This window comes from Oncorhynchus keta, chromosome 2, assembly GCF_023373465.1.
Source record: "Oncorhynchus keta strain PuntledgeMale-10-30-2019 chromosome 2, Oket_V2, whole genome shotgun sequence".
Classification (NCBI taxonomy): domain Eukaryota; kingdom Metazoa; phylum Chordata; class Actinopteri; order Salmoniformes; family Salmonidae; genus Oncorhynchus; species Oncorhynchus keta.
The window spans coordinates 7846067-7990245 of NC_068422.1; the positions used below are offsets into that span (position 1 = coordinate 7846067).

The 144179-nt window shown below is 45.1% G+C and overlaps 2 protein-coding genes, 1 long non-coding RNA gene and 1 other non-coding gene across 5 annotated transcripts; 3 read left to right on the top strand and 1 right to left on the bottom strand.

The window, feature by feature from the left end:
- The first annotated feature begins 12432 nt into the window (after positions 1–12432).
- LOC127909499 (uncharacterized) lies at positions 12433–28471 on the top strand. The gene is made up of 4 exons (XR_008071551.1): positions 12433–12832; positions 15643–15770; positions 22815–22942; positions 24351–28471. It is a non-coding gene; the product is annotated as an uncharacterized LOC127909499 (long non-coding RNA).
- A 43-nt stretch (positions 28472–28514) lies between these two features.
- Positions 28515–98534, top strand: LOC118374452 (neurabin-2-like). 2 transcript variants are annotated; one of them, XM_052471366.1, is made up of 11 exons: positions 28515–29456; positions 29567–31211; positions 85287–85419; positions 87544–87664; positions 90335–90439; positions 92099–92222; positions 94341–94493; positions 94794–94847; positions 94986–95215; positions 95444–95537; positions 95855–98534. In XM_052471366.1, exons 2-11 carry the CDS (start codon positions 29775–29777, stop codon positions 95903–95905), a joined length of 2502 nt encoding a protein of 833 aa, XP_052327326.1. In that variant the 5' UTR covers positions 28515–29456; positions 29567–29774; the 3' UTR covers positions 95906–98534. The 2 variants fall into 2 exon arrangements, with proteins under 2 accessions (XP_052327326.1, XP_052327325.1); XM_052471365.1 differs by having other exon boundaries at positions 28515–31211.
- Positions 98102–105349, bottom strand: LOC118374451 (histone-lysine N-methyltransferase PRDM9). The gene is made up of 7 exons (XM_035760874.2): positions 105170–105349; positions 104711–104815; positions 104489–104587; positions 103974–104245; positions 101421–101488; positions 101139–101329; positions 98102–100966 (listed from the first exon to the last, which is right to left on the bottom strand). The coding sequence occupies exons 2-7, from the start codon at positions 104802–104804 to the stop codon at positions 99354–99356; spliced, it is 2337 nt and encodes a 778-aa protein (XP_035616767.1). The 5' UTR covers positions 104805–104815; positions 105170–105349; the 3' UTR covers positions 98102–99353.
- Positions 105350–105531: 182 nt separating this feature from the next.
- Positions 105532–105602, top strand: trnag-ccc (transfer RNA glycine (anticodon CCC)). The gene has a single exon. It is a non-coding gene; the product is annotated as a tRNA-Gly (tRNA).
- The last annotated feature ends 38577 nt before the right edge of the window (positions 105603–144179 follow it).

The following is a 144179-nucleotide window of genomic DNA, read 5'->3' on the forward strand; positions in this document are numbered from 1 at the left end:
ATCTACTGTATTGAGTCTCTACTAGTAGTAACAGTAGACTACTCCCTGCTGGGTCACCAGGTTGATCTACTGTATTGAGTCTCTACTAGTAGTAACAGTAGACTACTCCCTGCTGGGCCACCAGGTTGATCTACTGTAGTGAATCTCTACTAGTAGTTACAGTACACTACTCCCTGCTGGGTCACCAGGTTGATCTACTGTATTGAGTCTCTACTAGTAGTAACAGTAGACTACTCCCTGCTGGGCCACCAGGTTGATCTACTGTAGTGAATCTCTACTAGTAGTAACAGTAGGCTACTCCCTGCTGGGCCACCAGGTTGATCTACTGTATTAGGTCTCTACTAGTAGTAACAGTAGACTACTCCCTGCTGGGCCACCAGGTTGATCTACTGTAGTGAATCTCTACTAGTAGTAACAGTAGACTACTCCCTGCTGGGCCACCAGGTTGATCTACTGTAGTGAATCTCTACTAGTAGTTACAGTACACTACTCCCTGCTGGGTCACCAGGTTGATCTACTGTATTGAGTCTCTACTAGTAGTAACAGTAGACTACTCCCTGCTGGGCCACCAGGTTGATCTACTGTAGTGAATCTCTACTAGTAGTAACAGTAGGCTACTCCCTGCTGGGCCACCAGGTTGATCTACTGTAGTGAGTCTCTACTAGTAGTAACAGTAGACTACTCCCTGCTGGGCCACCAGGTTGATCTACTGTATTAGGTCTCTACTAGTAGTAACAGTAGACTACTCCCTTCTGGGCCACCAGGTTGATCTACTGTATTAGGTCTCTACTAGTAGTAACAGTAGACTACTCCCTGCTGGGCCACCAGGTTGATCTACTGTATTAGGTCTCTACTAGTAGTAACAGTAGACTACTCCCTGCTGGGCCACCAGGTTGATCTACTGTATTAGGTCTCTACTAGTAGTAACAGTAGACTACTCCCTGCTGGGCCACCAGGTTGATCTACTGTATTAGGTCTCTACTAGTAGTAACAGTAGACTACTCCCTGCTGGGCCACCAGGTTGATCTACTGTAGTGAGTCTCTACTAGTAGTAACAGTAGACTACTCCCTGCTGGGCCACCAGGTTGATCTACTGTAGTGAGTCTCTACTAGTAGTAACAGTAGACTACTCCCTGCTGGGCCACCAGGTTGATCTACTGTATTAGGTCTCTACTAGTAGTAACAGTAGACTACTCCCTGCTGGGCCACCAGGTTGATCTACTGTATTGAGTCTCTACTAGTAGTAACAGTAGACTACTCCCTGCTGGGTCACCAGGTTGATCTACAGTAGTGAATCTCTACTAGTAGTAACAGTAGACTACTCCTGCTGGGTCACCAGGTTGATCTACTGTATTAGGTCTCTACTAGTAGTAACAGTAGACTACTCCCTGCTGGGTCACCAGGTTGATCTACTGTATTAGGTCTCTACTAGTAGTAACAGTAGACTACTCCCTGCTGGGTCACCAGGTTGATCTACTGTATTAGGTCTCTACTAGTAGTAACAGTACACTACTCCCTGCTGGGCCACCAGGTTGATCTACTGTAGTGAATCTCTACTAGTAGTAACAGTACATTACTCCCTGCTGGGCCACCAGGTTGATCTACTGTAGTGAGTCTCTACTAGTAGTAACAGTAGACTACTCCCTGCTGGGCCACCAGGTTGATCTACTGTAGTGAGTCTCTACTAGTAGTAACAGTAGACTACTCCCTTCTGGGCCACCAGGTTGATCTACTGTAGTGAGTCTCTACTAGTAGTAACAGTAGACTACTCCCTGCTGGGCCACCAGGTTGATCTACTGTAGTGAGTCTCTACTAGTAGTAACAGTAGACTACTCCCTGCTGGGCCACCAGGTTGATCTACTGTAGTGAGTCTCTACTAGTAGTAACAGTAGACTACTCCCTGCTGGGCCACCAGGTTGATCTACTGTAGTGAGTCTCTACTAGTAGTAACAGTAGACTACTCCCTGCTGGGCCACCAGGTTGATCTACTGTAGTGAGTCTCTACTAGTAGTAACAGTAGACTACTCCCTGCTGGGCCACCAGGTTGATCTACTGTAGTGAGTCTCTACTAGTAGTAACAGTAGGCTACTCCCTGCTGGGTCACCAGGTTGATCTACTGTATTAGGTCTCTACTAGTAGTAACAGAAGACTACTCCCTGCTGGGCCACCAGGTTGATCTACTGTATTAGGTCTCTACTAGTAGTAACAGTAGACTACTCCCTGCTGGGCCACCAGGTTGATCTACTGTATTAGGTCTCTACTAGTAGTAACAGTAGACTACTCCCTGCTGGGCCACCAGGTTGAGCTACTGTATTGAGTCTCTACCAGTAGTAACAGTAGACTACTCCCTGCTGGGCCACCAGGTTGATCTACTGTATTGAGTCTCTACTAGTAGTAACAGTAGACTACTCCCTGCTGGGCCACCAGGTTGATCTACTGTAGTGAGTCTCTACTAGTAGTAACAGTCGACTACTCCCTGCTGGGTCACCAGGTTGATCTACTGTATTGAGTCTCTACTAGTAGTAACAGTAGACTACTCCTGCTGGGCCACCAGGTTGATCTACTGTATTGAGTCTCTACTAGTAGTAACAGTAGACTACTCCCTGCTGGGCCACCAGGTTGATCTACTGTATTGAGTCTCTACTAGTAGTAACAGTAGACTACTCCTGCTGGGCCACCAGGTTGATCTACTGTAGTGAATCTCTACTAGTAGTTACAGTACACTACTCCCTGCTGGGTCACCAGGTTGATCTACTGTATTGAGTCTCTACTAGTAGTAACAGTAGACTACTCCCTGCTGGGCCACCAGGTTGATCTACTGTAGTGAATCTCTACTAGTAGTAACAGTAGGCTACTCCCTGCTGGGCCACCAGGTTGATCTACTGTATTAGGTCTCTACTAGTAGTAACAGTAGACTACTCCCTGCTGGGCCACCAGGTTGATCTACTGTAGTGAATCTCTACTAGTAGTAACAGTAGACTACTCCCTGCTGGGCCACCAGGTTGATCTACTGTAGTGAATCTCTACTAGTAGTTACAGTACACTACTCCCTGCTGGGTCACCAGGTTGATCTACTGTAGTGAGTCTCTACTAGTAGTAACAGTAGACTACTCCCTGCTGGGCCACCAGGTTGATCTACTGTAGTGAGTCTCTACTAGTAGTAACAGTAGACTACTCCCTGCTGGGCCACCAGGTTGATCTACTGTAGTGAATCTCTACTAGTAGTAACAGTAGGCTACTCCCTGCTGGGCCACCAGGTTGATCTACTGTAGTGAGTCTCTACTAGTAGTAACAGTAGACTACTCCCTGCTGGGCCACCAGGTTGATCTACTGTATTAGGTCTCTACTAGTAGTAACAGTAGACTACTCCCTTCTGGGCCACCAGGTTGATCTACTGTATTAGGTCTCTACTAGTAGTAACAGTAGACTACTCCCTGCTGGGCCACCAGGTTGATCTACTGTATTAGGTCTCTACTAGTAGTAACAGTAGACTACTCCCTGCTGGGCCACCAGGTTGATCTACTGTATTAGGTCTCTACTAGTAGTAACAGTAGACTACTCCCTGCTGGGTCACCAGGTTGATCTACTGTATTAGGTCTCTACTAGTAGTAACAGTAGACTACTCCCTGCTGGGCCACCAGGTTGATCTACTGTAGTGAGTCTCTACTAGTAGTAACAGTAGACTACTCCCTACTGGGCCACCAGGTTGATCTACTGTAGTAGTGAGTCTCTACTAGTAGTAACAGTAGACTACACCCTGCTGGGCCACCAGGTTGATCTACTGTATTAGGTCTCTACTAGTAGTAACAGTAGACTACTCCCTGCTGGGCCACCAGGTTGATCTACTGTAGTGAGTCTCTACTAGTAGTAACAGTAGACTACTCCCTGCTGGGTCACCAGGTTGATCTACAGTAGTGAATCTCTACTAGTAGTAACAGTAGACTACTCCCTGCTGGGTCACCAGGTTGATCTACTGTATTAGGTCTCTACTAGTAGTAACAGTAGACTACTCCCTGCTGGGTCACCAGGTTGATCTACTGTATTAGGTCTCTACTAGTAGTAACAGTAGACTACTCCCTGCTGGGTCACCAGGTTGATCTACTGTATTAGGTCTCTACTAGTAGTAACAGTACACTACTCCCTGCTGGGCCACCAGGTTGATCTACTGTAGTGAATCTCTACTAGTAGTAACAGTACATTACTCCCTGCTGGGTCACCAGGTTGATCTACTGTAGTGAGTCTCTACTAGTAGTAACAGTAGACTACTCCCTGCTGGGCCACCAGGTTGATCTACTGTAGTGAGTCTCTACTAGTAGTAACAGTAGACTACTCCCTGCTGGGCCACCAGGTTGATCTACTGTAGTGAGTCTCTACTAGTAGTAACAGTAGACTACTCCCTGCTGGGCCACCAGGTTGATCTACTGTAGTGAGTCTCTACTAGTAGTAACAGTAGACTACTCCCTGCTGGGCCACCAGGTTGATCTACTGTAGTGAGTCTCTACTAGTAGTAACAGTAGACTACTCCCTGCTGGGCCACCAGGTTGATCTACTGTAGTGAGTCTCTACTAGTAGTAACAGTAGACTACTCCCTGCTGGGCCACCAGGTTGATCTACTGTAGTGAGTCTCTACTAGTAGTAACAGTAGACTACTCCCTGCTGGGCCACCAGGTTGATCTACTGTAGTGAGTCTCTACTAGTAGTAACAGTAGGCTACTCCCTGCTGGGTCACCAGGTTGATCTACTGTATTAGGTCTCTACTAGTAGTAACAGAAGACTACTCCCTGCTGGGCCACCAGGTTGATCTACTGTATTAGGTCTCTACTAGTAGTAACAGTAGACTACTCCCTGCTGGGCCACCAGGTTGATCTACTGTATTAGGTCTCTACTAGTAGTAACAGTAGACTACTCCCTGCTGGGTCACCAGGTTGAGCTACTGTATTGAGTCTCTACCAGTAGTAACAGTACATTACTCCCTGCTGGGCCACCAGGTTGATCTACTGTATTGAGTCTCTACCAGTAGTAACAGTCGACTACTCCCTGCTGGGTCACCAGGTTGAGCTACTGTATTGAGTCTCTACCAGTAGTAACAGTAGACTACTCCCTGCTGGGTCACCAGGTTGATCTACTGTATTGAGTCTCTACCAGTAGTAACAGTAGACTACTCCCTGCTGGGCCACCAGGTTGATCTACTGTATTGAGTCTCTACTAGTAGTAACAGTAGACTACTCCCTGCTGGGCCACCAGGTTGATCTACTGTATTGAGTCTCTACTAGTAGTAACAGTAGACTACTCCCTGCTGGGCCACCAGGTTGATCTACTGTAGTGAATCTCTACTAGTAGTTACAGTACACTACTCCCTGCTGGGTCACCAGGTTGATCTACTGTATTGAGTCTCTACTAGTAGTAACAGTAGACTACTCCTGCTGGGCCACCAGGTTGATCTACTGTAGTGAATCTCTACTAGTAGTAACAGTAGGCTACTCCTGCTGGGCCACCAGGTTGATCTACTGTATTAGGTCTCTACTAGTAGTAACAGTAGACTACTCCTGCTGGGCCACCAGGTTGATCTACTGTAGTGAATCTCTACTAGTAGTAACAGTAGACTACTCCCTGCTGGGCCACCAGGTTGATCTACTGTAGTGAATCTCTACTAGTAGTTACAGTACACTACTCCCTGCTGGGTCACCAGGTTGATCTACTGTAGTGAGTCTCTACTAGTAGTAACAGTAGACTACTCCCTTCTGGGCCACCAGGTTGATCTACTGTAGTGAGTCTCTACTAGTAGTAACAGTAGACTACTCCCTGCTGGGCCACCAGGTTGATCTACTGTAGTGAGTCTCTACTAGTAGTAACAGTAGACTACTCCTTCTGGGCCACCAGGTTGATCTACTGTAGTGAGTCTCTACTAGTAGTAACAGTAGACTACTCCCTGCTGGGCCACCAGGTTGATCTACTGTAGTGAGTCTCTACTAGTAGTAACAGTAGACTACTCCCTGCTGGGCCACCAGGTTGATCTACTGTAGTGAGTCTCTACTAGTAGTAACAGTAGACTACTCCTGCTGGGCCACCAGGTTGATCTACTGTAGTGAGTCTCTACTAGTAGTAACAGTAGGCTACTCCCTGCTGGGTCACCAGGTTGATCTACTGTATTAGGTCTCTACTAGTAGTAACAGTAGACTACTCCCTGCTGGGCCACCAGGTTGATCTACTGTATTAGGTCTCTACTAGTAGTAACAGTAGACTACTCCCTGCTGGGCCACCAGGTTGATCTACTGTATTAGGTCTCTACTAGTAGTAACAGTAGACTACTCCCTGCTGGGCCACCAGGTTGAGCTACTGTATTGAGTCTCTACCAGTAGTAACAGTAGACTACTCCCTGCTGGGCCACCAGGTTGATCTACTGTATTGAGTCTCTACTAGTAGTAACAGTAGACTACTCCCTGCTGGGCCACCAGGTTGATCTACTGTAGTGAGTCTCTACTAGTAGTAACAGTCGACTACTCCCTGCTGGGTCACCAGGTTGATCTACTGTATTGAGTCTCTACTAGTAGTAACAGTAGACTACTCCCTGCTGGGCCACCAGGTTGATCTACTGTATTGAGTCTCTACTAGTAGTAACAGTAGACTACTCCCTGCTGGGCCACCAGGTTGATCTACTGTATTGAGTCTCTACTAGTAGTAACAGTAGACTACTCCCTGCTGGGCCACCAGGTTGATCTACTGTAGTGAATCTCTACTAGTAGTTACAGTACACTACTCCCTGCTGGGTCACCAGGTTGATCTACTGTATTGAGTCTCTACTAGTAGTAACAGTAGACTACTCCCTGCTGGGCCACCAGGTTGATCTACTGTAGTGAATCTCTACTAGTAGTAACAGTAGGCTACTCCTGCTGGGCCACCAGGTTGATCTACTGTATTAGGTCTCTACTAGTAGTAACAGTAGACTACTCCCTGCTGGGCCACCAGGTTGATCTACTGTAGTGAATCTCTACTAGTAGTAACAGTAGACTACTCCCTGCTGGGCCACCAGGTTGATCTACTGTAGTGAATCTCTACTAGTAGTTACAGTACACTACTCCCTGCTGGGTCACCAGGTTGATCTACTGTATTGAGTCTCTACTAGTAGTAACAGTAGACTACTCCTGCTGGGCCACCAGGTTGATCTACTGTATTGAGTCTCTACTAGTAGTAACAGTAGACTACTCCCTGCTGGGCCACCAGGTTGATCTACTGTAGTGAGTCTCTACTAGTAGTAACAGTCGACTACTCCCTGCTGGGTCACCAGGTTGATCTACTGTATTGAGTCTCTACTAGTAGTAACAGTAGACTACTCCCTGCTGGGCCACCAGGTTGATCTACTGTATTGAGTCTCTACTAGTAGTAACAGTAGACTACTCCCTGCTGGGCCACCAGGTTGATCTACTGTATTGAGTCTCTACTAGTAGTAACAGTAGACTACTCCTGCTGGGCCACCAGGTTGATCTACTGTAGTGAATCTCTACTAGTAGTTACAGTACACTACTCCCTGCTGGGTCACCAGGTTGATCTACTGTATTGAGTCTCTACTAGTAGTAACAGTAGACTACTCCCTGCTGGGCCACCAGGTTGATCTACTGTAGTGAATCTCTACTAGTAGTAACAGTAGGCTACTCCCTGCTGGGCCACCAGGTTGATCTACTGTATTAGGTCTCTACTAGTAGTAACAGTAGACTACTCCTGCTGGGCCACCAGGTTGATCTACTGTAGTGAATCTCTACTAGTAGTAACAGTAGACTACTCCTGCTGGGCCACCAGGTTGATCTACTGTAGTGAATCTCTACTAGTAGTTACAGTACACTACTCCCTGCTGGGTCACCAGGTTGATCTACTGTATTGAGTCTCTACTAGTAGTAACAGTAGACTACTCCCTGCTGGGCCACCAGGTTGATCTACTGTAGTGAATCTCTACTAGTAGTAACAGTAGGCTACTCCCTGCTGGGCCACCAGGTTGATCTACTGTAGTGAGTCTCTACTAGTAGTAACAGTAGACTACCCTGCTGGGCCACCAGGTTGATCTACTGTATTAGGTCTCTACTAGTAGTAACAGTAGACTACTCCCTGCTGGGCCACCAGGTTGATCTACTGTAGTAAGTCTCTACTAGTAGTAACAGTAGACTACTCCCTGCTGGGTCACCAGGTTGATCTACTGTATTAGGTCTCTACTAGTAGTAACAGTAGAATACTCCCTGCTGGGCCACCAGGTTGATCTACTGTATTAGGTCTCTACTAGTAGTAACAGTAGACTACTCCCTGCTGGGTCACCAGGTTGATCTACTGTATTAGGTCTCTACTAGTAGTAACAGTAGAATACTCCCTGCTGGGCCACCAGGTTGATCTACTGTAGTGAGTCTCTACTAGTAGTAACAGTAGACTACTCCCTGCTGGGTCACCAGGTTGATCTACTGTAGTGAGTCTCTACTAGTAGTAACAGTAGACTACTCCTGCTGGGCCACCAGGTTGATCTACTGTATTAGGTCTCTACTAGTAGTAACAGTAGACTACTCCCTGCTGGGCCACCAGGTTGATCTACTGTATTGAGTCTCTACTAGTAGTAACAGTAGACTACTCCCTGCTGGGTCACCAGGTTGATCTACAGTAGTGAATCTCTACTAGTAGTAACAGTAGACTACTCCCTGCTGGGTCACCAGGTTGATCTACTGTATTAGGTCTCTACTAGTAGTAACAGTAGACTACTCCCTGCTGGGTCACCAGGTTGATCTACTGTATTAGGTCTCTACTAGTAGTAACAGTAGACTACTCCTGCTGGGTCACCAGGTTGATCTACTGTATTAGGTCTCTACTAGTAGTAACAGTACACTACTCCCTGCTGGGCCACCAGGTTGATCTACTGTAGTGAATCTCTACTAGTAGTAACAGTACATTACCCTGCTGGGCCACCAGGTTGATCTACTGTAGTGAGTCTCTACTAGTAGTAACAGTAGACTACTCCCTGCTGGGCCACCAGGTTGATCTACTGTAGTGAGTCTCTACTAGTAGTAACAGTAGACTACTCCTTCTGGGCCACCAGGTTGATCTACTGTAGTGAGTCTCTACTAGTAGTAACAGTAGACTACTCCCTGCTGGGCCACCAGGTTGATCTACTGTAGTGAGTCTCTACTAGTAGTAACAGTAGACTACTCCCTTCTGGGCCACCAGGTTGATCTACTGTAGTGAGTCTCTACTAGTAGTAACAGTAGACTACTCCCTGCTGGGCCACCAGGTTGATCTACTGTAGTGAGTCTCTACTAGTAGTAACAGTAGACTACTCCCTGCTGGGCCACCAGGTTGATCTACTGTAGTGAGTCTCTACTAGTAGTAACAGTAGACTACTGCTGGGCCACCAGGTTGATCTACTGTAGTGAGTCTCTACTAGTAGTAACAGTAGGCTACTCCCTGCTGGGTCACCAGGTTGATCTACTGTATTAGGTCTCTACTAGTAGTAACAGTAGACTACTCCTGCTGGGCCACCAGGTTGATCTACTGTATTAGGTCTCTACTAGTAGTAACAGTAGACTACTCCCTGCTGGGCCACCAGGTTGATCTACTGTATTAGGTCTCTACTAGTAGTAACAGTAGACTACTCCCTGCTGGGCCACCAGGTTGAGCTACTGTATTGAGTCTCTACCAGTAGTAACAGTAGACTACTCCTGCTGGGCCACCAGGTTGATCTACTGTATTGAGTCTCTACTAGTAGTAACAGTAGACTACTCCCTGCTGGGCCACCAGGTTGATCTACTGTAGTGAGTCTCTACTAGTAGTAACAGTCGACTACTCCTGCTGGGTCACCAGGTTGATCTACTGTATTGAGTCTCTACTAGTAGTAACAGTAGACTACTCCCTGCTGGGCCACCAGGTTGATCTACTGTATTGAGTCTCTACTAGTAGTAACAGTAGACTACTCCCTGCTGGGCCACCAGGTTGATCTACTGTATTGAGTCTCTACTAGTAGTAACAGTAGACTACTCCTGCTGGGCCACCAGGTTGATCTACTGTAGTGAATCTCTACTAGTAGTTACAGTACACTACTCCCTGCTGGGTCACCAGGTTGATCTACTGTATTGAGTCTCTACTAGTAGTAACAGTAGACTACTCCCTGCTGGGCCACCAGGTTGATCTACTGTAGTGAATCTCTACTAGTAGTAACAGTAGGCTACTCCCTGCTGGGCCACCAGGTTGATCTACTGTATTAGGTCTCTACTAGTAGTAACAGTAGACTACTCCTGCTGGGCCACCAGGTTGATCTACTGTAGTGAATCTCTACTAGTAGTAACAGTAGACTACTCCCTGCTGGGCCACCAGGTTGATCTACTGTAGTGAATCTCTACTAGTAGTTACAGTACACTACTCCCTGCTGGGTCACCAGGTTGATCTACTGTATTGAGTCTCTACTAGTAGTAACAGTAGACTACTCCCCTGCTGGGCCACCAGGTTGATCTACTGTAGTGAATCTCTACTAGTAGTAACAGTAGGCTACTCCCTGCTGGGCCACCAGGTTGATCTACTGTAGTGAGTCTCTACTAGTAGTAACAGTAGACTACTCCCTGCTGGGCCACCAGGTTGATCTACTGTATTAGGTCTCTACTAGTAGTAACAGTAGACTACTCCCCTTCTGGGCCACCAGGTTGATCTACTGTATTAGGTCTCTACTAGTAGTAACAGTAGACTACTCCCTGCTGGGCCACCAGGTTGATCTACTGTATTAGGTCTCTACTAGTAGTAACAGTAGACTACTCCCTGCTGGGCCACCAGGTTGATCTACTGTATTAGGTCTCTACTAGTAGTAACAGTAGACTACTCCCTGCTGGGTCACCAGGTTGATCTGCTGTATTAGGTCTCTACTAGTAGTAACAGTAGACTACTCCCTGCTGGGCCACCAGGTTGATCTACTGTAGTGAGTCTCTACTAGTAGTAACAGTAGACTACTCCTGCTGGGCCACCAGGTTGATCTACTGTAGTGAGTCTCTACTAGTAGTAACAGTAGACTACTCCCTGCTGGGCCACCAGGTTGATCTACTGTATTAGGTCTCTACTAGTAGTAACAGTAGACTACTCCCTGCTGGGCCACCAGGTTGATCTACTGTATTGAGTCTCTACTAGTAGTAACAGTAGACTACTCCCTGCTGGGTCACCAGGTTGATCTACAGTAGTGAATCTCTACTAGTAGTAACAGTAGACTACTCCCTGCTGGGTCACCAGGTTGATCTACTGTATTAGGTCTCTACTAGTAGTAACAGTAGACTACTCCCTGCTGGGTCACCAGGTTGATCTACTGTATTAGGTCTCTACTAGTAGTAACAGTAGACTACTCCCTGCTGGGTCACCAGGTTGATCTACTGTATTAGGTCTCTACTAGTAGTAACAGTACACTACTCCCTGCTGGGCCACCAGGTTGATCTACTGTAGTGAATCTCTACTAGTAGTAACAGTACATTACTCCCTGCTGGGCCACCAGGTTGATCTACTGTAGTGAGTCTCTACTAGTAGTAACAGTAGACTACTCCCTGCTGGGCCACCAGGTTGATCTACTGTAGTGAGTCTCTACTAGTAGTAACAGTAGACTACTCCCTTCTGGGCCACCAGGTTGATCTACTGTAGTGAGTCTCTACTAGTAGTAACAGTAGACTACTCCTGCTGGGCCACCAGGTTGATCTACTGTAGTGAGTCTCTACTAGTAGTAACAGTAGACTACTCCCTGCTGGGCCACCAGGTTGATCTACTGTAGTGAGTCTCTACTAGTAGTAACAGTAGACTACTCCCTGCTGGGCCACCAGGTTGATCTACTGTAGTGAGTCTCTACTAGTAGTAACAGTAGACTACTCCCTGCTGGGCCACCAGGTTGATCTACTGTAGTGAGTCTCTACTAGTAGTAACAGTAGACTACTCCCTGCTGGGCCACCAGGTTGATCTACTGTAGTGAGTCTCTACTAGTAGTAACAGTAGGCTACTCCCTGCTGGGTCACCAGGTTGATCTACTGTATTAGGTCTCTACTAGTAGTAACAGTAGACTACTCCCTGCTGGGCCACCAGGTTGATCTACTGTATTAGGTCTCTACTAGTAGTAACAGTAGACTACTCCCTGCTGGGCCACCAGGTTGATCTACTGTATTAGGTCTCTACTAGTAGTAACAGTAGACTACTCCTGCTGGGCCACCAGGTTGATCTACTGTATTAGGTCTCTACTAGTAGTAACAGTAGACTACTCCCTGCTGGGCCACCAGGTTGATCTACTGTATTAGGTCTCTAGTAGTAGTAACAGTAGACTACTCCTGCTGGGCCACCAGGTTGATCTACTGTATTAGGTCTCTACTAGTAGTAACAGTACACTACTCCCTGCTGGGCCACCAGGTTGATCTACTGTATTAGGTCTCTACTAGTAGTAACAGTAGACTACTCCCTGCTGGGCCACCAGGTTGATCTACTGTATTAGGTCTCTACTAGTAGTAACAGTAGACTACTCCCTGCTGGGCCACCAGGTTGATCTACTGTATTAGGTCTCTACTAGTAGTAACAGTAGACTACTCCCTGCTGGGCCACCAGGTTGATCTACTGTAGTGAGTCTCTACTAGTAGTAACAGTAGACTACTCCCTGCTGGGCCACCAGGTTGATCTACTGTAGTGAGTCTCTACTAGTAGTAACAGTAGACTACTCCCTGCTGGGCCACCAGGTTGATCTACTGTAGTGAGTCTCTACTAGTAGTAACAGTACATTACTCCCTGCTGGGCCACCAGGTTGATCTACTGTAGTGAGTCTCTACTAGTAGTAACAGTACATTACTCCCTGCTGGGCCACCAGGTTGATCTACTGTAGTGAGTCTCTACTAGTAGTAACAGTAGACTACTCCCTGCTGGGTCACCAGGTTGATCTACTGTAGTGAGTCTCTACTAGTAGTAACAGTAGACTACTCCCTGCTGGGCCACCAGGTTGATCTACTGTAGTGAGTCTCTACTAGTAGTAACAGTAGACTACTCCCTGCTGGGTCACCAGGTTGATCTACTGTAGTGAGTCTCTACTAGTAGTAACAGTAGACTACTCCCTGCTGGGCCACCAGGTTGATCTACTGTAGTGAGTCTCTACTAGTAGTAACAGTAGACTACTCCCTGCTGGGTCACCAGGTTGATCTACTGTATTAGGTCTCTACTAGTAGTAACAGTAGAATACTCCCTGCTGGGCCACCAGGTTGATCTACTGTAGTGAATCTCTACTAGTAGTAACAGTAGAATACTCCTGCTGGGCCACCATGTTGATCTACTGTAGTGAGTCTCTACTAGTAGTAACAGTAGACTACTCCCTGCTGGGCCACCAGGTTGATCTACTGTAGAGAGTCTCTACTAGTAGTAACAGTAGACTACTCCCTGCTGGGTCACCAGGTTGATCTACTGTAGTGAGTCTCTACTAGTAGTAACAGTACATTACTCCCTGCTGGGTCACCAGGTTGATCTACTGTAGTGAGTCTCTACTAGTAGTAACAGTAGACTACTCCCTGCTGGGCCACCAGGTTGATCTACTGTAGTGAGTCTCTACTAGTAGTAACAGTACACTACTCCCTGCTGGGCCACCAGGTTGATCTACTGTAGTGAATCTCTACTAGTAGTTACAGTACACTACTCCCTGCTGGGCCACCAGGTTGATCTACTGTATTGAGTCTCTACTAGTAGTAACAGTAGACTACTCCCTGCTGGGCCACCAGGTTGATCTACTGTAGTGAGTCTCTACTAGTAGTAACAGTAGACTACTCCCTGCTGGGCCACCAGGTTGATCTACTGTATTAGGTCTCTACTAGTAGTAACAGTAGACTACTCCCTGCTGGGCCACCAGGTTGATCTACTGTAGTGAATCTCTACTAGTAGTAACAGTAGGCTACTCCCTGCTGGGCCACCAGGTTGATCTACTGTATTAGGTCTCTACTAGTAGTAACAGTAGACTACTCCCTGCTGGGCCACCAGGTTGATCTACTGTAGTGAGTCTCTACTAGTAGTAACAGTAGACTACTCCCTGCTGGGCCACCAGGTTGATCTACTGTATTGAGTCTCTACTAGTAGTAACAGTAGACTACTCCCTGCTGGGCCACCAGGTTGATCTACTGTAGTGAATCTCTACTAGTAGTTACAGTACACTACTCCCTGCTGGGCCACCAGGTTGATCTACTGTATTGAGTCTCTACTAGTAGTAACAGTAGACTACTCCCTGCTGGGCCACCAGGTTGATCTACTGTAGTGAATCTCTACTAGTAGTAACAGTAGACTACTCCCTGCTGGGCCACCAGGTTGATCTACTGTATTAGGTCTCTACTAGTAGTAACAGTACACTACTCCCTGCTGGGCCACCAGGTTGATCTACTGTAGTGAATCTCTACTAGTAGTAACAGTACATTACTCCCTGCTGGGCCACCAGGTTGATCTACTGTAGTGAGTCTCTACTAGTAGTAACAGTAGACTACTCCCTGCTGGGCCACCAGGTTGATCTACTGTAGTGAGTCTCTACTAGTAGTAACAGTAGACTACTCCTTCTGGGCCACCAGGTTGATCTACTGTAGTGAGTCTCTACTAGTAGTAACAGTAGACTACTCCTGCTGGGCCACCAGGTTGATCTACTGTAGTGAGTCTCTACTAGTAGTAACAGTAGACTACTCCCTTCTGGGCCACCAGGTTGATCTACTGTAGTGAGTCTCTACTAGTAGTAACAGTAGACTACTCCCTGCTGGGCCACCAGGTTGATCTACTGTAGTGAGTCTCTACTAGTAGTAACAGTAGACTACTCCCTGCTGGGCCACCAGGTTGATCTACTGTAGTGAGTCTCTACTAGTAGTAACAGTAGACTACTCCCTGCTGGGCCACCAGGTTGATCTACTGTAGTGAGTCTCTACTAGTAGTAACAGTAGGCTACTCCCTGCTGGGTCACCAGCTTGATCTACTGTATTAGGTCTCTACTAGTAGTAACAGTAGACTACTCCCTGCTGGGCCACCAGGTTGATCTACTGTATTAGGTCTCTACTAGTAGTAACAGTAGACTACTCCCTGCTGGGCCACCAGGTTGATCTACTGTATTAGGTCTCTACTAGTAGTAACAGTAGACTACTCCCTGCTGGGCCACCAGGTTGATCTACTGTATTAGGTCTCTACTAGTAGTAACAGTAGACTACTCCTGCTGGGCCACCAGGTTGATCTACTGTATTAGGTCTCTAGTAGTAGTAACAGTAGACTACTCCTGCTGGGCCACCAGGTTGATCTACTGTATTAGGTCTCTACTAGTAGTAACAGTACACTACTCCTGCTGGGCCACCAGGTTGATCTACTGTATTAGGTCTCTACTAGTAGTAACAGTAGACTACTCCCTGCTGGGCCACCAGGTTGATCTACTGTATTAGGTCTCTACTAGTAGTAACAGTAGACTACTCCCTGCTGGGCCACCAGGTTGATCTACTGTATTAGGTCTCTACTAGTAGTAACAGTAGACTACTCCCTGCTGGGCCACCAGGTTGATCTACTGTATTGAGTCTCTACTAGTAGTAACAGTAGACTACTCCCTGCTGGGCCACCAGGTTGATCTACTGTAGTGAGTCTCTACTAGTAGTAACAGTAGACTACTCCCTGCTGGGCCACCAGGTTGATCTACTGTAGTGAGTCTCTACTAGTAGTAACAGTACATTACTCCCTGCTGGGCCACCAGGTTGATCTACTGTAGTGAGTCTCTACTAGTAGTAACAGTACATTACTCCCTGCTGGGCCACCAGGTTGATCTACTGTAGTGAGTCTCTACTAGTAGTAACAGTAGACTACTCCCTTCTGGGCCACCAGGTTGATCTACTGTAGTGAGTCTCTACTAGTAGTAACAGTAGACTACTCCCTGCTGGGCCAGCAGGTTGATCTACTGTAGTGAGTCTCTACTAGTAGTAACAGTACACTACTCCCTGCTGGGTCACCAGGTTGATCTACTGTAGTGAGTCTCTACTAGTAGTAACAGTAGACTACTCCCTGCTGGGCCACCAGGTTGATCTACTGTAGTGAGTCTCTACTAGTCGTAACAGTAGACTACTCCCTGCTGGGTCACCAGGTTGATCTACTGTAGTGAGTCTCTACTAGTAGTAACAGTAGACTACTCCTGCTGGGCCACCAGGTTGATCTACTGTAGTGAGTCTCTACTAGTAGTAACAGTAGACTACTCCCTGCTGGGTCACCAGGTTGATCTACTGTATTAGGTCTCTACTAGTAGTAACAGTAGACTACTCCCTGCTGGGCCACCAGGTTGATCTACTGTAGTGAATCTCTACTAGTAGTAACAGTAGAATACTCCCTGCTGGGCCACCATGTTGATCTACTGTAGTGAGTCTCTACTAGTAGTAACAGTAGACTACTCCCTGCTGGGCCACCAGGTTGATCTACTGTAGAGAGTCTCTACTAGTAGTAACAGTAGACTACTCCTGCTGGGTCACCAGGTTGATCTACTGTAGTGAGTCTCTACTAGTAGTAACAGTACATTACTCCCTGCTGGGTCACCAGGTTGATCTACTGTAGTGAGTCTCTCTACTAGTAGTAACAGTAGACTACTCCCTGCTGGGCCACCAGGTTGATCTACTGTAGTGAGTCTCTACTAGTAGTAACAGTACACTACTCCCTGCTGGGCCACCAGGTTGATCTACTGTAGTGAATCTCTACTAGTAGTTACAGTACACTACTCCCTGCTGGGCCACCAGGTTGATCTACTGTATTGAGTCTCTACTAGTAGTAACAGTAGACTACTCCCTGCTGGGCCACCAGGTTGATCTACTGTAGTGAGTCTCTACTAGTAGTAACAGTAGACTACTCCCTGCTGGGCCACCAGGTTGATCTACTGTATTAGGTCTCTACTAGTAGTAACAGTAGACTACTCCCTGCTGGGCCACCAGGTTGATCTACTGTAGTGAATCTCTACTAGTAGTAACAGTAGGCTACTCCCTGCTGGGCCACCAGGTTGATCTACTGTATTAGGTCTCTACTAGTAGTAACAGTAGACTACTCCCTGCTGGGCCACCAGGTTGATCTACTGTAGTGAGTCTCTACTAGTAGTAACAGTAGACTACTCCCTGCTGGGCCACCAGGTTGATCTACTGTATTGAGTCTCTACTAGTAGTAACAGTAGACTACTCCCTGCTGGGCCACCAGGTTGATCTACTGTAGTGAATCTCTACTAGTAGTTACAGTACACTACTCCCTGCTGGGCCACCAGGTTGATCTACTGTATTGAGTCTCTACTAGTAGTAACAGTAGACTACTCCCTGCTGGGCCACCAGGTTGATCTACTGTAGTGAATCTCTACTAGTAGTAACAGTAGACTACTCCCTGCTGGGCCACCAGGTTGATCTACTGTATTAGGTCTCTACTAGTAGTAACAGTAGACTACTCCCCTGCTGGGCCACCAGGTTGATCTACTGTATTAGGTCTCTACTAGTAGTAACAGTACACTACTCCTGCTGGGCCACCAGGTTGATCTACTGTATTAGGTCTCTACTAGTAGTAACAGTACACTACTCCCTGCTGGGCCACCAGGTTGATCTACTGTATTAGGTCTCTACTAGTAGTAACAGTAGACTACTCCCTGCTGGGCCACCAGGTTGATCTACTGTATTAGGTCTCTACTAGTAGTAACAGTAGACTACTCCCTGCTGGGCCACCAGGTTGATCTACTGTATTGAGTCTCTACTAGTAGTAACAGTAGACTACTCCCTGCTGGGTCACCAGGTTGATCTACTGTATTGAGTCTCTACTAGTAGTAACAGTAGACTACTCCCTGCTGGGCCACCAGGTTGATCTACTGTAGTGAGTCTCTACTAGTAGTAACAGTAGACTACTCCCTGCTGGGCCACCAGGTTGATCTACTGTAGTGAGTCTCTACTAGTAGTAACAGTAGACTACTCCCTGCTGGGCCACCAGGTTGATCTACTGTAGTGAGTCTCTACTAGTAGTAACAGTAGACTACTCCCTGCTGGGTCACCAGGTTGATCTACTGTAGTGAGTCTCTACTAGTAGTAACAGTAGACTACTCCCTGCTGGGCCACCAGGTTGATCTACTGTAGTGAGTCTCTACTAGTCGTAACAGTAGACTACTCCCTGCTGGGTCACCAGGTTGATCTACTGTAGTGAGTCTCTACTAGTAGTAACAGTAGACTACTCCCTGCTGGGCCACCAGGTTGATCTACTGTAGTGAGTCTCTACTAGTAGTAACAGTAGACTACTCCCTGCTGGGTCACCAGGTTGATCTACTGTATTAGGTCTCTACTAGTAGTAACAGTAGACTACTTCCCTGCTGGGCCACCAGGTTGATCTACTGTAGTGAATCTCTACTAGTAGTAACAGTAGAATACTCCTGCTGGGCCACCATGTTGATCTACTGTAGTGAGTCTCTACTAGTAGTAACAGTAGACTACTCCCTGCTGGGCCACCAGGTTGATCTACTGTAGAGAGTCTCTACTAGTAGTAACAGTAGACTACTCCCTGCTGGGTCACCAGGTTGATCTACTGTAGTGAGTCTCTACTAGTAGTAACAGTACATTACTCCCTGCTGGGTCACCAGGTTGATCTACTGTAGTGAGTCTCTACTAGTAGTAACAGTAGACTACTCCCTGCTGGGCCACCAGGTTGATCTACTGTAGTGAGTCTCTACTAGTAGTAACAGTAGACTACTCCCTGCTGGGCCACCAGGTTGATCTACTGTAGTGAGTCTCTACTAGTAGTAACAGTACACTACTCCCTGCTGGGCCACCAGGTTGATCTACTGTATTGAGTCTCTACTAGTAGTAACAGTAGACTACTCCTGCTGGGCCACCAGGTTGATCTACTGTAGTGAGTCTCTACTAGTAGTAACAGTAGACTACTCCCTGCTGGGCCACCAGGTTGATCTACTGTATTAGGTCTCTACTAGTAGTAACAGTAGACTACTCCCTGCTGGGCCACCAGGTTGATCTACTGTAGTGAATCTCTACTAGTAGTAACAGTAGGCTACTCCTGCTGGGCCACCAGGTTGATCTACTGTATTAGGTCTCTACTAGTAGTAACAGTAGACTACTCCTGCTGGGCCACCAGGTTGATCTACTGTAGTGAGTCTCTACTAGTAGTAACAGTAGACTACTCCCTGCTGGGCCACCAGGTTGATCTACTGTATTGAGTCTCTACTAGTAGTAACAGTAGACTACTCCCTGCTGGGCCACCAGGTTGATCTACTGTAGTGAATCTCTACTAGTAGTTACAGTACACTACTCCCTGCTGGGCCACCAGGTTGATCTACTGTATTGAGTCTCTACTAGTAGTAACAGTAGACTACTCCCTGCTGGGCCACCAGGTTGATCTACTGTAGTGAATCTCTACTAGTAGTAACAGTAGACTACTCCCTGCTGGGCCACCAGGTTGATCTACTGTATTAGGTCTCTACTAGTAGTAACAGTAGACTACTCCCTGCTGGGCCACCAGGTTGATCTACTGTATTAGGTCTCTACTAGTAGTAACAGTACACTACTCCCTGCTGGGCCACCAGGTTGATCTACTGTATTAGGTCTCTACTAGTAGTAACAGTACACTACTCCCTGCTGGGCCACCAGGTTGATCTACTGTATTAGGTCTCTACTAGTAGTAACAGTAGACTACTCCCTGCTGGGCCACCAGGTTGATCTACTGTATTAGGTCTCTACTAGTAGTAACAGTAGACTACTCCCTGCTGGGCCACCAGGTTGATCTACTGTATTGAGTCTCTACTAGTAGTAACAGTAGACTACTCCCTGCTGGGTCACCAGGTTGATCTACTGTATTGAGTCTCTACTAGTAGTAACAGTAGACTACTCCTGCTGGGCCACCAGGTTGATCTACTGTAGTGAATCTCTACTAGTAGTAACAGTAGACTACTCCCTGCTGGGCCACCAGGTTGATCTACTGTAGTGAGTCTCTACTAGTAGTAACAGTAGACTACTCCCTGCTGGGCCACCAGGTTGATCTACTGTATTAGGTCTCTACTAGTAGTAACAGTAGACTACTCCCTGCTGGGCCACCAGGTTGATCTACTGTATTAGGTCTCTACTAGTAGTAACAGTACACTACTCCCTGCTGGGCCACCAGGTTGATCTACTGTATTAGGTCTCTACTAGTAGTAACAGTACACTACTCCCTGCTGGGCCACCAGGTTGATCTACTGTATTAGGTCTCTACTAGTAGTAACAGTACACTACTCCCTGCTGGGCCACCAGGTTGATCTACTGTATTAGGTCTCTACTAGTAGTAACAGTAGACTACTCCCTGCTGGGCCACCAGGTTGATCTACTGTATTAGGTCTCTACTAGTAGTAACAGTAGACTACTCCCTGCTGGGCCACCAGGTTGATCTACTGTATTGAGTCTCTACTAGTAGTAACAGTAGACTACTCCCTGCTGGGTCACCAGGTTGATCTACTGTATTGAGTCTCTACTAGTAGTAACAGTAGACTACTCCCTGCTGGGCCACCAGGTTGATCTACTGTAGTGAATCTCTACTAGTAGTAACAGTAGACTACTCCCTGCTGGGCCACCAGGTTGATCTACTGTAGTGAGTCTCTACTAGTAGTAACAGTAGACTACTCCCTGCTGGGTCACCAGGTTGATCTACTGTAGTGAGTCTCTACTAGTAGTAACAGTAGGCTACTCCCTGCTGGGCCACCAGGTTGATCTACTGTATTAGGTCTCTACTAGTAGTAACAGTAGACTACTCCCTGCTGGGCCACCAGGTTGATCTACTGTAGTGAATCTCTACTAGTAGTTACAGTACACTACTCCCTGCTGGGTCACCAGGTTGATCTAATGTATTGAGTCTCTACTAGTAGTAACAGTAGACTACTCCCTGCTGGGCCACCAGGTTGATCTACTGTAGTGAGTCTCTCTACTAGTAGTAACAGTAGACTACTCCCTGCTGGGCCACCAGGTTGATCTACTGTAGTGAATCTCTACTAGTAGTAACAGTAGGCTACTCCCTGCTGGGTCACCAGGTTGATCTACTGTATTAGGTCTCTACTAGTAGTAACAGTACACTACTCCCTGCTGGGTCACCAGGTTGATCTACTGTATTGAGTCTCTACTAGTAGTAACAGTAGACTACTCCCTGCTGGGCCACCAGGTTGATCTACTGTAGTGAGTCTCTACTAGTAGTAACAGTAGACTACTCCCTGCTGGGCCACCAGGTTGATCTACTGTAGTGAATCTCTACTAGTAGTAACAGTAGGCTACTCCCTGCTGGGCCACCAGGTTGATCTACTGTAGTGAATCTCTACTAGTAGTAACAGTAGGCTACTCCCTGCTGGGCCACCAGGTTGATCTACTGTATTAGGTCTCTACTAGTAGTAACAGTACACTACTCCCTGCTGGGCCACCAGGTTGATCTACTGTATTAGGTCTCTACTAGTAGTAACAGTAGACTACTCCCTGCTGGGTCACCAGGTTGATCTACTGTATTAGGTCTCTACTAGTAGTAACAGTAGACTACTCCCTGCTGGGCCACCAGGTTGATCTACTGTATTAGGTCTCTACTAGTAGTAACAGTAGACTACTCCCTGCTGGGCCACCAGGTTGATCTACTGTAGTGAGTCTCTACTAGTAGTAACAGTAGACTACTCCCTGCTGGGCCACCAGGTTGATCTACTGTATTAGGTCTCTACTAGTAGTAACAGTAGACTACTCCTGCTGGGCCACCAGGTTGATCTACTGTAGTAGTGAGTCTCTACTAGTAGTAACATTAGACTACACCCTGCTGGGCCACCAGGTTGATCTACTGTATTAGGTCTCTACTAGTAGTAACAGTAGACTACTCCCTGCTGGGCCACCAGGTTGATCTACTGTAGTGAGTCTCTACTAGTCGTAACAGTAGACTACTCCCTGCTGGGCCACCAGGTTGATCTACTGTAGTGAGTCTCTACTAGTAGTAACAGTAGACTACTCCCTGCTGGGCCACCAGGTTGATCTACTGTAGTGAGTCTCTACTAGTAGTAACAGTAGACTACTCCCTGCTGGGTCACCAGGTTGATCTACTGTATTAGGTCTCTACTAGTAGTAACAGTAGAATACTCCCTGCTGGGCCACCAGGTTGATCTACTGTATTAGGTCTCTACTAGTAGTAACAGTAGACTACTCCCTGCTGGGCCACCAGGTTGATCTACTGTATTAGGTCTCTACTAGTAGTAACAGTAGAATACTCCCTGCTGGGCCACCAGGTTGATCTACTGTATTAGGTCTCTACTAGTAGTAACAGTAGACTACTCCCCTGCTGGGCCACCAGGTTGATCTACTGTATTGAGTCTCTACCAGTAGTAACAGTCGACTACTCCCTGCTGGGTCACCAGGTTGATCTACTGTATTGAGTCTCTACTAGTAGTAACAGTAGACTACTCCCTGCTGGGCCACCAGGTTGATCTACTGTATTAGGTCTCTACTAGTAGTAACAGTAGACTACTCCCTGCTGGGCCACCAGGTTGATCTACTGTATTAGGTCTCTACTAGTAGTAACAGTAGACTACTCCCTGCTGGGCCACCAGGTTGATCTACTGTATTAGGTCTCTACTAGTAGTAACAGTAGACTACTCCCTGCTGGGCCACCAGGTTGATCTACTGTATTAGGTCTCTACTAGTAGTAACAGTAGAATACTCCCTGCTGGGCCACCAGGTTGATCTACTGTAGTGAATCTCTACTAGTAGTAACAGTAGACTACTCCCTGCTGGGCCACCAGGTTGATCTACTGTAGTGAATCTCTACTAGTAGTAACAGTAGACTACTACTCCCTGCTGGGCCACCAGGTTGATCTACTGTAGTGAGTCTCTACTAGTAGTAACAGTACATTACTCCCTGCTGGGCCACCAGGTTGATCTACTGTAGTGAGTCTCTACTAGTAGTAACAGTACATTACTCCCTGCTGGGCCACCAGGTTGATCTACTGTAGTGAGTCTCTACTAGTAGTAACAGTAGACTACTCCCTTCTGGGCCACCAGGTTGATCTACTGTAGTGAGTCTCTACTAGTAGTAACAGTAGACTACTCCCTGCTGGGCCAGCAGGTTGATCTACTGTAGTGAGTCTCTACTAGTAGTAACAGTACACTACTCCCTGCTGGGTCACCAGGTTGATCTACTGTATTAGGTCTCTACTAGTAGTAACAGTAGACTACTCCCTGCTGGGCCACCAGGTTGATCTACTGTAGTGAGTCTCTACTAGTAGTAACAGTAGACTACTCCCTGCTGGGTCACCAGGTTGATCTACTGTAGTGAGTCTCTACTAGTAGTAACAGTAGACTACTCCCTGCTGGGCCACCAGGTTGATCTACTGTAGAGAGTCTCTACTAGTAGTAACAGTAGACTACTCCCTGCTGGGTCACCAGGTTGATCTACTGTAGTGAGTCTCTACTAGTAGTAACAGTACATTACTCCCTGCTGGGTCACCAGGTTGATCTACTGTAGTGAGTCTCTACTAGTAGTAACAGTAGACTACTCCCTGCTGGGTCACCAGGTTGATCTACTGTAGTGAGTCTCTACTAGTAGTAACAGTAGACTACTCCCTGCTGGGCCACCAGGTTGATCTACTGTAGTGAGTCTCTACTAGTAGTAACAGTAGACTACTCCCTGCTGGGCCACCAGGTTGATCTACTGTAGTGAGTCTCTACTAGTAGTAACAGTACACTACTCCCTGCTGGGCCACCAGGTTGATCTACTGTAGAGAGTCTCTACTAGTAGTAACAGTAGACTACTCCCTGCTGGGTCACCAGGTTGATCTACTGTAGTGAGTCTCTACTAGTAGTAACAGTACACTACTCCCTGCTGGGTCACCAGGTTGATCTACTGTAGTGAGTCTCTACTAGTAGTAACAGTACACTACTCCCTGCTGGGCCACCAGGTTGATCTACTGTAGAGAGTCTCTACTAGTAGTAACAGTACATTACTCCCTGCTGGGTCACCAGGTTGATCTACTGTAGTGAGTCTCTACTAGTAGTAACAGTAGACTACTCCCTGCTGGGTCACCAGGTTGATCTACTGTATTAGGTCTCTACTAGTAGTAACAGTAGACTACTCCCTGCTGGGTCACCAGGTTGATCTACTGTAGTGAGTCTCTACTAGTAGTAACAGTAGACTACTCCCTGCTGGGTCACCAGGTTGATCTACTGTAGTGAGTCTCTACTAGTAGTAACAGTAGACTACTCCCTGCTGGGCCACCAGGTTGATCTACTGTAGTGAGTCTCTACTAGTAGTAACAGTAGACTACTCCCTGCTGGGCCACCAGGTTGAGCTACTGTAGTGAGTCTCTACTAGTAGTAACAGTACATTACTCCCTGCTGGGCCACCAGGTTGATCTACTGTAGTGAGTCTCTACTAGTAGTAACAGTACATTACTCCCTGCTGGGCCACCAGGTTGATCTACTGTAGTGAGTCTCTACTAGTAGTAACAGTACATTACTCCCTGCTGGGCCACCAGGTTGAGCTATTGAGTCTCAGGCTGGTAGGGCTTTCTTTTTTCTGAAATCAAGCGCAGTAGGCGGAATAAATAAACAAATATTCAATACTGTCACTGAGTGAGTCTGAAATGTCACTACTATAATGCCTTACTTTTGACTCGAGCCCATAGGGCTCTGATCAAAAGCAGTGCACTATAAAGGGAATAGGGTGCCATTTGGCACCTTGGTCAAAGGTAGTGCCAATTTCGATGCAGCCACTATTTACATGGTTTAGACGCAATACTCTCCCATTACCGAATTCATACCGCTACCTAAATAGTAAAGACCCCCTTTATTGGGTCATAGCCAACAAATCAGCCTGTTACCAACCCTTAGTAGTTTTAGAAAAAATGGTTTGACCAGTTACAATGCTATTTTACAGTAAACAAATTGACAACTGACTTTCAGCACGCTTCTAGGGAAGGACATTCAACAAGCACAACACTTACACAAATGACTGATTGGCTGAGCGAAATTGATAAAAAGATGTTGGTCTGTTTTGTTAGACTTCAGTGCGGCTTTTGACATTATCGGTCATAGTCTGCTGCTGGAAAATTGTGTTATGGCTGCTATGTTGTGGATAAAGAGTTACCTGTCTAACAGAACAGAGGTTATTTAATGGAAGCCTCTCCAACATAATCCAGGTAGAATCAGGAATTCCCCTAGCCAATTGTGTTGGCCTCTTTCAATATTTACTAACAACATGCCACTGGCTTTATTCAAAGCTAAATATGTCTGCATGCGGATGACTCCACTATACACATCAGCAACTACAGTGATTGAAATGGTGGCAACACTCAAGGAGCTGCAGTTTCAGAATGGGTGGCAAGGAATACGTTGGTCCTACATTTTACAAACTAAAAGCATTGTATTTGGGAGAATTCATTCACAAAACCCTAAACCTCAACTAAATATTGTAATAAATACTGTGCAAGTCGAGGTGACTAAACTGCTTGGAGTAACCCTGGATTGTAAACTGTCATGGTCAAAACATACTGATGCAGTAGTAGCTAAGATGGGCAGAAGTCTGTCCATAAAGCACTGCTCTACCTTAACAGCACTATCAACAAGGCAGGTCCTACAGGCCCTAGTTTAGTCGCACCTGGACTACTGTTCAGTCGTGTGGTCAGGTGCCACAAAGTGACTTAGGAAAATTGCAACTGGCTCAGAACAGGGCAGAACGGTTGGCCCTTGGATGTACACAGCAACCATTAACAATATGCATGTCAATCTCTCCTTGATCAAAGTGGAGGAGAGGATGACTTCATCACTACTTGTGTTTGTAAGAGGTATTGACATGTTGAATGCACCGAGCTGTCTGTTTAAACGACTAGCACACAGCTCAGACACCGATGCATACCCCACAAGACATACCACCAGAGGCCTCTTCACTGTCCCCAAGTCTAGAACTGACTATGGGAGGCTCACAGTACTACATAGAGTCATCACTACATGGAACTCTATTCCACATCAAGACAACTAATGCAAGCAGTAGAATCAGATATATATTTTTTAAACATAAAACTACACCTTATGGAACAGCGGAAACTGTGAAGCAACACAAACATACGCACTATACACACACGATAACATACGCACTATACACACACGATAACATACGCACTATACACACACGATAACATACGCACTATACACACACGATAACATACGCACTATACACACACGATAACATACGCACTATACACACACGATAACATACGCACTATACACACACGATAACATACGCACTATACACACACGATAACATACGCACTATACACACACGATAACATACGCACTATACACACACGATAACATACGCACTATACACACACGATAACATACGCACTATACACACACGATAACATACGCACTATACACACACGATAACATACGCACTATACACACACGTACACATGGATTTTGTGATGGAGCTATGTGGTACTGCTGTAGGGGCCTGGGGGCACACACTTAGTGTATTGTGAAATCTGTTATGAATATATTGTAATGTTTTAAAAATTGTATAACTGCCTTCATTTTGCTGGACCCCAGGAAGAGTAGCTGCAGGAAGAGGAGCTGCTGCCCTGGCCGGAACTAAAAGGGGATCCATAATAAATACAAATACCTGGAAGGTCAATCATTATGAACCGTCTGCCTCTGAATGTGTCATAGCTCTGTTTGTTAGTCACTGTGATCTGAAATGGAGAGATGTTTTACCCTTATCCTTACACCGTTACAGGCTCTGTTTGTTAGTCACTGTGATCTGAAATGGAGAGATGTTTTACCCTTATCCTTACACCGTTACAGGCTCTGTTTGTTAGTCACTGTGATCTGAAATGGAGAGATGTTTTACCCTTATCCTTACACCGTTACATGCTCTGTTTGTTAGTCACTGTGATCTGAAATGGAGAGATGTTTTACCCTTATCCTTACACCGTTACAGGCTCTGTTTGTTAGTCACTGTGATCTGAAATGGAGAGATGTTTTACCCTTATCCTTACACCGTTACAGGCTCTGTTTGTTAGTCACTGTGATCTGAAATGGAGAGATGTTTTACCCTTATCCTTACACCGTTACAGGCTCCAAACTGTTCCCAGAAATATCCTTTATGCAATTCATGCTTCATATGTTTCAGTGCAGAATCATATTTCAACTGAGTTAAGTTTTAAACTAAATCCTCATGACAGTTACTGTGTCCCAAATGGCACCCTATTCCTCAGCTTGGCTACGGTCAAAAGTAGTGCACTATGTAGGGAATAAGGTGCTAAATGGGGCCCCTAGTTGATGAGTCGGTACTGTGTACTGCTATCATACTCTCTCCCTGGGCTAGTAGAGGAAGCCGTTATCATGGGTAAAACGAAGCCAGCTGGGAAGGACTACATGTTGCACATAAACAGCATGGGATCATTGTAGACCCACCCTGCTTTTCAGAATGAGAGAGTGAGAGAGTTTAGACACCTACCAATGTGCTGTAAGTTGTTCTAGATGCAAGTGTCTGCTAAATGATTCAAATGTTATGTAAATGATGATCACTGCAGACTGCTGCATGAATGTCATTTGTGACACACCTATGCATGTAATGATGCTTTAAATGAAAAAAAAATGTGAAGAAATTACAATGAACATTTATCTGTTCATTTGGAATGCATTACGTTGTTGCTACTGGTCAATCATTAAAGGTATAATCCCAAACTTCAGGTTCTGCTGTTTTTAAAGAGGTGACTTAATCTTCGCCTTACCATAGTGTTTCAGGAAGGGTTGAAATTCATTCTGGACTGTCTTTCTCTGCAACTGGAACACAGACCGCTGCCACATGGGCATAATACTGTGTACAAGTAGATAGGAACACAAGCACCAAAGGACATCACTATTTGATAGGTTACATTTACATGAGGTTACAAATAACATGGAACTTGGGCAGTGAACTGATTTGCACTTGAACACCGTGTCCACGCCACTACTCAGCCTCATGGCATACAACAATACACTTGACATGGCTGCTGAAATTATTCTTAAAGTCAATTCACAAACTGCTGTCATCCGACATCAGCATATATATTAGCATTTTTGCAGGGGTATGACATTTGTGCATCTAACCTTCTCACTCATCATTATTCACGATTCATTCAGGACTATCCCTAATCATGGTAGCATCCACATGAATGTATTAGTGTTTAGAAACATATATTCTTATTTACAATAAAAGTCACTTCAAAATGTCTCAAATTATTTACCATGTCATTATCTAATGGGAACAAAATAATCTGAAACACAAGCAAAGCAAAAACCAAGAAAGGTTCAAATCTCACCTTGTAAAAAACTGTTTTAAACAAGCGGAGGTGTGGTCATATTTTAGGACCCAAACTCAGGTACTCATGTCTTTCCTATTCAACTAAACGGCATGAATAAGGCTTGTAATGACTTCTAATTTTTGTAAATATATTATATTCAATTTATAGAACGACTAACTAAGATTTCACCTTCCTTTATAACTGTAAAATACATATGTGTATGTTTAGTGTTAGAAAAAGTGCATATTTTCTAAAGGTTTCTCTTGATCAAAATGTCTGCCCCATCACTGTGATTTTATTGTTATATTTTTTCCGATCGTTATGTTAAACCTTATCTGCCTACATATTCTGAGATATAGCTAATTTAGTCTTTATTCGTAGCTAGAGAACGAATTGGACGGACACTGTATGGAGCGCATGAGATGCAGAACCAGACTAGGCGACAGCCTACAATTGAGGAGCCTACAAACCAACATGGTAGGGTTTTATAGTGAAGCTGAGGAAATATTCTACCCTACGCCCTCACAAGAATGTCACAATGTCTCTCACTGCTAACACATTGTATAACATTGTATTATCAAACTTGTAGGCCAGACAGGTAGTGGGTGCAGGATGCGACGATATTAAACGGACACCGTAATCTGACGCACTCGGGTTTTGATTTCTTCAGAGTCCTAAAGTGCCCTACTTTTTAGAATAAAGTAGATTTGTTTATTTGGCTCGTCTACTTGATATCACAATTGTAATGATATAAAACGTGTGTATGAAGTAGGCCTCACAAATATGTTTATCTCTAGGTTTATATTCCAGGTGTAGGAATGAATACGTAGAGGACCTGCGAAAACGACCGGCGCTATGACCCCGTTGCGCCCGATCCCCAGCAGCGTTAACGTGGGTAAGTGATATACGGGATCCTTGAGACGTCCATACCCTAAACCATAATTTAACCATAACCCTTACCTAACCATTTAAAATGTCAACGAGGTAATTCCAGAGGTGGGACGTCCCAAGGAACCCGGATAGCACGGACCGTTTTACGCGAGCGAAGAGGACACTGTGGCATAAATCAGCAGTTCAGAAAATCAAGAGATCAAAATGATGCTGCTGCTGGTGAAAAGGGATTAAACGGAATAAATCTTTCGTCAGTGGAATATCCAGCGTTCATGAGGTTACTGTTCCAGTTTTCTGCAGTGATGTTTTTGTAACCAGTGCATTTTATCCGGGGTTTTGGTCAGGTTGGCGTTTTAATGACGAATGTATCGTTTTCAATTTCCATAGGAAAACACTGGATGCACGCAGCCTAAAACAATACCGTCGTTTTTTAAATTCTCTTCTGCTATTCAATTCTAGTCGGCACGGGACATAGGCTCATCGTCTCCCCAACATAATTGACTGTCAGTGAGAACGGACCAATTTGTGCTGACAACCGAGGAAAGGAAAGGCAAATATGTCGTTGCTGAGCAGCGGTTGTGATGCTTGACTGATCATGATGAAGACCGATTCCTCATCTTCCAAAAGCACCGGCTCCGGTTCGACGTTGAGGAGCCCATCCCCGCACCGGAACGCATACGAGGCGGGGATGCAGGCGCTGAGGCCTGCCAAGGACAATGCTGCAAAAGGCGATCATATGCAGGAAGGCCCCCGCGGCCGCAGGAGTTATGGCTCCAATGTGCACCGTATCAAGAACATGTTTCAGCAGATGCAAGGCCCAGGGAGCACATCTCCCTGCCTGGAAGGAGGGGAGGACCCAGAGAAGACTACTGAGAGAGTGCGTCTCTCCCTCCCCAGAGCCGGTAGCCTGAATGAGAATGTGGACCACAGCGCCTTGCTGAAGCTGGGATCCACTGTTTCAGAGCGGGTTAACCGGTTTGACCCTAATGCCAAAGCGGAGAATGGGCAGGCTCTCCAAGCTTCTTCACCGAGCTACTCCAAGTTGCAGGGGACACGGAAGATTTTGGAACAACAGAAGGCGGCCCAGCAGCTGGAGCGGGAGAAGCAGGCTGCTGCCACCAACCGGGTCCTGCTGAAGACAGAGCAGAGCTCGGGCCTGGGCATCCAGGATGGCAGGCTGGACATGGTGGTGCGGTTCAATGGCAGCACAGAGTCCCTGGACAGCCTGGACACTATCGAGGCCGTGTCCCCCACCGTCTCCCAGCTCAGCGCTGTCTTCGAACGGGCCTCAGAGCTCCGCAACAACCTGCATCGCCTCTCCTCCACACCTCCACTGCCCTCCCGGGGGGTCAGCACCAAGGTGGGGGTGCAGCTCAGCTCTAAAATCATCTCTAAGAGGGCGAACCGGGCTTCTGCCCTCCCACCAACCAGCCAGGAGGAGAAAGGGGGTTGGGGCCGCAGCCAGGATGGACCTCCCAGAAGCCTCAGGGCGTCATCCTCCATCGGAGGGCAGACTGGAGGCCACAGTGGCCCCACACCCCCTGAGCCCAGAGAAGGCCGGGATAAGACTGGGCCAGACTCTGGGTCCCAGGCCAAAATTGAGGGCCAGTCTGAGGATCGTTCTGGCGACCTGGAGCCCAGCAGCACCATAGTTAAATCTGACATCCACCACTCCTCTCTGGAGAATGGCGAGAACAATACACAGAGAGAGGCCCAGGTAAGGGAGACCTCTCCCAAGGGCACTAGCAGTGAGAGGGGGAGGCAGGGTGGAGATGGAGAAATTGGCCAGGGGGTTACAGCAGAGGAGGGGGAAGAGAGGACTGTAAAGGAGGACCAGTCAGGGGGTGAACAGGTGGCTACCAGAATGTACAGCGCAGTGGGGGAGGACTCTGGAGGGAGCCAGCAGGAAGAGGAGGAGGATGAAGATGAGCCATACGAGCCCGAGTCCAGCTGTCATGAGAAACCTGGGCTGCCTGAAGAGGAGGACCCTCCTCCCAGCCGGAAGATCTGCTTCAGCACGGGGCCTATCAAGGTGAGTTCACACTCACCTTATTGTAGAATAAACACCCACTCACACACACACACATGCATACATACATACATACATACATACATACATACATACATACATACATACATACATACATACATACATACATACATACATACATACATACATACATACATACATACATACATACATACACACAACCACTCACTCCCACACACATGCACACACTCACACACACACACCTATGCATTTACACACACAAACACACAGTACACAGCTTTGCGCTGTATTCAATTATATTTAGTACTTCATATGTCTCCATCTTTACAACCAGTCCTTATGTAGTGTGGCCCTACCACAGATTTCATATGTCTCCATCTTTACAACCAGTCCTTATGTAGTGTGGCCCTACCACAGATTTCATATGTCTCCATCTTTACAACCAGTCCTTATGTAGTGTGGCCCTACCACAGATTTCATATGTCTTCATCTTTACAACCAGTCCTTATGTAGTGTGGCCCTACCACAGATTTCATATGTCTCCATCTTTACAACCAGTCCTTATGTAGTGTGGCCCTACCACAGATTTCATATGTCTTCATCTTTACAACCAGTCCTTATGTAGTGTGGCCCTACCACAGATTTCATATGTCTTCATCTTTACAACCAGTCCTTATGTAGTGTGGCCCTACCACAGATTTCATATGTCTCCATCTTTACAACCAGTCCTTATGTAGTGTGGCCCTACCACAGATTTCATATGTCTCCATCTTTACAACCAGTCCTTATGTAGTGTGGCCCTACCACAGATTTCATATGTCTCCATCTTTACAACCAGTCCTTATGTAGTGTGGCCCTACCACAGATGTCATATGTCTCCATCTTTACAACCAGTCCTTATGTAGTGTGGCCCTACCACAGATTTCATGTCTTCATCTTTACAACCAGTCCTTATGTAGTGTGGCCCTACCACAGATTTCATGTCTTCATCTTTACAACCAGTCCTTATGTAGTGTGGCCCTACCACAGATTTCATGTCTTCATCTTTACAACCAGTCCTTATGTAGTGTGGCCCTACCACAGATGTCATATGTCTCCATCTTTACAACCAGTCCTTATGTAGTGTGGCCCTACCACAGATTTCATATGTCTCCATCTTTACAACCAGTCCTTATGTAGTGTGGCCCTACCACAGATTTCATATGTCTCCATCTTTACAACCAGTCCTTATGTAGTGTGGCCCTACCACAGATTTCATATGTCTTCATCTTTACAACCAGTCCTTATGTAGTGTGGCCCTACCACAGATTTCATATGTCTCCATCTTTACAACCAGTCCTTATGTAGTGTGGCCCTACCACAGATTTCATATGTCTCCATCTTTACAACCAGTCCTTATGTAGTGTGGCCCTACCACAGATTTCATATGTCTCCATCTTTACAACCAGTCCTTATGTAGTGTGGCCCTACCACAGATTTCATATGTCTCCATCTTTACAACCAGTCCTTATGTAGTGTGGCCCTACCACAGATTTCATATGTCTCCATCTTTACAACCAGTCCTTATGTAGTGTGGCCCTACCACAGATTTCATATGTCTCCATCTTTACAACCAGTCCTTATGTAGTGTGGCCCTACCACAGATTTCCTTCAAGCCATAGATTATTATATGCCTGGTCATTTCCCCACTCCCCTCCCTCTGCCAGTAAACATTACACTCAAAAGTTCCAAAAGAATAATAATAATACAATAATTATGTCTATATACAGTGTTGTAACGATGTGCAAGTAGTTCAAGTACAAAAGGCAAAATAAATAAACATAAATATGGGTTGTTTTTACAATGGTGTTTGTTATTTACTGGTTGCCCTTTTCTCATGGCAACAGGTCACACAACTTGCTGCTGTGATGGCACACTGTGGTATTTCATCCAGTAGATATGAGAGTTTATCATTATTGGATTTGATTTTGAAATCTTTGTGGTTCCAAGTAATCTGAGGGAAAAATGTGTCTCTAATATGGTCATACATTTAGTGGTTTGAACGTTGGGCCAGTAACCGAAAGGTTGCTGGATCGAATCCCCGAGTTAACAAGGTAAAAATCTGTCGTTCTGCCTGAGCAAAGTAGTTAACCCACTGTTCCCCGGGCGCCGAAGACGTGGATGTCGATTAAGGCAGCCCCCCACACCTCTCTGATTCAGGGTTAAATGCAGAAGACACATTTCAGTTGAAGGCATTCAGTTGTACAACTGACTAGTTATCCCCTATTTCCCTATTGGGCAGGAGGTTAGGAAGTGCAGCTCAGTTTCCACCTCATTTTGTGAGCAGTGTGCACATAGTCTGTCTTCTCTTGAGAGCCAGGTCTGCCTACGGCAGCCTCTCTTAATAGAAATTCTCACGTGAGTCTGTACATAGTCAAAGCTTTCCTTAAGTTTGGGTCAGTCACAGTGGTCAGGTATTCTGCCACTGTGTTCTCTCTGTTAAGGGCCAAATATCATTCTAGTTTTTTTGTTAATTCTTTCCAAAGTGTCAAATAATTATTTTTGTTTTCTCATAATTTTGTTGGGTCTAATTGTGTTGCTGTTCTGGGGCTCTGTGGGGTCTGTTTGTTTTTGTGAACAGACCCCCCCAGGACCAGCTTGCTTAGGGGGCTCTTCTCCAAGTTCATCTCTCTGGAAGTGAGACTTTGATATGGATGGTTTGTGATTGGCTTCCTTTTAGGTGGTTGTAGAATTGAACGGCTCTTCTGGATTTTGATAATTAGCGGGTATCATCCCAATTCTACTCTGCATGCATCATTTAGTGTTTTATGTTGTACACAGAGGATATTTTTGAAGAATTGTTCATGCAGAGATTCATTTGAATGTTTTTCCCATTTAGTGAATTCTTGGTTGGTGAGCGGACCCCAGACTAAGTCATTCAAGTATTTTTAGCCAGATCCTAATCGGTATGTCAAATTTTATGTTCCTTTTTATTTATTTTATTTATTTCACCTTTATTTAACCAGGTAGGCTAGTTAGACAAGTTCTCATTTGCAACTGCGACCTGGCCAAGATAAAGCATAGCAGTGTGAACAGACAACACAGAGTTACACATGGAGTAAACAATTAACAAGTCAATAACACAGTAGAAAAAAAGGGGAGTCTATATACAATGTGTGCAAAAGGCATGAGGTAGGCGAATAATTACAATATTGCAGATTAACACTGTAGTGATAAATGATCAGATGATCATGTACAGGTAGAGATATTGGTGTGCAAAAGAGCAGAAAAATAAATAAATAAAAACTGTGGGGATGAGGTAGGTGAAAATGGGTGGGCTATTTAACAATAGATTCTGTACAGCTGCAGCGATCGGTTAGCTGCTCAGATAGCTGATGTTTGAAGTTGGTGAGGGAGATAAAAGTCTCCAACTTCAGCGATTTTTGCAATTCGTTCCAGTCACAGGCAGCAGAGTACTGGAACGAAAGGCGGCCGAATGAGGTGTTGGCTTTAGGGATGATCAGTGAGATGCGCGTGCTACGGATGGGTGTTGCCATCGTGACCAGTGAACTGAGATAAGGCCGAACTTTACCTAGCATGTCCTTGTAGATGACCTGGAGCCAGTGGGTCTGGCGACGAATATGTAGCGAGGGCCAGCCGACTAGAGCATACAAGTCGCAGTGGTGGTGCTTTAGTGACAAAACGGATGGCACTGTGATAGACTGCATCCAGTTTGCTGAGTAGAGTGTTGGAAGCGATTTTGTAGATGACATCGCCGAAGTCGAGGATCGGTAGGATAGTCAGTTTTACTAGGGTAAGCTTGGCAGCGTGAGTGAAGGAGGCTTTGTTGCGGAATAGAAAGCCGACTCTTGATTTGATTTTCGATTGGAGATGTTTGATATGGGTCTGGAAGGAGAGTTTGCAGTCTAGCCAGACACCTAGGTACTTATAGGTGTCCACATATTCAAGGTCGGAACCATCCAGTGTGGTGATGCTAGTCGGGCATGCGGGTGCAGCCAGCGATCGGTTGAAAAGCATGCATTTGGTTTTACTAGCGTTTAAGAGCAGTTGGAGGCCACGGAAGGAGTGTTGTATGGCATTGAAGCTCGTTTGGAGGTTAGATAGCACAGTGTCCAATGACGGGCCGAAAGTATATAGAATGGTGTCGTCTGCGTAGAGGTGGATCAGAGAATCGCCCGCAGCAAGACCAACATCATTGATATATACAGAGAAAAGAGTCGGCCCGAGAATTGAACCCTGTGGCACCCCCATAGACTGCCAGAGGACCGGACAGCATGCCCTCCGATTTGACACACTGAACTCTGTCTGCAAAGTAATTGGTGAACCAGGCAAGGCAGTCATCCGAAAAACCGAGGCTACTGAGTCTGCCTATAAGAATCTGGTGATTGACAGAGTCGAAAGCCTTGGCAAGGTCGATGAAGACGGCTGCACAGTACTGTCTTTTATCGATGGCGGTTATGATGTCGTTTAGTACCTTGAGTGTGGCTGAGGTGCACCCGTGACCGGCTCGGAAACCAGATTGCATAGCGGAGAAGGTACGGTGGGATTCGAGATGGTCAGTGACCTGTTTGTTGACTTGGCTTTCGAAGACCTTAGATAGGCAGGGCAGAATGGATATAGGTCTGTAACAGTTTGGGTCCAGGGTGTCTCCCCCTTTTGAAGAGGGGGATGACTGCAGCAGCTTTCCAATCCTTGGGGATCTCAGACGATATGAAAGAGAGGTTGAACAGGCTGGTAATAGGGGTTGCGACAATGGCGGCGGATAGTTTCAGGAATAGAGGGTCCAGATTGTCAAGCCCAGTTGATTTATACGGGTCCAGGTTTTGCAGCTCTTTCAGAACATCTGTCTATCCCTGTTCTCTCCTCTCTGCACAGAGAGAGGCTTGGGCGAGGAGCTGCGGGGGGCGGAGGTAGGAGTAACCAGGCAGAAGGCATGGCCAGCCGTTGAGAAATGCTTGTTGAAGTTTTCGATAATCATGGATTTGTCGGTGGTGACCGTGTTCCCTAGCCTCAGTGCAGTGGGCAGCTGGGAGGAGGTGCTCTTGTTCTCCATGGACTTCACAGTGTCCCAGAACTTTTTGGAGTTGGAGCTACAGGATGCAAACTTCTGCCTGAAGAAGCTGGCCTTAGCTTTCCTGACTGACTGCGTGTATTGGTTCCTGACTTCCCTGAACAGTTGCATATCGCGGGGACTGTTCGATGCTATTGCAGTCCTCCACAGGATGTTTTTGTGCTGGTCGAGGGCAGTCAGGTCTGGAGTGAACCAAGGGCTGTATCTGTTCTTAGTTCTGCATTTTTTGAACGGAGCATGCTTATCTAAAATGGTGAGGAAGTTACTCTTAAAGAATGACCTGGCATCCTCAACTGACGGGATGAGGTCAATGTCCTTCCAGGATACCCGGGCCAGGTCGATTAGAAAGGCCTGCTCACAGAAGTGTTTTAGGGAGCGTTTGACAGTGATGAGGGGTGGTCGTTTGACTGCGGTACCGTAGCGGATACAGGCAATGAGGCAGTGGTCGCTGAGATCCTGGTTAAAGACAGCAGAGGTGTATTTGGAGGGCCAGTTGGTCAGGATGACGTCTATGAGGGTGCCCTTGCTTACAGAGTTAGGGTTGTACCTGGTGGGTTCTTTGATGATTTGTGTGAGATTGAGGGCATCTATCTTAGATTGTAGGACTGCCGGGGTGTTAAGCATATCCCAGTTTAGGTCACCTAACAGAACAAACTCTGAAGCTAGATGGGGGGCAATCAATTCACAAATGGTGTCCAGGGCACAGCTGGGAGCTGAGGGGGGGGTCGGTAGCAGGCGGCAACAGTGAGAGACTTATTTCTGGAGAGAGTAATTTTCAGAATTAGTAGTTCGAACTGTTTGGGTATGGACCTGGAAAGTATGACATTACTTTGCAGGCTATCTCTGCAGTAGACTGCAACTCCTCCCCCTTTGGCAGTTCTATCTTGACGGAAGATGTTATAGTTTGGTATGGAAATCTCTGAATTTTTGGTGGCCTTCCTGAGCCAGGATTCAGACACGGCAAGGACATCAGGGTTAGCAGAGTGTGCTAAAGCAGTGAGTAAAACAAACTTAGGGAGGAGGCTTCTGATGTTGACATGCATGAAACCAAGGCTTTTTCGATCACAGAAGTCAACAAATGAGGGTGCCTGGGGACATGCAGGGCCTGGGTTTAACTCCACATCACCCGCGGAACAGAGAAGGAGTAGTATGAGGGTGCGGCTAAAGGCTATCAAAACTGGTCGCCTAGAGCGTTGGGGACAGAGAATAAGAGGAGCAGGTTTCTGGGCATGGTAGAATATATTCAGGGCATAATGCGCAGACAGGGGTATGGTGGGGTGCGGGTACGGCGGAGGTAAGCCCAGGCACTGGGTGATGATGAGAGAGGTTTTATCTCTGGACATGCTGGTTGTAATGGGTGAGGTCACCGCATATGTGGGAGGTGGGACAAAGGAGGTATCAGGGGTATGAGGAGTGGGACTAGGGGCTCCATTGTGAACTAAAACAATGATAACTAACCTGAGCAACAGTATACAAGGCATATTGACATTTGAGAGAGACATACAGCGAGGCATACAGTAAACACAGGTGTTGAATTGGGAAAGCTAGATAAAACAGTGGGTGAGACAACAGCTAATCAGCTAGCATAACAACAGCAGGTAAAATGGCATTGACTAGGCAACGGGGCCGACAGATAAAACAAACAGAATGGAGTACCATGATTAATGGACAGTCCAGCGTGCATCAGCTATGTAGCCAAGTGATCAGAGTCCAGGGGCAGTGGTGGATGGGGCAGGGGGGCTGGACTGGCGAGTGTTATCCAGGTTAAAAAAAACTAACAATGACTAAATAGCTTGTAGCTAGTTAGCTGGTTAGCTTCTGGAGGTTCTTGAATGTGTTCTAAAAATGTAAAATAATAGCGATTCCGTATCACATTGGGTGAGGCAGGTTTCCGGAAGGTATAAACAAATGTTAAAAAATCGGGAAGAGATAGAAAGTACATATGGGCCACTGCGATGCAGACGGTTAGCAGGCCTGTGCTAACAAGCTAACAGATTAGCAGGCCGGGGTAAACAAGGTAGTAGTTAGCGGACCTGGGCTAAACAAGCTAGCAGTTAGCATGCCGAATTAGCAAGCAAGGAGATAGCGAGGGCTAGAGAGTTAGCCTTTGGAGGACGTCGCGATGGGGTGAGTCTGTTTATTCCTCTTCATGCAGTGACATCGATAGACCGGTCGTGGATCCGGGTATAGAAGCCCAGGAGTATGCTAGGAACACAGGAGCTCTGGCCGGGCTAGCTTCAAGCTACGTGGGTGGAAACGCTAGCCATGAGTAATCAACCAGGGTTGCGGTTTAGCTCGATAGCTAGTTGTGAAGATTCAGCTGAAAAAAATGTTCAGTTTGCGGAGGGAATCCGGGGATAAAAAATAAATAGGTCCGTTATGCTCTGGTTAGCGTTGCGTTGTTCGAACTGGCGAAAGCTTTCCGAGCTAAAGGTTAGCTGATGACCGGTTAGCTGAAGACCGCTAGCATAGCTGGTGGTTAGCTGGCTAGCTTCAGTTGAGGGGTTCCGTTTCCGAAGTAAATATAAATACTTTAGGAAAAGTAGCTACATTGGGTGAGGCGGATTGCCGGAGAGTATTTGGAAGCTTAGGTTTAGCAAAATGTTTTTAAAGATATGCAAAGAAAAATATCTAAAACGAAAAAGAGACGATATTTACAGATATTTACAGAGAGACGATACGACAGGACGACTTACTGCTACGCCATCTTGGATCTCCTTTTGATGGCATAGAAGGCCCTTCTTGCCTTGTCTCTCAGATCGTTCACTGCTTTGTGGAAGTTACCTGTGGCACTGATGTTTAGGCCGAGGTATGTATCGATGTTTGTGTGCTCTAGGGCAAAGGTGACTAGATGGAATTTGTATTTGTGGTCCTGGCAACTGAGCCTTTTTTGGAACACCATTATTTTGTCTAATTGAGATTTACTGTCAGGGCCTAGGCCCTACTCTCTCTCTTACTCTCTCTCTCACTCTCTCTACTCCATCTTACTCTCTCTTACTGTCTCTACTCTCTCTCCCTCTCTATCTAATCTCTATTTACTCTCTCTACTCTCTCTCCCTCTCTATCTAATCTCTATTTACTCTCTCTCACTCTCTCTACTCTCTCACTCTCTCTTACTCTCTCTACATGTAATCTATATTTACTCTCTCTACTCTCTCTCCCTCTCTATTTACTCTCTCTACTCTTTCTCCCTCTCTATCTCCTCTCTCTCCCTCTCTATCTAATCTCTATTTACTCTCTCTATCTAAACTCTATTTACTCTCTCTCTCTCTTACTCACGCTACCCTCTCTCCCTCTCTCTTCCTCTCTCTACTCTCTCTATCTAATCTCTATTTACTCTCTCTCTCTCTTACTCTCTCTACCCTCTCTCCCTCTCTCTCCCTCTCTCTACTCTCTCTATCTAATCTCTATTTACTCTCTCTAATCTCTCTCCCTCTCTATTTACTCTCTCTCTCTCTCTCTCTCTCTCTCTCTCTCTCCATCTAATCTCTATGTACTCTCTCTCTCCCTCTCTCCCTTGCTATCTACTCTCTCATTCTCCCTCTCTACTATTTATTTCTCTCTCTACTCTCGCTATTTACACTCTCTCTCTACTCTGTAAATAATTGTTAGGGAGGAACAAAGAGGCAGAATAATTAGCGTAGCTTCTCTCATTGTGTGTCGGGATATTCTGACTGGCTGGGTTTATAAAAGGTCAACAATAATGAAGTGGTTGGTTTTATATGGGTGGCAGTAATGTACCTACAAACATGTTTTGCAAACTGCCATTAAACTCCAAAGAAGAATAAGTGGTTGGTTCATATGGGCTGGTTGGTGGTTGGTTCATGCTCATGTGCTTTTAGTAAGTCACGGTACATCACTAGATGAGGAAAAGTCATATTAAGGATTTCTCTCTCAGCATGGTAGAGAAATAGCCCTGATATGGCTGTAGCCTCCATTATCCAGAATTAGCATGCTTCATTTCCTGCTGATGGGCTATCAACTGTGGATGGGGTTCCCATTGAATACAATCTGGTTAGCTAGGCATATGCTAGAACATTCACACCTGGCATAATTACCTGTATTTACCAATGGCATTTATACTCATGTCAGAGAGAAGGTGTGGTATGTTACCTGTAAAAAATCTAAGGCAATCTTTACATGACCAACTTAAAAAAAGAAAACGTAGTTACCACTTATGTGCAGGTAGACCCGTTTCTACATATCAGTGGGTAACTTGAACATTTGGAGGGGTGGTGGGTGTTGTTAAACCATAGGGGCTGTTTACAGTTCAACATAGGGAGGTGTTAAACAACGGAAGTGTTAATGATTTACCTGCAAAAAAACAGAGAATGATTCACACTGACCTGATACCTTTGGAGAAGAAGATGACCATTCCCACAGACCTGATACTTATAGAGAAGCTGACCATTCACACAGACCTGATACCTATAGAGATGACCATTCCCACAGACCTGATACTTATAGAGAAGATGACCATTCCCACAGACCTGTTACTTATAGAGAAGAAGATGACCATTCACACAGACCTGATATATATATAGAGAAGAAGATGACCATTCCCACAGACCTGATACTTATAGAGAAGATGACCATTCACACAGACCTGATACCTATAGAGATGACCATTCCCACAGACCTGATACTTATAGAGAAGATGACCATTCTCACAGACCTGCTACTTATAGAGAAGAAGATGACCATTCACACATACCTGACAACTATAGAGAAGATGACCATTCACACATACCTGATACCTATAGAGAAGAAGATGACCATTCACACAGACCAGACACATATAGAGAAGAAGATGACCATTCACACAGACCTGATACCTATAGAGAAGATGACCATTCACACAGACCAGACACCTATAGAGAAGAAGATGACCATTCACACAGACCTGATACCTATAGAGAAGACAACCATTCCCACAGACCTGATACCTATGGAGAAGATGACCATTCACACAGACCTGATACCTATGGAGAAGATGACCATTCACACAGACCTGATACTTATAGAGAAGAAGATGACCATTCACACAGACCTGACACCTATAGAGAATAAGATGACCATTCACACAGACCTGATACCTATAGAGAAGAAGATGACCATTCACACAGACCTGATACCTATAGAGATGAAGATGACCATTCACACAGACCAGACACCCATAGAGAAGAAGATGACCATTCACACAGACCTGATACCTATAGAGAAGACAACCATTCACACAGACCTGATACCTATAGAGAAGATGACCATTCACACAGACCTGACACCTATAGAGAAGATGACCATTCACACATACCTGACACCTATAGAGAAGAAGATGACCATTCACACAGACCTGATACCTATAGAGATGAAGATGACCATTCACACAGACCAGACACCCATAGAGAAGAAGATGACCATTCACACAGACCTGATACCTATAGAGAAGACAACCATTCACACAGACCTGATACCTATAGAGAATATGACCATTCCCACATACCTGATACTTATAGAGAATAAGATGACCATTCCCACAGACCTGATACCTATAGAGAAGATGACCATTCACACAGACCTGACACCTATAGAGAAGATGACCATTCACACATACCTGACACCTATAGAGAAGAAGATGACCATTCACACAGACCTGATACCTATAGAGATGAAGATGACCATTCACACAGACCAGACACCCATAGAGAAGAAGATGACCATTCACACAGACCTGATACCTATAGAGAAGACAACCATTCACACAGACCTGATACCTATAGAGAATATGACCATTCCCACATACCTGATACTTATAGAGAAGAAGATGACCATTCACACAGACCTGATACCTATGGAGAAGATGACCATTCACACAGACCTGATACCTATAGAGAAGATGACCATTCTCACAGACCAGACACCTATAGAGAAGAAGATGACCATTCACACAGACCTGATACCTATAGAGAAGAAGATGACCATTCACACAGACCTGATACTTATAGAGAAGATGACCAGTCCCACAGACCTGATACTTATAGAGAAGATGACCATTCCCACAGACCAGACACTTATAGAGAAGAAGATGACCATTCACACAGACCTGATACTTATAGAGAAGAAGATGACCATTCACACAGACCTGACACCTATAGAGAAGAAGATGACCATTCACACAGACCAGACACCTATAGAGAAGATGACCATTCACACAGACCTGATACCTATAGAGAAGACAACCATTCACACAGACCTGATACCTATAGAGAATATGACCATTCCCACAGACCAGACACTTATAGAGAAGAAGATGACCATTCACACAGACCTGATACCTATAGAGAATATGACCATTCACACAGACCTGATACTTATAGAGAAGATGACCAGTCCCACAGACCTGATACTTATAGAGAAGATGACCATTCCCACAGACCAGACACTTATAGAGAAGATGACCATTCACACAGACCTGATACTTATAGAGAAGAAGATGACCATTCACACAGACCTGACACCTATAGAGAAGAAGATGACCATTCACACAGACCAGACACCTATAGAGAAGATGACCATTCACACAGACCTGATACCTATAGAGAAGACAACCATTCACACAGACCTGATACCTATAGAGAATATGACCATTCACACAGACCTGATACCTATAGAGAAGAAGATGACCATTCACACAGACCTGATACTTATAGAGAAGAAGATGACCATTCACACAGACCTGACACCTATAGAGAAGAAGATGACCATTCACACAGACCAGACACCTATAGAGAAGATGACCATTCACACAGACCTGATACCTATAGAGAAGACAACCATTCACACAGACCTGATACCTATAGAGAATATGACCATTCCCACAGACCAGACACTTATAGAGAAGAAGATGACCATTCACACAGACCTGATACCTATAGAGAATATGACCATTCACACAGACCTGATACTTATAGAGAAGATGACCAGTCCCACAGACCTGATACTTATAGAGAAGATGACCATTCCCACAGACCAGACACTTATAGAGAAGATGACCATTCACACAGACCTGATACTTATAGAGAAGAAGATGACCATTCACACAGACCTGACACCTATAGAGAAGAAGATGACCATTCACACAGACCAGACACCTATAGAGAAGATGACCATTCACACAGACCTGATACCTATAGAGAAGACAACCATTCACACAGACCTGATACCTATAGAGAATATGACCATTCACACAGACCTGATACCTATAGAGAAGAAGATGGCCATTCACACAGACCTGATACTTATAGAGAAGATGACCATTCCCACAGACCTGATACTTATAGAGAAGATGACCATTCCCACAGACCAGACACTTATAGAGAAGAAGATGACCATTCACACAGACCTGATACTTATAGAGAAGAAGATGACCATTCACACAGACCTGATACCTATAGAGAATATGACCATTCCCACAGACCTGATACTTATAGAGAAGAAGATGACCATTCACACAGACCTGATACCTATGGAGAAGATGACCATTCACACAGACCTGATACCTATAGAGAAGATGACCATTCTCACAGACCAGACACCTATAGAGAAGAAGATGACCATTCACACAGACCTGATACCTATAGAGAAGAAGATGACCATTCACACAGACCTGATACTTATAGAGAAGATGACCAGTCCCACAGACCTGATACTTATAGAGAAGATGACCATTCCCACAGACCAGACACTTATAGAGAAGAAGATGACCATTCACACAGACCTGATACTTATAGAGAAGAAGATGACCATTCACACAGACCTGACACCTATAGAGAAGAAGATGACCATTCACACAGACCAGACACCTATAGAGAAGACAACCATTCACACAGACCTGATACCTATAGAGAATATGACCATTCCCACAGACCAGACACTTATAGAGAAGAAGATGACCATTCACACAGACCTGATACCTATAGAGAATATGACCATTCACACAGACCTGATACCTATAGAGAAGAAGATGGCCATTCACACAGACCTGATACTTATAGAGAAGATGACCATTCCCACAGACCTGATACTTATAGAGAAGATGACCATTCCCACAGACCAGACACTTATAGAGAAGAAGATGACCATTCACACAGACCTGATACCTATAGAGAATAAGATGACCAATAGAGAATAAGATGACCATTCACACAGACCTGATACCTATAGAGAATAAGATGACCATTCCCACAGACCTGACACCTATAGAGAAGATGACCATTCACACAGACCAGACACCTATAGAGAAGATGACCATTCACACAGACCTGATACCTATAGAGAATAAGATGACCATTCCCACAGACCTGATACCTATAGAGAAGATGACCATTCACACAGACCTGATACCTATAGAGAATAAGATGACCATTCCCACAGACCTGATACCTATAGAGAAGATGACCATTCATACATACCTGATACCTGTATTTTGGTTACACGGTCTGTGAAAATGCAGGAATCAAGACAGTCTTTAGGTGGCTTTTATTTTTCCATGTTTTTCTTTTTTTCTTTTTTACCTCCAACCGCTTTCAGATATACCAAAACCTTGGTATAAAAATGCAGGCATGATAATTTAGTGGGATTTTGGTATGTGTATGAAAGGGATAATGCATTTACCCATAATTTGATTAGGTGAAATGGTGCTGCCAAAATAAACAGAATCCACAGTAAACAGAATCCACAGTAAGCAGAATCCACAGTAAACAGAATCCACAGTAAGCAGAATCCACAGTAAACAGAATCCACAGTAAACAGAATCCACAGTAAACAGAATCCACAGTAAGCAGAATCCACAGTAAACAGAATCCACAGTAAGCAGAATCCACAGTAAACCTATCAATAATATATAGAAATCTGAAGTGGGATTATTATTATTTTTAAATAGATCTTTCCTCTCCCTTAATAGCAGGAAGCAGATTGTACAGTCAACTTTCCAGACAGTTCTTGACTGATGACTCCGTTTACCAGATTGCAGAAGCCACTGCTCTTAAACCATTGGATGCTGTCTACCATAGTGCCCTTTGCTTTATCACAGATGACCGTTTTAATTCTCAACACTGCGTCCTTGGGGCTCCCAAGTGGTGCAGCGGTCTAAGGCACTGCATCTCAGTGCTAGAGTTGTCACTACAGACCCTGGTTTGATCCCGGGCTTTATCACAACCAGCCGTGATCAGGAGTTCCATAGGGTGGGTACAATTGGCCCAGCGTCGTCCGGGTTTGGCCAGGGTAGGCCGTCATTGTAAAATAAGAATTTGTTCTCAACTGACTTGCCTAGTTAAATAAAGGTAAACAAAATAAATAACAAAAATTTAATAAACTAAAAAATCCTGTATCAAAATGTTGGCTGGTCCTCATTAAAATCATGTCGTTACTCCCTTTTTGTTTTTCAAAGATTTACTACACAAACTCCCAACTTCCCTAACTTTGTTGTTAAAGTGTAAAAAAGAATGAGCTCTCACGATTGGTTAACTCTTCAGGTCCCTCTGGTCTCCACCAATTTAGGTAAATTCTCTTTTAGTGTTAGTGCACCCCATTGTTGGAGTAACCTGCAAAATTCCTTGCAACTTGATTCCCTGGTGCCGCTAGGGCAGTTTAGGACTTTGGTGTTAAATTAATTCATTGAGGATTGCAGTTGTTTTATTGATTGTGAAAATATTTGTACTCAGGGCACCATTGTGAATGAGACCCTGGTCTTAATTGGGTTCCGAATAAATACAAGTAAAAAAAGATCCATATATATTATAGACATACACCATACGCTATTGGAGACAGCATAATAAGACGGAGGTTACAGCCAAGCCGTAACCAGGCAAGGACGAGAGAAGTTGATTCAGAGAGTCTCTACTGACTGGGAAGTGTAAGGATCTGAAAAGCAGTGCACGATTCTCTGCTACCCCATCTCAGTCTCCCTGCTCTGTCATGGCATGCATCCCAAATGGTAACCTATTCCCTATAGGGAGCACTACTTTTGACCAGGGCCCATAGTCCAAAAGTAGCGCACTGTGTAGGGAATGGGCTCTGGTCAATAGTAGTGCACTATGTAGGGAATAGGGTGCCATTTGGGATTTAGCCCTGTTCTTTGCAATCCCAGCTCAGTCTCACTGCATTGCCCTGAGGTCTCCAGAATTCACAAGGAGAGAGAGAAGCCCTGCCTTGATACTATTAGGTCACAGGTCACATGTCTCTCCACTCACTCACTCACTCACTCACTCACTCACTCACTCACTCACTCACTCACTCACTCACTCACTCACTCACTCACTCACTCACTCACTGAACTAAAGAGTAAACATTACACAGTATTGTAACAATGTGCAAATAATTGAAGTACAAAACAGAAAATAAATATAGGTTGTATTTACAATGGTGTTTGTTCTTCACTTGTTGCCGTTTTCTTGTGGCAACAGGTCACACATCTTGCTGCTGTGATGGAACACTGTGTTATTTCACTCAATAGATGTGAGTTTATCAAAAATGGATTTGTGCAATCTGAGGGAAATACTGTATGTGTCTCTGATATGGTCATACATTTGGCTGGAGGTAAGGAAGTGATGCTCAGATTCCACCTCATTTCATGGGCAGTGTGCACATAACCTGTCTTCTCTTAAGAGCCAGGTCTGCCTACAGCGGCCTCTCTCAATAGCAATGCTCTCAATGCTCACTGAGTCTGAACATAGTCAAAACGTTCCTTAGGTTTGGGTATTCTGCCACTGTGTACTCTCGGTTTGAGGCCGAATAACATTCCAGCAGTTATCTTTTTGTTTTTCTCATGATTTGGTTGGGTCTAATTGTGTTGATTCCAGTGAATCTCTATCTCTGTGTACCATTCTCTCTCCTTCTGTCTCTCTGTGGTAAAGGAAGTGCTCATGCTTGGCCATTTTTGTGAATATTTCCCCCTCATTGTAACCATGCTCTCCCACTCACCCAGACGCCCACACACAGCGGTTGTTGTGGTGACAACCGTTGGGGTCTGTGTTAAATGTATATAATTTTTCTCTTCTAAAACTGGCACAAACAGCATTACTGGTAGAGTTCAGTTCACACTACCTGCTTTGTTCACTCTTTCTAACACCCTGCTTTCTTTCTCTCACTCCCTCTCTCTATCTGCCACCATTCTCCTGTTTGTTTTTTAGAAGTGGATAAAAATAGCAGCATTGTGATCACCCCAGACAGGCATCTCCTTTGGGCTGTCTGTTTGTTTTAAACACAGGAAGCTGCTCTTCAGCTCCTCATTTCTTATTGATTGATTTATTTGGTTGTACATACTCTATATTTCCTGTTCATACATAGCTGCATTTATGAACTGTTCTCTCCTGTTCTCCCGGTACAATATGCTTTTGAATTATTGAGCCTGATATTGATTGGGAGATTTGTTGTTGTTGAGATAATCTCATTTGAATTTGTACCACTATGTCGACCAGTGTCAGAATTCACCTGGCTTGCTCCCTCTCCAACTATCGTCCCACCTCGACCATCCTTCCCCAGTCCTCTCTCTCTGATGTATATCTGCAGCCTACACAGTGGCAGCACATAATAATCAGTCAGTGCTGCTTCAGTCACGAACACGCATCCCTTTTTTTACGCTCTCTGCAATTCAAGTAAATAACGAATACAAAAATGGTATTTGATGCAATTATAGCCCAGTAGACTTTGTTGACTAGATGTTGAAATGTGTTAAACCCATTTAGCAGGTAGAAATTGTAGTATATTTGCAGCATTAGTAAAATGGAGGGTCTTTACTTGGACCACCAGGGAAGCCAGGATGATGTAATGCAGCACAATGTGGCCAGCTATCCTAAAACTGTCCATACCATGAATATATTGGCCAGTCATATCTAACACACTGTATCCAGTGAATATATTGGCCAGTCATATGTAACACATTGGATCCAGTGAATATATTGGCCAGTCATATGTAACACATTGTATCCAGTGAATATATTGGCCAGTCATATGTAACACATTGCATCCAGTGAATATATTGGCCAGTCATATGTAACACATTGCATCCAGTGAATATATTGGCCAGTCATATGTAACACATTGTATCCAGTGAATATATTGGCCAGTCATATGTAACACATTGCATCCAGTGAATATATTGGTCATATATAGTCATATGTAACACATTGGATCCAGTGAATATATTGGCCAATCATATGTAACACATTGCATCCAGTGAATATATTGGCCAGTCATATGTAAATATATTGGCACATTGGATCCAGTGAATATATTGGCCAATCATATGTAACACATTGCATCCAGTGAATATATTGGCCAGTCATATGTAACACATTGCATCCAGTGAATATATTGGCCAATCATATGTAACACATTGCATCCAGTGAATATATTGGCCAGTCATATGTAACACATTGGATCCAGTGAATATATTGGCCAATCATATGTAACACATTGCATCCAGTGAATATATTGGCCAGTCATATGTAACACATTGGATCCAGTGAATATATTGGCCAATCATATGTAACACATTGCATCCAGTGAATATATTGGCCAGTCATATGTAACACATTGGATCCAGTGAATATATTGGCCAATCATATGTAACACATTGCATCCAGTGAATATATTGGCCAATCATATGTAACACATTGCATCCAGTGAATATATTGGCCAGTCATATGTAACACATTGCATCCAGTGAATATATTGGCCAGTCATATGTAACACATTGTATCCAGTGAATATATTGGCCAGTCATATGTAACACATTGCATCCAGTGAATATATTGGCCAGTCATATGTAACACATTGCATCCAGTGAATATATTGGCCAGTCATATGTAACACATTGCATCCAGTGAATATATTGGCCAGTCATATCTGGGGGGGGGGGGGTCCAGGCAGATAACCAACATGGTCTGTTCCTCTTTTCTGGCTGGGCTGCACTGTGTTATACAGTCTATGGGCTGCACCGTGTTATACAGTCTATGGGCTGCACCGTATTATACAGTCTATGGGCTGCACCGTGGTATACAGTCTATGGGCTGCACCGTATTATACAGTCTATGGGCTGCACCGTATTATACAGTCTATGGGCTGCACCGTGGTATACAGTCTATGGGCTGCACCGTGTTATACAGTCTATGGGCTGCACCGTGTTATACAGTCTATGGGCTGCACCGTATTATACAGTCTATGGGCTGCACCGTGGTATACAGTCTATGGGCTGCACCGTATTATACAGTCTATGGGCTGCACCGTGGTATACAGTCTATGGGCTGCACCGTGTTATACAGTCTATGAGCTGCACCGTGTTATACAGTCTATGGGCTGCACCGTGGTATACAGTCTATGGGCTGCACCGTGTTATACAGTCTATGGGCTGGACCGTATTATACAGTCTATGGGCTGCACCGTATTATACAGTCTATGGGCTGCACCGTATTATACAGTCTATGGGCTGCACCGTATTATACAGTCTATGGGCTGCACCGTATTATACAGTCTATGGGCTGCACCGTGGTATACAGTCTATGGGCTGCACCGTATTATACAGTCTATGGGCTGCACCGTGGTATACAGTCTATGGGCTGCACCGTGATATACAGTCTATGGGCTGCACCGTGGTATACAGTCTATGGGCTGCACCGTATTATACAGTCTATGGGCTGCACCGTATTATACAGTCTATGGGCTGCACCGTGTTATACAGTCTATGGGCTGCACCGTATTATACAGTCTATGGGCTGCACCGTGTTATACAGTCTATGGGCTGCACCGTGTTATACAGTCTATGGGCTGCACCGTGTTATACAGTCTATGGGCTGCACCGTGTTATACAGTCTATGGGCTGCACCGTGTTATACAGTCTATGGGCTGCACCGTGTTATACAGTCTATGGGCTGCACCGTGTTATACAGTCTATGGGCTGCACCGTATTATACAGTCTATGGGCTGCACCGTGGTATACAGTCTATGAGCTGGACCGTATTATACAGTCTATGGGCTGCACCGTATTATACAGTCTATGGGCTGCACCGTGGTATACAGTCTATGGGCTGCACCGTATTATACAGTCTATGGGCTGCACCGTATTATACAGTCTATGGGCTGCACCGTATTATACAGTCTATGGGCTGCACCGTGGTATACAGTCTATGAGCTGGACCGTATTATACAGTCTATGGGCTGCACCGTGGTATACAGTCTATGGGCTGCACCGTATTATACAGTCTATGGGCTGCACCGTATTATACAGTCTATGGGCTGCACCGTGGTATACAGTCTATGGGCTGCACCGTATTATACAGTCTATGGGCTGCACCGTATTATACAGTCTATGGGCTGCACCGTATTATACAGTCTATGGGCTGCACCGTATTATACAGTCTATGGGCTGCACCGTGGTATACAGTCTATGAGCTGGACCGTATTATACAGTCTATGGGCTGCACCGTGGTATACAGTCTATGGGCTGCACCGTATTATACAGTCTATGGGCTGCACCGTATTATACAGTCTATGGGCTGCACCGTATTATACAGTCTATGGGCTGCACCGTATTATACAGTCTATGGGCTGCACCGTGGTATACAGTCTATGGGCTGCACCGTATTATACAGTCTATGGGCTGCACCGTGGTATACAGTCTATGGGCTGCACCGTATTATACAGTCTATGGGCTGCACCGTGGTATACAGTCTATGGGCTGCACCGTATTATACAGTCTATGGGCTGCACCGTATTATACAGTCTATGGGCTGCACCGTGTTATACAGTCTATGGGCTGCACCGTGTTATACAGTCTATGGGCTGCACCGTGTTATACAGTCTATGGGCTGCAACGTGTTATACAGTCTATGGGCTGCACCGTATTATACAGTCTATGGGCTGCACCGTATTATACAGTCTATGGGCTGCACCGTGGTATACAGTCTATGAGCTGCACCGTATTATACAGTCTATGGGCTGCACCGTATTATACAGTCTATGGGCTGCACCGTATTATACAGTCTATGGGCTGCACCGTGGTATACAGTCTATGAGCTGCACCGTATTATACAGTCTATGGGCTGCACCGTGGTATACAGTCTATGGGCTGCACCGTATTATACAGTCTATGGGCTGCACCGTGTTATACAGTCTATGAGCTGCACCGTATTATACAGTCTATGGGCTGCACCGTGGTATACAGTCTATGGGCTGCACCGTATTATACAGTCTATGGGCTGCACCGTGGTATACAGTCTATGGGCTGCACCGTATTATACAGTCTATGAGCTGCACCGTATTATACAGTCTATGGGCTGCACCGTGGTATACAGTCTATGGGCTGCACCGTATTATACAGTCTATGGGCTGCACCGTATTATACAGTCTATGGGCTGCACCGTATTATACAGTCTATGGGCTGCACCGTGTTATACAGTCTATGGGCTGCACCGTGTTATACAGTCTATGGGCTGCACCGTATTATACAGTCTATGGGCTGCACCGTGGTATACAGTCTATGGGCTGCACCGTATTATACAGTCTATGGGCTGCACCGTGGTATACAGTCTATGGGCTGCACCGTGGTATACAGTCTATGGGCTGCACCGTGGTATACAGTCTATGAGCTGCACCGTGTTATACAGTCTATGGGCTGCACCGTATTATACAGTCTATGGGCTGCACCGTGGTATACAGTCTATGGGCTGCACCGTGGTATACCGTCTATGGGCTGCACCGTGGTATACAGTCTATGGGCTGCACCGTGTTATACAGTCTATGGGCTGCACCGTGGTATACAGTCTATGGGCTGCACCGTGGTATACAGTCTATGGGCTGCACCGTGGTATACAGTCTATGGGCTGCACCGTGGTATACAGTCTATGGGCTGCACCATACTAGACTGTCTATTCCTCTATGGGCTGCGTCACACAGCTCAATGCACACTCCAGTACAGTCCTGCTGCATGCAGCCTCTGTGTGGTTTCTGTATGTGAAGAGCACCACCTCAGATTAGTGCATCTACAGACCTTGTTACGTAACACTGCACACTAGTGCTTTCTGGTGGTTTCTGGGGATGAGTCACTAATAGATTACTTCTCTTTTCTGACAACTTTTTAGCCCATGACAAAGTGCAATACCAATATAGTACAGCAGGAATAGTTTATGTAAGCACAACAGGTAGGCTACATCCTCATTTGGTCTTCTTCATACAGTTCTCCAATGCCTGTGTTGTCATTCCTTACCCATATGGAGTTGAGTCTCAAATGACACCCTATTCCCTATGCCATTTCAGACTCACACGTAGTGTCATTCAGCTCTGTGGCTGACCTTGTTCTCGTGCTGTGTTAATGCCCTCCCAGGGTCACCTCGGCTTGGCTAAGCTCAATGTGACACAGTGCTGACCAAGCCTGCCCTGCCAGCAAAAACACACGCTCTGCTCCTCACCGTTACCATGACAAAGGAATCCACTTTCTTGGCTGGAAGAGGGATGGCTGGATGGAGAGGTAACAGGATAGAGGGGTGGAATAATGGAGGGATGACAGGATGGAGGGGTAGAATAATGGAGGGGTAGAATAATGGAGGGGTGGAATAATGGAGGGGTGGAATAATGGAGGGGTGGCAGAATGGAGGTGTGGCAGAATGGAGGGGTGGAATAATGGGAGGGGTGGCATAATGGAGGGGTGGCAGAATGGAGGGGTGGAATAATGGAGGGGTGGAATAATGGAGGGGTGGAATAATGGAGGGGTGGAATAATGGAGGGGTGGCATAATGGAGGGGTGGCATAATGGAGGGGTGGCATAATGGAGGGGTGGCATAATGGGAGGGGTGGCATAATGGAGGGGTGGCAGGATGGCTGGATGGACAGATGGAGGGAGGCATGGTAGAATGGATGGATAGTAGGGGAGCATAGTAGTTAGAGCGTTGGGCCAGTAGCCGAAAGGTTGCTAGATCAAATCCCAGAGCTGACAAGGTAAGAATCTGTTGTCCTGCCCCTGAACAAGGCAGTTAACCCACTGGTCCTAGGCCATCGGTGTAATTAAAAATTTGTTCTTAACTGACTTGCCTAGTTAAATAAAGGTCAAATAAATGGATGGAAGGATGGAAGGGTGGTAGGATGGAAGGGTGGTAGGATGGAAGGGTGGTAGGACAGAGGGAGGGATAGATAGTGGAGGGATGGTAAGGGTGGAGAGATGGTTGGTTTGATGGTCGGTGCTCAAGACAGCATTGTAGCAACACAACATGGTACAAACATTATTGGGCAAAGACTTCAGCACGAAGGGAAAAAAAGGGCCAGAAGTCTACATACATACACTAAGTTGACTCTGCCTTTAAACAGCTTTGAAAATTCCAGAAAATTATGTCATGGGTTTAGAAGCTTCTGATAGGTTCATTGACATAATTTGAGTCAATTGGAAGTGTACATGTGGATCTATTTCAAGGCCTACCTTCAAACAGACCACAGGGATACTTCCAAAGTTGTGGTGAAATGGCTTAAGGACAACAAAGTTATGGTATTAGAGTGACCATCACAAAGCCCTGACCTGAATCCTATAGAACATTTGTGGGCAGAACTGAAAAAGCATGTGCGATCAAGGAGGCCTACAAACCTGAATCAGTTACACCAGCTCTGTCAGAAGGAATGGGCCAAAATTCAACCAACTTATTGTGGGAAGCTTATGGAAGGCTGCCCAAAACGTTCGACCCAAGTTAAACAATTTAAAGGCTATGCTACCAAATACTATTTGAGTGCATGCTAACTTCTGAACCACTGGGAATATAATGAAAGAAATAAAAGCTGAAATAAATCATTCTATACAATTATTCTGACTTTTCACATTCTTAAAATAAGGTGGTGATCCTATCTGACCTAAAACAGGGAATATTTACTCTGATTAAATGTCAGGAATTGTGAAAAACTGAGTTTAAATGTTTTTGGCTAAGGTGTATGTAAACTTCTGACTTCAAATGTATCTCCCTGGCATATTACATCATGTATGCAGAGGCATACAATACGTTTTTTGACTCACCTTGTTATCCTGTGCTTGCTTGAGCAGATATTTTGTCATGAAACTCTGTCATCAAAGTCCAGCATTCTCTGGATTTATGGTGCTTTCAAGACAACTGGGTACTCTGAAAAAAACCAAGGCTGAATTATGATGTCAGTGATCTTCAGGTTGAGGCTATAAAAAGAGTCCCGAGTTCCCGACTTGGATTTCCAATTTGGATGACCATTCAAAATGTATTTTGCCCATTCGGGGAGTTTTTTTTCCCCCCGAGTTCCCAGTTGACTTGAACTCACTGAAGTCTGAGATTTCCCAATTCCGAGTTTCCAGTTGTTGTGAATGCAGCAGAAGTCATGCTGGATTGACAGCATGCCAATGTATTCAACCATTTCTGGCCCATGGTGTTGCATGTGAATGTTTATCCTTTTAAACTTGGAAAAGAGACCCTTAAACCCAGACTTAGATCACACACTCTCTCTACGGAATAGCAGGCTAGTGATGGCTTTGCAACGCTTGCAGTTAGCCACCGATTCCTTCCAAACCATTCCTAGTTGAATTTGCGATTTCCAACTTGTCTGTTTATATCCAATGGTCGAGGAGCCCCGGTACGTTTTATATCTAATTCATTTTCATATGACAAGAATTGAAAAGAATTTTCCAGTAGATTGTCGACTTGGTTCATGATGATGACTGCTTGTCTAGCTTGCTAGCTAAGACTTTGAAAGTTTGATGTTGACATGATCAGTCCATTATAATTGTATCTGTGGCCAATGACCTAGAGGATTTTTGGATATGCACGTCTAATGTAAAGCTATTGCAGCTCCCAAGGTGCTAATTTTTGAGCTCTCCCTGTAGATTTTGCATTGACGTAGTGTCCACATGAGTGACAGAACACTGAGCCAATCACAGTGCAGCTAGAGAACATTATCAACCACTATAGTCTGTATTTTCTGCTGGCTGCCCCACCACCACAAAATGTACTGAGCTCGGCTGAAACACCTGCATTTTGGAGCTGCCTTACTTAAGAAAGCAAAAAAAGAGACCATGTTTGTATGCAGCTTTATTGACTCACTTTTTTTTACATTGTTTGCAAACTGATATGTGACATGTATTAAAGCCGGAATAACATTCCAAATTTGTTTCGTTTTGAAGGTGTGGCTCAAAACAGGTGGGGCTCATTGACGGGTCGCCACTGGTAGGGCTACATGCATCCCAGGGTTCTGTCTCCATCCATCATGGCTGCACGACCAGACAGGACTCTCTTCTGGAACTGGGATTCATTTTCATTTAGAGGATTTGGAATAATTATCCACCTCCCCCTTTGGCCTGAGACCAGTCAATCTAACCTGATTACACTGTAGTCTGGAGCCTTGTGGTTGTCCAGTCCCAATTCACTCCTACCCATTACTTTTGGGCTTTCAATGTGAGCAGATCTACAGTTGAAGTCGGAAGTTTACATACACCTTAGCCAAATACATTTAAAAAATAAATGTAGCAATTCCTGACTTTTAATCGTAGTAAAGATTTCCTGTCTTAGGTCAGTTAGGACCATCACTTTATTTTAAGAATTTGAAATGTCAGAATAATTGTAGAGTGATTTCCCAGTGGTTCAGAAGTTAACATACACTCAATTAGTATTTAAATTGTTTATCTTCGGTCAAATGTTTCGATTTGCCTTCCACAAACTTCCCACAATAAGTTGGGTGAATTTTGGCCCATTCCTCCTGACAGAGCTGGTGTAACTGAGTCAGGTTTGTAGGCCTCCTTGCTCGCCCACACTTTTTCAGTTCTGCCCACAAATTATCTATAGGATTGAGGTCAGGGCTTTGTTATGGCCACTCCAATACCTCGACTTTGTTGTCCTTAAGACAATTTGCCACACCTTCGGAAGTATGCATGGGGTTATTGTCCATTTGGAAGACCCATTTGCAACCAAGCTTTAACTTCCTGACTGACATGCTGCTTCAATATAGCAACGTAATTTTCCTCCCTCATGATGCCATCTATTTCGTGAAGTGCACCAGTCCCTCCTGCAGTAAAGCACCCCCACAACATGATGCTGCCACCCCCGTGCTTCACGGTTGGGATGGTGTTCTTCGGCTTGCAAGCCTCCCCCTTTTTCCTCCAAACATAACGATGGCCATTATGGTCAAACACTTCTATTTTTGTTTCATCAGACCAGAGGACATTTCGCCAAAAAGTATGATCTTTGTCCACATGTGCAGTTGCAAACTGTCGTCTGGCTTTTTTATGGCGGATTTTGAGCAGTGGCTTCTTCCTTGCTGAGCACCTTTCAGGTTATGTTGATATAGGACTTGTTTTACTGTGTATATAGATATTTTGTATCTGTTTCCTCCAGCATCTTCACAAGGTCCTTTGCTGCTCTTCTGGGATTGATTTAGCACTTTTCACACCAAAGTACGTTCATCTCTAGGTGCCAGAATGTCTCCTTCCTGAGCGGTATGACGGCTGCGTGGTCCCATGGTGTTTATACTTGCGTACTATTGTTTGTACAGATGAACGTGGTACCTTCAGGCATTTGGAAATTGCTCCCAAGGATGAACTAGACTTGTTGAGGTCTACAATTGTATTTCTGAGGTCTTGGCTTTCTTTTGATTTTCCCATGATGTCATGCAAAGAGGCACTGAGTTTGAAGGTAGGCCTTGAAATACATCCACAGGTACACCTCCATTTGACTCAAATGATGTAAATGAACCTATCAGAAGCTTCTAAAGCCATGACATAATTTTCCGGAGTTTTCCGAGTTGTTTAAAGGCACAGTCACCTTAGTGTATTTAAACATCTGACCCACTGGAATTGTGATACAGTGAAATAATCTGTCTGTAAACAATTGTTGGAAAAATTACTTGTGTCATGCACAAAGTAGATGTCCTAACCGACTTGCCAAAGCTATAGTTTGTTAACAAGAAATTTGTGGAGATGTTGAACAAGAAGTTTTAATGACTCCAACCAAAGTGTATGTAAACTTCCGACTTCAACGGTGCAACTTCCACCACTACACTGCTTATACCTTCCAGTCTATTCAGATCTGCACACACCAACGTGTTATGGGGAAGGAGAAGGGGTGGCGAGCAAATACTTACCGATTGTGAGTGTTGGAGGTATCCCTTCTTTACATTGAGCTTGTTGCTGCGGCTTGATTGAGGTTGAATTGCCATCAGGAGACTTAGTGGCATTGAGGGTTTGTTGTAGGTACATCTATATCCTCAGAGGGACAGTTTACATAATTCCTGGAGGGACATTAAGTCTCTGTTATACATTCTGAGCTTGTTGTTGAAGTTTGATTATGGTTTAATTGTCGTCAAGACAGTTAGTGGGAGATTGAGTATTTGTTGGTGGTAGGCCAGCCTGAGTAATTTTCGGAGGGACGTTAAGTCTGTTTTTGTGGTAAGCTTGTTGCTGCTGCAGTTTCATTATGCCACACACCAGCTCTCTAAAACCAATTTAGCCCACATAGAGTGGGTTAATTGCAACGGATGACATGAAACACTCTGAGACTGAGAGTAGCAGATTGTTCAGAACAGGCAGTCTAGAGCGAAGATGGCAATGGGACAACCACCTCACCAATGGGGATTCACTTTCCACCCCACCTCACCAACGGGGATTCACTTTCCACCCCATCTCACCAATGGGGTACCACTTTCCACCCCATCTCACCAATTGGGTACCACTTTCCACCCCATCTCACCAATGGGGTACCACTTTCTACACCATCTCACCAATGGGATACCACTTTCGACCCCATCTCACTAGTGGGGTACCACTTTCCACCCCATAATTCTAGTTCAGTCAGAGCTTTCTTCAACGACCAAACTGCCATGTCAATTTGACATGGGGAGAATCTCTGTTGCATTGCATTGATTCCTTGTGACCTCTCGCCTCCTTTACAAAACCCATTGGAGGAGAAGGTCAAAGGGGAGGAAGTCAGGACCGTTGATTCTCCCATGCGGAAGAGCAAATAGTATAGAGAGTTAAGACTTTTAAAAATGGAACAAAATCAATATAATAGGAAGAGAGTGAGAGTGTTATAATAGTGTGTGAAACGCCACTGGTTATGTTAACAGGTTAGCAGCAGAGCTTGTGGAGAGACTGTGTGGAGAGGAGCATGCTATTTCTGTGGTGTGAAACCATAGAACCTCACACATCACCACCATCTCCACACCTCCTGTTGTGTGAAACCATAGAACCCATCACCACCACCTCTCCTGTTGTGTGTAACCATAGAACCTCACCCATCACCACCTCCACACCTCCTGTTGTGTGTAACCATAGAACCTCACCCGTCACCACCACCTCCACACCTCCTGTTGTGTGAAACCATAGAACCCATCACCACCACCTCTACACCTCTTGTTGTGTGAAACCATAGAACCCATCACCACCACCTCCACACCTCCTGTTGTTTGAAACCATAGAACCCATCACCACCACCTCCACACCTCCTGTTGTTTGAAACCATAGAACCCATCACCACCACCTCTACACCTCCTGTTGTTTGAAACCATAGAACCCATCACCACCACCTCTATACCTCCTGTTGTGTGAAACCATAGAACCCATCACCACCACCTCCACACCTCCTGTTGTGTGAAACCATAGAACCCATCACCACCACCTCTACACCTCCTGTTGTTTGAAACCATAGAACCCATCACCACCACCTCTGCACCTCCTGTTGTTTGAAACCATAGAACCCATCACCACCACCTCTACACCTCTTGTTGTTTGAAACCATAGAACCCATCACCACCACCTCTACACCTCCTGTTGTTTGAAACCATAGAACCCATCACTACCACCTCCACACCTCCTGTTGTTTGAAACCATAGAACCCATCACCACCACCTCTACACCTCCTGTTGTTTGAAACCATAGAACCCATCACCACCACCTCTACACCTCCTGTTGTTTGAAACCATAGAACCCATCACCACCACCTCCACACCTCCTGTTGTTTGAAACCATAGAACCCATCACCACCATCTCTACACCTCTTGTTGTTTGAAACCATATAACCCATCACCACCACCTCTACACCTCCTGTTGTGTGAAACCATAGAACCCATCACCACCACCTCTACACCTCCTGTTGTGTGAAACCATAGAACCCATCACCACCACCTCCACACCTCCTGTTGTTTGAAACCATAGAACACATCACCACCATCTCTACACCTCTTGTTGTTTGAAACCATAGAACCCATCACCACCACCTCTACACCTCCTGTTGTTTGAAACCATAGAACCCACCACCACCACCTCCACACCTCCTGTTGTTTGAAACCATAGAACCCATCACCACCACCTCTCCTGTTGTGTGTAACCATAGAACCTCACCCATCACCACCTCCACACCTCCTGTTGTGTGTAACCATAGAACCTCACCCGTCACCACCACCTCCACACCTCCTGTTGTGTGAAACCATAGAACCCATCACCACCACCTCCACACCTCCTGTTGTTTGAAACCATAGAACCCATCACCACCACCTCTACACCTCCTGTTGTGTGAAACCATAGAACCCATCACCACCACCTCTACACCTCCTGTTGTGTGAAACCATAGAACCCATCACCACCACCTCTACACCTCCTGTTGTGTGAAACCATAGAACCCATCACCACCACCTCTACACCTCCTGTTGTGTGAAACCATAGAACCCATCACCACCACCTCTACACCTCCTGTTGTGTGAAACCATAGAACCCATCACCACCACCTCCACACCTCCTGTTGTGTGAAACCATAGAACCCATCACCACCACCTCCACACCTCCTGTTGTTTGAAACCATAGAACCCATCACCACCACCTCCACACCTCCTGTTGTTTGAAACCATAGAACACATCACCACCATCTCTACACCTCTTGTTGTTTGAAACCATAGAACACATCACCACCATCTCTACACCTCTTGTTGTTTGAAACCATAGAACACATCACCACCATCTCTACACCTCTTGTTGTGTGAAACCATAGAACCCATCACCACCACCTCTACACCTCCTGTTGTGTGAAACCATAGAACCCATCACCACCACCTCCACACCTCCTGTTGTGTGAAACCATAGAACCCATCACCACCACCTCTACACCTCCTGTTGTGTGAAACCATCACCACCACCTCTAGAACCCATCACCACCACCTCTACACCTCTTGTTGTGTGAAACTACACCTCTTGTTGTGTGAAACCATAGAACCCATCACCACCACCTCTACACCTCTTGTTGTTTGAAACCATAGAACCCATCACCACCACCTCTACACCTCCTGTGGTGTGAAACCATAGAACCCATCACCACCACCTCTACACCTCCTGTTGTTTGAAACCATAGAACCCATCACCACCACCTCTACACCTCCTGTTGTTTGAAACCATAGAACCCATCACCACCACCTCCACACCTCCTGTTGTGTGAAACCATAGAACCCATCACCACCACCTCTACACCTCCTGTTGTTTGAAACCATAGAACCCATCACCACCACCTCTACACCTCCTGTGGTGTGAAACCATAGAACCCATCACCACCACCTCTACACCTCTTGTTGTGTGAAACCATAGAACCCATCACCACCACCTCTACACCTCCTGTGGTATGAAACCATAGAACCCATCACCATCACCTCTACACCTCCTGTTGTGTGAAACCATAGAACCCATCACCACCACCTCTACACCTCCTGTTGTGTGAAACCATAGAACCCATCACCACCACCTCTACACCTCCTGTGGTGTGAAACCATAGAACCCATCACCACCACCTCTACACCTCCTGTTTTTTGAAACCATAGAACCCATCACCACCACCTCCACACCTCCTGTTGTGTGAAACCATAGAACCCATCACCACCACCTCTACACCTCCTGTTGTGTGAAACCATAGAACCCATCACCACCACCTCTACACCTCCTGTTGTGTGAAACCATAGAACCCATCACCACCACCTCTACACCTCCTGTGGTGTGAAACCATAGAACCCATCACCACCACCTCTACACCTCCTGTTGTTTGAAACCATAGAACCCATCACCACCACCTCTACACCTCCTGTTTTTGAAACCATAGAACCCATCACCACCACCTCTACACCTCCTGTTGTTTGAAACCATAGAACCCATCACCACCACCTCCACACCTCCTGTTGTGTGAAACCATAGAACCCATCACCACCACCTCTACACCTCCTGTTGTGTGAAACCATAGAACCCATCACCACCACCTCTACACCTCCTGTTGTGTGAAACCATAGAACCCATCACCACCACCTCTACACCTCCTGTTGTGTGAAACCATAGAACCCATCACCACCACCTCTACACCTCCTGTTGTGTGAAACCATAGAACCCATCACCACCACCTCTACACCTCCTGTTGTGTGATACCATAGAACCCATCACCACCACCTCCACACCTCCTGTTGTGTGAAACCATAGAACCCATCACCACCACCTCCACACCTCCTGTTGTGTGAAACCATAGAACCCATCACCACCACCTCTACACCTCTTGTTGTGTGAAACCATAGAACCCATCACCACCACCTCTACACCTCTTGTTGTGTGAAACCATAGAACCCATCACCACCACCTCTACACCTCTTGTTGTGTGAAACCATAGAACCCATCACCACCACCTCTACACCTCTTGTTGTGTGAAACCATAGAACCCATCACCACCACCTCTACACCTCTTGTTGTTTGAAACCATAGAACCCATCACCACCACCTCTACACCTCTTGTTGTGTGAAACCATAGAACCCATCACCACCACCTCTACACCTCTTGTTGTGTGAAACCATAGAACCCATCACCACCACCTCTACACCTCTTGTTGTTTGAAACCATAGAACCCATCACCACCACCTCTACACCTCTTGTTGTGTGAAACCATAGAACCCATCACCACCACCTCTACACCTCCTGTGGTGTGAAACCATAGAACCCATCACCACCACCTCTACACCTCCTGTTGTTTGAAACCATAGAACCCATCACCACCACCTCTACACCTCCTGTGGTGTGAAACCATAGAACCCATCACCACCACCTCTACACCTCTTGTTGTGTGAAACCATAGAACCCATCACCACCACCTCTACACCTCCTGTGGTGTGAAACCATAGAACCCATCACCATCACCTCTACACCTCCTGTTGTGTGAAACCATAGAACCCATCACCACCACCTCTACACCTCCTGTTGTGTGAAACCATAGAACCCATCACCACCACCTCTACACCTCCTGTGGTGTGAAACCATAGAACCCATCACCACCACCTCTACACCTCCTGTTTTTTGAAACCATAGAACCCATCACCACCACCTCCACACCTCCTGTTGTGTGAAACCATAGAACCCATCACCACCACCTCTACACCTCCTGTTGTGTGAAACCATAGAACCCATCACCACCACCTCTACACCTCCTGTTGTGTGAAACCATAGAACCCATCACCACCACCTCTACACCTCCTGTGGTGTGAAACCATAGAACCCATCACCACCACCTCTACACCTCCTGTTGTTTGAAACCATAGAACCCATCACCACCACCTCTACACCTCCTGTTTTTTGAAACCATAGAACCCATCACCACCACCTCTATACCTCCTGTTGTGTGAAACCATAGAACCCATCACCACCACCTCTACACCTCCTGTTGTGTGAAACCATAGAACCCATCACCACCACCTCTACACCTCCTGTTGTGTGAAACCATAGAACCCATCACCACCACCTCTACACCTCCTGTTGTGTGAAACCATAGAACCCATCACCACCACCTCCACACCTCCTGTTGTGTGAAACCATAGAACCCATCACCACCACCTCTACACCTCCTGTTGTGTGAAACCATAGAACCCATCACCACCACCTCTACACCTCCTGTTGTGTGAAACCATAGAACCCATCACCACCACCTCCTGTTGTGTGAAACCATAGAACCCATCACCACCACCTCTACACCTCCTGTTGTGTGAAACCATAGAACCCATCACCACCACCTCTACACCTCCTGTTGTGTGAAACCATAGAACCCATCACCACCACCTCCACACCTCCTGTTGTGTGAAACCATAGAATCCATCACCACCACCTCCACACCTCCTGTTGTGTGAAACCATAGAACCCATCACCACCACCTCCACACCTCCTGTTGTTTGAAACCATAGAACCCATCACCACCACCTCTACACCTCCTGTTGTGTGAAACCATAGAACCCATCACCACCACCTCCACACCTCCTGTTGTTTGAAACCATAGAACCCATTACCACCACCTCTACACCTCCTGTTGTGTGAAACCATAGAACCCATCACCACCACCTCCACACCTCCTGTTGTGTGAAACCATAGAACCCATCACCACCACCTCCACACCTCCTGTTGTTTGAAACCATAGAACCCATCACCACCACCTCTACACCTCCTGTTGTTTGAAACCATAGAACCCATCACCACCACCTCCACACCTCCTGTTGTTTGAAACCATAGAACCCATCACCACCACCTCTACACCTCTTGTTGTGTGAAACCATAGAACCCATCACCACCACCTCTACACCTCCTGTTGTGTGAAACCATAGAACCCATCACCACCACCTCTACACCTCCTGTTGTTTGAAACCATAGAACCCATCACCACCACCTCTACACCTCCTGTTGTGTGAAACCATAGAACCCATCACCACCACCTCTACACCTCCTGTTGTGTGAAACCATAGAACCCATCACCACCACCTCTACACCTCCTGTTGTGTGAAACCATAGAACCCATCACCACCACCTCTACACCTCCTGTTGTGTGAAACCATAGAACCCATCACCACCACCTCCACACCTCCTGTTGTGTGAAACCGTATAACTCGTCACCACCACCTCTACACCTCCTGTTGTTTGAAACCATAGAACCCATCACCACCACCTCTACACCTCCTGTTGTTTGAAACCATAGAACCCATCACCACCACCTCTACACCTCTTGTTGTGTGAAACCATAGAACCCATCACCACCACCTCTACACCTCTTGTTGTGTGAAACCATAGAACCCATCACCACCACCTCTACACCTCCTGTTGTTTGAAACCATAGAACCCATCACCACCACCTCTACACCTCCTGTTGTTTGAAACCATAGAACCCATCACCACCACCTCTACACCTCTTGTTGTGTGAAACCACAGAACCCATCACCACCACCTCTACACCTCCTGTTGTTTGAAACCATAGAACCCATCACCACCACCTCTACACCTCCTGTTGTGTGAAACCATAGAACCCATCACCACCACCTCTACACCTCCTGTTGTGTGAAACCATAGAACCCATCACCACCACCTCCACACAGCCTAACTCTGACTTTAGCCAAATTTAGATTTGTTATTTGGGAAAGCAAGAAGAGGAGGAACAGGGCAAACTGCTTTCTACTGGGAGGATGTAACCACTTGACCACACTGTTATCCAACCACATCCCTCCCAGCCAAGGGCTGTGTCCCAAATGCCACCCTATCCCTTAGATGGTTCTCTATTTTTGACCAGGGCCCATAGGGAATAGGGTGCCATTTGGGGCGCTGCCAAGGAGCCATTGTGGTAATTGTTGGGAAAAAATAGCAGAAGGCATGCCTCTATATACCTCTATAGTGCCAACCTAGTCATTAGTGTGTTTTTGTCAGTAACTCACGATAGGCAAACTACATTGTAAAGAAAAAAAAGTGATTGTCACTTGCTAGGGAATTTGAATACGTGGTTTCCCGTTTAGCTACTAGCTACACAGAGCTTTTGTAGGGCATCCCAGTCAGTCAGCTGGTGGCAGAGAGGGAGGCAGGGATAGAGGGATGGGTGTTCCTGGCCATCTGTTTGCCACTGTGACCTACTATCTGTCACAACTGGAGCAGCAGGAGAGTGCAGTGCTGCATGTATCCTCCCCCAGCCCAGACCCAGCCTTCCCAGCCTCCCCAGCGCCAGCCTCCCTAGCCTCCCCGAGCACTGCCCCAGCCTCCCTCAGCACTGTCCCAGCCCTGCCACAGTCTCCCCAGTCCCAGCCTCCCCTAGCCTCCCTCAGTCTTGCCCCAGCCTCCCCAGTCCCAGCCCTGCCCCAGCCTACCCAGTCCCAGCCTCCCCTTGCCTCCCCTATCCTCCCTCAGCACTGCCCCAGCTTCCCCAGCCTCCCTCAACCATGTCCCAGCTTCCCCAGCCTCTCCTAGCCTCCCTCAGCCCTGCCCCTGGCTCCCTTAGTCAACCGTAAGTTTCTGCAGTTTTTCTTGGTTGATTGAATGGAGGTAGGAAGGGAGAGAGGGCAGGATGGATGAATGGAGGGAGATGGAGGGAGGCAAGGATGATATGAGGGCATCATGTTAGATAATCAGTGTGAGTCTGACTCTTAGTGGGATAATCCATATAAGGAAGAAGTAAATCTCTTGGTTTTGGAGGAGAAAGTATTGGCCGTGTCTGTGTGTGTGTTTGCCTTGTCAGTCAGTGTGTGTCTTTTTGCCTTGTCAGTCAGTGTGTGTGTTTTTGCCTTGTCGGTCAGTGTGTTTGTGTGTTTTTGCCTTGTCAGTCAGTGTGTGTGTGTTTGCCTTGACAGTCTGTGTATGTATATGTGTGTGTGTTTGCCTTGTCAGTCCGTGTGTTTGTGTGTGTTTGCCTTGTCAGTCAGTGTGTGTGTGTGTGTGTGTTTGCCTTGTCAGTCAGTGTGTTTGCCTTGTCAGTCAGTGTGTTTGCCTTGTCAGTCAGTGTGTGTGTGTGTGTGTTTGCCTTGTCAGTCAGTGTGTGTTTGTATGTGTTTGCCTTGTCAGTCAGTGTGTTTGTGTGTGTTTGCCTTGTCAGTCAGTGTGTTTGCCTTGTCAGTCTGTGTGTTTGCCTTGTCAGTCAGTGTGTGTGTGTGTGTGTGTGTGTGTGTGTGTGTGTGTGTGTGTGTGTGTGTGTGTGTGTGTGTGTGTGTGTGTGTGTGTGTGTGTGTGTGTGTGTTGTGTCAGTCCTTGTCAGTCAGTGTGTGTGTGTGTGTGTGTTTGCCTTGTCAGTCAGTGTGTGTGTGTGTGTGTGTGTGTTTGCCTTGTCAGTCAGTGTGTGTGTGTGTGTGTGTGTTTGCCTTGTCAGTCAGTGTGTGTGTGTGTGTGTGTGTGTTTGCCTTGTCAGTCAGTGTGTGTGTGTGTGTGTGTTTGCTTTGTCAGTCAGTGTGTGTGTGTGTGTGTGTGTTTGCCTTGTCAGTCAGTGTGTGTGTGTGTGTGTGTTTGCCTTGTCAGTCAGTGTGTGTGTGTGTGTTTGCCTTGTCAGTCAGTGTGTGTGTGTGTGTGTGTGTGTGTGTGTGTGTTTGCCTTGTCAGTCAGTGTGTGTGTGTGTGTGTGTGTGTGTGTTTGCCTTGTCAGTCAGTGTGTGTGTGTGTGTTTGCCTTGTCAGTCAGTGTGTGTGTGTGTGTGTTTGCCTTGTCAGTCAGTGTGTTTGTGTGTGTTTGCCTTGTCAGTCAGTGTGTTTGTGTGTGTTTGCCTTGTCAGTCAGTGTGTTTGTGTGTGTTTGCCTTGTCAGTCAGTGTGTTTGTGTGTGTTTGCCTTGTCAGTCAGTGTGTTTGTGTGTGTTTGCCTTGTCAGTCAGTGTGTGTGTGTGTTTGCCTTGTCAGTCAGTGTGTGTGTGTGTTTGCCTTGTCAGTCAGTGTGTGTGTGTGTGTGTTTGCCTTGTCAGTCAGTGTGTGTGTGTTTGCCTTGTCAGTCTGTGTGTGTGTGTTTGTTTACCTCGTCAGTCAGTGTGTTTGTGTGTGTTTGTCTCGTCAGTCAGTGTGTGTGTGTGTTTTCCTTGTCAGTCTGTGTGTTTGTGTGTGTTTGCCTCGTCAGTCTGTGTGTTTGTGTGTGTTTGCCTCGTCAGTCAGTGTGTGTGTGTGTTTTTGTCTTGTCAGTTAGTGTGTGTGTGTGTTTTTGCCTTGTCAGTTAGTGTGTGTGTGTGTTTTTGCCTTGTCAGTTAGTGTGTGTGTGTGTGTGTGTGTGTGTGTGTGTGTGTGTGTGTGTGTGTGTGTGTGTGTGTGTGTGTGTGTGTGTGTGTGTGTGTGTGTGTGTGTGTGTGTGTGTGCCTTGTGAGTCAGTGTGTTTGTGTGTGTTTGCCTTGTCAGTCAGTGTGTGTATGCGTGTGTGTGTTTGCATGGTCAGTCAGTGTGTTTGTGTGTGTTTTTGCCTTGTCCGTCAGTGTGTTTGTGTGTGTGTGTTTGCCTTGTCAGTCCGTGTGTTTGTGTGTGTTTTTGCCTTGTCGGTCAGTGTGTTTGTGTGTGTTTGCCATGTCAGTCAGTGTGTTTGTGTGTTTGCCTTGCCAGTCCGTGTGTTTGTGTGTGTTTTCCTCGTCAGTCAGTGTGTGTGTTTGCCTGTCAGTCAGTGTGTGTGTTTTCCTTGTCAGTCAGTGTGTGTGTTTGCCTGTCAGTCAGTGTGTGTGTGTGTTTTTGCCTTGTCGGTCAGTGTGTTTGTGTGTGTTTTCGCCTTGTCGGTCAGTGTGTTTGTGTGTTTTCGTCGACAGTCAGTGTGTTTGCCTTGTCAGTCAGTGTGTTTGCCTTGTCAGTCAGTGTGTTTGCCTTGTCAGTCAGTGTGTTTGCCTTGTCAGTCAGTGTGTTTGCCTTGTCAGTCAGTGTGTTTGCCTTGTCAGTCAGTGTGTTTGTGTGTGTTTTCCTCATCAGTCAGTGTGTGTGTTTGCCTGTCAGTCAGTGTGTGTGTTTGCCTTGTCAGTCTGTGTGTGTGTTTTCCTTGTCAGTCAGTGTGTGTGTTTTCCTTGTCAGTCAGTGTGTGTGTTTGCCTTGTCAGTCTGTGTGTGTGTGTGTGTTTGCCTTGTCAGTCAGTGTGTTTGCCTTGTCAGTCAGTGTGTTTGCCTTGTCAGTCAGTGTGTTTGCCTTGTCAGTCTGTGTGTTTGTGTGTGTTTGCCATGTCAGTTTGTGTGTTTGCCTTGTCAGTCTGTGTGTTTGTGTGTGTTTGCCTTGTCAGTCAGTGTGTTTGTGTGTGTTTGCCTTGTCAGTCCGTGTGTTTGTGTGTTTTCCTCGTCAGTCAGTGTGTGTATTTGCCTGTCAGTCAGTGTGTGTATTTGCCTGTCAGTCAGTGTGTGTGTGTTTGCCTTGTCAGTCAGTGTGTTTGCCTTGTCAGTCAGTGTGTTTGCCTTGTCAGTCAGTGTGTTTGCCTTGTCAGTGTGTTTGCCTTGTCAGTCTGTGTGTTTGTGTGTGTTTGCCATGTCAGTCAGTGTGTTTGTGTGTGTTTGCCTTGTCAGTCCGTGTGTTTGTGTGTTTTCCTCGTCAGTCAGTGTGTGTGTTTGCCTGTCAGTCAGTGTGTGTGTGTTTGCCTTGTCAGTCTGTGTGTGTGTGTTTGCCTTGTCAGTCTGTGTGTGTGTGTGTTTGCCTTGTCAGTCTGTGTGTGTGTGTGTTTTCCTTGTCAGTCTGTGTGTGTGTGTGTGTGTGTGTGTGTGTGTGTGTGTGTGTGTGTGTGTGTGTGTGTGTGTGTGTGTGTGTGTGTGTGTGTGTGTGTGTGTTTGCCTTGTCAGTCAGTGTTTGTGTGTGTTTGCCTTGTCAGTCAGTGTGTTTGTGTGGTTTTGCCTCGTCAGTCAGTGTGTTTGTGTGTTTTTGCCTTGTCAGTCAGTGTGTGTATGCATGTGTGTGTGTTTGCCTTGTCAGTTAGTGTGTGTGTTTGCCTTGTGAGTCAGTGTGTTTGTGTGTGTTTGCCTTGTCAGTCTGTGTGTTTGCCTTGTCAGTCTGTGTGTTTGCTTTGTCAGTCGGTGTGTTTGTGTGTGTTTGCTTTGTCAGTCGGTGTGTTTGTGTGTTTGCCTTGTCAGTCTGTGTGTTTGTTTGTGTGTTTGCCTTGTCAGTCAGTGTGTTTATCTGTGTTTGCCTTGTCAGTCTGTGTGTTTGTTTGTGTGTTTGCCTTGTCAGTCAGTGTGTTTATCTGTGTTTGCCTTGTCAGTCAGTGTGTGTATGCGTGTGTGTGTGTTTGCCTTGTCAGTTAGTGTGTGTGTTTGCCTTGTCAGTCGGTGTGTTTGTGTGTGTTTGCCTTGTCAGTCCGTGTGTTTGTTTGTGTGTTTGCCTTGTCAGTCAGTGTGTTTATCTGTGTTTGCCTTGTCAGTCAGTGTGTGTATGCGTGTGTGTGTTTGCCTTGTCAGTCAGTGTGTGTGTGTGTGTGTTTGCATTGTCAGTCCGTGTGTTTGCTTTGTCAGTCGGTGTGTTTGTGTGTTTTTGCCTTGTCAGTCAGTGTGTGTTTTTGCCTTGTCAGTCAGTGTGTGTGTTTGCCTTGTCAGTCAGTGTGTTTGTGTGTTTGCCTTGTCAGTCTGTGTGTTTGTGTGTGTTTGCCTTGTCAGTCTGTGTGTGTTTGCCTTGTCAGTCAGTGTGTGTATGCGTGTGTGTGTTTGCCTTGTCAGTCAGTGTGTGTGTGTTTGCATTGTCAGTCTGTGTGTGTGTGTGTGTGTGTGTTTGCCTTGTCAGTCAGTGTGTGTGTGTTTGCCTTGTCAGTCTGTGTGTGTGTGTGTGTGTGTTTGCCTTGTCAGTCAGTGTGTGTATGCGTGTGTGTGTTTGCCTTGTCAGTCAGTGTGTGTGTGTTTGCATTTTCAGTCCGTGTGTTTGCTTTGTCAGTCGGTGTGTTTGTGTGTGTTTGCCTTGTCAGTCCGTGTGTTTGTTTGTGTGTTTGCCTTGTCAGTTTGTGTGTTTTCCTTGTCTGTCAGTGTGTGTGTGTGTGTTTGCCTTGTCAGTCTGTGTGTGTGTGTGTGTTTGCCTTGTCAGTCAGTGTGTGTATGCGTGTGTGTGTTTGCCTTGTCAGTCAGTGTGTGTGTGTTTGCATTGTCAGTCCGTGTGTTTGCTTTGTCAGTCGGTGTGTTTGTGTGTGTTTGCCTTGTCAGTCCGTGTGTTTGTTTGTGTGTTTGCCTTGTCAGTTTGTGTGTTTTCCTTGTCTGTCAGTGTGTGTGTGTTTGCCTTGTCAGTCTGTGTGTGTGTGTGTTTGCCTTGTCAGTCAGTGTGTGTGTTTGCCTTGTCAGTCAGTGTGTGTGTTTGCCTGTCAGTCAGTGTGTGTGTTTGCCTTGTCAGTCAGTGTGTGTGTGCCTTGTCAGTCAGTCAGTGTGTGTGTGCCTTGTCAGTCAGTGTGTTTGTGTGTGTTTGCCTTGTCAGTCAGTGTGTTTGTGTGTGTTTGCCTTGTCAGTCAGTGTGTTTGTGTGTGTGTTTGCCTTGTCAGTCAGTGTGTTTGTGTGTGTTTGCCTTGTCAGTCAGTGTGTGTGTGTGTTGCCTTGTCAGTCAGTGTGTGTGTGTGTTTGCCTTGTCAGTCAGTGTGTGTGTGTGTGTGTTTGCCTTGTCAGTCAGTGTGTGTGTTTTGCCTTGTCAGTCAGTGTGTTTGTGTGTGTGTGTGTTTACCTCTTCAGTCAGTGTGTGTGTGTGTTTTCCTTGTCAGTCTGTGTGTTTGTGTGTGTTTACCTCGTCAGTCAGTGTGTTTGTGTGTGTTTGCCTCGTCAGTCAGTGTGTGTGTGTGTTTTTGCCTTGTCAGTTAGTGTGTGTGTGTGTTTTTGCCTTGTCAGTTAGTGTGTGTGTGTGTTTTTGCCTTGTCAGTTAGTGTGTGTGTGTGTGTGTGTGTGTGTGTGTGTGTGTGTGTGTGTGTGTGTGTGTGTGTGTGTGTGTGTGTGTGTGTGTGTGTGTGTGTGTTTGCCTTGTGAGTCAGTGTGTTTGTGTGTGTTTGCCTTGTCAGTCAGTGTGTGTATGCGTGTGTGTGTTTGCATGGTCAGTCAGTGTGTTTGTGTGTGTTTTTGCCTTGTCGGTCAGTGTGTTTGTGTGTGTGTGTTTGCCTTGTCAGTCCGTGTGTTTGTGTGTGTTTTTGCCTTGTCGGTCAGTGTGTTTGTGTGTGTTTGCCATGTCAGTCAGTGTGTTTGTGTGTTTGCCTTGCCAGTCCGTGTGTTTGTGTGTGTTTTCCTCGTCAGTCAGTGTGTGTGTTTGCCTGTCAGTCAGTGTGTGTGTTTTCCTTGTCAGTCAGTGTGTGTGTTTGCCTGTCAGTCAGTGTGTGTGTGTGTTTTTGCCTTGTCGGTCAGTGTGTTTGTGTGTGTTTTCGCCTTGTCGGTCAGTGTGTTTGTGTGTTTTCGTCGACAGTCAGTGTGTTTGCCTTGTCAGTCAGTGTGTTTGCCTTGTCAGTCAGTGTGTTTGCCTTGTCAGTCAGTGTGTTTGCCTTGTCAGTCAGTGTGTTTGCCTTGTCAGTCAGTGTGTTTGCCTTGTCAGTCAGTGTGTTTGCCTTGTCAGTCAGTGTGTTTGTGTGTGTTTTCCTCATCAGTCAGTGTGTGTGTTTGCCTGTCAGTCAGTGTGTGTGTTTGCCTTGTCAGTCTGTGTGTGTGTTTTCCTTGTCAGTCAGTGTGTGTGTTTTCCTTGTCAGTCAGTGTGTGTGTTTGCCTTGTCAGTCTGTGTGTGTGTGTGTTTGCCTTGTCAGTCAGTGTGTTTGCCTTGTCAGTCAGTGTGTTTGCCTTGTCAGTCAGTGTGTTTGCCTTGTCAGTCTGTGTGTTTGTGTGTGTTTGCCATGTCAGTTTGTGTGTTTGCCTTGTCAGTCTGTGTGTTTGTGTGTGTTTGCCTTGTCAGTCAGTGTGTTTGTGTGTGTTTGCCTTGTCAGTCCGTGTGTTTGTGTGTTTTCCTCGTCAGTCAGTGTGTGTATTTGCCTGTCAGTCAGTGTGTGTATTTGCCTGTCAGTCAGTGTGTGTGTTTGCCTTGTCAGTCAGTGTGTTTGCCTTGTCAGTCAGTGTGTTTGCCTTGTCAGTCAGTGTGTTTGCCTTGTCAGTGTGTTTGCCTTGTCAGTCTGTGTGTTTGTGTGTGTTTGCCATGTCAGTCAGTGTGTTTGTGTGTGTTTGCCTTGTCAGTCCGTGTGTTTGTGTGTTTTCCTCGTCAGTCAGTGTGTGTGTTTGCCTGTCAGTCAGTGTGTGTGTTTTGCCTTGTCAGTCTGTGTGTGTGTGTTTGCCTTGTCAGTCTGTGTGTGTGTGTGTTTGCCTTGTCAGTCTGTGTGTGTGTGTTTTCCTTGTCAGTCTGTGTGTGTGTGTGTGTGTGTGTGTGTGTGTGTGTGTGTGTGTGTGTGTGTGTGTGTGTGTGTGTTTGCCTTGTCAGTCAGTGTTTGTGTGTGTTTGCCTTGTCAGTCAGTGTGTTTGTGTGGTTTTGCCTCGTCAGTCAGTGTGTTTGTGTGTTTTTGCCTTGTCAGTCAGTGTGTGTATGCATGTGTGTGTGTTTGCCTTGTCAGTTAGTGTGTGTGTTTGCCTTGTGAGTCAGTGTGTTTGTGTGTGTTTGCCTTGTCAGTCTGTGTGTTTGCCTTGTCAGTCTGTGTGTTTGCTTTGTCAGTCGGTGTGTTTGTGTGTTTGCTTTGTCAGTCGGTGTGTTTGTGTGTTTGCCTTGTCAGTCTGTGTGTTTGTTTGTGTGTTTGCCTTGTCAGTCAGTGTGTTTATCTGTGTTTGCCTTGTCAGTCTGTGTGTTTGTTTGTGTGTTTGCCTTGTTTATCTGTGTTTGCCTTGTCAGTCAGTGTGTGTATGCGTGTGTGTGTGTTTGCCTTGTCAGTTAGTGTGTGTGTTTGCCTTGTCAGTCGGTGTGTTTGTGTGTGTTTGCCTTGTCAGTCCGTGTGTTTGTTTGTGTGTTTGCCTTGTCAGTCAGTGTGTTTATCTGTGTTTGCCTTGTCAGTCAGTGTGTGTATGCGTGTGTGTGTTTGCCTTGTCAGTCAGTGTGTGTGTGTGTGTGTTTGCATTGTCAGTCCGTGTGTTTGCTTTGTCAGTCGGTGTGTTTGTGTGTTTTTGCCTTGTCAGTCAGTGTGTGTTTTTGCCTTGTCAGTCAGTGTGTGTGTTTGCCTTGTCAGTCAGTGTGTTTGTGTGTTTGCCTTGTCAGTCTGTGTGTTTGTGTGTGTTTGCCTTGTCAGTCTGTGTGTGTTTGCCTTGTCAGTCAGTGTGTGTATGCGTGTGTGTGTTTGCCTTGTCAGTCAGTGTGTGTGTGTTTGCATTGTCAGTCTGTGTGTGTGTGTGTGTGTGTTTGCCTTGTCAGTCAGTGTGTGTGTGTTTGCCTTGTCAGTCTGTGTGTGTGTGTGTGTGTGTGTGTGTTTGCCTTGTCAGTCCGTGTGTTTGCTTTGTCAGTCGGTGTGTTTGTGTGTGTTTGCCTTGTCAGTCCGTGTGTTTGTTTGTGTGTTTGCCTTGTCAGTTTGTGTGTTTTCCTTGTCTGTCAGTGTGTGTGTGTGTGTTTGCCTTGTCAGTCTGTGTGTGTGTGTGTGTTTGCCTTGTCAGTCAGTGTGTGTATGCGTGTGTGTGTTTGCCTTGTCAGTCAGTGTGTGTGTGTTTGCATTGTCAGTCCGTGTGTTTGCTTTGTCAGTCGGTGTGTTTGTGTGTGTTTGCCTTGTCAGTCCGTGTGTTTGTTTGTGTGTTTGCCTTGTCAGTTTGTGTGTTTTCCTTGTCTGTCAGTGTGTGTGTGTTTGCCTTGTCAGTCTGTGTGTGTGTGTGTTTGCCTTGTCAGTCAGTGTGTGTGTTTGCCTTGTCAGTCAGTGTGTGTGTTTGCCTGTCAGTCAGTGTGTGTGTTTGCCTTGTCAGTCTGTGTGTGTGTGTGTTTGCCTTGTCAGTCTGTGTGTGTGTGTGTTTTCCTTGTCAGTCTGTGTGTGTGTGTGTGTGTGTGTGTGTGTGTGTGTGTGTGTGTGTGTGTGTGTGTGTGTGTGTGTGTGTGTGTGTGTGTTTGCCTTGTCAGTCAGTGTTTGTGTGTGTTTGCCTTGTCAGTCAGTGTGTTTGTGTGGTTTTGCCTCGTCAGTCAGTGTGTTTGTGTGTTTTTGCCTTGTCAGTCAGTGTGTGTATGCATGTGTGTGTGTTTGCCTTGTCAGTTAGTGTGTGTGTTTGCCTTGTGAGTCAGTGTGTTTGTGTGTGTTTGCCTTGTCAGTCTGTGTGTTTGCCTTGTCAGTCTGTGTGTTTGCTTTGTCAGTCGGTGTGTTTGTGTGTGTTTGCTTTGTCAGTCGGTGTGTTTGTGTGTTTGCCTTGTCAGTCTGTGTGTTTGTTTGTGTGTTTGCCTTGTCAGTCAGTGTGTTTATCTGTGTTTGCCTTGTCAGTCTGTGTGTTTGTTTGTGTGTTTGCCTTGTCAGTCAGTGTGTTTATCTGTGTTTGCCTTGTCAGTCAGTGTGTGTATGCGTGTGTGTGTGTTTGCCTTGTCAGTTAGTGTGTGTGTTTGCCTTGTCAGTCGGTGTGTTTGTGTGTGTTTGCCTTGTCAGTCCGTGTGTTTGTTTGTGTGTTTGCCTTGTCAGTCAGTGTGTTTATCTGTGTTTGCCTTGTCAGTCAGTGTGTGTATGCGTGTGTGTGTTTGCCTTGTCAGTCAGTGTGTGTGTGTGTGTGTGTTTGCATTGTCAGTCCGTGTGTTTGCTTTGTCAGTCGGTGTGTTTGTGTGTTTTTGCCTTGTCAGTCAGTGTGTGTTTTTGCCTTGTCAGTCAGTGTGTGTGTTTGCCTTGTCAGTCAGTGTGTTTGTGTGTTTGCCTTGTCAGTCTGTGTGTTTGTGTGTGTTTGCCTTGTCAGTCTGTGTGTGTTTGCCTTGTCAGTCAGTGTGTGTATGCGTGTGTGTGTTTGCCTTGTCAGTCAGTGTGTGTGTGTGTTTGCATTGTCAGTCTGTGTGTGTGTGTGTGTGTGTGTTTTGCCTTGTCAGTCAGTGTGTGTGTGTTTGTCTTGTCAGTCTGTGTGTGTGTGTGTGTGTGTTTGCCTTGTCAGTCAGTGTGTGTATGCGTGTGTGTGTTTGCCTTGTCAGTCAGTGTGTGTGTGTTTGCATTGTCAGTCCGTGTGTTTGCTTTGTCAGTCGGTGTGTTTGTGTGTGTTTGCCTTGTCAGTCCGTGTGTTTGTTTGTGTGTTTGCCTTGTCAGTTTGTGTGTTTTCCTTGTCTGTCAGTGTGTGTGTGTGTTTTGCCTTGTCAGTCTGTGTGTGTGTGTGTGTTTGCCTTGTCAGTCAGTGTGTGTATGCGTGTGTGTGTTTGCCTTGTCAGTCAGTGTGTGTGTGTTTGCATTGTCAGTCCGTGTGTTTGCTTTGTCAGTCGGTGTGTTTGTGTGTGTTTGCCTTGTCAGTCCGTGTGTTTGTTTGTGTGTTTGCCTTGTCAGTTTGTGTGTTTTCCTTGTCTGTCAGTGTGTGTGTGTTTGCCTTGTCAGTCTGTGTGTGTGTGTGTTTGCCTTGTCAGTCAGTGTGTGTGTTTGCCTTGTCAGTCAGTGTGTGTGTTTGCCTGTCAGTCAGTGTGTGTGTTTGCCTTGTCAGTCAGTGTGTGTGTGCCTTGTCAGTCAGTCAGTGTGTGTGTGCCTTGTCAGTCAGTGTGTTTGTGTGTGTTTGCCTTGTCAGTCAGTGTGTTTGTGTGTGTTTGCCTTGTCAGTCAGTGTGTTTGTGTGTGTTTGCCTTGTCAGTCAGTGTGTTTGTGTGTGTTTGCCTTGTCAGTCAGTGTGTGTGTGTGTTTGCCTTGTCAGTCAGTGTGTGTGTGTGTTTGCCTTGTCAGTCAGTGTGTGTGTGTGTGTGTTTGCCTTGTCAGTCAGTGTGTGTGTGTTTGCCTTGTCAGTCAGTGTGTTTGTGTGTGTGTGTGTTTACCTCTTCAGTCAGTGTGTGTGTGTGTTTTCCTTGTCAGTCTGTGTGTTTGTGTGTGTTTACCTCGTCAGTCAGTGTGTTTGTGTGTGTTTGCCTCGTCAGTCAGTGTGTGTGTGTGTTTTTGCCTTGTCAGTTAGTGTGTGTGTGTGTTTTTGCCTTGTCAGTTAGTGTGTGTGTGTGTTTTTGCCTTGTCAGTTAGTGTGTGTGTGTGTGTGTGTGTGTGTGTGTGTGTGTGTGTGTGTGTGTGTGTGTGTGTGTGTGTGTGTGTGTGTGTGTGTGTGTGTGTGTGTGTGTGTGTGTGTGTTTGCCTTGTGAGTCAGTGTGTTTGTGTGTGTTTGCCTTGTCAGTCAGTGTGTGTATGCGTGTGTGTGTTTGCATGGTCAGTCAGTGTGTTTGTGTGTGTTTTTGCCTTGTCGGTCAGTGTGTTTGTGTGTGTGTGTTTGCCTTGTCAGTCCGTGTGTTTGTGTGTGTTTTTGCCTTGTCGGTCAGTGTGTTTGTGTGTGTTTGCCATGTCAGTCAGTGTGTTTGTGTGTTTGCCTTGCCAGTCCGTGTGTTTGTGTGTGTTTTCCTCGTCAGTCAGTGTGTGTGTTTGCCTGTCAGTCAGTGTGTGTGTTTTCCTTGTCAGTCAGTGTGTGTGTTTGCCTGTCAGTCAGTGTGTGTGTGTGTTTTTGCCTTGTCGGTCAGTGTGTTTGTGTGTGTTTTCGCCTTGTCGGTCAGTGTGTTTGTGTGTTTTCGTCGACAGTCAGTGTGTTTGCCTTGTCAGTCAGTGTGTTTGCCTTGTCAGTCAGTGTGTTTGCCTTGTCAGTCAGTGTGTTTGCCTTGTCAGTCAGTGTGTTTGCCTTGTCAGTCAGTGTGTTTGCCTTGTCAGTCAGTGTGTTTGCCTTGTCAGTCAGTGTGTTTGTGTGTGTTTTCCTCATCAGTCAGTGTGTGTGTTTGCCTGTCAGTCAGTGTGTGTGTTTGCCTTGTCAGTCTGTGTGTGTGTTTTCCTTGTCAGTCAGTGTGTGTGTTTTCCTTGTCAGTCAGTGTGTGTGTTTGCCTTGTCAGTCTGTGTGTGTGTGTGTTTGCCTTGTCAGTCAGTGTGTTTGCCTTGTCAGTCAGTGTGTTTGCCTTGTCAGTCAGTGTGTTTGCCTTGTCAGTCTGTGTGTTTGTGTGTGTTTGCCATGTCAGTTTGTGTGTTTGCCTTGTCAGTCTGTGTGTTTGTGTGTGTTTGCCTTGTCAGTCAGTGTGTTTGTGTGTGTTTGCCTTGTCAGTCCGTGTGTTTGTGTGTTTTCCTCGTCAGTCAGTGTGTGTATTTGCCTGTCAGTCAGTGTGTGTATTTGCCTGTCAGTCAGTGTGTGTGTTTGCCTTGTCAGTCAGTGTGTTTGCCTTGTCAGTCAGTGTGTTTGCCTTGTCAGTCAGTGTGTTTGCCTTGTCAGTGTGTTTGCCTTGTCAGTCTGTGTGTTTGTGTGTGTTTGCCATGTCAGTCAGTGTGTTTGTGTGTGTTTGCCTTGTCAGTCCGTGTGTTTGTGTGTTTTCCTCGTCAGTCAGTGTGTGTGTTTGCCTGTCAGTCAGTGTGTGTGTGTTTGCCTTGTCAGTCTGTGTGTGTGTGTTTGCCTTGTCAGTCTGTGTGTGTGTGTGTTTGCCTTGTCAGTCTGTGTGTGTGTGTTTTCCTTGTCAGTGTGTGTGTGTGTGTGTGTGTGTGTGTGTGTGTTTGCCTTGTCAGTCAGTGTTTGTGTGTGTTTGCCTTGTCAGTCAGTGTGTTTGTGTGGTTTTGCCTCGTCAGTCAGTGTGTTTGTGTGTTTTTGCCTTGTCAGTCAGTGTGTGTATGCATGTGTGTGTGTTTGCCTTGTCAGTTAGTGTGTGTGTTTGCCTTGTGAGTCAGTGTGTTTGTGTGTGTTTGCCTTGTCAGTCTGTGTGTTTGCCTTGTCAGTCTGTGTGTTTGCTTTGTCAGTCGGTGTGTTTGTGTGTGTTTGCTTTGTCAGTCGGTGTGTTTGTGTGTTTGCCTTGTCAGTCTGTGTGTTTGTTTGTGTGTTTGCCTTGTCAGTCAGTGTGTTTATCTGTGTTTGCCTTGTCAGTCTGTGTGTTTGTTTGTGTGTTTGCCTTGTTTATCTGTGTTTGCCTTGTCAGTCAGTGTGTGTATGCGTGTGTGTGTGTTTGCCTTGTCAGTTAGTGTGTGTGTTTGCCTTGTCAGTCGGTGTGTTTGTGTGTGTTTGCCTTGTCAGTCCGTGTGTTTGTTTGTGTGTTTGCCTTGTCAGTCAGTGTGTTTATCTGTGTTTGCCTTGTCAGTCAGTGTGTGTATGCGTGTGTGTGTTTGCCTTGTCAGTCAGTGTGTGTGTGTGTGTGTTTGCATTGTCAGTCCGTGTGTTTGCTTTGTCAGTCGGTGTGTTTGTGTGTTTTTGCCTTGTCAGTCAGTGTGTGTTTTTGCCTTGTCAGTCAGTGTGTGTGTTTGCCTTGTCAGTCAGTGTGTTTGTGTGTTTGCCTTGTCAGTCTGTGTGTTTGTGTGTGTTTGCCTTGTCAGTCTGTGTGTGTTTGCCTTGTCAGTCAGTGTGTGTATGCGTGTGTGTGTTTGCCTTGTCAGTCAGTGTGTGTGTGTTTGCATTGTCAGTCTGTGTGTGTGTGTGTGTGTGTTTGCATGGTCAGTCAGTGTGTGTGTGTGTGTTTTTGCCTTGTCGGTCAGTGTGTTTGTGTGTGTGTGTTTGCCTTGTCAGTCCGTGTGTTTGCTTTGTCAGTCGGTGTGTTTGTGTGTGTTTGCCTTGTCAGTCCGTGTGTTTGTTTGTGTGTTTGCCTTGTCAGTTTGTGTGTTTTCCTTGTCTGTCAGTGTGTGTGTGTGTGTTTGCCTTGTCAGTCTGTGTGTGTGTGTGTGTTTGCCTTGTCAGTCAGTGTGTGTATGCGTGTGTGTGTTTGCCTTGTCAGTCAGTGTGTGTGTGTTTGCATTGTCAGTCCGTGTGTTTGCTTTGTCAGTCGGTGTGTTTGTGTGTGTTTGCCTTGTCAGTCCGTGTGTTTGTTTGTGTGTTTGCCTTGTCAGTTTGTGTGTTTTCCTTGTCTGTCAGTGTGTGTGTGTTTGCCTTGTCAGTCTGTGTGTGTGTGTGTTTGCCTTGTCAGTCAGTGTGTGTGTTTGCCTTGTCAGTCAGTGTGTGTGTTTGCCTGTCAGTCAGTGTGTGTGTTTGCCTTGTCAGTCAGTGTGTGTGTGCCTTGTCAGTCAGTCAGTGTGTGTGTGCCTTGTCAGTCAGTGTGTTTGTGTGTGTTTGCCTTGTCAGTCAGTGTGTTTGTGTGTGTTTGCCTTGTCAGTCAGTGTATTTGTGTGTGTTTGCCTTGTCAGTCAATGTGCAGAGTTGAAGCCCAACACAGACAGGTAGTACAGACACATCTGGATGTAGGGTTTTAATACACTGGTCTCTGTTCACAAGGCCATGAAATGGGGGTAGGAAGGCCCACCAGCTGTGGCATCTTGATCATTAAACTTAAGGAGCGATCTTCCGTGTGAGACAGTCCCAAATTACAATCTATTTATGTAGTGCACTACTTTTGAAAAGCAATTGAGAACTCTATTTGTGCCCTTAGGCCAAGTCTTCTAGTGCTATGGTGGTACTTCAGACACAAACAGACAGGGCTCTGGTTAAAGGTTGTGCACTATATAGGGAATAGGGTGCTGTTTTGGACACACACAGTAACAGAGAGTAAGACAGATTTGTATGACCACTTTCAGTTGTTTTAAGTGTTGATGTGCTAATGCCCTCAAACTCAGCTCTGGACCTCGAAGCCAGTTCCACTAGTTTATTTTATTTTCCCCCTCTAATCAGGGATTTAGACCTGGGAAACCAGCTGGGTGCAATTAATTATTAGGTAAAACAGAATACCAGTCCGTACCTCGTAGGGTAAGATTTGAATACCCATGTGTTAAAGCCAGGCGACATCCATTCATACGAAGGCAAAACATATTTTTTGTCTGCCTATAATCCATATTATCCTAATCCGCCTAAATACAAAGGCAACCTAAATCACACAACCCATTAAGACCATATGCCAAACCCACGCCATTGGTCTACACCAGTCAGAGGTTTACCGGTTTAGGCCGTGTGTGTGTGTGTGTGTGTGTGTGTGTGTGTGTGTGTGTGTGTGTGTGTGTGTGTGTGTGTGTGTGTGTGTGTGTGTGTGTGTGTGTGTGTGTGTGTGTGTGTGTGTGTGTGTGTGTGTGTGTGTGTGTGTGTGTGTGTGTGCGCATGACTGTATAGTTCTGAGCTGGCATTTATATGGCCATGGGAAGTGTCATCAACAGTGTATGTACTGTACGATGGCTGCTTTGATGCTAGGCCTTCTCTTCCTCGTGTTCTATTCGACAATGTTTGATCCAACTGCACAGACCTAGGTACAGTTTGACCCAGTCAAAGAAATGTGCCTCACCTCAAACTTCTAGTATTCAATGATGTATGAAAACCCAGATAATACTCTTATGTACTTCTCTCGGGGGGAGGTTGATTGAATCATAGGGGCAATGTCAAATTTGACAAGCACTTCACTGTGCTGTTGCTACGGAGACAGAGACCATGTGATTTAAAGAGCACTGATCAACCAAAGAGATGCTATTGTGTATGTCCATAGTGACTACTCTGAGGCACAAACAGATCTAGAATAAGACAATGAGAAAAGTTCGCAAACATAATGGAGGAAGAGGGATATTAACATAAAGACAGTTTAACATGGAGGAAGAGGGACATTAACGTAAAGACAGTTTAATATGGAGGAAGAGGGATATTAACATAAAGACAGTTTAACATGGAGGAAGAGGGATATTAACGTAAAGACAGTTTAACATGGAGGAAGAGGGATATTAACATAAAGACAGTTTAATATGGAGGAAGAGGGATATTAACATAAAGACAGTTTAACATGGAGGAAGAGGGATATTAACGTAAAGACAGTTTAATATGGAGCAAGAGGGATATTAACGTAAAGACAGTTTAATATGGAGGAAGAGGGATATTAACGTAAAGACAGTTTAATATGGAGCAAGAGGGATATTAACGTAAAGACAGTTTAATATGGAGGAAGAGGGATATTAACGTAAAGACAGTTTAACATGGAGGAAGAGGGATATTAACATAAAGACAGTTTAACATGGAGGAAGAGGGATATTAACGTAAAGACAGTTTAATATGGAGGAAGAGGGATATTAACGTAAAGACAGTTTAATATGGAGGAAGAGGGATATTAACATAAAGACAGTTTAACATGGAGGAAGAGGGATATTAACGTAAAGACAGTTTAATATGGAGGAAGAGGGATATTAACATAAAGACAGTTTAATATGGAGGAAGAGGGATATTAACGTAAAGACAGTTTAATATGGAGGAAGAGGGATATTAACGTAAAGACAGTTTAACATGGAGGAAGAGGGATATTAACGTAAAGACAGTTTAACATGGAGGAAGAGGGATATTAACGTAAAGACCGTTTAACATGGAGGAAGAGGGACATTAACGTAAAGACAGTTTAATATGGAGGAAGAGGGATATTATAATTAAGACAGTTTAACATGGAGGAAGAGGGATATTAACATAAAGACAGTTTAATATGGAGGAAGAGGGATATTATCATAAAGACAGTTTAATATGGAGGAAGAGGGATATTAACGTAAAGACAGTTTAATATGGAGGAAGAGGGATATTAACGTAAAGACAGTTTAATATGGAGGAAGAGGGATATTAACATAAAGACAGTTTAACATGGAGGAAGAGGGATATTAACGTAAAGACAGTTTAACATGGAGGAAGAGGGATATTAACGTAAAGACAGTTTAATATGGAGGAAGAGGGATATTAACGTAAAGACAGTTTAATATGGAGGAAGAGGGATATTAACATAAAGACAGTTTAACATGGAGGAAGAGGGATATTAACATAAAGACAGTTTAACATGGAGGAAGAGGGATATTAACATAAAGACAGTTTAATATGGAGGAAGAGGGATATTAACATAAAGACAGTTTAACATGGAGGAAGATGGGTATTAACATAAAGACAGTTTAATATGGAGGAAGAGGGATATTAACATAAAGACAGTTTAACATGGAGGAAGAGGGATATTAACATAAAGACAGTTTAACATGGAGGAAGAGGGATATTAACATAAAGACAGTTTAATATGGAGGAAGAGGGATATTAACATAAAGACAGTTTAACATGGAGGAAGAGGGATATTAACATAAAGACAGTTTAACATGGAGGAAGAGGGATATTAACATAAAGACAGTTTAATATGGAGGAAGAGGGATATTAACATAAAGACAGTTTAACATGGAGGAAGAGGGATATTAACATAAAGACAGTTTAACATGGAGGAAGAGGGATATTAACATAAAGACAGTTTAATATGGAGGAAGAGGGATATTAACATAAAGACAGTTTAACATGGAGGAAGAGGGATATTAACGTAAAGACAGTTTAACATGGAGGAAGAGGGGTATTGACGTAACGACAGTTTAACATGGAGGAAGTGGGATATTAACGTAAAGACAGTTTAATATGGAGGAAGAGGGATATTAACGTAAAGAGGGTTTAACATGGAGGAAGAGGGATATTAACGTAAAGACAGTTTAATATGGAGGAAGAGGGATATTAACATAAAGACAGTTTAACATGGAGGAAGAGGGATATTAACGTAAAGACAGTTTAATATGGAGGAAGAGGGATATTAACATAAAGACAGTTTAACATGGAGGAAGAGGGATATTAACGTAAAGACAGTTTAACATGGAGGAAGAGGGATATTAACATAAAGACAGTTTAATATGGAGGAAGAGGGATATTAACATAAAGACAGTTTAACATGGAGGAAGAGGGATACTAACGTAAAGACAGTTTAATATGGAGGAAGAGGGATATTAACGTAAAGACAGTTTAACATGGAGGAAGAGGGATATTAACGTAAAGACAGTTTAACATGGAGGAAGAGGGATATTAACGTAAAGACAGTTTAACATGGAGGAAGAGGGACATTAACGTAAAGACAGTTTAATATGGAGGAAGAGGGATATTAACGTAAAGACAGTTTAATATGGAGCAAGAGGGATATTAACGTAAAGACAGTTTAATATGGAGGAAGAGGGATATTAACGTAAAGACAGTTTAATATGGAGCAAGAGGGATATTAACGTAAAGACAGTTTAATATGGAGGAAGAGGGATATTAACGTAAAGACAGTTTAATATGGAGCAAGAGGGATATTAACGTAAAGACAGTTTAATATGGAGGAAGAGGGATATTAACGTAAAGACAGTTTAACATGGAGGAAGAGGGATATTAACCTAAAGAGGGTTTAACATGGAGGAAGAGGGATATTATCGTAAAGAGGGTTTAACATGGAGGAAGAGGGATATTAACGTAAAGACAGTTTAACATGGAGGAAGAGGGATATTAACGTAAAGACAGTTTAATATGGAGGAAGAGGGATATTAACGTAAAGACAGTTTAATATGGAGGAAGAGGGATATTAACGTAAAGAGGGTTTAACATGGAGGAAGAGGGATATTAACGTAAAGACAGTTTAACATGGAGGAAGAGGGATACTAACGTAAAGACAGTTTAATATGGAGGAAGAGGGATATTAACGTAAAGAGGGTTTAACATGGAGGAAGAGGGATATTAACATAAAGACAGTTTAACATGGAGGAAGAGGGATATTAACGTAAAGACCGTTTAACATGGAGGAAGAGGGATATTAACGTAAAGACAGTTTAATATGGAGGAAGAGGGATATTATCGTAAAGAGGGTTTAACATGGAGGAAGAGGGATATTAACGTAAAGACAGTTTAACATGGAGGAAGAGGGATACTAACGTAAAGACAGTTTAACATGGAGGAAGAGGGATATTAACGTAAAGACAGTTTAATATGGAGGAAGAGGGATATTAACGTAAAGACAGTTTAATATGGAGGAAGAGGGATATTAACGTAAAGAGGGTTTAACATGGAGGAAGAGGGATATTAACGTAAAGACAGTTTAACATGGAGGAAGAGGGATACTAACGTAAAGACAGTTTAATATGGAGGAAGAGGGATATTAACGTAAAGAGGGTTTAACATGGAGGAAGAGGGATATTAACATAAAGACAGTTTAACATGGAGGAAGAGGGATATTAACGTAAAGACCGTTTAACATGGAGGAAGAGGGATATTAACGTAAAGACAGTTTAATATGGAGGAAGAGGGATATTATCGTAAAGAGGGTTTAACATGGAGGAAGAGGGATATTAACGTAAAGACAGTTTAACATGGAGGAAGAGGGATATTAACGTAAAGAGGGTTTAACATGGAGGAAGAGGGATATTAACGTAAAGACAGTTTAACATGGAGGAAGAGGGATATTAACATAAAGACAGTTTAATATGGAGGAAGAGGGATATTAACGTAAAGAGGGTTTAACATGGAGGAAGAGGGATATTAACGTAAAGACAGTTTAACATGGAGGAAGAGGGATACTAACGTAAAGACAGTTTAATATGGAGGAAGAGGGATATTAACGTAAAGACAGTTTAACATGGAGGAAGAGGGATATTAACGTAAAGACAGTTTAATATGGAGCAAGAGGGATATTAACGTAAAGACAGTTTAACATGGAGGAAGAGGGATATTAACGTAAAGACCGTTTAACATGGAGGAAGAGGGATATTAACGTAAAGACAGTTTAACATGGAGGAAGAGGGACATTAACGTAAAGACAGTTTAACATGGAGGAAGAGGGATATTAACGTAAAGACAGTTTAACATGGAGGAAGAGGGATATTAACATAAAGACAGTTTAATATGGAGGAAGAGGGAGGAGGCTTTTACAGTTAAGCCATGTTGGCAGCTCCATCTCTCCTTGTGTGTGTGTAGCAGCTGCAGTGGCCAGGCCTGCATTAGCATGCTGAAGGTGCTTATGTAAACTGTCATGGTCCACGTCCCAAATAGCACCGCATTCCCTATAAAGTGTACCACCCATAGGGCTCTGGTCAAAAGCAGTGTACTATGTAGGGAATAGTGTGTCATTTGGGATGGACCTGTGCTGTTGGAGCTGGGCCAATGTGGGAATCTCTGCTCTGAAATGGGACACTATCTATTCTATGAGAGGTGCTTTGTTTTATACGGGGGTTGATTTGAGGCCTGTTACTGAAATATAGTAGCACTTCCGTAGTTAAAGCAAGCTCTGACTGAGGCAAATTTGGTGATGGAAATGGTTTGTATTCTTTATTAGAAATGAATGACGTGTCACTGTAATGCACTAAAGACAACGCTATGTTGTCACCTCTGTCCCAACTCCACCTACCCATCTGAACATATTGGATCTAAGGCCTTCTTCCCACATGGACAGAAACATCCTGAATTATAAACATGCAACTACTTCTCAATCAGTCAATCAATCAGTCAATCAATCAGACACCTAGCCTAAGTAAAATCAGTCTGAATAAACTGTTTTGTAATAAACTTCATTGTGACCGGTCCATCTCTCAGGTGTTTGCCACCTACCCCAACGAGGACTATGACCGTCGGAACGAGGACGTGGACCCCATGGCTGCATCTGCCGAGTACGAGCTGGAGAAGAGGGTGGAGAGGCTCGATCTGTTCCCAGTTGCGCTGGAGAAAGGTACACCTAAGCCAAATTACCCCCATAACCTTAATGTGACATCTGGGATTCAGTTATCCCCATAAACTTAACCTCTTGGTCCTACCTGGCACGCAGGCGTCCCATCTAGAGCTCTGGAAATGCAAATGCGCTACGCTAAATGCTAATAGTATTAGTTAAAACTCAAACGTTCATTAAAATACACATGCAGTGTATTGAATTAAAGCTACACTGGTTATGAATCCAGGCAACAAGTCAGATTTTTAAAATGCTTTTCGGCGAAAGCATGAGAAGCTATTTTCTGATAGCATGTAACACCCCAAAAGACCCGCAGGGGACGTAAACAAAATAATTAGCATAGTCGTCGCTGCACAAACCGCACAAATAAAATATAAAACATTCATTACCTTTGACCATCTTCTTTGTTGGCACTCCTAGATGTCCCATAATCACTATTGGGTCTTTTTTTATTAAATCGGTCCATATATAGCCTAGATATCGATCTATGAAGACTGTGTGATAAACAGAAAAAAATAGCGTTTCATAATGTAACGTAATTTTTTAAAATTCAAAAAGTCGACGATAAACTTTCACAAAACACTTCGAAATACTTTTGTAATGCAACTTTAGGTATTAGTACACGTTAATAAGCGATAAAATTCATCAGGAGGCGATGTCAATTCTATAGGTGTCTGTTTTGAAAAAATGTCTTGGAGAGAGCTCGACCAAAACATCCGGTCGGAGACCGGAGGGAATCGATTCCCTTGATTCGGTTAGACCAAGAATCAATTGCGAATCAAATGACAAGACTCTAGACAACATGTGGAAGCTGTAGGCACTGCAACCTCGGCCTCACTTAATTCGATTCACTTTGAACAAATCCTTGAAGTCGCGGATGGATATTTATTTCCATTTTCAGTGATCAGATATTCCTGCACTTTTCGATGAAACGCACGTTCTGTTATAGTCACAGCCGTGATTTAACCAGTTTTATAAACATCTGAGTGTTTTCTATCCACACATACTAATCATATGCATATACTATATTCCTGGCCTGAGTAGCAGGGCGCAGATTTGTTGCGCGATTTTTAACAGAATGTTCGAAAAAGTAGAGGGTCGACTTAACAGGTTAATGTGGCAATCTGGGATTCAGTAATCCCCATAACCTTAATGTGGCAATCTGGGATTCAGTTATCCACATAACCTTAATGTGGCAATCTGGGATTCAGTTATCCCCATAACCTTAATGTGGCAATCTGGGATTCAGTTATCCCCATAACCTTAATGTGGCAATCTGGGATTCAGTTATCCACATAACCTTAATGTGGCAATCTGGGATTCAGTAATCCCCATAACCTTAATGTGGCAATCTGGGATTCAGTTATCCCCATAACCTTAATGTGGCAATCTGGGATTCAGTTATCCCCATAACCTTAATGTGGCAATCTGGGATTCAGTTATCCCCATAACCTTAATGTGGCAATCTGGGATTCAGTTATCCCCATAACCTTAATGTGGCAATCTGGGATTCAGTTATCCCCATAACCTTAATGTGGCAATCTGGGATTCGAACAACAAAGATCATTCCCAGATTGCCCATTTAAGTAAACTCCTCTTCACCATACTTATATTTCACAGTACTCTAAAGAAGAGTGTCTCAAAAGAATGGAGATACAAATCATACAATCATTTCCCATTAGCACGCATCCATCATTTCTCCATTTGCCCTCCAGTTATCCCTCCTTCCAAGTGGGGAATTCTCAATCACTCCATCTTCCCTCCAATTATCCCTCCTTCCAAGTGGAGAATTCTCAATCACTCCATCTTCCCTCCAATTATCCCTCCTTCCAAGTGGAGAATTCTCAATCACTCCATCTTCCCTCCAGTTATCCCTCCTTCCAAGTGGGGAATTCTCAATCACTCCATCTTCCCTCCAATTATCCCTCCTCCCAAGTGGGGAATTCTCAATCACTCCATCTTCACATTGACAGGATGTTAACATAGGGTAAAATGACTGTCACAGGAAAACATTGATTTGAAAAGCTATTATGAAACAAAACAGCATTTCATTTTCATCATGGATTGAGATAACTATGATTGTATTTTCTTCTCACAGTATTTCTCCTATATCCACTGTGTCTTCAGATGGTGATGGGCTTGGTATCAGTATCATTGGGATGGGGGCGGGGGCAGACATGGGTCTGGAGAAACTGGGCATCTTTGTCAAGACGGTCACCGATAAAGGAGCAGCGCACAGGGACGGCAGGTATGTCACAAAATGGTGGCCTCCATCTACGGTTTGTTCTTCTATACTCCTGGCAGATTAACCTGAACAAGTTCTGCATGATTTAATCATCTTTTTTTGTGACCAACTTTTAATTTAGTTCGTCATTTATTCAGAAGGGTGTTACAGGTTCATGTTTAACATTCAAAGTCATTTTAATTCAGTGATATTCATATATTCAATTATCATATTTGCATTTCATATTTTCACAAACTGTATTTCTTGTACCTGTGGGCTGCCACAAAAACAAAAAACACACAAAAATAATGCATACACAGATAAAGAAAATAGTGTCTTCCCCTCCCCAACCCATTCCCTCAACCCCTCCCCAACCCATTCCCTCAACCCCCTCAGTCCCCCTCCCCAACCCATTCCCTCAACCCCCTCAGTCCCCCTCCCCAACCCATTTCTTCAACACCCTCAGTCCCCCTCCCCAACACATTTCTTCAACCCCCTCAGTCCCCCTCCCCAACCCATTCCCTCAACCCCCTCAGTTCCCCTCCCAAACCCATTTCTTCAACCCCCTCAGTCCCCCTCCCCAACCCATTTCTTCAACACCCTCAGTCCCCCTCCCCAACCCATTCCCTCAACCCCTCAGTCCCCCTCCCCAACCCATTCCCTCAACCCCCTCAGTCCCCCTCCCCAACCCATTCCCTCAACCCCTCAGTCCCCTCACCGCCCCATTCCCTCAACACCCTCAGTCCCCCTCCCCAACCCATTCCCTCAACACCCTCAGTCCCCCTCCCCAACCCATTCCCTCAGTCCCCCTCCCCCACCCATTCCCTCAACACCCTCAGTCCCCCTCCCCCACCCATTCCCTCAACCCCTCAGTCCCCCTCCCCAACCCATTCCCTCAACCCCCTCAGTCCCCCTCTCCAACCCATTCCCTCAACACCCTCAGTCCCCTTCCCCAACCCATTCCCTCAACACCCTCAGTCCCCCTCCCCAACCCATTCCCTCAGTCCCCCTCCCCAACCCATTCCCTCAACACCCTCAGTCCCCCTCCCCAACCCATTCCCTCAACCCCCTCAGTCCCCCTCCCCAACCCATTCCCTCAACCCCCTCAGTCCCCCTCCCCAACCTATTCCCTCAACCCCCTCAGTCCCCCTCCCCAACCCATTCCCTCAACCCCCTCAGTCCCCCTCCCCAACCCATTCCCTCAACCCCCTCAGTCCCATTCCCTCAACCCCTCAGTCCCCCTCCCCAACCCATTTCTTCAACACCCTCAGTCCCCCTCCCCAACCCATTCCCTCAGTCCCCCTCCCCAACCCATTCCCTCAACACCCTCAGTCCCCCTCCCCAACCCATTCCCTCAACACCCTCAGTCCCCCTCCCCAACCCATTCCCTCAACCCCCTCAGTCCCCCTCCCCAACCCATTCCCTCAACCCCCTCAGTCCCCCTCCCCAACCCATTCCCTCAACCCCCTCAGTCCCCCTCCCCAACCCATTCCCTCAACCCCCTCAGTCCCCCTCCCCAACCCATTCCCTCAACCCCCTCAGTCCCCCTCCCCAACCCATTTCTTCAACACCCTCAGTCCCCCTCCCCAACCCATTCCCTCAGTCCCCCTCCCCAACCCATTCCCTCAACCCCCTCAGTCCCCCTCCCCAACCCATTCCCTCAACGCCCTCAGTCCCCCTCCCCAACCCATTCCCTCAACACCCTCAGTCCCCCTCCCCAACCCATTCCCTCAACCCCCTCAGTCCCCCTCCCCAACCCATTCCCTCAACCCCCTCAGTCCCCCTCCCCAACCCATTCCCTCAACCCCCTCAGTACCCCTCCCCAACCCATTCCCTCAACCCCCTCAGTCCCCCTCCCCAACCCATTCCCTCAACCCCCTCAGTCCCATTCCCTCAACCCCCTCAGTCCCCCTCCCCAACCCATTTCTTCAACACCCTCAGTCCCCCTCCCCAACCCATTCCCTCAACCCCCTCAGTCCCCCTCCCCAACCCATTCCCTCAACCCCCCCCAGTCCCCCTCCCCAACCCATTTCTTCAACACCCTCAGTCCCCATCCACACGCCTGCATCCTCCCTACCCACTGGAAACCATGTTTCCCAGCCCTTCCCACACCGCCAAGCCCCCCTCCTCCCGCATCTTCATCTACCCTACCCCACCTCCCTGACCCGAAGAAAGCATACCCCCCCACCCCTTCCCATCCCGCCCAGCAACTGAGGTTGCTTATCAGTCCCCCTCCCACCCACTTGACTAATTGAATCAGGTGAGCCAATGTAGGAAAGATTGGTAAACCCTGATTTAAGAGATAAATGAATACCACTTCTTCCAGGGAAATGGGGGCCATAATATTTATCTATTTTCTCAGCCAGCAGAATTGTCATGTCTAAACCAATTTGTAATTGTGCAAAATGCTAGTCCTTGAATTGAATGATTAATGATGATTTAATAATGTAAGAAGCAATCAAGCATGTGAGATGAGCCATACTAGTGTATCGAGTAGTAGTATTCACATCTTGGTCTAGCGAGCTGATTTGATATGGTTCCTTGTGTGAGCATGTCTCGCTTGCAAGATAGATTTCTATCTCAATGAGACAAACCTGTATATAATAAAAGTTGAATGAAAGATGGCTGAAAAAGTAAGCATGTGATACAAGTCCTGACTGAGGCTGTTGTGCTGCTTTGTGTTTCTCCACCCAGGATCCAGGTGAATGACCTGATAGTGGAGGTGGATGGGACCAGTCTGGTGGGGGTTACACAGACCTTCGCTGCCTCCGTCCTCAGGAACACCACAGGCACCGTCAAGTGAGGATACGGTTTTGGGGATTCATCCCAAATGACCCTATTCCCTTTATAGTGCACTACTTTTGACCAGGGCCCAACTACTGCACCTTTTTAAAGCAATTTTAAAACAATGAGCTACTGAGAAAGAATAGAGTTGCTTTGATGGACGTCACTCCCAAACACTTGAATACAGACAGGCAGGTTAAATTGCTTGGCTCTGTATGAAGTTGGGCCCATCAAGTCTGATCTCTTCTTTGTGTTGTGCAACGTGATGTCAGACACCAGTAAGGTTTTCTGGAGACATGTTCTTCTTAGTTTGCAGCAGCTTTAGACTCTAGAGAGACTGTCAAAATGACTCATTATATGCTCTGAGAGAGATGTTTTTCAGCTATGTAAGAATCTGCAGTTCAGAATAACATTTTTTTTAACCTTTATTTAAATAGGCAAGTCAGTTAAGAACACATTTTTATTTACAATGACGGCAGTAAACAGTGGGTTAACAGTGGGTTAACAGCCTTGTTCAGGGACAGAATAACATATTTTTACCTTGTCAGCTCGGGCATTCGATCTAGCAACCGATCTAGTACCCATAGTCTAGTACCCATAGTCAGTCAGTTATCACATTCTCCCACATACATACTGCATAGATCAGGTTGCGCAGAGTGTTCATCATTAGCCAAATAGGGCCATGATGATAGTATGATGAAGAGCCAACACTTCCCTTCATAGATATAGCAACAGAACCACAGACAAAGCTGAAACTCTACATTTGGACCATAGTAGAGCATAAAAACATCACCATCAACCTCACAGCAGGCATCAACACAATTATCATTCCGAAATGCCAGAGGGGTCTATTTGTGGCTGACTGAATGGGGCACCAGAGTTCCCCAATCCCCAACAATCCTTTGTCGTCCTATAGGCTCATTCATTCATTATTCAGGAACTAGTAGTCAGTGGAGCTATGGGGGTAATTGTGTGTGTGTGTGTGTGTGTGTGTGTGTGTGTGTGTGTTCCTGTGTGTGTGTTCCTGTGTGTGTGTTCCTGTGTGTGTGTTCCTGTGTGTGTGTGTGTTTCTGTGTGCGTGTGTGTTTCTGTGTGCGTGTGTGTTTCTGTGTGCGTGTGTGTTTCTGTGTGCGTGTGTGTTTCTGTGTGCGTGTGTGTTTCTGTGTGCGTGTGTGTTCCTGTGTGCGTGTGTAATTGTTTGTTGTGTGACTTGTCGAAAATCAGAGTCCTCTTCAGAGATTGCTCATGAATTATAGAACAGGGTAGACGTGGAAGGAAGGGCTGAGGCAGGTGGTCAGGCGGTCAGGCGGTCAGTCCTATTCATAAAAATGTCAGCCAGAGGAATGGATGGATGGCTGAGGATGGGAACTATGTTGTTTAGCATTTAATTACATGATAGTTAGCAGAGGGAAATTGTAAGTCTGTAAGTCTGTTATGGTGGTCTTGATAACTGACTGACTCTGGGTACTCATTCTGAACTGCACTGCTCAGATTCTTTTTACATAGCCGAGGAGGGTATTACACTGATAAACAGAACATATGTTGAGTCAAAATAACCTAAATGTTGAAACGGGCTATATAATTATTTATAATTATTTCAACCATATCATAGAGGTTCCTCTTATTGCAGTCCACATAGGAAGACATTTTCAAAAGCTGTGTAATGTTATGCAGGTTTCTGATTGGTCGAGAGAAGCCGGGCGAACAAAGTGAGGTTGCCCAGCTGATCCAACAGACCCTGGAACAGGAGCGCTGGCAGAGAGAGGTGATGGAACAACGCTACATGGAGGACCAAGAGGTAAGTCTCCAACCAGTCTACAATCAGTCTACATCCAGCATAGGTAGGTTTACAACCAAATTAGCCAGTGAACGGGCAACCAAGAGGTACAGTACAGATGGACAGAAAGACTAGTCCAACAAGAAAACAGATGTTTTCTTTATGTTGAAAAAGGTTTTTCTACTGTGTGGCCAAAATAACACGAGCCTGAACACAGCCAGTTTAGAGACAGAAATAGAAGCCTGATCACTATTTGAATTTTTCAAATGACTATGAAGCTTTTTAGGTCAATCGTTGCCTTTGTGTGTTCTCTTTTCCCCTCAGCTTTAGGATTAAGATATGTGTGCCAATCGCATCTTTGTCAGAATGGACCCAAAGCCGGTGCCTGTATTGAGTGAAATGAATGGGTGTGTGTCCATAGGTACGCTGTTACTGTTCAGTGTAGCCTGCAAACACAAGTCTGCTTCCAGAAATATACTATTCTTCCTATGGACTAGTCAAAAGTAGTACACTATATAGACAATAGGGTGCCCTTTGTGATGCACGCCAACAGGTCAGTTCAGAGAGCCGAGGCCAAATAAAATCTATTAAATGATGTCCCCCTAGGACTCCTTTTTTAATATGTTTATGATGTTCTGGCCACTTTCTCTCTGGGTTGTTGGGGTAGACATTTTATAGGACTTCCAACCCACAATTGATTCAGGTCATCAGCACAGTCCAAGCTGTTCTCTGTCCTGGTACCCCAATGGTGGAACCAGGTTCCCCATAAAGTCAAGCTGTTCTCTGTCCTGGTACCCCAATTGTGGAACTAGCTTCTCCCTAAAGTCAAGCTGTTCTCTGTCCTGGTACCCCAATTGTGGAACCAGGTTCCCCCTAAAGTCAAGCTGTTCTCTGTCCTGGTACCCTAATTGTGGAACCAGGTTCCCCCTAAAGTCAAGCTTTTCTCTGTCCTGGTACCCCAATTGTGGAACCAGGTTCCCCCTAAAGTCAAGCTGTTCCCCTACCTGGTACCCCAATTGTGGAACTAGCTTCTCCCTAAAGTCAAGCTGTTCTCTGTCCTGGTACCCCAATTGTGGAACCAGGTTCCCCCTAAAGTCAAGCTGTTCTCTGTCCTGGTACCCTAATTGTGGAACCAGGTTCCCCCTAAAGTCAAGCTGTTCTCTGTCCTGGTACCCCAATGGTGGAACCAGGTTCCCCCTAAAGTCAAGCTGTTCTCTGTCCTGGTACCCCAATTGTGGAACCAGCTTCTCCCTAAAGTCAAGCTGTTCTCTGTCCTGGTACCCCAATTGTGGAACCAGGTTCCCCCTAAAGTCAAGCTGTTCTCTGTCCTGGTACCACAATTGTGGAACCAGCTTCCCCCTAAAGTCAAGCTGTTCTCTGTCCTGGTACCCCAATGGTGGAACCAGGTTCCCCCTAAAGTCAAGCTGTTCTCTGTCCTGGTACCCCAATAACAGGTTCCCCCTAAAGTCAAGCTGTTCTCTGTCCTAGCACCTTACCTTATTGAAGAGTATCTTAAATAACTTTCACAACTCCCCAGATGCCCACTTCCCCTTCAAAAAGGCAGTTGTCTTCTCCTACTAGCTCTGACTTTGCTGATGAATACTTTGTTGAGGGAAAATGTACTTGATATGCTTGGGATGTGTTGATGTCTCACCTAGCTATCTTAAGGTGAATCACTAACTGTACGTTTCTCTGGATAAGAGTGTCTGCTAAATGACTCAAATGTAAATGTCATCACCTACCACAACGAGGATGACCTTTATGCAATCAAAATCCTATGAGGATGCAGGACATTCTTATATTCTCCATCTTATTACAATGACATGCAGAATGATAGCATAATGGCTGAGGTTTAGTTCTGGTGTGTTCTCACCCCCTATCTAGGGACCTGCTTCACTGGTGTTATATGCCATCTAGTGGCCAGTCTCCGTACCAATAGAGAAACAACCATGAAGCTCTTGTAGAGGCAGCAGTCACAGGCAATTATAAAAATGCTGTGGGATGGATGGACAGATGGAACTATATTGAACCTTTTCAAATATACAGACACTTTGGCCGTCTCAGTTAAGACCTGGAGGCATTGTGGAAAACCCCAGACCCAATCGAGACTTCAGGCTCACCTGTCCGTTCTTCCCCCAGGGTGGTGAATACGGTACTGACGAGGAGGAGGATGATGAGGAGGAGGTCAGCCCCACACATCCCTCTGCCATCGAGGTGTTTGACCTGGCTGAGAACGAGGACATCTCTCCACTGGAGACCGACCCTGAGAAGCTGGCCCATAAGTACCAGGAAGTGAGAGAAGACAAAGTTAAAGACAAAGGCCTGCGTCACTCTATTCCTTATGTAGCGCACTACTCACTCTCTCTCTCTCTCTCTCTCTCTCTCTCTCTCTCTCTCTCTCTCTCTCTCTCTCTCTCTCTCTCTCTCTCTCTCTCTCTCTCTCTCTCTCTCTCTCTCTCTCTCTCTCTCTCTCTCTCTCTCTCTCTCTCTCTCTCTCTCTCTCTCTCTCTCTCTCTCTCTCTCTCTCTCTCTCTCTCTCTCTCTCTCTCTCTCTCTCTCTCTCTCTCTCTCTCTCTCTCTCTCTCTCCTCAGCTTCACATAAAGCATGCTGTAACACAGGCAGAGATCCAACAGCTGAAAAGAAAGGTTGTTATATTATGTCATTCTTATTATGTCCTTATGTTTCATTGCAAATATGGCAGGTTGATATACAGTGGACTTTACAGTTTTCATCCCCTGCCTGTCTGTGTACATGTGCATGTGTGTGCTTCTCCACACTCCCAGCTGAACCATGCAAAGCAGGACAAGCAGCGCTGGCGTGTGGACAAGACCCAGCTGGAGCAGACCCTGCAGGAGAACAAGGAGCGCATGGAGAAGCTGGAGGGTTACTGGATGGAGGCCCAGAGTCTGTGTCAGGCTGTGGACGAGCACCTGAAGGAGACCCAGGCCCAGTACCAGGCTCTGGAGCGCAAGTACAGCAAGGCCAAGCGCCTCATCAAGGAGTACCAGCAGAAGTAAGGCCGGGACACACACACACAAAGAATTGAGAGTGTAGTAAGGATGTACATAACAGGTCAATATACAATTATGTTAATTACAGTGATTCATAGAAAAGAAAGAACTTGTTCAGTCTGTGGCAATGTTTCCAATGTTTCAGCCCCAAGGCTTTTCTCAGAGCTCATTCATTACAGTGGAAATACAAGTGGTTTTAGATTGGTGTCTCTGTGATGGCTCTTCTCCAGGGAGATTGAGTACCTGAAGAAGGAGACTCAGCGCTGTCTTCAGGACGGGGCTGAGGCATCACTGAGGGAGGAGTCAGGACAGCTCCATGAACAGGTAATAGTGGAGACTGATGGTTGGATGTGTGGTTCCTGGGTTTGATTCCCGCTGCGGTCACCAACATGATAAATAAATGCACGCATGACTGTAAGTCAGTTTGGATAAAACTGTTTGTTAAATGGCGTATATTATCATATTATAAATGTCATCGTGTGCAGCCATCAGGAAGATGATTACACAGAACGTTGGCAGTTGCAGACAACTTTGTGATTGAGAAACTTGATTGAATGTATTATGGTAACAATTGAAAGTTTCTAGTAGTACATCATCTATAATACACAAATGTAACCATAACTTTCTGTGTTTGTTTGCAGGTAGCAGATTTGGAATGCAGGGTTGAGGAACTGAAATCTGAACCTTTATAAAAGCCTTGTTTTCTAAGAGAGTCTCTTCAAGGATTGCCAGAATTGAATAGAGGACTGTGTTATTGTACTTGCAGTGGACCCAGGGTATTTCTTGTCTCAAACTTTAGCCTGGTTTGCGGTGGAATACAGGTACCCTCAGGCCTTGTATTTCTCTATGTAGTCTCTTTATGTAACAACTCTTTCAATCCTGTTTTGTTTTTAGATTTCCCAGCTGGTAATATTGCCAATAACTACTGGTTTGACAAACAGTTTAATCAACCATTTTCTTAATATTCCAAAATACTGACAAGAACGTCCATGGAGCTCTAATTGTTGCTGTTCCTAATTTTTCATTCCTAATGTTCAGTATTTTACAATTTGATCACAAATTGTGTTTTTGGGTGAATTAGAAGACCGGGCTTTTGATTTCTACATTTATTTTATTTTATTTGCCTATTTTGTAAGTGCCGTTTCATTTTCTGGGTTGTCATTGTACAGCTGTAATACTGTATGTGGTTTATAAAACAAAAGTTTGCGTTGTATTTTTATTAATATATGTATAACATTTAACATATACAGTACGACATAATGGAGTCAACAGTTTGTGCTTCTGTGACTGAGGAAGATGTGTAACTAGTCAAATGTCCACACTGGAGAAGATATACACTACCGTTCAAAAGTTTGGGGTCACTTAAAAATGTCCTTGTTTTTGAAAGAAAAGCACATTTTTTGTCCATTGAAATAACATCAAATTGATCAGAAATACAGTGTAGACATTGTTAATGCTGTAAATGACTATTGTAGCTGGAAATGGCAGATTCTTTTATGGAATATCTGCATATGGGTACAGAGGCCCATTATCAGCAACCATCACTCCTGTGTTCCAATGGCACAATGTGTTCGCTAATACAGGTTTATCATTTTAAAAGGCTAATTGATCATTAGAAAACGCTTTTGCAATTATGTTAGCACAGCTGAAAACGGTTGTTCTGATTAAATAAATATAAATAAATATATGCCATTTAGCAGACACTTTTATCCAAAGCGACTTACAGTCATGTGTGCATACATTCTACATATGGGTGGTCCCGGGAATCGAACCCACTACCCTGGCATTACAAGCGCCATGCTCTACCAACTGAGCTACAGAAGGACCACTAGAAGCAATATAACTTGCCTTCTTTAGACTAGTTGAGTATCTGGAGCATCAGCATTTGTGGGTTCGATTAGAGGCACAAAATGGCCAGAAACAAAGAACTTTCTTCTGAAACTCGTCAGTCTATTCTTGTTCTGAGAAATGAAGGCTATTAATGCGAGAAATTGCCAAGAAACGGAATATCTCGTACAACACTGATTACTACTCCCTTCACAGAACAGCACTAACGGTCTCTAACCAGAATAGAAAGAGGAGTGGGGGGCCCCGGTGCACAACTGAGCAAGAGGACAAGTACATTAGTGTCAAGTTTGAGAAACAGACGCCTCACAAGTCCTCAACTGGCAGCTTCATTAAATAGTACCCACAAAACACCAGTCTCAACGTCAACAGTGAAGAGGCGACTCCGGGATGCTGGCCTAGGCAGAGTTCCTCTGTCCAGTGTCTGTGTTCTTTTGCCCATCTTAATCTTTTATTTTTATTGGCCAGTCTGAGATATGGCTTTTTCTTTGCAACTCTGCCTAGCAAACACAATGTGCCATTGGAACACAGGAGTGATGGTTGCTGATAATGGACCTCTGTACGCTGATGTAAATATTCCATAAAAACATCAGCCGTTTCCAGCTACAACATTAACAATGTCTACACTGTATTTCTGATCAATTTGATGTTATTTTAATGGTCAACATTTTTAGCTTTTCTTTCAAAAACAAGGACATTTCTAAGTCACCCCAAATGTTTTGAGTGGTAGTGTAGCTTGATTGAACGTTTGGTGCTTCACTGGAGTGAAAGGGGCAAGAAGAGATGGGCCATCTCCTACAATTACATCAGGAATCCAACTTTTGCAGGAGTTTTGACACTTCAAGCAGTCAACTGCTGCCACAGCCATACAGTATGTGTATTGTTAGTCAACTCCGCTACCCAGTAATGGCTACTGATGGGATTCAGTAAGAGTATACTAAACCTTCAGTAATAACACCTTATTTAACTAACTCAACTTCCATAACTCCTTATAAAGGAGAGAATCCTCCATATGTGCTGTACCACAAAGGGACATGACATGATTGGAATCTTAGCATTTTTTAAATTTTATTGTGAATGTTATCAAAGATGTGATCAACACCGACTGAATGGCAGACACAAGAATTGGTGACTGATGGACTGAAACAGAGGGACTAGGCATAACTGAACTTGTCCATCGTGAACACAACCATGGACTTTGAAGGTGATGAAACATTCCTCCCCGTAAACATATGTGAGGTATTGGAGAAAAGCAATGCAAAGAAACAAGTGTTGATTATTTTTTAATTTTACCTTTATTTATTTAAAGGAGGAATGAATTTCAGAGAGGTTAGACCTGGGGGATTTTATGAAGACAGTGTTAGATAATGTTATCAAATGAACACATACTGTATCTCATGAGTGTTTTCATCAGATTTTAGGCTTGGACAGGGCACATGCTTTGCATTGTTTTGTGCAATAAATGGTGAACTGTGATACTGAAGTGAGTTATTTTTTAATAACTTCTTCCATTTGACATTTCCCTCATCTTCAGATCACAAGCTGAACTATACTCCAGGGACAATAGAGATATATTCTACTCTAAATTGGAAATGGCATATTATGAATAATAAACACATTGGTCATCAAAAAGAAAGTAAGACCAAGGCACTCCTCATATAATTCATTAAAAAGCCTTTTTGTATGACATGTTCAATGGAAACAGTTTCAAAACTGACGCCTTTTGGCTGCGTGGCCTTCGTCAGGGAGTACAAAGATATGACAATACAATGTCCTCTTTTGAACAGCTTTTTCCAATCAGCCCTGATTTGAAGAGGGAGTGGTTACAGAATTCATTGGACACACCTAGTAAACAATACTATACACATGAAAAAGTGAAATACTGTAGATATGCTATCAAAAATGCATCTCAAGGCTAGAATTATCAGAACCCCTAGAAAGGTAGATCCAACCTTGAATATGACTGGGCGAGGTATTAAGAATGGGAGAGCCATCTATTTTATAGTACACTAGAACACATCAAAAATGGACCACAACAGTCTAAACATAGCTAATTGAGGCCGGCACATGATCAATACCCATAACTTGGGTTGCCATGGTATAAGGACTTGTAGTGCCTTTAACCCATTATTTTCTTAGAAAACCAAAGTATGAACAAAAATCACATTATTTTACATGAATTGTTGTAGAATGTACTGGTATTCTCAGCCGTGAATGTTGCAATGGGTATGGATCAACTTAACCAAGTGCTTTCAAAGAAACAATAGTCAATAGTGTATGTGTGATACAACCAAATTATGAGTGTGTCTTTTCATGGTGTCTCGTCAGGTGATAATTTCGTGAAAAGCTTTTCCCACACTGATCACACTTGTACTGTCTCTCTCCGTTGTGCAGCATCAGGTGAGCTTTCAGACTCTGAGGTCGACTGAAGCTTTTCCCACATTCAGGGCAGGTACATGGTTTCACCCCAGTGTGTTTTCTCTCATGGCGCTTCAGATCCCCAGACTGACGGAAACTCTCTCCACACTCAGTACACAGGAAAGATTTCTCCCCTGTGTGTATCCTCACGTGCACATTCAGATGTCCAGAGTGGCTAAAACACTTCTCACAGTAAGAGCAGCGGTATGGCTTCTCTCCCGTGTGAATCCGCTGATGCTGCTTAAGGCTGTAGAAACAAGAGAAACTTTTCCCACAGTCATTGCACAAGTGCAGTTTGGCTGCGTCTGACTGGAAACACCGGTGAGCTTTGAAGCTTTGAACGTGCTCGTAGCTCTGTCCACACTGCAAGCACAGGTGGACTTCTCCTGCCTTCTGCTCCGACTGAATTAGCCCTGAGCCCAGGCCTGTGGCCCGAGAGACATGCTCATCAGGGTGGTGTCTCTTAACGTGCTTTCGGAGGTACCTCTCCTCGGTGAAGGAGAACTGGCAGTAGGAGCAAGGAACAGCTTTAGAGCTCAGCTGTATGTCCTTACATACTTCTGCATCCAGGTGGTGCTGTAGACCGGCAGCCTGACTGAAGAACCTTCCACAGTGGGTGCAGCAATAAAGCATATTTTCCTTCGGGTGCTTGTTGACCTTGTGCTTCTTCAGGGTGGTGTACCGTTTGAAGGTAACCCTGCATGTAGAACAAGAGTACAGCGGGGGCCCCACCACGACCCGGATGCACTGATGGGCTTTAAGGGACTCTGGGTTGCCGAAGGTTCTCTGACAATCACTGCAGCTGTACTGTGCCTCTCCTACAGCCTCTATCCTCTCCTCCTCCATGTCCAGAGCATCTGGATTGGGATCTGAATGGAACCTCTTCTTGGTACTGGTTTCTCCTTGTTTTGTTGTGTTTGCCTTAGTTTTGGCTTTAGAGTTCCTGGTGGACTTTACCCTGAGATTCCTCAGTCTCTGTGAGGAAGCTCTCCCTGTCTGGGTCTCTGTAGGTTGATCATTGGACGGAGGCTCGGGTTCCCAGGCGCTGTCAGGAGGCGGGAGCGAACTCTCACCTCTGACCTCCTTACCTCTGACCTCTACCACTCCAGTCTTTTTCTTCCTTCCGTGAACTTGTAGCTGGTGACTTGCCAGGTCGTACCCCTGAGCGAAACACTTCCTGCACAGGGGGCAGCAGTAGGGTCTGACGTTGGAGTGGACAGCTCGCATGGTTCTCTGGACGTGGCCCTTCTTCTTAAAGCTCTTAGGACGCTGAGGGCACCGGTAGCTCAACTTACGGACAGAGGACGACATAGGGTCTGAGTTCATGTTACTTTTAGAAAGGTGATTTTCAAGCTCACTCAGTGCAGATGCAGGTGATAGGTCCAGAGGGTGTAATTGCTCTTTATGTCTTTGGATGTAGGTCTCAGTGGTGAAAGAAAGCTGGCACTGACAGCAGAGGAAAACCTGAGACGATAAATCTGTATTAACCTCTAAAACGGAGAGAAAGAAGAAGAAAAGGTTAGGTCTTATTAAACCTGTGACGTTCTTCAACTTTTTGGAGAAATGTATTATTATTATTGTTATCTCTTATACACCCTCACAGAACCTTCTAGATGCCTAATGCCAGAGCAAGGTTGTGAAAAGAGACGGGATGATAAGTACCTGAAGGGGTGATCTTTCGCAGCCAGATTTGGTCAGAGGGGTCCTGAAACCTGTCGATGAATTGCCCCCCAGGCCAAAACAGGAGCTCATCTCCTGGGAGGATTGAGCGGCAGCAGTGGAAGAAAACAATCCCCCTGTACTGGAGTGCTATGAGATTACCCTCCTCTACATTACGAGCACAGTTAACATACCTAAAAGAGAGAGAGTGCACTGGGACTAAGCACTCCATAACAGACAGACAGATGCAGTGTAAAATAAGGTACGCTCTACAACACAAGTTACCTCATCCAGTTGGAATGAGTGTCTCTTGCAGAATCAATGTACTCAGATTCACCCTTACTGTTCCAAACCTGAAAATAGACAAGCGCTTTATAAAGAATATGGACACATTTTTTTTTATTTTACTAGGCAAGTCAGTTAAGAACACATTTTTATTTTCAATGACAGCCTAGGAACAGTGGGTTACCTGCCTATTCAGGGGCAGAATGACAAACTTGCACCTTATCTGCTCAGGGATTTGAACTTGGAACCTTTCAGTTCCTTGTCCAACGCTCTAACCACTAGGCTACCCTGCCTCTCATAATTTCAGCTGACCATGCTCAGATAGACAGAGCATAGAGACAATGCTCCAGAATGACATGGGTTTGGTTTTACACAAACTACAGTACAGTGTTGTGTCCCAAATGGCACCGCATTCCCTACATACACACTAAGTGAGCATACAATTAAAAAGCAAGCTCTTTTTTGGGACAAAAACGATGCATGGCCATTATATTTCTAATGTTTATCATAGAAAAAAAAATGTAAGCTACATTTTCTAATGTTTTTCTTAAAAGTTCATCTTGCATTTTATCAGAGAAATGTAAGCTGGCTAGACTGAGAAAAGCACGGGAGAAAAGTAGATATACATCAGTCAGAGCATGGTCATGAACTCTCATCTGAGTGGAGAGGTGCAACTTAAGCACAAAATTAATCTGATGCTGAGGAGAAATTACAATAGAAGTATTTTGCATCTGCGTTTACAAAACACAGCAAGATATTTGTTATGCATTGAATCTTTGTCCTCCGTAAAAAAATGTATACAGTGCCTTGAGAAAGTATTCACGACCAATTTTTCAGTTTTTGATTTGTTAAAAAAGTTTGAAATATCCAATAAATGTCATTCCACTTCATGATTGTGTCCCACTTGTTGTTGATTCCTCACAAAAAAATACAGTTTTATATCTTTATGTTTGAAGCCTGAAATGTGGCAAAAGGTCGCAAAGTTCAAGGGGGCCGAATACTTTCGCAAGGCACTGTAATTGTGCATTAACGCAACCCCGAAGTTTAAATGGCTAGTTATCTAAGTAAGTGGCTGAATTAATAAGGTGATGGGACATCATATTGTGTTATCTATCTGCCATGTTTGAGAAGTCAAAGCCCTTTGGATGAGTTATCTTTGATTTTCTAGCATTTATTTTCTTAAGTTCTCGCCCTGTTTGCTCCTCCCCCATCTTCTCCTCTCAGTTCTTGGCTGGTCTGCTCCTCCTCCATCTTCTCCGAGCAGAGCAGGCAGGCCAGTTGCCTTAGCAACTCTAGACTACACACAGACACAGCTTGTACATATGCTGCTCCAGAGCCAGTACTGTTCTTCCTTCAGACCAGCATGCATCAAAACTTTGTTCATTTGCACAGTGTCTCTTGTTCACATTTTGCTTGCAAAATGTCCAGACTCACCAAAAATGACATTCAGTAGCTGGATTGCCTGTCTTTGCAATTCGTTTATTTTCATTTTCGTTCTTTAGCATATTTAGCTAGCAGCCTCCATGGAAATGTGCTGTTACTTGTGATACATTTTGTAGCATTCTGTAGCATTCTGGTAATAGATGCCCAATATCAATTTTTTTGGCCTCATACCATAAATCCCTGCATGAGACAAGGACGGTATGACGATATGAAAATCTGGATTTATTTAATTTTTTTAACCTTTATTTAACTAGGCAAGTCAGTTAAGAACAAATATTGAACCCGGGTCTGTAGTGACGCCTCTAGCACTGCGTTGCAGTGCTTTAGACTGCTGCGCCACTCAGGATCCCTTGGATACCACCCAACCCTATATTAAAATCAGTACTAGTATGCTACAGCCTATTATATCACATGCTGTCATAAGGGAGCATTCTGGGACAGGTGTGAACCAAATGTATTTCTTGACATTTATGTTTACAAAACAGCACTAAAGTTGCCGTAATGCTCATTTGACAATTGAGTTTATAGACTTTTTATAGACTCAGCGAGTAGAATAAACGTGGCTGTCCAGTCTGCAGTCCACTCTAATCATAAGGAGCGTTTCTTTACAAACGCATCCAATCGCCTTGGTTCTGGTCCCTTACTAAACCAATCACAAGCTTCAATCTGCTGTGGTTCACAGTGCTGTACTAGAGAGATGATGGATGTCCCGGGTGAAGCTGCCGCAATTACAATGTTTGTGAGGTAGAATTGCAGGCACATATGCTCCGATTTTCAAAAAGATTTGGAGGCACAGTTGAAGTTAACTCACTCAATATACTTAAGCAATAAGGCCAGAGGGGGTGTGGTATTTGGCCTATATACACGGCTAAGGGTTGTTCTTAAGCACGACTCAACCCTTCATGTAGTGTTATGGTGTCTCTCTTGTCCTGGATGTGTGTTTTGTCCTATATTTGTATTTTATTTTTAATTCCAGCCCTTGTCCCCACAGGAGGCCTTTTGCCTTTTGGTGGGCCGCCATTGTAAATAAGAATTTGTTCTTAACAGACTTGCCTGGTTAAATAAAGGTTAAATAAATACAATTTGAAAAAAGCATCCATCAGTACTCACCTCCCAGGAGTAGTCACTTGTTACTGCTCTGTCCCTGGTAGTCACCTCCCCCTCACAGGGGCCAAAGTGCATTCCTGGGGCCACAATTGCTCCTTGGTTTAGAACCCCCAGGCCTGCCCCAGGGATACTGGACCTGCCCACCACCAGCCCGTGGGGTAGGGTGAGGAGGGCCCTCTGGGGTAAGCCCACTGGAGTGGGAGAGTCCAGCATGAAGGACAGACTACCTTGGATATCACACTGGTCTTTGTAGGAGGAATGACACTCCTCACAATCTGAAAAAATAAAAATACAAAGTGATAGACCAGTGTGATATCCAAGGAAGTCTGTCCTTCATGCTAGACTCTCCCACTCCAGTAAGATGACACAATCATGTGGTAAACTAAACTGGACATAACAAGGCCTTACACTTACTAACCGTAGATCTAAGCACCTATGATTTGAAAGATGCATGGAAAAACCATTGACAGCCTCTGAATTCAAGATAGTCAGAGTACACAGAATCTGTTATCACTCACAGAAGTCATTGCTGTTGTCATCTAGTAGTTCATGATCCTCCTCTTGGCCTTGTACCACAGTGTTCACCAATATATTCTGGACCAGGCTGTCGGGCAACACTGTGACAACACAGATCCAGTGAGAAACAGGAGTACATGACAAACATTCCTGACATAGGAGTACATGTCAAACAGAATATGAAACTCTGATTGAATTAGGCTACTGTAGCCAGAGTACCGCACCTGCAGAGGCGTTGTCTGTAATGAGTTGGGCTTGACATCCCTCTTCTGATGCACCAGTCTCTGCCCACTCCACGATGATCACTTCTTCAGACATGACTGCAGGATCTGTAGTCGGTTAGTTGGGTAGCAAAATGACAGTGTCAGCAAGCACAACACAACAGCCATGTATTCGGACAAAACCGTCACCCTGTGTGTTAAACTATGGCAACAGCCATTTTGTCCTGATTCTATACCAATTTGACGAATGAATTTAACTGTGCAATGAACATTAGCTACAAACGAAAACAAAACATATCTGAAGGTCATAATACACAATGTTGTTAGCTAGCTAGCTACAGAAAAACATGCTAGCTAGCAATGTGTAATTAGCATTTTCTAGCTAGCCAGTTAATGCTAATTCCACATTGCTAGCTAGCATTTTTATCATAATATTGTGTTTACAATGATGTTAGGACAAACCTGTACAAATGAATCCACCTGAAACCTGTATCTAATTTCTTGGTAATAATCTTAGTTATCGTTAAGGTACTAGTGTGTTTGTTACTTTTGGAAAACTGATTTGACTTTTGTGGTAAAAGTTCTTGGGTAGTTTATAACAATGTTCGGATTATGGTTGCTGCCCTTTTCATGAACCGGAAGTGAAAACCTTGCAAACGATTGATTCTAAATGTGGACTTTTTACAATTATTATACACTTTTTTTTAATTATCGATGATGCTTTAATGACCAGAGTATTATTCATACATTCTAAAATATGCGTACAATGTCTAAACTGATTTATACTTTCTTTATATTAGGTAATATATTCCTCATACTTAACTGCGCCGCTGGTGTAATGGTATCATGGAAGATTCCCATTCTTTCGACCCGGGTTCGATTCCCGGGCGGCGCACTGTTTTTGCTATCTTGAAACAAAACTGCTGTAGCATGATTAACAAATGAATAATCTCTGTTTTCGCGTTTCCTTTTCAGCAGCCAACATTTTACCTCTGAAGCTGTCGCTTGTGTCTCATGGAAACAACCAAGCAACAGAGACACACTGAAGTTCCAGACAGGTTGCAGTGGAGCCAGTCGGAAACAACTTTATCCTCAATGGCATTCTGTGCGGTTCCATAGTGTCGAGATTCTCGAAACTATTCAAAAAGTCCTGCAAGAGACATTTGGAAAGATGTCACCTATACCAGGTCATGACAGAAGCCAAGTGTTCCATAAGATATGACCACTTGACACCAAATTTGCGATGGAGATGGTTGACACTTGGGACTGTTCAGTCGCAGCCACCACTGGCCACAAATACAACTATCTTTTAGGAATTCTTTGTCTATTGCAATGCAGAGCCTCTTCACATCCTTGGTAACTTGAAAAGACAGATGTTCCCCGTAATATATAGAGCTTGAAGGTCAAAGGGAAATGTAAATGAGCAATTTTGCAGTTTGATGTGTGCATGCATCCACTGTGTTAGATTTTACCATGCTAATAGTAATAGTACTTCAGTCTCCATTTTCAAGTTAATTTTACCGTGCCATCTAGAGCACCCCACCCCACACCGTACAATTATATTCCATGCAAAACTATAAAAGGTTATGGAATTGTTATTTTAAAAACGTATGTTGTTTTAGAGTTTATTATAGTTTATCTTCAGTGCTGGAGAATGATGATCCTGAGGTTGACACCTCTATTCCAGAATCAACCTACTCTTTCAACTCTCAGGAGGATCATCCGGACCTGGACCTTCTCCTCCAGGCCAGCTGCTTCTTTGAGGCTGTCAACATGCACAATGAGACTGACATCTAGTGGTGAAAAAAGTACCTAAATGTCATACTTGAGTAAAAGCAAATATAAGCAGTAAAATATTACTTGAGTAAAAGTCTTGAAGTATTTGGTTTTACATAGACATAAATGTAAATGTAACTGCAAAAATATATTTAAGTATAAAAATTAAAATTATAAATCATTTAAAATTGCTTATGTTAAGCAAACCAAACGACACAATATATATCTATCTATATGTATATATATATATATATTTATCTATGGATAGCCAGGGCACATCATTTACAAATGAAGCGTTTGTGTTGAGTGAGTCCACCAGATCAGAGCCAGTAGAGATGACCAGGGATGTTCTCTTGATAAGTGTGTGAATTAGACCATTTTCCTGTCCTTCTAAGCATTCAAAACGTAACGAGTACATTTGGGTGTCAGGGAAAATGTATGGAGTAAAAAGTACATTATTTTCTTTAGGAATGTAGTGAACTAAAAATTGTCAAAAATATAAATAGTAAAGTACAGATACCCCAGTACTTTACACGCCTGCTGACATCGACTCCATAGATGGAGGCCAGGAGACATGCCATGATCCAAAGCTCTGTGAGTGTTGCTGTTGGAAATGTTTTTGTGTGTTTTTCTTGCCATCAGGAATGAATATCAGTATAGGCATAGGTCAACCTGTAAAGGCAGTGGTTAGTGGTTACCTGTGTTACTGAATGGTTAAGATAAGAATGCCACGTTTGATTAAGGATCTTTTTTTTTCAATGTTCTTTTAAAATGACATACCCAAATCTAATGAAAGTAGACTACAATGATCATTGACATGTTGGTTGGTCTCAGCTTTGTGCACTTTTCAATGTTCACCATTTCCAGTCCGCTCCTTTTTTCCCTTTTTTCAGCCAATAGCTGCCAACCCCATGCAGCTCCATGGGTAGCGGTGGATCCCAGCCCTAGGTTTGCAGCCATGCAGATGGAAGAGCAGAATGTCTACTGTGGAATGTACAATGTTTGCTGCTGCTGGATAGGTCAGTAACAGTAACCACAGTGTTTTTGTAACGTTGGAGCACCCGCTGTTAGCAATTAATAAAGTAACAAGGCCTATAGTGTAAAGTCTGGGTGTGCATCCCAAATGCACCCTATTCCCTACATATTTTCTTGACCACCTGGTTTAATGTGTGCATTAATGTGAGAAGGATGCGTATGTGACCAGGTGTTGAATGAGCATGTACCCAGGAGACACCTTCCCTTAGGTCCAGGGCCAGCTCAGTTGTGACTCCCATGGTGAGCCAGTCCAAGCAGGTTGTTCATATGTTCATGGTGACTAAATAAATATGTACATAAACCACACTAGAAAAGGCCCAACTAAAGGTAATCCAAAACAAACAAAGACAAGCTGAGCGGCTTCCTGCCATCTCTCTCACACTGAGTCACAATCATCTTGATCGCTCGCAATGCTTCCTGTCAATTTGACAGCAAGCCATTTTTTATTTACATTGATCACTTATCTTATAGAAAATTGTAATTTTAGTTTTACAATAAATTCTTTAGAGAACTTGCCAGTGATTAAATAGTTTTATAGTAAGAGGAGGAATATTGTGCTGCCAGTATATATATATGCTATTTTCATGTCTGATAACAGTATGTGAAATGACTGTAAATATGATTTCAGCAGCCATGTCAAGTGTATTGTTGTATGCCATGAGGCTGAGTAGTGGCGTGGACACGGTGTTCAAGTGCAAATCAGTTCACTGCCCAAATTCCATGTTATTTGTAACCTCATGTAAATGTAACCTATCAAATAGTGATGTCCTTTGGTGCTTGTGTTCCTATCTACTTGTACACAGTATTATGCCCATGTGGCAGCGGTCTGTGTTCCAGTTGCAGAGAAAGACAGTCCAGAATGAATTTCAACCCTTCCTGAAACACTATGGTAAGGCGAAGATTAAGTCACCTCTTTAAAAACAGCAGAACCTGAAGTTTGGGATTATACCTTTAATGATTGACCAATACAGTCATGTGTGCATACATTCTACGTATGGGTGGTCCCGGGGATCGAACCCACTACCCTGGTGTTACAAGCGCCATGCTCTACCAACTGAGCTACAGAAGGACCACATGTACAGGTGTGTCACAACTGACATTCATGCAGCAGTCTGCAGTGATCATCATTTACATAACTTTTACATTTGAATCATTTAGCAGACACTCTTATCTAGAATGATTTACAGCAAATTGGTAGGTGTCTAAACTCTCTCACTCTCCCATTCTGAAAAGCAGGGTGTCACCCCGGTGCATCACGGTTGGAATGGTGTTTTTCGGCTTGCAAGCTTCCCCCTTTTCCTCCAAACATAACGATGGTCATTATGGCCAAACAGTCCTATTTTTGTCTCATCAGACCAGAGGGCATTTCTCCAAAAAGTAAGATCTATTGTCCCCATGTGCAGTTGCAAACCGTAGTCTGTATTTTATGGCGGTTTTGGAGCAATGACTTCTTCCTTGCTGAGTGGCCTTTCAGCTTATGTCAATATAGGACTCGTTTTACTTTGGAATTTGTCACGACTTCCACCGAAGTCAGGTCCTCTCCTTGTCCGGGCAGCACTCGGTGGTTGGCGTCGCCGATCTTCTAGCTGTCAAGATCGTTTGTAGAAACAGACCAAGGCGCAGCGAATGTTGAGTTCCACATAATTATTAGTGAAACTTAGCAAAAACAATAAACTAATAATGAAACGACAATTGAGTGCTGACATACAACTACTCAAAAATATCCCACAAACACAGGTGGGAACAAACACTACTTAAGTATGATCCCCAATTAGAGACAACGACTACCAGCTCCCTCTAATTGGGAATCATACAAATCACCAACATAGAAACATGAAAACTGGAACACCCACATAGAAATAATAAACTAGACTAACCCCTCAGTCACGCCCTGACCTACTCCACCATAGAAAATAAGGACTCTCTATGGTCAGGATGTGACACAGCCATCCGTTGATCCACTTTAATTTTCCATTTGGTTTGTCCAGTTTTCTACACACCTGGTTTCCATTCCCTCATTTACTTGTTTTGTATTTAACCCTCTGTTCCCCACATGTTTTTGTGTGGGACTGTTTATTGTAGTGCTTGTTCCCCGTGAGCGCGCGATGGGTTATTTTTGTGCCTATTTATCTTGTTGTTCTGGATGCAGTTGGTTTTGCTTAATAAATCTCTGGTTATTACCCAGTTCTGCTTACCTGCGCCTGACTTCTCTGCCACCAATTACGTACCGCGCTACAGATATAGATACTTTCGTACCAGTTTCCTCCAGCATATTCACAAGGTCCTTTGCTGTTGTTATGGGATTGATTTGCACTATTTGCACCAAAGCACGTTAATCTCTAGGAGACAGAATGCGTCTTTTTTTAGGTCTTGGCTGATTTCTTTTGCTTTTCCCATGATGTCAAGCAAAAAGGCACTGAGTTTGAAGTTGGTCTTGAAATTCATCCACAGGTACACCTCCAATTGACTCAAATGATGTCAATCAGCCTATCAGAAGCTTCTAAAGCCATGCCATAATTTTCTGGAATTTTCCAAGCTGTTTGAAGGCACAGTCAACTTAATGTATGTAAACTTCTGACCCACTGGAATTATGATCACATAAGTGAAATAATTTGCCTGTAAACAATTGTTGGACAAATTACTTGTGTCATGCAGAAAGATGTCCTAACGGACTTGCCAAAACTATAGTTAACGAAACATTTGTGGAGAGGTTGAAAAACAAGTTATAATGTTTCCAACCTGAGTGTATGTAAACTTCCAACTTCAACTGTAGCATCTAGTTTGCTCTCTTCTTTTATAAATTCTTTCCAATGTGTTAAGTAATTATGTTGTTGTTTTCTCATGAATTGGTTGGGTTCAATTGTGTTGCTCTCCTGGGGCTCTTTGGGGTCTGTTGGTCTTTGTGAACAGAGCACCAGGACCAGCTTGCGTAGGTGGCTCTTCTCCATGTTCATTTCTCTGTAGGCGAAGGCTTTGTTATGGAATGTTTGGGAATCGCTTCCTTTTAGGTGATTGTAGAATTTATCATCCTAATTCTGTCCAGCATGCCTTATTTTATGTTTTACTTTATAAACGGACGATAGTTTTGGTTGTTTGTCCCATTTTGTGAATTCTTGGTTGGTTAACGGACCCCAGAGCTCACAACCATAAAGTGCAATGGTTTCTTTAACTGATTCAAATATTTCTTGCCAGATCCTAATTGGCATGTCAAATTTGATTTTCCTTTTGATGGCATAGAAGGCCTTTGCTTTTTCTCACAGATACTTCACAGCTTTGTGGAAGTTAACTGTGGCTTTGATGTTAATCCCGAGGTATGTACAGTGGGGAGAACAAGTATTTGATACACTGCCGATTTTGCAGGTTTTCCTACTTACAAAGCATGTAGAGGTCTGTCATTTTTATCATAGGTACAATTCAACTGTGAGAGACGGAATCTAAAACAAAAATCCAGAAAATCACATTGTATGATTTTTAAGTAATTCATTTGCATTTTATTGCATGACATAAGTATTTGATAAATCAGAAAAGCAGAACTTAATATTTGGTACAGAAACCTTTGTTTGCAATTACAGAGATCATATGTTTCCTGTAGTTCTTGACCAGGTTTGCACACACTGCAGCAGGGATTCTGGCCCACTCCTCCATACAGACCTTCTCCAGATTTCGGGGCTGTAGCTGGGCAATACGGACTTTAAGCTCCCTCCAAAGATGTTCTATTGGGTTCAGGTCTGGAGACTGGCTAGGCCACTCCAGGACCTTGAGATGCTTCTTACGGAGCCACTCCTTAGTTGCCCTGGCTGTGTGTTTCGGGTCGTTGTCATGCTGGAAGACCCAGCCACGACCCATCTTCAATGCTCTTACTGATCTCGCGATACATGGCCCCATCCATCCTCCCTTCAATACGGTGCAGTCGTCCTGTCCCCTTTGCAGAAAAGCATCCCCAAAGAATGATGTTTCCACCTCCATGCTTCACAGTTGGGATGGTGTTCTTGAGGTTGTACTCACTCTTCTTCTTCCTCCAAACACGGCGAGTGGAGTTTAGACCAAAAAGCTCTATTTTTGTGTCATCAGACCACATGACCTTCTCCCATTCCTCCTCTGGATCATCCAGATGGTCATTGGCAAACTTCAGACGGGCCTGGACATGTGCTGGCTTGAGCAGGGGGACCTTGCGTGCGCTGCAGGATTTTAATCCATGATGGCGTAGTGTGTTACTAATGGTTTTCTTTGAGACTGTGGTCCCAGCTCTCTTCAGGTCATTGACCAGGTCCTGCCGTGTAGTTCTGGGCTGGTCCCTCACCTTCCTCATGATCATTGATGCCCCACGAGGTGAGATCTTGCATGGAGCCCCAGACCGAGGATGATTGACCGTCATCTTGAACTTCTTCACATTTTCTAATAATTGCGCCAACAGTTGTTGCCTTCTCACCAAGTTGCTTGCCTATTATCCTGTAGCCCCATCCCAGCCTTGTGCAGGTCTACAATTTTATCCCTGATGTCCTTACAGCTCTCTGGTCTTGGCCATTGTGGAGAGGTTGGAGTCTGTTTGATTGAGTGTGTGGATAGGTGTCTTTTATACAGGTAACGAGTACAAACAGGTGCAGTTAATACAGGTAATGAGTGGAGAACAGGAGGGCTTCTTAAAGAAAAACTAACAGGTCTGTGAGAGCTGGAATTCTTACTGGTTGGTGGGTGATCAAATACTTATGTCATGCAATAAAATGCAAGTGAATTACTTAAAAATCATACAATGTGATTTTCTGGATTTTGTTTTAGATTCGTCTCTCACAGTTGAAGTGTACCTATGATAAAAAATTACAGACCTCTACATGCTTTGTAAGTAGGAAAACCTGCAAAATCGGCAGTGTATCAAATACTTGTTCTCCCGACTGTATCTTTTTTTGTGTGCTCTAGTACAATGGTGTCTAGATGGAATTTGTATTCGTGGTCCTGGCAATTGGGCCTTTTTTGGATCACCATTCTTTTTGTCTTACTGAGATTTAATGTTAGGGTCCAGGTCTAACAGAATCTGCGTAGAAGATCTAGGTGCTGCTGTAGGGCCTCCTTTCAAATCAAATCAAGTGTATTTGTCACTTGCGCCGAATACAAAAGATGTAGACCTTACAGTGAAATGCTTACTTACAGGCTCTAACCAATGTTGTGAAAAAAAGGTATGTGTATGTGTGTGTGTAGGTAAGTAAAGAAATAAAACAACAGTTAAGACATTTGAAAAAAGAGTAGCATGGCTATATACATACACCTGTTAGTCAGGCTTATTGAGGTAGTATGTACATGTAGGTATCATTAATGGGACTCTGCATATATGATGAACAGAGAGTAGCAGAAGAGTAAAAAGAGGGGTTGGTGGGTGGTGGGACACAATGCAGATAGCCTGGTTAACCAATGTGCGGGGGCTCTGGTTGGTCGGGCCAATTGAGGTAGTATGTACAGTAATGAATAGTTAAAGTGACTATGCATATATGATAAACAGAGAGTAGCAGCAGCGTAAAAGAGGGATTGGGGGGGGCACACTGCAAGTAGTCCGGGTAGCCATTTGATTACCTGTTCAGGAGTCTTATGGCTTCGGGGTAAACTTTTGAGAAGCCTTTTTTTCCTAGACTTGGCACTCTGGTACAGCTTGCCATGCGGCAGTAGAGAGAACAGTCTATGACTGGGGTGGACAGAAGCACCAGATCATCAGCAAATAGTAGACATTTGACTTAAGATTCTTGTAGGGTGAGGCTGGGTGCCTGTTCTAATGCCCTTGCCCATTGGTTGATATATGTGTTGAAGAGGATGGGGCTTAAGTTGCATCCCTTTCTCACCTTCCGGCCCTGTGGAAGGAAATGTGTCTTTTCTTTGCCAATTTTAACCACACGCTTGTTGTTTGTGTACATGAATTTTATTATGTTTTCTGTTTTTCCCCCAACACCACTTTCCATTCATTTGTATAGCAGACCCTCAGGCCAAATTGAGTTAAAATATTTTTTCAAATCAACAAAGCATGAGAAGACTGCCTTTGTTTTGTTTGTTTGTCATTTAGGGTCTGCAGGGTGAATACGTTGTCTGTCGTACGGTAATTTGGTAAAAAGCCAATTTGACATATGCTCAATACATTGTTTTCGCTGAGTAAATGTATGAGTCTGCTGTTTATGATAATGCAGAGGATTTTCCAAATTGGGGTGATCAATCCTTGGTTCCAAATATTGGAGAAGATACCAGAGCTGAGGATGATGTTAAAGAGTTTAAGTATACCCAATTGGAATTTTTGGGTTGGAGGGTTTGTATTTTGTCCTGTAGTTCATTCAATGTAATTGGAGAATCCAATGTGTTTTGGTAGTCTTTAATTGTTGGTATTCTCCCTCTCTCTCTCTGGCATATTTCTACTTTTCCAAGACCACATCTGTTTTACCTCTAGATGGAGCCCTTGCTTCACATATGGCCCTCACTGCTGTGTGGAGAATTGATATCAAAGCAGCTTTAATGTACATACCAGATATAAATGATTTACCAGGAGCAGAACAACACTGCACCATGTCATTAGTTTCATGTGTTTTCACTGTCAACTTACTGTCTAGTCTAAACACAGTACCTCCACTCAGCAGAGTTTGCTGTCTATCTTTGAGTTTTGTATTGAAACAGAGACAGCAGGACAGGACAGCATGACTCTTCATCCACTCTGTACCGTGCTTATCCTGGTTCCAGATCTGTTTGTGCTACATACCCAACTCTTATGGTCATTGTAATTTCAAACAGCGCAAACAGATCTGGTGCCAAGTTATATACTCTGTTATACACTATGCTCCAGTTGTAATCTTTTGAGGGCTGTCGATACACCGTAAAAACAAACACATTATTTCCAAGCCCAGTGTAACCAAAACAAAAAGTCACAAATGCAACGGCAAGGGAATTACAATATCATTATTCATGATTCATTAATCATGCTTTCTGTTACATTTTCATGAAATGTGAATGTGTTTTAATGTCTGCCACTACTGAGAAAGGGCCTGCCAGCCCAGCGATTGAGCTGTGGTCTCAATAGCTCCCAGTCACAGCCAAGCCACCCTAGACATCTGCAGGCGACAGACAGTGTTAAGTGTCATAATTCCACTATTTTCTGAGAGGTAAATAGGAAGACATGAGGTGTGTCCCAAAATGCACCGTATTTCCATTGACAGTACACTACATAGTTATTATTGTGCGCTATAAGGGGAATAGGGGTGCCATTTTGGACACGGTGGTGAAGGTTAAAGGTCACCTGCATAAAATGTCACTATTTGGGACCGGTTGGTTTAGCGGCTGGGGGGGATGCAACCAGAAACCTGAAACAAGTGGCCAATTCACACAGGAAAGGTTTTGGGAAAGCAGCCTCTGACTCGGTTTCCTGGCCCCTAACAGAAACAAGACATGTATTGTAACACAACACTACAGAGGCTTTTCAAGCACCAGAGGAGCAGAACAAAACTAACCAAGTGGCCCAGAGCTGCAGCCTGGGGAACTGACAAAGGATTAGAGGTTTGATGTTTTCAATGTTGAACAAGATTATATGATGGTAGCTAACTCTGAATAGGAATCAGAGAAGGTGAGTAATTGCCAGAAAAAAAATAGATACTTTATGGAGGCGAAAGCAGCATTAACTGAATGAATCGACTTACTTAGCACTGTATATTCTGTGTACTGGTGTGTCAAGATATTCAAAGGCCCTGTTATACATTAAGCAACAAATGCAATACACCTTTTCACATTTTAAAATGCTGCTGGAAGTCAAACAGCTTTTGTCAGATTAACAAAACAAGGCTAGATGCTTTGTTTAGAGACAATTGATGTAAAACTCCTTCACATGCGAGACAGTGGGAAGCAGATGACCTCTTGGGGGCCAAGTGGAGGGGCCACATCAATCACACATATCATCATACAGTTTAAAGTTAGGGGTTGGATCTCTGTTGAGTCTTTGCCAAGTCTTCTACAATCAGTTACTACTACGCTCCTACTTCAGGTCGATGGAACACACACTAGGTTCCCATCGTTAGGCTATCTGCTGCCCTTCCCAACCCAAGCTCAAGGATTCATCCACTTACCCTAAAGACAAGAGTGAAGCAATACTGTTTACTCCATATGTTTAGACAAGGAATGCAGAAATGGTGCATACTCTATTCCCTAAACAGTGTATGTTTTTTAATGATCCCCTTAAAATTAGCACACTATATAGGGATAGGGTGCCATTTAGGGAGCACCTTTAGAAATAAGTGTGTAATGTGTAAGGCCCACCACAGACAGAGACCCCAGCCCGGCACAACCAAAGATCCTGGTGGTATCAGCCCTCCACAGACAGAGACCCCAGCCCCCCACAGACAGATAACCTGGCCTGCCACAGACAGAGACCCTAGAACCCACAGACAGAGATCCTGGTGGTATGAGGGGCTGAGATCCTGGTGGTATCAGGGGCTGCAGACAGAGATCCTGGTGGTATCAGGGCTGAGATCCTGGTGGTTTCAGGGGCTGAGATCCTGGTGGTATCAGGGGCTGAGATCCTGGTGGTATCAGGGGCTGAGATCGTGGTGGTATCAGGGCTGAGATCCTGGTGGTATCAGGGGCTAAGATCCTGGTGGTATCAGGGGCTGAGATCCTGGTGGTATCGGGCTGATATCCTGGTGGTATCAGGGGCTGAGATCCTGGTGGTATCAGGGGCTGAGATCCTGGTGGTATCAGGGGCTGATATCCTGGTGGTATCAGGGGCCGATATCCTGGTGGTATCAGGGGCTGAGATCCTGGTGGTATCAGGGGCTGATATCCTGGTGGTATCAGGGGCTGAGATCCTGGTGGTATCAGGGGCTGGGATCCTGGTGGTATCAGGGGCCGATATCCTGGTGGTATCAGGGGCTGAGATCCTGGTGGTATCAGGGGCTGAGATCCTGGTGGTATCAGGGGCTGATATCCTGGTGGTATCAGGGGCTGAGATCCTAGTGGTATCAGGGGCTGCAGACAGAGATCCTGGTGGTATCAGGCACTGCAGACAGAGATCCTGGTGGTATCAGGGGCTGAGATCCGGTGGTATCAGGGGCTGAGATCCTGGTGGTATCGGGCTGATATCCTGGTGGTATCAGGGGCTGAGATCCTGGTGGTATAAGGGGCTGAGTGTGTGGGCATGTCTGAGGCTCGAGGTTAGTGATAATTTAGAAATAAAACTACAGCTACATCCTGGTTTGTTGTTTGGGACAAGGTTAGGTGGATTGGACGTTTTAAGACGTAACCAGCAGTAGGGTGCCATTTGAGACGCAGATCCTGTTTCTGGAGCCCCAACCGGTAGGCAGGCTCAGATCCTGTTTTTGGAGCCCCAACGGGTAGGCAGGCTCAGATCCTATTTTTGGAGCCCCAACCGGTAGGCAGGCTCAGATCCTGTTTTTGGAGGCCCAACGGGTAGGCAGGCTCAGATCCTGTTTTTGGAGCCCCAACCGGTAGGCAGGCTCAGATCCTGTTTTTGGAGCCCCAACGGGTAGGCAGGCTCAGATCCTGTTTATGGAGCCCCAACGGGTAGGCAGGCTCAGATCCTGTTTCTGGAGCCCCAACGGGTAGGCAGGCTCAGATCCTGTTTCTGGAGCCCCAACGGGTAGGCAGGCTCAGATCCTGTTTCTGGAGCCCCAACGGGTAGGCAGGCTCAGATCCTGTTTCTGGAGCCCCAACGGGTAGGCAGGCTCAGATCATGTTTCTGGAGCCCCAACGGGTAGGCAGGCTCAGATCCTGTTTTTGGATCCCCAACGGGTAGGCAGGCTCAGATCCTGTTTTTGGAGCCCCAACCGGTAGGCAGGCTCAGATCCTGTTTTTGGAGCCCCAACGGGTAGGCAGGCTCAGATCCTGTTTTTGGAGCCCCAACGGGTAGGCAGGCTCAGATCCTGTTTTTGGAGCCCCAACGGTTAGGCAGGCTCAGATCCTGTTTTTGGAGCCCCAACGAGTAGGCAGGCTCAGATCCTGTTTTTGGAGGCCCAACGGGTTGGCAGGCTCAGATCCTGTTTTTGGAGGCCCAACGGGTAGGCAGGCTCAGATCCTGTTTTTGGAGGCCCAACGGGTAGGCAGGCTCAGATCCTGTTTTTGGAGGCCCAACGGGTAGGCAGGCTCAGATCCTGTTTTTGGAGGCCCAACGGGTAGGCAGGCTCAGATCCTGTTTTTGGAGGCCCAACGGGTAGGCAGGCTCAGATCCTGTTTTTGGAGGCCCAACGGGTAGGCAGGCTCAGATCCTGTTTTTGGAGCCCCAACGGGTAGGCAGGTTCAGATCCTGTTTTTGGAGCCCCAACCGGTAGGCAGGCTGAGATCCTGTTTTTGGAGCCCCAACGGGTAGGCAGGCTCAGATCCTGTTTTTGGAGCCCCAACCGGTAGGCAGGCTCAGATCCTGTTTTTGGAGCCCCAACGGGTAGGCAGGCTCAGATTCTGTTTTTGGAGCCCCAACGGGTAGGCAGGCTCAGATCCTGTTTTTGGAGCCCCAACGGTTAGGCAGGCTCAGATCCTGTTTTTGGAGCCCCAACGAGTAGGCAGGCTCAGATCCTGTTTTTGGAGGCCCAACGGGTTGGCAGGCTCAGATCCTGTTTTTGGAGGCCCAACGGGTAGGCAGGCTCAGATCCTGTTTTTGGAGGCCCAACGGGTAGGCAGGCTCAGATCCTGTTTTTGGAGGCCCAACGGGTAGGCAGGATCAGATCCTGTTTTTGGAGGCCCAACGGGTAGGCAGGCTCAGATCCTGTTTTTGGAGGCCCAACGGGTAGGCAGGCTCAGATCCTGTTTTTGGAGGCCCAACGGGTAGGCAGGCTCAGATCCTGTTTTTGGAGCCCCAACGGGTAGGCAGGCTCAGATCCTGTTTTGGAGCCCCAACCGGTAGGCAGGCTGAGATCCTGTTTTGGAGCCCCAACGGGTAGGCAGGCTCAGATCCTGTTTTTGGAGCCCCAACCGGTAGGCAGGCTCAGATCCTGTTTTTGGAGCCCCAACCGGTAGGCAGGCTGAGATCCTGTTTTTGGAGCCCCAACGGGTAGGCAGGCTCAGATCCTGTTTTTGGAGGCCCAACGGGTAGGCAGGCTCAGATCCTGTTTTTGGAGCCCCAACGGGTAGGCAGGCTTAGATCCTGATTTTGGAGGCCCAACGGGTAGGCAGGCTCAGATCCTGTTTCTGGAGCCCCAATGGGTAGGCAGGCTCAGATCCTGTTTCTGGAGCCCCAACGGGTAGTCAGGCTCAGATCCTGTTTTTGGAGGCCCAACGGGTAGGCAGGCTCAGATCCTGTTTTTGGAGGCCCAACGGGTAGGCAGGCTCAGATCCTGTTTCTGGAGCCCCAACGGGTAGGCAGGCTCAGATCCTGTTTTTGGAGCCCCAACGGGTAGGCAGGCTCAGATCCTGTTTCTGGAGCCCCAACGGGTAGCCAGGCTCAGATCCTGTTTCTGGAGGCCCAACGGGTAGGCAGGCTCAGATCCTGTTTCTGGAGGCCCAACTGGTAGGCAGGCTCAGATCCTGTTTTTGGAGCCCCAACCGGTAGGCAGGCTCAGATCCTGTTTTTGGAGGCCCAACGGGTTGGCAGGCTCAGATCCTGTTTTTGGAGGCCCAACGGGTAGGCAGGCTCAGATCCTGTTTTTGGAGGCCTAACGTGTTGGCAGGCTCAGATCCTGTTTTTGGAGGCCCAACGGGTAGGCAGGCTCAGATCCTGTTTTTGGAGGCCCAACGGGTAGGCAGGCTCAGATCCTGTTTTTGGAGGCCCAACGGGTAGGCAGGATCAGATCCTGTTTTTGGAGGCCCAACGGGTAGGCAGGCTCAGATCCTGTTTTTGGAGGCCCAACGGGTAGGCAGGCTCAGATCCTGTTTTTGGAGCCCCAACGGGTAGGCAGGCTCAGATCCTGTTTTTGGAGCCCCAACGGGTAGGCAGGCTCAGATCCTGTTTTTGGAGCCCCAACCGGTAGGCAGGCTGAGATCCTGTTTTTGGAGCCCCAACGGGTAGGCAGGCTCAGATCCTGTTTTTGGAGCCCCAACCGGTAGGCAGGCTCAGATCCTGTTTTTGGAGCCCCAACCGGTAGGCAGGCTGAGATCCTGTTTTTGGAGCCCCAACGGGTTGGCAGGCTCAGATCCTGTTTTTGGAGGCCCAACGGGTAGGCAGGCTCAGATCCTGTTTTTGGAGGCCCAACGGGTTGGCAGGCTCAGATCCTGTTTTTGGAGGCCCAACGGGTAGGCAGGCTCAGATCCTGTTTTTGGAGACCCAACGGGTAGGCAGGCTCAGATCCTGTTTTTGGAGGCCCAACGGGTAGGCAGGATCAGATCCTGTTTTTGGAGGCCCAACGGGTAGGCAGGCTCAGATCCTGTTTTTGGAGGCCCAACGGGTAGGCAGGCTCAGATCCTGTTTTTGGAGGCCCAACGGGTAGGCAGGCTCAGATCCTGTTTTTGGAGCCCCAACGGGTAGGCAGGCTCAGATCCTGTTTTTGGAGCCCCAACCGGTAGGCAGGCTGAGATCCTGTTTTTGGAGCCCCAACGGGTAGGCAGGCTCAGATCCTGTTTTTGGAGCCCCAACCGGTAGGCAGGCTCAGATCCTGTTTTTGGAGCCCCAACCGGTAGGCAGGCTGAGATCCTGTTTTTGGAGCCCCAACGGGTAGGCAGGCTCAGATCCTGTTTTTGGAGCCCCAACGGGTAGGCAGGCTCAGATCCTGTTTTTGGAGGCCCAACGGGTAGGCAGGCTCAGATCCTGTTTTTGGAGCCCCAACGGGTAGGCAGGCTCAGATCCTGTTTTTGGAGCCCCAACGGGTAGGCAGGCTCAGATCCTGTTTTTGGAGGCCCAACGGGTAGGCAGGCTCAGATCCTGTTTCTGGAGCCCCAATGGGTAGGCAGGCTCAGATCCTGTTTCTGGAGCCCCAACGGGTAGGCAGGCTCAGATCCTGTTTCTGGAGCCCCAACGGGTAGGCAGGCTCAGATCCTGTTTCTGGAGCCCCAAAGGTTAGGCAGGCTCAGATCCTGTTTCTGGAGCCCCAATGGGTAGGCAGGCTCAGATCCTGTTTTTGGAGCCCCAACGGGTAGGCAGGCTCAGATCCTGTTTCTGGAGCCCCAACGGGTAGGCAGGCTCAGATCCTGTTTCTGGAGGCCCCACGGGTAGGCAGGCTCAGATCCTGTTTCTGGAGGCCCAACTGGTAGGCAGGCTCAGATCCTGTTTTGGAGCCCCAACCGGTAGGCAGGCTCAGATCCTGTTTTTGGAGCCCCAACGGGTAGGCAGGCTCAGATCCTGTTTCTGGAGCCCCAAAGGTTAGGCAGGCTCAGATCCTGTTTCTGGAGCCCCAATGGGTAGGCAGGCTCAGATCCTGTTTTTGGAGCCCCAACGGGTAGGCAGGCTCAGATCCTGTTTCTGGAGCCCCAACGGGTAGGCAGGCTCAGATCCTGTTTCTGGAGGCCCCACGGGTAGGCAGGCTCAGATCCTGTTTCTGGAGGCCCAACTGGTAGGCAGGCTCAGATCCTGTTTTTGGAGCCCCAACCGGTAGGCAGGCTCAGATCCTGTTTTTGGAGCCCCAACGGGTAGGCAGGCTCAGATCCTGTTTCTGGAGCCCCAAAGGTTAGGCAGGCTCAGATCCTGTTTCTGGAGCCCCAATGGGTAGGCAGGCTCAGATCCTGTTTTTGGAGCCCCAACGGGTAGGCAGGCTCAGATCCTGTTTCTGGAGCCCCAACGGGTAGGCAGGCTCAGATCCTGTTTCTGGAGGCCCCACGGGTAGGCAGGCTCAGATCCTGTTTCTGGAGGCCCAACTGGTAGGCAGGCTCAGATCCTGTTTTTGGAGCCCCAACCGGTAGGCAGGCTCAGATCCTGTTTTTGGAGCCCCAACGGGTAGGCAGGCTCAGATCCTGTTTCTGGAGCCCCAACGGGTAGGCAGGCTCAGATCCTGTTTTTGGAGCCCCAACCGGTAGGCAGGCTCAGATCCTGTTTCTGGAGGCCCAACGGGTAGGCAGGCTCAGATCCTGTTTTTGGAGCCCCAACAGGTAGGCAGGCTCAGATCCTGTTTTTGGAGCCCCAACGGTTAGGCAGGCTCAGATCCTGTTTTTGGAGCCCCAACGGGTAGGCAGGATCAGATCCTGTTTTTGGAGGCCCAACGGGTAGGCAGGCTCAGATCCTGTTTTTGGAGGCCCAACGGGTAGGCAGGCTCAGATCCTGTTTTTGGAGGCCCAACGGGTAGGCAGGATCAGATCCTGTTTTTGGAGGCCCAACGGGTAGGCAGGCTCAGATCCTGTTTTTGGAGGCCCAACGGGTCACCAGGCTCAGATATTTCACAGCTCTCTGTCTGTGATTTACATCATGTTGACACAAGTGCTGTATAAAAAAACCAAAGCATACGTGTAAGACCTGTAGTGTTTGTCATGTAGTTGTCCTAGGGAGTATTGACAGGAAAGAATGATGACCCATTTCAGAAGCAGATGTTTGAGGTCATCATCAGACTCAGTCAATTCATTTCCCCCCATTGGTATAGCTCCTGCAATTGGACGGTTGACCAATTAAACGCTTGACTGTTTTTTCTTAAAAATCCACATACAGTGTACATGGCCATGTTTCCTGACTGTTGAAAGCCTACAGCATTGTCAGTCACAGGGGATAAAACAGCTGCATAGATTAAAACAGAACCCAAAGCCAACAATGACACAATAAGCCGCTCTTAGAGCCCCTGATCCATTTTAGATTCTGAGAAAAGGTCCTCGATCACTCTCATCAGTGAGTGGTATTACACCGCTGAGGCAGTCACACACGGCTGGTCTAGTTTCTCTCGGCATTTCCTGATTCATCCAACCACTCCATCCCTCCACCCCCATCTTCAGCTGTTTAAAGAGCAGAAATTATGTCTGTAATTGTTTCAGTGTGTAGCCTGTTATTTTAATGTGCCAAGCTGGATGACAAAAAAATGAATCAATCAACGATTGCGGTAAACGGCAAGTATTTTACTGACATTCTTAAAGTTTTACCACCTCCAGACTTACTTTTTGGAATAGTTTGACTAATTATCATTGTATTTGTCACATACACCGAATACAACAGGCGTATGTATACCTTACCGTGAAATGCTTACTTCTTAACATCACTGTGGAAAGAGCCCATGCTAAGATGCATTTATTTGACTATAGTGAGGATGGCTGAGGTAACAGTTACCAGTATTAGGACAGGAGACAAGGAGAACACAGTTATCGTGTCCATATTAGGACAGTCACAGCAGGACTTGTCAGTCTTATTGGCTGTAACCTCACACAAGGGTAATTTAGCCACCAAATGGCAGAGATGATGAGGGGTTTTTGTTTGTCTTGTCAGTGATTTTGGGGGATGACCACTTATATTTCTTTTAAAAAATGTATATATTTTAACCGTTCAACTGTTGAATAGCGAAAAAATACCAATCATGGAATTCTAGTTTTGAATGTTCGTGACAAAACATTTTACGGACAGTATAACGTTTTTTTGACTGCTTTAATGAAAACAATTACATTCTCTTTCTTCTTCTCCGAACATCTGTTAACAGCTGCACGGAAACATATTAAAGAAGAAGAGATAGAGAGAGAAGAAGAAAAAACAAGGTGAGGATGAAGAAAAAAATACGTGAACAATCACCACGATAGTGGTCACTGAGTCTGAAGCTATTGGGTGAGATTAACCATGAATTGATCCCTATGCAGCTACAGTCCCTGTGAATGTTGAAAACTCTCCGGCTCTGAGTCAGTTCCCTGTATTCAATAACGGAATAAACACAACACTTTAAGCCAAGGTTTGAGTTTTTTCCCCCACCCTTTTTAAATATTTGGTCAAATAACCAGTTGAGTAACTTCCCGATGAAAACGTGCACCTTTTTGGTCAGAAAAAAACTGTATGAAGAGTTCTATCCCCTAAGTCCTGTACTGTTTTTTTAGGCCTCTCAGGGTTGAAAAGGGACTGAATAATCTTTTTGACTGATGACTGACGTAAGAGCATGTACGTGGTAGGCCTATCTGTTTTATATGATTATAATAATAATAATAATATATGCCATTTAGCAGACGCTTTTATCCAAAGCGACTTACAGTCATGTGTGCATACATTCTACGTATGGGTGGTCCCGGGAATCAAACCCACTACCCTGGCGTTACAAGCGCCATGCTCTACCAACTGAGCTACAGAAGGACCACTATGATGGTCATAATGCTTCATGACAGTGTCATAAAGTGTATTTTCTTAGTCCAAGTGAAGTGACACAGGATGGTCATAATGCTTCATGACAGTGTCATAAAGTGTATTTCAACATGTTATTTAAAATACGCTGGAAAAAACACGACTGTGAAAAATTCATTACAACAGCAAATTATTTAAGAAACAAACTTTCAAACGAAAGGAAACTTCTTGGCAGAGAAAAACACATTTGAATAAATATGGGTTTTGAAACTCTTATGTAGGTGTTATAACCAGACACAAAATAACTCAATATATGTCACAACAGGTGTAAAAATATGGGTCATGACAGTGTTATTAACATATTGCGACTGGTTATGACAATTTATGTCAGCTGTTATGATATATTAGGACATGGCTATGACTGTGTCGTAACATGTTATGAGGCTAGGTGTCAACTAAAGTGTTACCAAGATATCAGTTGCAGGCTGAAAAGGTAGATGGAGAGAGGAAAGCTTGAGCACTGAATCCATAAATGTAAATGTAAATGTAAGAGCTTTCCTAACGGTCAGCCACTGTGTAACCCAATATGATTTGATAAGTTGGAAACATCAGGCCTCCACTTCTCGTTCCGCCAGTGTCTAGGTTAGAACACTGTTTTTGATGTGGACACATCAGAGGTGATCTTCTTAGCGAGGTTGAAGCAGTGGCTTTGCCACTTTGAGGCAGCTCATGTGTTTTGCATAATTCAGTATAAGGATTGTAAAAGAGTCAGTTAGGCCCATGGAATAAATTACCTGCTCTAAAGGCTAAAGGCTGCATCCCAATTGGCAGCCTATTCCCTATTTAGTCCACTACTTTTGACCAGGACCCATAGGTCTCTGGTCCAAATTAGTGGACTACTGTATATAGGGAATGGCCCTGGTCAAAAGTAGTGGGCTAAATCAAACCTTCTCCTCCACAGTGATATTGTCATAGTGTTACACATTGTTGTAAAAACGCTTGAAGGCACCACAGAACATCACAAATGGAGAAACATTTTGAGAGATTTATTCCGTAATGCTTATTGGCTGATTAATCCTACAATAATTTAATAATGGGAAACTGGAGCATAAAGGGTTGGGACTATATTAGGTGTTTTTATCTGAGGATAATCTGCTGAAAGCCTTTCTGTTGGAGTCATGTTGTATTGGATATCCACAATCACAGCTGTGGCAACACTTGATGATAGCTTTAAACTATCCAAAAGTTGTTTCATATGGAGATAAAGTTAAGCTTAAGAAAATGTAATCATACAGACGTACTGTTCGATGACGAACCCTCCCATGACCTTGTCACCATAACATTGGCATAGACAGGAAACATAGTGGTGGTGACTGCTGTCCTCTTCTTGTTGTGACACTAGATTCTGTCCAACTAGTGTACTGTCACTGAAATGTGGCACTTCTTATGAAGACTTTCTCTGATTGATTAGTGAGTAGAATGTACCACGCCATCTAAAACAGAAGGAAGTAACGCGCTATCCAAATCAACCATTTTGTCTCTTTATCTCCTAATGAAACAAAGATCATTGTTCCAAATGGAAAATATTTCAACACGGGGAAGGCAGGGAATACCTGGTGAATCATTTCATTCTGGGAAAAGGGAGGTGTTTGGATAAAAATGCAAGCCTGTGGTCATCCAATAAAAACAGACAGGGCCCACTGCTCTCCATACCAGCTCAGAGAAACGCCAATGTTCTGTGTGATTAACACCTTAAAATCTCTCAACCAGTCCAAAGATACTAATTGGGTTTTTTACATCATTACACAGTGCTATACACACACACACTCATGCACGCATACACCCACACATGCTCACACACACACACACACACACACACACACACACACACACACACACACACACACACACACACACACACACACACACACACACACACACACACACACACACACACACACACACACACACACACACACACACACAAACTTTCTCTAATCTAGGTGAAACCAAACCTCAGATTTACAGTGGGACTACATGGTGGAGCCTAATGTTAAAAAGGGGTGATTCAAATCCAATCTATTTGGGAATAGTCTCCATGGCTAATCAACATGAACGAGTGGCTTGCAATCAGGATCCTGTTGGCATTGCCCATATAAACAGTATGCTGCCTTAAAATTGACAGCCGGGCAACCCTTGGTTCCTGTAACCAAGACAGTGGGATGTGTCACAGTCTGTATACTAAATGGAACCCTATTCCCTATATAGTGCACCCTGGTCAAAAGTAGTGCACTATATAGAATATGGTGCCATTTGGGACGCAAACCCATACTCCAGTGCAATGGGCTTGGAGAGACTACTGGACTACTTACACATCATCATCTGCTCATCATCATCTGCTCATCTATCACTCCAGTGTTAATCTGCTAAATTGTAATTACTTTGCCACTATGGCCTATTTATCGTCTTACCTCCTCACGCCATTTGCACACACTGTATATAGACTTTCTTTTTTTCTATTGTGTTATTGGCTGTACGCTTGTTTATTCCATGTGTAACTCTGTGTTGTTGTGCGTGTCGCACTGCTTTGATTTATCTAATGACAATGAGAAATGAGAACTTGTTCTCAACTAGCTTACCTGGTTAAATAAAGGTGTTCTCAACTAGCCTACCTGGTTTAAATAAAGGTGTTCTCAACTACCCTACCTGGTTAAATAAAGGTGTTCTCATCTAGCCTACCTGGTTAAATAAAGGTGAAATAAAACATGTAAAAAGTACACAAGGGCCAAATGGGATCTGTGTCACGAGAAACACTTAAGAGATGCAGAGATATACAGTGCCTTGCGAAAGTATTCGGCCCCCTTGAACTTTGCGACCTTTTGCCACATTTCAGGCTTCAAACATAAAGATATAAAACTGTATTTTTTTGTGAATAATCAACAACAAGTGGGACACAATCATGAAGTGGAACGACATTTATTGGATATTTCAAACTTTTTTAACAAATCAAAAACTGAAAAATTGGCCGTGCAAAATTATTCAGCCCCCTTAAGTTAATACTTTGTAGCGCCACCTTTTGCTGCGATTACAGCTGTAAGTCGCTTGGGGTATGTCTCTATCGGTTTTGCACATCGAGATACTGACATTTTTTTCCATTCCTCTTTGCAAAACAGCTCGAGCTCAGTGAGGTTGGATGGAGAGCATTTGTGAACAGCAGTTTTCAGTTTTTTCCACAGATTCTCGATTGGATTCAGGTCTGGACTTTGACTTGGCCATTCTAACACCTGGATATGTTTATTTTTTAACCATTCCATTGTAGATTTTGCTTTATGTTTTGGATCATTGTCTTGTTGGAAGACAAATCTCTGTCCCAGTCTCAGGTCTTTTGCAGACTCCATCAGGTTTTCTTCCAGAATGGTCCTGTATTTGGCTCCATCCATCTTCCCATCAATTTTAACCATCTTCCCTGTCCCTGCTGTAGAAAAGCAGGCCCAAACCATGATGCTGCCACCACCATGTTTGACAGTGGGGATGGTGTGTTCAGGGTGATGAGCTGTGTTGCTTTTACGCCAAACATAACGTTTTGCATTGTTGCCAAAAAGTTAAATTTTGGTTTCATCTAGCACCTTCTTCCACATGTTTGGTGTGTCTCCCAGGTGGCTTGTGGCAAAACTTTAAACAGCACTTTTTATGGATATCTTTAAGAAATGTCTTTCTTCTTGCCACTCTTCCATAAAGGCCAGATTTGTGCAATATACGACTGATTGTTGTCCTATGGACAGAGTCTCCCACCTCAGCTGTAGATCTCTGCAGTTCATCCAGAGTGATCATGGGCCTCTTGGCTGCATCTCTGATCAGTCTTCTCCTTGTATGAGCTGAAAGTTTAGAGGGACGGCCAGGTCTTGGTAGATTTGCAGTGGTCTGATAATCCTTCCATTTCAATATTATCGCTTGCACAGTGCTCCTTGGGATGTTTAAAGCTTGGGAATTCTTTTTGTATCCAAATCCGGCTTTAAACTTCTTCACAACAGTATCTCGGACCTGCCTGGTGTGTTCCTTGTTCTTCATGATGCTGTCTGTGCTTTTAACGGACCTCTGAGACTATCACAGTGCAGGTGCATTTATACGGAGACTTGATTACACACAGGTGGATTGTATTTATCATCATTAGTCATTTAGGTCAACATTGGATCATTCAGAGATCCTCACTGAACTTCTGGAGAGAGTTTGCTGCACTGAAAGTAAAGGGGCTGAATAATTTTGCACGCACAATTTTTCAGATTTTGATTTGTTAAAAAAAGTTTGAAATATCCAATAAATGTCGTTCCACTTCATGATTGTGTCCCACTTGTTGTTGATTCTTCACAAAAAAATACAGTTTTATATCTTTATTTTTGAAGCCTGAAATGTGGCAAAAGGTCGCAAAGTTCAAGGGGGCCGAATACTTTCACAAGGCACTGTATATCCTCACATTAAAAGGCTGTTTCTTTCCCTGTTTATCAATTTATTATGTATATTGGACTTGCTGAGGACACTAATGTGTAGATGACTTAGTCTCAAGTGACATTAAGATGCGGCCTCTGGCTTTGAACCTGTTCTCTGCTGGGTGAAAATGATCCCCCAATCACCAGATGAGGCTAAGCTTTCCCACATGTGAGAGCAGGCACATTCCTGGAACTCCTGGGGTGCATTAAACAATTGAACCTGAGATTCCAGGCTTAGATATATTGCTCCCAATATCAGTTGAACTTATGTGTCTTTTCAATGTGCCATATTCATATTCAATAGTCTGTCTTTTATGGAAATGTATAAGTGAAATTGCTAAATATACTTTGCTCTTACTTGGCCTGTTCACAGTTAGGCTAATCAGATGCGAACACACAACACACACACACACACACACACACACACACACACACACACACACACACACACACACACACACACACACACACACACACACACACACACACACACACACACACACACACACACACACACACACACACACACACTACAACAACAGGTTTTCTGTTGAACAGATACACTGTTGTATTAACCTCCTCCCTGTGTGGTTTGTTATCTTTTGTCAAACGCAGCAACAACTCTGCTTCATACCTGGCTTTCACAACCTCCTCCCTCTCTCTCTCTCTCTCTCTCTTTCTCTCTCTCTCTGGCCAGCCTCACATCCTTTTATGTATGTTGACACAAAGCTGAGCTCTACATTCATTTGAACAGTTTTTCTTCATGGGAGATAGGTGCCACGTCCTCAATCGGTTCCACTGTCAATATCGCATGCATTTCTCTCTCTGCGCTTGTCAGCTACATTTTCTTTAGGAGTGGGGCAATCCAACTTGCTTCATATATTTTGTATTTATCAGACAGGATAGAGAGAGGAGAAAGTTAGGAAAGAAGACGCTAGAGCAGTAGGTCATATTCAACCCATGTGTTTGAGAGACAGGGGCCACAGCAGACCACTCCAGGTCACAGCAACAGACCCCAACATTTCTCCATGTTTTCACCATCATTGTAAAGCCCTAGTTATTTTATTGCTTTGAAATAGTCATTTCTGAAGATTATGATTTATTTAATGTTATTATTGATTCATTTTAAGGTTTAAAAAATCTGTTTTGTTAACTGATCTCTCGTTTTAATATGGTGAAACATTGAACATCTAATAGTCAAATCATAGTGTAAAAGCAGGTGAGCTGGTTCTACTCTTTTTGACCATTTTCTGGTGTATTGTGGTGGAAAACTGAGTGAGTAGAGCAAAACACATCAACCCTCCATAGACAGGCTATACATTGAAACTTGCTCCTTATTGCACACAACAAGACTGTCACAAGAGGAATGTGGTCAACCCTTTAAGGGTCAACCCTGTTACTGTATTTGTCACTTAATAGGCACTTACTCCAGTAATTGTTTTAAAACATGTTTTTTATTAAATTGAACATTGGCTCTTTCTGAAAGAATGTAAAAAATATGTGGGAAAAAAAAATCCCCCACAAAGTAACACTACTGAAAAGGCTCCATGGTCTGTTAACATTCTCAGTAAAAATATACACTTACCGGCCAGTTTGTTATGTACATAACCCCGTTCAAGAAAATGGATCGCTTCTACAGACAGTGAGTCACGCGGCCATGGCTTGCTATATAAAGGAGGCAGACAGGCATTGAGGCATTCAGTTACTTCTCAATTGAACGTTAGAATGGATAAAACAACTGACCTAAGCAACTTTGAGCATGGTATGATCGTTGGTGCCAGGTGCACCGGATCCAGTATCTCAGAAATTGTATTTTTTTTTATTTTTATTTATTTTTATTTCACCTTTATTTAACCAGGTAGGCCAGTTGAGAACAAGTTCTCATTTACAACTGCCAAGATAAAGCAAAGCAGTGCGCCAAAAACAACAACACAGAGTTACACATAAACAAAGGTACAGTCAATAACACCGCAGAAAAATAAAGCAAAATGTACAGCATGTGCAAATGTAGAAGAGTAGGGAGGTAAGACAATAAATAGGCCATAGAGGTGAAATAATTACAATTTAGCATTAACACTGGACTGATAGATGTGCAGATGATGTGCAAGTAGATATACTGGGGTGCAAAAGAGCAAGAGTGTAAGTAATAATATGGTGATGAGGTAGTTCGGTGTGCTATTTACAGATTGGCTGCTACGGGTGGGTGTTGCTATGGTGACCAGTGAGCTGAGAAAAGGCAAGGCTTTACCTAGCAAAGACTTATAGATGACCTGGAGCCAGTGGGTTTGGCGACGAATATGTAGTGAGGGCCAGCCAATGAGAGCATACAGGTTGCAGTGGTGGGTTGTATATGGGGCTTTGGTGACAAAACGGATGGCTCTGTGATAGACTAAATCTAGTTTGCTGAGTAGAGTGTTGGAGGCTATTTTGTAAATGACATCGCCGAAGTCAAGGATGAGTAGGATAGTCAGTTTTACAAGGGTATGTTTGGCAGCATGAGTGAAGGAGGCTTGTTGTGGAATAGGAGGCCGATTCTAGATTTAATATAGAAATGTACGCCCTCCTGAGCTTTTCACGCAGTGTCAGTGTCAAGGGTTTCCCGAGAATGGTGCAACAAACAAAAAACATCCAGTTAGCGGCAGTCCTGTGGATGAAAACCTGTTGATGAGAAGGAGAATGGCAAGAATTGTGGAAGCTGACAGGCGGGCCAGAAATGGAAAAATAGCTGTGTAGTACAACAGTGGTATGCAGAACGGCATCTTGGAACACATCTTGGAACGCACAACTCATCGATCCTTGCCATGGAAGGGCTATTGCAGCAGACGACCACACCAGGTTACACTCCTCTCAGCAAAAAACAAGAAGAAGCGGCTCCAGTGGGTTTGCGTTCACGAACACTGTACAAATGAGGAGTGGAACAACATTTCATGAAACATGACAGCGAGTTTCCTTGAGTGGCCTGCTCAGTCCCCAGACCTCAACCCAATAGAGCATCTTTGGGATGAGATGTACTGCCGCAGCATGAATGTACTGCCGCCTAATCTGCAGCAACTGCTTGATGCCATCGCGTCAGCATGGACCAACATCCCTGTGGAACATTTTCAACACTTTATAGAATGCCCATAATAATTCAGGCTGTTCTGGAGGCAAAGGGGGCCCACTCGGTACTGTAACGGGTTTCTTCTGTGGACGAAGGATCGGACCAAAACGCAGCGTGGTTAGAGTTCAACATGTTTAATAAAGACCATAAACGTGAACGCTACAAAATACCAAAATAAAAATGTGAAAAACCGAAACAGTCCTATCTGGTGCATAGACACAAACACAAAAGATATGAAACAACCACCCACAAAACCCAACATAAAACAGGCTATCTAAATATGGTTCCCAATCAGAGACAATGACTAACACCTGCCTCTGATTGAGAACCATATCAGGCCAAATATAGAAATGGGAAAACACAACATAGAATGTCCACTCAGCTCACGTCCTGACCAACACTAAAACAAAGAAAACACAAAAGAACTACGGTCAGAACGTGACAGGTACTAGATGGGTGTACAGTATTCAGACCCCTGTACTTTTCCCACATTTTGTTGTTACAGCCTTATTCTAAAATTGATTTAAAAAATGTTTCCCTCATCAATCTACACACAATACCCCATAATGACAAAGCAAAAACTTTTATTATTTTTTTCAAATTTTTGAAAAATAACAACCTGAAATATCACATTTAGATAAGTGTTCAAACCCTTTACTTAGCACTTTGATGAAACACCTTTGGCAGCGATTACAGCCTTGAGCATTTGTGGGTATGACCCTTTAAGCTTGGCACACCTGTATTTGGGGAATTTCTCGCATCCTTCTCTGCAGATCTCAAGCTCTGTCAGGTTGGTTGGGTAGCGTGTCGCTGCACAGCTATTTTCAGGTCTCTACAGAGATGTTCGATCAGGTTCAAGTCTGGGCTCTGGATGGGCCACTCAATTACATTCAGAGACTTGTCCCAAAGCCACTCCTGCATTGTCTTGGCTCTGTGCTTTGGGTTGTTGTCCTGTTGGAAGGTGAACCTTCACCTCAATCTGAGGTCCTGAATGCTTGGGAGCAGGTTTTCATCCAGGAGCTCTCTGTACTTTGCTCCGTTCATCTTTTGAAATAAAATAAAATAAAATTTGTCACATTTGCCGAATACAACAGTGAAATGCTTACTTACAAGCCCTAACCAACAATGTAGTAAAAAAAATAAGAATAAGAATAAGAAATGAAAGTAACAAGTCATTATAGATAAGCAGTAAAATAACAATAGAGAGGCTATAAACAGTGGGTGCCGGTACAGAGTCAATGTGCAGGGGCACCGGTTAGTCAAGGTAATAGAGGTAATATGTACATGTAGGTAGAGTTATTAAAGTGACTATGCATATATAATAACAGAGAGTAGCAGCAGTGTAAAAGGGGGGGCATTGCAAATACTCTGGGTAGCCATTTGACTAGGTGTTCAGGAGTCTTATGGCTTGGAGGTAGAAGCTGTTTAGAAGCCTCTTGGACCTAGACTTGGCGCTCCAGTACCGCTTGCCGTGCAGTAGCAGAGAAAACAGTCTATGACTAGGGTGGCTGGAGTCTTTGACAATTTTAGGGCCTTTCTCTGACACTGCCTGGTATAGAGGTCCTGGATGGCAAAAAAGCTTGGCCGTACTGGGCCGTACACACTACCCTCTGTAGTGCCTTGCGGTCGGAGGCCGAGCAGTTGCCATACCAGACAGTGATGTATCCAGTGCTCTTCGATGGTGCAGCTGCAGAACCTTTTGAGGATCTGAGGAACCATTAGGAGCATGTAAAACATCAGCCATCCTCTCCGGTGTCATTCTATATTTCTTATCCTCTCTTTTTATTTTTTTAGCCCACAGGTCTACTTTGCTCACAGGTCTACCTACTCCTGCCACAGGTCTACTCCAACCACAGGTCTACTCCACCCACAGGTATACGCCGCCCACAGGTATACGCCGCCCACAGGTCTACTCCTGCCACAGGTCTACTCCACCCACAGGTATACGCCGCCCACAGGTCTACTCCTGCCACAGGTCTACTCCACCCACAGGTATACGCCGCCCACAGGTATACGCCGCCCACAGGTATACGCCGCCCACAGGTCTACTCCAACCACAGGTCTACTCCACCCACAGGTATACGCCGCCCACAGGTCTACTCCAACCACAGGTCTACTCCACCCACAGGTATACGCCGCCCACAGGTATACGCCGCCCACAGGTATACGCCGCCCACAGGTCTACTCCAACCACAGGTCTACTCCACCCACAGGTCTACTCCACCCACAGGTATACGCCGCCCACAGGTATACGCCGCCCACAGGTCTACTCCAACCACAGGTCTACTCCACCCACAGGTCTACTCCACCCACAGGTCTACTCCACCCACAGGTCTACTCCACCCACAGGTATACGCCGCCCACAGGTATACGCCGCCCACAGGTCTACTCCTGCCACAGGTCTACTCCACCCACAGGTATACGCCGCCCACAGGTCTACTCCTGCCACAGGTCTACTCCACCCACAGGTATACGCCGCCCACAGGTATACGCCGCCCACAGGTCTACTCCTGCCACAGGTCTACTCCAACCACAGGTCTACTCCAACCACAGGTCTACTCCAACCACAGGTCTACTCCACCCACAGGTATACGCCGCCCACAGGTCTACTCCTGCCACAGGTCTACTCCACCTGGCCTGTTATATAACAGGACTGTAGACACAATATAACAGGCCAGTAGATACAATATAACAGGACTGTAGACACAATATAACAGGACTGTAGACACAATATAACAGGACTGTAGACACAATATAAGAGGACTGTAGACACAATATAACAGGCCAGTAGACACAATATTACAGACTCCTAATATAATGTGGGAATGCACAAATGGTCCTCCCCAAGTGCTTCTACTGTCTGTTCTATTGTTTTAGTGATGGCTAGCTGGTCCTCTCCAAGTGCTTCTACTGTCTGTTCTATTGTTTTAGTGATGTTTAATGATAAACTGGCTGGTGTTCATGAGTTTATAAAACATATACTTTATACTTTTGCTGGTCCTCTCCAAGTGCTTCTACTGTCTGTTCTATTGTTTTAGTGATGGCTAGCTGGTCCTCTCCAAGTGCTTCTACTGTCTGTTCTATTGTTTTAGTGATGGCTAGCTGGTCCTCTCCAAGTGCTTCTACTGTCTGTTCTATTGTTTTAGTGATGTTTAATGTATTGTTATCTGTGTATGAGGAGAAATAATAATGACGGTTTATGCCCTGCTATTGTTTTAATTTGGATTTTATTTTTGTACCCAAATATACTTTATTTTGTTTAAAAAGTATAGTATAAAAATATATCAAATTGACATGGAAAATTACTCAATGTTCCCCTCTGGTGGCGAAGAAGTATAATACACCTAAACGAACAAAGCCGGGCTGATAAACTGGCTGGTGTTCATGAGTTTATAAAACATATACTTTATACTTTTGCTGGTCCTCTCCAAGTGCTTCTACTGTCTGTTCTATTGTTTTAGTGATGGCTAGCTGGTCCTCTCCAAGTGCTTCTACTGTCTGTTCTATTGTTTTAGTGATGGCTAGTTGGTCCTCTCCAAGTGCTTCTACTGTCTGTTCTATTGTTTTAGTGATGGCTAGCTGGTCCTCTCCAAGTGCTTCTACTGTCTGTTCTATTGTTTTAGTGATGGCTAGTTGGTCCTCTCCAAGTGCTTCTACTGTCTGTTCTATTGTTTTAGTGATGGCTAGCTGGTCCTCTCCAAGTGCTTCTACTGTCTGTTCTATTGTTTTAGTGATGGCTAGCTGGTCCTCTCCAAGTGCTTCTACTGTCTGTTCTATTGTTTTAGTGATGGCTAGTTGGTCCTCTCCAAGTGCTTCTACTGTCTGTTCTATTGTTTTAGTGATGGCTAGCTGGTCCTCTCCAAGTGCTTCTACTGTCTGTTCTATTGTTTTAGTGATGGCTAGCTGGTCCTCTCCAAGTGCTTCTACTGTCTGTTCTATTGTTTTAGTGATGGCTAGTTGGTCCTCTCCAAGTGCTTCTACTGTCTGTTCTATTGTTTTAGTGATGGCTTGCTGGCAACTATCTGAACGTCAACCGTCACTTTGGAAGAGTACAATCCCTGAGGGTGATATAATGAAGGAAGCAGCACATTCAGAGTGGAAAAAATAAATGATTTCTTCAGACCCACAAATAGGGAAACGGTTACTAAATATTTGGGCCCCAATTGAAAAATGCAGATAGGTGCCATGGCAACGTGGCCCTTAAAGCCACAGAAACAAACAGAAAGGGATGAGGATGGTGGCATGAAAGAAAATTCTAATGAAGTACTTCTCTCGTGCTTGTTTTTACAATGACTCCCTCTCTTTGGGGTGAGAAGAATAGAGCAGAGGAGATAGGAGGAGAGGGGAGAAGAGGGGAGGAGAGGAGATTTGAGGAGAGGAGATAGGAGGAACTTGGGAGAGAGGAGAGGGGAGGAGAGGAAAAGAGAGGAGAGGAGATAGGAAGAGAGGGGAGGAGTGGGGAGGATAGGAATGGAGAGGGGAGGAGAGGGGGGGAGTGGAGAGGGGGAGATAGGAGGAGAGGAAAGGAAAGGAAAGGAAAGGAAAGGAGAGGAGAGGAGATTACATTAGACTTTTTCACACCACTTTAAAACAAAGCGAGGGATGTGGAGGGAGGAGGAAGAGTATCAGCCACAAAAGAGAAAGAGGTTGAGGGTGGGAAGTCAGAATAATGCCTCGTCCTCCTTCTCCATTTTGTGGAGAAGTATGAAGTTGTGGTTTTTAACTGTCTGCACATAGGGAAGAGTGGGGTATGTTGAGCCATTTGTTACATTCAGCATCACACCATCAAGGGAAATATAGTATTCTTTCTAACAAATATATTTGTACATATATTTCAGGATGTTGTCTATCCCTGGAAAAAATAAGAGTTCATGTAAACATTACAGTTTTGAAGACATAGCTTGTCCGAAGAAAGTGGGGATGTTATTCCATACTGTTCCATTACCTGACCAGTTGTATAGGACAGGGATGTTGTTCCATGACCTGACCAGTTGTCTGGGACAGGGATGCTGTTCCATTACCTGACCAGTTGTCTGGGACAGGGATGCTGTTCCATTACCTGACCAGTTGTCTGGGACAGGGGTGCTGTTCCATTACCTGACCAGTTGTCTGGGACAGGGATATTGTTCCATTACCTGACCAGTTGTCTGGGACAGGGATGCTGTTCCATTACCTGACCAGTTGTATAGGACAGGGATATTGTTCCATTACCTGACCAGTTGTCTGGGACAGGGATATTGTTCCATTACCTGACCAGTTGTCTGGGACAGGGATGCTGTTCCATTACCTGACCAGTTGTCTGGGACAGGGATGCTGTTCCATTACCTGACCAGTTGTCTGGGACAGGGATGCTGTTCCATTACCTGACCAGTTGTCTGGGACAGGGATGCTGTTCCATTACCTGACCAGTTGTCTGGGACAGGGATATTGTTCCATTACCTGACCAGTTGTCTGGGACAGGGATGCTGTTCCATTACCTGACCAGTTGTCTGGGACAGGGATGCTGTTCCATTACCTGACCAGTTGTCTGGGACAGGGATATTGTTCCATTACCTGACCAGTTGTCTGGGACAGGGATGCTGTTCCATTACCTGACCAGTTGTATAGGACAGGGATATTGTTCCATTACCTGACCAGTTGTCTGGGACAGGGATATTGTTCCATTACCTGACCAGTTGTCTGGGACAGGGATGCTGTTCCATTACCTGACCAGTTGTCTGGGACAGGGATGCTGTTCCATTACCTGACCAGTTGTCTGGGACAGGGATGCTGTTCCATTACCTGACCAGTTGTCTGGGACAGGGATGCTGTTCCATTACCTGACCAGTTGTATAGGACAGGGATGTTGTTCCATGACCTGACCAGTTGTCTGGGACAGGGATGCTGTTCCATTACCTGACCAGTTGTCTGGGACAGGGATGCTGTTCCATTACCTGACCAGTCGTCTGGGACAGGGATGCTGTTCCATTACCTGACCAGTTGTCTCGGACAGGGATGCTGTTCCATTACCTGACCAGTTGTTTGGGACAGGGATGCTGTTCCATTACCTGACCAGTTGTCTGGGACAGGGATGCTGTTCCATTACCTGACCAGTTGTATAGGACAGGGATATTGTTCCATTACCTGACCAGTTGTCTGGGACAGGGATATTGTTCCATTACCTGACCAGTTGTCTGGGACAGGGATGCTGTTCCATTACCTGACCAGTTGTCTGGGACAGGGATGCTGTTCCATTACCTGACCAGTTGTCTGGGACAGGGATGCTGTTCCATTACCTGACCAGTTGTCTGGGACAGGGATGCTGTTCCATTACCTGACCAGTTGTATAGGACAGGGATGTTGTTCCATGACCTGACCAGTTGTCTGGGACAGGGGTGCTGTTCCATTACCTGACCAGTTGTCTGGGACAGGGATGCTGTTCCATTACCTGACCAGTCGTCTGGGACAGGGATGCTGTTCCATTACCTGACCAGTTGTCTCGGACAGGGATGCTGTTCCATTACCTGACCAGTTGTTTGGGACAGGGATGCTGTTCCATTACCTGACCAGTTGTCTGGGACAGGGATGCTGTTCCATTACCTGACCAGTTGTCTCGGACAGGGATGCTGTTCCATTACCTGACCAGTTGTTTGGGACAGGGATGCTGTTCCATTACCTGACCAGTTGTCTCGGACAGGGATGCTGTTCCATTACCTGACCAGTTGTTTGGGACAGGGATGCTGGTCCATTACCTGACCAGTTGTCTGGGACAGGGATGCTGTTCCATTACCTGACCAGTTGTCTGGGACAGGGGTGCTGTTCCATTACCTGAGCAGTTGTCTGGGACAGGGATGTTATTCCATACCTGACCAGTTGTCTGGGACAGGGATGCTGTTCCATTACCTGAGCAGTTGTCTGGGACAGGGATGTTATTCCATACCTGACCAGTTGTCTGGGACAGGGATGCTGTTCCATTACCTGACCAGTTGTCTGGGACAGGGATGCTGTTCCATTTCCTGACCAGTCGTCTGGGACAGGGATGCTGTTCCCTTACCTGACCAGTCGTCTGGGACAGGGATGCTGTTCCATTACCTGACCAGTTGTCTGGGACAGGGGTGCTGTTCCATTACCTGACCAGTTGTCTGGGACAGGGATGCTGTTCCATTACCTGACCAGTCGTCTGGGACAGGGATGCTGTTCCATTACCTGACCAGTTGTCTGGGACAGGGATGCTGTTCCATTACCTGACCAGTCGTCTGGGACAGGGATGCTGTTCCATTACCTGAGCAGTTGTCTGGGACAGGGTCATTGTTTCGATGTGCTAAGTCATAGACAAGTTCTCTGCATTTGAGGCTACTAAGCCTATGAAACTGGGTTAGCAAGCTCAGACTCAATGCATTCAGATAAGACCTTGTGTTCCTCTGCTACTCTATCATGGCTTCTCTTTCACACAGGTACATGTTGGTATTCATATTGTCAATGTACCTCTTCATTGTCATTCGGTCTATGTTTTTCATTTGCTGCTGCTCAAATTGACTTCTTCCCTTCTCTCACTTACTTGGCTGCTCTCTCAAGAACCTCAAGGAGGGCTAGACCCATGCTTGCTTTACGTTTACATACACGGGGCATGATGCTGTCTGCTCTGTAACAATACAAATGCACTTTCTTGAATTCAAAATGCATGACACGTTGCAAAAATGCTATGCATATTATGAATAAAGCTGACAAAATGTAGTCAATGTGTATTGTGTATGGTGACCATTAGCTCAAATTGCCCCAATGGCCATTGGCTCAAATTATCCTGAGGCAATTATTTGGACTATATTTGCCTAGACAGCTACAAGGATGCCCTTTCGTGCTCGGTCTACGTATTCATATTGTAGCTTGTAAAGACCCCAACAAAACAGTCTGAAAGGGAAAAAGGATTCTGCCAGTCCGTGGTGAGTAATCGCAGTCCTGATATCCACAAGTTATTTTCGGTCATAGGATACGGTAGCGGCAATATTATGTAAAAATTAAGTAAAAAAATAAGTTACAAACAACGCAAATACTAAAACCTTTTTTAAAATTGTTTGGGGACAAGTACAATGTCAGCCTTCTTCTCCGGAGCCATTGTTGGAGTTAATTACTATATGTACAATAGACAGCTATGTTCCAATGCCCAACTGTCTAGACAAGTTGACAAGACAGAAAATGAAGGCAGAGGATGTGGGCCAGATAGTCATTAGATTTAGAGAACCCCAACAGAACTACACAACCTAGTTGGAGAAGCTCTTATCTCTGTAAAAGGTACAGTATAGTTTTCCACCGGGAGCTGTTTACTGCTGCGCAGGGACTCAGTGGTGCTAATTCAAATCACACTGTGTGCCTTTAACTTTTAAAAATACCTGGGTCTCTGCTGTTTCTGTCTTTCTGGTGGTGAATGTTTTTCTCCATTAGTCAACATAAAGCTGTCAATATCTTCTCGCTGACTGAATGAGCTACTGCATCCAAAATGGCACCCTAGTCCTTACAAAGTGCACTACTTTTGACCAGACCCCTATGGGCCCTAGTCAAAAGTAGCGCCCTATGTAGGCAATAGGGTGTCATTTGAGACGCAGACCAGACTGCATCAATGGTGGCTGGGTGGCTGGGTGGCTGGGTTCCTTGCTGGTTTCTCTGTGTTACAATAGCAGGCACGGTGGGGTAATGTTTGTTTAGCCGTACTGAGAGGTGAGACGATGTAGAAAGGTGTTGAGGATGGATTGTTGACTGAAAACCACTGGGTTCCAATAATGGAAGTATTCATTCTAGAATGAATGACGACAGGCACCAACGTTCTAGAGTCTGTGAGTTTTATGTTTGAATGGAGGAAATGACTAATAGCAGGTCTGTAATTGGTCTGGAAATCCTCAAGGGATATGAACCATATGTGTTGCAAATGGCACCCTATTCCCTTTATAGTGTACAGCCCTGGTCATAAGATGTGCACTGTATAGGGAATAGGTTAGTGTTTAAGGAGCAACCCAATAAATATATTTTAAACCTGGAATGTGTGTCTATTAAAAACCAGGCCTTTATGGAGTATTATATTACCTCCAACCTATATACCAAAACCATGCTTGTATATATAAACAGTACAATAAGTGATCATGTCTGTCTATTCAATAGATTATTTGTAAAATTAACTCAACCCCTACGGGATCGGTGATTCCCCGACGGGATGGTTTAGCTAACGTGCGCTAATGTGATTAGCATGACATTTTAAGTAACAAGAACATGTCTCAGGACATAGACATGTCTTATATGGGCAGAAATCTTGCATTCTTGTTAATCTAACTGCACTGTTCAATTTACAGTAGCCATTCCAGTGAAATAATACCATGCTATTGTTTGAAGAGAGTGCACAGTTATGTACTTGAAAATCTGTCAACAAACCAATTAGGCACATTTGGGTAGACTTACAACATGTTGAACAGCAATGCAATGGTTCATTGGATCAGTCAAACACTTTGCACATACGCTGCTGCCATCTAGTGGCCAAAATCTAAATCACACCTAAACTGGAAAAATACATTGGCAAATCAAATCAAATCAAAATGTATTTGTCACATGCGCTGAATACAATCGATGTAGACCTTACAGTGAAATTGTTACCTACACACTCTTAAGAAAATAACTTAAAAAAGGAAAAAAACAGTAAGAGATAAGAATAACAAATAATTAAACAGCAGCAGTAAATAACAATAGCGGGGACATACACCGGAGGTACTTGTACAGAGTCAATGTCAATGTGCAGGGGCACCGGTGACAATGTACTCGAGGTAATATGTACATTTTGGTAAGAGTTATTTAAAGTGACTATGCAGAGAGTAGCAGCAGTGTAAAAGGGGGGCGTAATGCAAATTGTCATAAAAATAAAAATGGGTAGCCATTTGATTATCTGTTCAGGGGTCTTATGGCTGGGGACTAGAAACTATATAGGAGCCTCTTGGACCTGGACTTGGTGCTCCTTTACCGGAGTAAAGGTGGTCTAGATTTTTTCCCCCACTGGTTGCATATTTAACATGCTGATAGAAATGAGGTAAAACTGATTTAAGTTTCCCTGCATTAAAGTCCCCGGCTACTAGGAACACCACCTCTAGATGAGTGTTTTCCTGTTTTCTTACGACGGTATACAGCTTATTGAGCGCAGTTTCAGTGCAAGTATCAGTCTGTGGTGGTATGTAGACAGCTATGAAAAATACAGATGATAACTTTCTAGGTACAACACAACAGTTGTGATGGAGTCAATAGAAACACCCTCCCAGGAGAGAAAGAGTCAATGAAAACACCCTCCCAGGAGAGAAAGAGTCAATGAAAACACCCTCCCAGGAGAGAAAGAGTCAATGAAAACACCCTCCCAGGAAAGAAAGAGTCAATGAAAAACACCCTCCCAGGAGAGAAAGAGTCAATGAAAACACCCTACCAAGAGAGAAAGAGTCAATGAAAAACACCCTCCCAGGAGAGAAAGAGTCAATGAAAACACCCTCCCAGGAGAGAAATAGTCAATGAAAACACCCTCCCAGGAGAGAAAGAGTCAGTGGAAACACCCTCCCATGAGAGAAAGAGTCAATGAAAACACCCTCCCAGGAGAGAAAGAGTCAATGAAAAACACCCTCCCAGGAGAGAAATAGTCAATGAAAAACACCCTCCCAGGAGAGAAAGAGTCAATGAAAAACACACTCCCAGGAGAGAAAGAGTCAATGAACACACCCTCCCAGGAGAGGAAGAGTCAGTGGAAACACCCTCCCGGGAGAGGAAGAGTCAAAGAAAACACCCTCCCAGGAGAGGAAGAGTCAATGAAAACACCCTCCCAGGAGAGAAAGAGTCAATGAAAAACACCCTCCCAGGAGAGAAAGAGTCAATGGAAAACACCCTCCCAGGAGAGAAAGAGTCAATGAAAAACACCCTCCCAGGAGAGAAAGAGTCAATGAAAAACACCCTCCCAGGAGAGGACGAGTCAATGAAAACACCCTCCCAAGAGAGAAAGAGTCAATGAAAAACACCCTCCCAGGAGAGAAAGAGTCAATGAAAAACACCCTCCCAGGAGAGAAAGAGTCAATGAACACACCCTCCCAGGAGAGGAAGAGTCGGTGGAAACACCCTCCCAGGAGAGGAAGGGTCAATGAAAAACACCCTCCCAGGAGAGAAAGAGTCAATGAAAAACACCCTCCCAGGAAAGGACGAGTCAATGAAAACACCCTCCCAGGAGAGGAAGAGTCAATGAAAACACCCTCCCAGGAGAGGAGTCAATGAAAACACCCTCCCAGGAGAGGAAGAGTCAATGAAAAACACCCTCCCAGGAGAGAAAGAGTCAATGAAAAACACCCTCCCAGGAGAGAAAGAGTCAATGAAATACACCCTCCCAGGAGAGAAAGAGCCAATGAACACACCCTCCCAGGAGAGGAAGAGTCAGTGGAAACACCCTCCCAGGAGAGGACGAGTCAATGAAAACACCCTCCCAAGAGAGAAAGAGTCAATGAAAAACACCCTCCCAGGAGAGAAAGAGTCAATGAAAACACCCTACCAAGAGAGAAAGAGTCAATGAAAAACACCCTCCCAGGAGAGAAAGAGTCAATGAAAACACCCTCCCAGGAGAGAAAGAGTCAATGAAAACACCCTCCCAGGAGAGAAAGAGTCAGTGGAAACACCCTCCCAGGAGAGAAAGAGTCAATGAAAACACCCTCCCAGGAGAGAAAGAGTCAATGAAAAACACCCTCCCAGGAGAGAAAGAGTCAATGAAAAACACACTCCCAGGAGAGAAAGAGTCAATGAACACACCCTCCCAGGAGAGGAAGAGTCAGTGGAAACACCCTCCCAGGAGAGGAAGAGTCAAAGAAAACACCCTCCCAGGAGAGGAAGAGTCAATGAAAACACCCTCCCAGGAGAGAAAGAGTCAATGAAAAACACCCTCCGAGGAGAGAAAGAGTCAATGGAAAACACCCTCCCAGGAGAGAAAGAGTCAATGAAAAACACCCTCCCAGGAGAGAAAGAGTCAATGAAAAACACCCTCCCAGGAGAGGACGAGTCAATGAAAACACCCTCCCAAGAGAGAAAGAGTCAAAGAAAAACACCCTCCCGGGAGAGAAAGAGTCAATGAAAAACACCCTCCCAGGAGAGAAAGAGTCAATGAACACACCCTCCCAGGAGAGGAAGAGTCAGTGGAAACACCCTCCCAGGAGAGGAAGAGTCAATGAAAAACACCCTCCCAGGAGAGAAAGAGTAAATGAAAAACACCCTCCCAGGAAAGGACGAGTCAATGAAAACACCCTCCCAGGAGAGGAAGAGTCAATGAAAACACCCTCCCAGGAGAGGAAGAGTCAATGAAAACACCCTCCCAGGAGAGAAAGAGTCAATGAAAAACACCCTCCCAGGAGAGAAAGAGTCAATGAAATACACCCTCCCAGGAGAGAAAGAGCCAATGAACACACCCTCCCAGGAGAGGAAGAGTCAGTGGAAACACCCTCCCAGGAGAGGAAGAGTCAATGACAACACCCTCCCAGGAGAGGAAGAGTCAATGAAAACACCCTCCCAGGAGAGGAAGAGTCAATGAAAACACCCTCCCAGGAGAGAAAGAGTCAATGAAAAACACCATCCCAGGAGAGGAAGAGTCAGTGGAAACACCCTCCCAGGAGAGGAAGAGTCAATGAAAACACCCTCCCAGGAGAGAAAGAGTCAATGAAAAACACCATCCCAGGAGAGGAAGAGTCAGTGGAAACACCCTCCCAGGAGATGAAGAGTCAATGAAAACACCCTCCCAGGAGAGAAAGAGTCAATGGAAAACACCCTCCCAGGAGAGAGTCAATGAAAAACACCCTCCCAGGAGAGAAAGAGTCAATGAAAAACACCCTCCCAGGAGAGAAAGAGTCAATGAAAAACACCCTCCCAGGAGAGAAAGAGTCAATGAAATACACCCTCCCAGGAGAGAAAGAGCAAATGAACACACCCTCCCAGGAGAGG

Bases quoted from the DNA above. Each gene is read 5' to 3' on its own strand.
- LOC118374452 (XM_052471365.1), top strand. From the start codon at position 29,775: ATGATGAAGACCGATTCCTCATCTTCCAAAAGCACCGGCTCCGGTTCG. The intron at 94,848-94,985 runs GTTGTTATATTA...CCACACTCCCAG, and splicing joins TCCAACAGCTGAAAAGAAAG to CTGAACCATGCAAAGCAGGA. The intron at 95,538-95,854 runs GTAATAGTGGAG...GTTTGTTTGCAG, and splicing joins CAGGACAGCTCCATGAACAG to GTAGCAGATTTGGAATGCAG.
- LOC118374451 (XM_035760874.2), bottom strand. From the start codon at position 104,804: ATGTCTGAAGAAGTGATCATCGTGGAGTGGGCAGAGACTGGTGCATCA. The intron at 104,588-104,710 runs GTGCGGTACTCT...GTGTTGTCACAG, and splicing joins TACAGACAACGCCTCTGCAG to TGTTGCCCGACAGCCTGGTC. The intron at 101,489-103,973 runs GTGAGTACTGAT...GTCTATTTTCAG, and splicing joins CAAGTGACTACTCCTGGGAG to GTTTGGAACAGTAAGGGTGA.